This window comes from Eublepharis macularius, chromosome 5 (genome assembly GCF_028583425.1).
Source record: "Eublepharis macularius isolate TG4126 chromosome 5, MPM_Emac_v1.0, whole genome shotgun sequence".
In the NCBI taxonomy this organism is placed as follows: Eukaryota; Metazoa; Chordata; class Lepidosauria; order Squamata; family Eublepharidae; genus Eublepharis; species Eublepharis macularius.
The window spans coordinates 50927359-51065133 of NC_072794.1; the positions used below are offsets into that span (position 1 = coordinate 50927359).

Sequence of the window (137775 nt, forward strand, 5' to 3'; positions counted from 1 at the left end):
CACCCTGAAGTCTGCTGTCCCTTACTCAGGTTTCAGAGAGGGACAAACCAGAAAGTTAGAATACAGAGAGGTCAGGGATTTGTTCTCTTTACAGTCCTGAACAATCCTCTGATACATAAATTGCTAATCTCAGGACTTCCGCCTTGTGACACCTTTTTCTTCCTCTCTTTGTCTCCATTCTGAATCCTCTCTCCTCACCATCTTGCACCATGGATGCAGGACTCATCCTGACATCCAGTGCCATCCTTAGACTAGATAGATAGATAGGCATCTCTCTCTCCTCTTTCCTATCAGAGTATGGAGATCCTACAACAAAGACCTGTAATTTCTTTTCTAAACCTGAGTTAAGGCTCTGAGTGTAAGTTTGTTATTTTCTCTCTCCTGCACACTAGCCAGCAAAGCTCCTACACTCATCATATTCTTCCCTGAAAACGATGCAAAAAGTCTGCAATAAACTTGGGAGCGCTAGCCAGCAGAATCTGGCTGTACATTGAGAGGGCTAACTACCATTTCCTCCTGCTCATGGACCCTTTCTGTAAGTGTTCTACATTCCCATATTTCCCATTAGCAACCTTTAAATAAGCGAGGGATCAGAGCACTATGAATTTCTAGTAAAAAACTTTGTATGCTTCAAGGAGGTGGACAGATTTTGCAATTTTGTCTTTAAGTGCCGCACCTCTTGCAGGACTGAACGGCAACCATTCAAATTATTTATTTATTTATTTATTTATTTATTTATTTATTTATTTATTTATTTATTTATTTATTTATTTATTGGTACACTTATATTCCCTTCTCCCTGCAAGCAGGCTCAGACCAGATCACATCAGAGTATAAAAACAAGGTAGCAAAATAGATAAAAATAATTTCATCTCCTAAAACTCAGAGACATTCATACTGCACAGTCCTCAACTACCAAACCCCATGGGGCGGGTGGTGAGCGATTAGATGTTATACAGACCAGGGGGACAGTGATATGGAAGAAGGTAAAAGGGTGCATCTAGGATACCACCGAGCTGGGAGATGATAAACTGGCTGCTGCTTACCTCAATGTTTGGGTCATGGGGCTGATTTTGATACATATTCTCCACCTGAGTTTCACATTGCAGACTCTTTATTCCACAGAACATAATAGAAAACATTGAGAACTGAAACAGCTTTTATTTACATAGCCGACCTCCCCAACCCAGGACAGTTTGTGCTTTTATAGCTTGAGAACTCATTTTTGTATTAATTTCCCCACAGGTAACCATTACTAGATCTGTGTAGTGATGAAGTAATTCAGCTGCAGTGTAGAACTTCACATCTCACTACTGTCATGAACTCTGCAGGTGGCCTTGGGTAAACCTCTCCTCTCAGACCCAGCTCCCCACCTGTATTGTGAGGATAATAACACTGACTTGGTTCATCGCTTTGGGTGGGCACTGATCTGTCCAGAAGAACCATTTAAAAATGAACTTTCATTTTCTACCATTTCTACTTCCCACTTCTTAAATACATTAAACACCCCTCTCCCCAATTCAATAACAATGTTAATAAAAGCCATTGTCTGTACATTGAAAATATCAATACAATATAAACTGCACTGTAGAAAATAATTTATTGGAAATAAACAAGCAGGGATGGTGCCCTGATCTGTTTTAATTCTGAGATCTTTCCAGATTCATGTCAGAGAAAAATAACACAAATTAATTCTGGACTCTTCCAATGCCTTGTTTTATTTTATGGAAAATGAGGGCAGAACTAGATGTTATAAAGGAAACATTAATTCCCAGTCTAGTGTTTCCTTTGCAGAGGTTTGGTGAGGAGGTATTTGCACCAGAAAACTGGTGTCCCTGAAATGTAGAGGTTTAAAAAAATTTTTTAAGAGGCTCCTCATAATATGAGCCCCTAAACTGCCCTTTACTTTGGTGCATATTTAATAACAACAACAACAACATGCTTATATACTGCTCTTCTAGACAGATCAGTGTCCAACTCACTGTCACTCTACATGTTACTTCTTTTACAAGTTCTCCACAGAACCAACCCGTGCTCCTCGCAGACATACATCACCTTGGGGATCGGCTTCTATTTAAAAATAAAGAGTGTGCCAATGGGCGCAGAAAGATATCCCCAAGGAGGGAGAGCTCCTGCCTTCCTCCCAAGATTCCCCCCCCCCATGCAAAAACATTGCAGACGGGGGACATTTCCCCATTTCTGCTACTCCACATGGAGGTATTTGGTGCACGTGTGACTTCGGAAAGGGGAAAACTCTCCTTCCCTGCATTGTTTTTGAATGGGGAAAATGCTGGAGAGAAAGGCAGGAGCTCTCCTACCTCCGGTGGCAGTTTTCTGAGTCTGTGTGCACTCTCCAGAAGCAAATCCCCAAGCTGACGTGTGCCTGCACGGAACACAGGCTGGTTCCGTGGAGAACTCGTAAAAGAAGTAACATGTAGAGTGACTGTCATAGTCTCTTTACACGAGACATCTGACGCGTGAAGACCACATGACAGGAGATGCAATGGTAGCTGGGAAGGGTAGTTTAAAAAGACAGAGCCAGTGGCAGGGCAAAGGCTTTGCTATACACTGGAGCTGTGTGAAGGGGCTGTGAAATGCCGGAAGGGAAACTTCAGCCCATTCTAACCTCTCCAGGTCCAAGCCCGGCTCAGGAAAGCAGCTCCAGCCCATTTCCATCCCTCGCTTCCCTCTGGTTGCAATTCCACACAGTTTTAGACTGGAGAAGTGAAGCAATCCCACATAGTTTTAGTCTGGAGAGGTGAAATTGACAGAGCCTTCAAGGAGGTGAAGAGAAAATTAACAAACCCTCTGAGGAGCGATCTCTGCTGGCTCCGTCTTTTAAAACTACGCTTTCCTGCTAACATTGCATCTCCCTATACTTGACAAACATGCACCAAGGCAGCTCATGTAGAGAGACTTAACTCAGAGTGGTGAACAAAATTAGTGTTGTTATCATCCCTACAAAACAGCAGGGGAGCCGGGGCTGAGAAGCTGTGTGTGTGACAGGGTTAACTATAATTTTTGCTTGCTCACAGAACCTTTCTGTAAGTGCTCTCTACTCCCACATTTCACATTAACAAACATAAGGTTGGGACCCAATCTTTACTGAGCTATCATTTATGCCTTCAGAAACAGAAACATTCTTAAACAACTTCTGCTGAACTTAAGCAGCAGCAGCAGCAACAACAACAAAAATCAAAGGAACCACACTGAGATTTCATATTTTCATGCCGACAAAAGCTAGTTTTCATGCATCTTTCACAGTAACTTTACAGATAATTAGATCTGCCTTCTGCTGACATCTTCTGGGAAAACATGTAATCACAGTAGTTGTTAATTTATTTTAAGGACAATAAAGTTTGGTTGTTCAATGAATACAGATCTGCTTAGCAAAACATGATGATTTTGGATTAGATCTGAACATAGTTGCTTTTCATATATGAACACACATACTTGCCAAATCCACTTGAGGAAAAACAAATTACTTATACAAGGAGGAAAAAGTACACAGAGTCTTCTCTCTCCACTTCTTTATTATGTTAAGTTTGTTCTCTTACTTAATAAATAGCCACCCCTAGGCTTAGTTAAAGGAAGTCCAGTTCAGTTACATTCCTTTGAAATGAGCACATTATTAATACAGGTGCTGCCTGCCAGAATCTCCTCTTGTTTATCGGACTAGAATGCTTTGGCTCCCCCCCCCCCCCCGCTTTCCCTCCTAACTGGGCAAGGGTGAACATGCCCAAGTATATTGTTGCAAGGGTCAAAGAACGTGCAGACGTTTTTTGCCTTGCTAGACAACTGCCTTTTTTGGCTTCTTTCCTGGTCACTTTCCCATGTGCACCTTTGCATATTAAAGATTGTTCTCTGTCCTCCCTTCTAGGCTTATTATTCAGACAAAAGCAGCACATGGGGCTCTGCTGAGTCTCCAGCCAGTTTGTGAGCCAGTTTTCTCCAAGCTAAGAAACTTAACCCTGCTGGGGCACAGAAAGTAAGCTTGGTGGCCAGTCTCATCATTATGCATGCCAATGACTTTTGTTACTTCTTCTATTTTAAGATGGATATTAAAATCTGGAGTGTTAGAGCACTTCTAGATGTCACTCCAAACAGCCAGAGGAGTTAGCCGTGTTAGTCTGTAGTAGCAAAATCAAAAAGAGTCCAGTAGCACCTTTAAGACTAACCAATTTTATTATAGCATAAGCTTTCGAGAATCAAGTTCTCTTCATCAGATGCCTGATTTTTTTGATCTGATCTGATGAAGAGAACTTGATTCTCGAAAGCTTATGCTATAATAAAATTGGTTAGTCTTAAAAGGTGCTACTGGACTCTTTTTGATTTTACTCCAAACAGCAGAAGTCTTGAAAAGCAGCAAGTAATATGTAAAGAAGAGGCTTATTATGATAACTAACAGCTTAGCATGAGGATCAAAACTCTGAATGGTACACTGGCAACTGAGAACTGATTCTTTGCAAAGCGCTGTATTTGAAAGTGCCCTAACAGAAAGGATTAAATATCAAGTCCTGAATTCTCCATGCAATGTTTGCCGTGTCATTGTATATGTTGTTTTATCTATAGACAGGCAGATCACTTTCATCTACCCTAAGCCTTTGGAATGAGATGGGCCGAAATTTGGGGCCCTTGGGTGCCAGTGTTCTAGAAGAAAAGCAGACATAAATAAATGGAAAAAGAATTTTAAAAGAGTGGGATCCTTCTATAATGTTGCACTGACAGATTTTGCTACTCTTTACATTCTACATTGCTCTGTTTTTAAGTTTTCAACAAGAAGTGCTTACTACCCATATATAGGTGGAATTCCAAATCTATCTCTCACTCTCTTTCTTAATTTTGTCTCCTTGAGAACAGGCCTGGGGCAATATTCGTATCATGGAGTTCATTTCTCTGTCAAATACATGGATCTGATAATCCTATAAGGTGGCTACTTTCCTTAGCTCATATAACAGACTTATAATTCCATGCTGCAACTACTGGTGAAGGCACAAAAACCCGTATCTATCCGTTTCTTTTCTACATAAGTATTAAAGACACAGAAACTTCATCCTCCTCTGCATTTGTTCACTTTCTCCCGCATCACTAGTCTTCTTCTACAGCCTTCATGGACTCATCTTCCTCAAACTGTCTCTGCTTGCATGTTATCGAACCCAGATAAAATAATAGTGCAGAAATCTCTGTGACTTTTTCATCACAATTAGGTTTCTGACTTGGGAGAACTGGGTTCAAATTTTCACTTGTCCATGAAATTCACTGAGTAAACTGGAGCCAGTCATTTTTTTCCTCTGTCTCATCTACCACACGGGGTTATTATAAGGATTAAGCAAGGACAAGCCCAGTATGCTGCCAGAACTCCTTGAAGGAAGGGCAGGATCAAAATGTGACGCTAATAAAAAGTATACCACGTCTGTTTCTTTCATTTCGGTTATAGATGTGCCAAGGTTATTGATTCAGATGCTATTAACATTGGAATGACTGCCTACTGGTTGGAACAGAATTTTCCTGCATACGCTATTCCTGAGCGAGGTAATAAAGAGTCACACCCAACCTGACACAACAGATAACTCCTTCAGTGGTGGCATTCTGAGTTTTCACGGAAAGGGTCGCTTCTGACTAGGTGTTTGTTTTCTTTTAATCATAAAGACTTGTCAGTGGATACTCACTTGTCCAACCAGGATATTACCCATGCTGGGAATCCAAAGAGCTTTGTACTATTCTCTCAGTGATGTTCTCCGTATATCCACTGCTCAGACTATATCTACCTTTGTCCAACAGGGTTCATGAATAAGAGACATCATAGTCTGCTCAGGTATTTGACGTGTAGCCATGAAGCAATAAAGGAAATGGCATTTTAAATGCCTTTAGCTGAAACATCGTTCTGGAAAAATGGTATCTTGAAATGTATTGTCCTTGGCACTGATTGGATCTCACTACCATTGGCTTTAATAGAACTTATTTTAGTTAAGTATGCCTTATATTTACCTAAATATATTTACTTCAGAATAAAGTCAGCTGAAATTAATATAGTTCAAGTAATTAATGTAGTTTCAATGTATTTATTTCGTTATTAAAATACATTACCTCACCTTTCTTTGTGGTTCATCCCACATTTCTTCATGGCCCTGATTCAGCAAAAAGTGACATCAGTGCAATTAAGAGGGCAACTCATTTTTATACATTATTATCATTGTTTATCATATATTATTCAAATTTCATATCTCAATAAAAGTAGTCACATAAAAACAGATATCTGATTTACATTTCTGTAAATACACAGTAGAAGTGGAGTAAATGATTCTTAATGCTTGTCCTTCTTTTTTCAGCGAGACAAGCAGACAATAATAACAGTATGCTTACATAGTGCTCTTCAAGACAGATTACTGTCCACTCAGAGCAGTGAACAAAGTCAGTGTTATTCTTATCCCCACAATACGGCTGGGGAGCTGAGACTGAGAGGAGTGGCTTACCCAAGGCCACCTGCTGAACTCATGGCAGTAGTGGGAATCAAACCAGCAGAGTGCTGAGTCTGACTCACACAACCCAACCACTTAACCATTATGCTACAGCAATAAACAAGGATATGTTTTACCACTACTCAGTAAGACAAGCAAATTATAAATAATTGTGGTACTTACTACAACAGCTAGTACATAAACATATAATTTTAAGACTTTGTATAGAAATGTAGAAATACTTACAACTAGGAAAAACAATGATAAAATCTATGGCTGAACCAAGTGTCTATTTTCAAAAACAAAAAAAGTTGCCAACACACTTATATAAGAGTTGTTTCCGCTGTCTTCCATCTCTTAGCTGTACAAGCTCTATTAGTTTAGATAATTTAAAGCAGATACCATATTATTTGAATTCATACTCTATTTTTTGGGGTATTTCCCCAAATTCTTGGTATTAAGAGCTTAGTGGCTGTCAATAGATGCAGGACCACGTTTCTGTTGTTTTCTTGATACGTAATCAGCAGTTGTCATACCCCATTTTTGTTAATTATTTTAAGACGAAATTTCTTAACGATAGGGTGATGCCACCACATAGGCTCAGAATCTGCTAAAACATACCCACATGTGCAACATGTATAATAATCAAATCAACCAGACCTTTAGTTCAATTTGCAAGGGAGCGATCCTAAGCATGTCAACTCAGGTTCCTCCTCAAGTTTGTGCAGTGGGGCTTGCTCACAGAAAAGTGTGTTTAGGATGGCATGGTAAGTATATCCAATTCTGTGCTGCTGACCATAAGGATGAAAACTCTACCCCCTCTTCCCTCTTTCTTCCTCTGCAGATTTGATGGAAGTTTTATTGTCTGAGAGCACCACCTTGTGGACGAAAACATTATATATCTCTTACAAATCTAAGATGGTTTAAAATGTTGAACAATATTCTGCTAAAATGTGAGGAACAACTAAAATGCCTTGATCGAATAACACTACCAGGTAAAAGACTATTATGAGCAACATATTTTATTATTGTGCTTACAGAAAAGTATAGGAAAAGGAAAAGGAAATTTTCCAACTTGAATCAAAATACAAATAACTGAAAATAATTAAATTTCTAAGATGTAAGAGTCAAAGCGCCCTTCATCAGATACCATCTGATGAAGGAAGCTTTGAATCTCAAAAGCTCATACCTTAGAAATCTAGTTGGTCTTTAAGGTGTTATTGGACCCAGATATTGCTCTTTGACTGCAGACCAACATAGCTATCCACCTGAAAAACAATTTTGTCCTATCTTTTACATTCATTATTAACTACATATTTAGAGCAAAAAAAAATCTCTGAGCACAGATGAAATTAATGGGATTAAAATACTTATCTTTATGGTCAACTTATTGAGTTCAATAAGACAGACATTAAAGTAATGCAATTAGAACTGCTTCAACAAAATACTTGTTTGTAAAATATGTTAAAGACTAATTTTTAAATTTTTGTATGGATTCTGATCTTTCAATGCATCTGCTGACATGAGCTCTGACTCATGAAAGCTTATGCTGGAATAAATTTTGTTACGTCTTTTAAGGTGCCACAAGATCCCAGTTTTATTTTTCCGCTATGGACTAGCATACCTATGTGGAATTATGCTTCTACATAGGTGATTAGCACTCTGGTGTTAAAAGAAACATTAAAAGTAATGTCTGAAAGTGCAATCATAAACAGGATCACACCTTTCTAAGACTTAAATGGGTTTAGAAGTGTGTACCTGTTTAGGATTGCACTGCAAGTTAGCATGTTATTTACTAAACGAACTTGCACTAAAGTCTACTAAACCAGACGGCATCCCTGACATCTTCATCTGGCAATATATTTCCTTTCGTAGAATTGTTCCTGTGTTACCTGGGTTCCTCCACTGCTGTCCTTCCCATTCGCCTCCTTTTTTCTGTTTCTATTTCTATACTCAGCCTTTTTCATTTATCTGTTACTATAACCGGCTGCTTATTCTAGTGGCCTAATGAGCCAGATAAGGTGAAGTACAGAGACTCATGGATTATGTCTCTCTCTATTTCTAATTGACTAATAAAAGGATGATAATACTAATATTTTTAAACAAACATTACACACAAGTGATTAGCTGAGATGCTTATTTTTACAGAAACATCCTGAGTGAAACAAATATGGGAAGCTTGTGTTGCTATGGGGAGCCAGTTGGTAAAGTGCTTACAGTGTCAGACCAGGACCTGGGAGTCCCAGATCTGAATCCCCATCTGCCACTGAAAACTTGCCGGGTGACCTTGGGCCACTCACACTCTCTCAGCCTAACCCATCTCACAAGGAGGATAAAATTGGAGAAGAAGGATATAAGAATGATGGAAGCTGCTTTGGGTCCACGTTAGGGAGAAAGGCAAGGTATAAATGAAGTAAATAAATATTGCTGTTTGTGAGCCATTTGCAAAAGAGCAGCTGAGAACAAAAAGGTGACAGTGGGCAGTCTGTCCATCTGTCAATGGAGGCAGTTTGTTTAGGCAGGCCAAGCTTAAGCAGAGACTGCATACAATCCAGACAAATACTCTACTGTCTTTCTGTTACAGAAGGTACATATGTATGTAAGCTTTTGCCTATACTTCGGCCAGCAGCTTCCACAGTATCTACTTGCATCATTCACCAATTTGTCTCTTGCCTTGCTCTGCATATCCAAGAATGCAAGATTCCAGGTGCTATCTCTAAGGAGAGGCCTCTAGTATTGTCAGCCACCTTCAGTACAACACCAAAGTACCAAAGTGGCCTCTGTGCTGGCATCTGTCCTTGACTGCATTGTGATTTTTGCAACAGTACAATAGAAGATATTGCTCTGTAGCAATATCTTAATAGAATCTAACTGAATGATTGTTTGCCCTGGTGGCAATGCATAGAAAGGCAGCAAAGAATGGTCTGTTCAACACAGCGGCAACCTGGCTTTCTGCTTTGGACCTCCATGTATGCCTTGTTCCATGGCTGAATATGATTGCAGCTGCAAAATGTTTGGGGGGCTGTCTGGGGACAATAAAAGGTTTGCCTCCCAATGCCTGTGAGAGAGCAGTATCATTATCCAGCATAGGAGGCAGGTCATTCATGATGTATTCCAGGGCCAGGGCTTGCAATAAACCAAGATGCCAACTCTGTCCCCATATTCACTCCAACGACACAATCACTGGACATAACAGCACCAGCAATACCATCTCAGGGTCATTCACTTGTTCCTATTCCAACATCATATACGCTATGAAGTGTCAGCAATGCCCTTCAGCTCTCTCTATCGGACAATTTATTTATTTATTTTGTTGGATTTATATCCCGCCCTCCCTGCAAGTGGGCTCAGGGCAGACTCACAACATCATAAAAACCACAATTTAAAATACAATAAATAACAGTTAAAATCATAAAAAATAAAATCAAGAGATCTCATTAAAAAGTGGAAAGGAACAAAGCAAGCAGGTTGGTCCCTTTGCAAAAGAATAAATGGACATAAATCCGATATTTAAAAAATCACAACATTCAAAAACCAGCAGGAGAACACTTTAATCTCCAGGGACATTTCATCACTGACTTAAAAGTAACAGTTCTCAGTAATCTCAATTACAATGCGAGATTACTGAAACTGAGTTTATTTCTAAATTTGGAACAATAGATCCCGCAGGGTTGAATTGGGACATAGCATTTTTCTCACATTACAGATGCTATTTTTCTGCATTTTGCATTCCTGTTCTATCAATATAATTACAACATGTATTATAGCTAGCATCCAGAGACTCTAATTTACAATATCCTTCCCACCCTTTGCCTGGACTATAAAGACTCCTTCCTTTTCCCCCTCCTTGTATCTGACGAAGGGAGCTTTGACTTTCAAAAGCTCATACCTTGTAAGTCTAGTTGGTCTTTAAGGTGCTCTCAGATCGCGATCTTACTCTTTGACTGCAGACCAATACACCTACACATCTGAAACTATCACCAAGAACCTCAGTTTGTCTTATAGGTTCTATTATGGACATAAAGCATTAGTTAACTATATATGTAGTAACTTAATTTAAAAAGTAGTAACAGATAATCATGATTATTGTGGCCACAGCAAGCTCCATAATGTCCTACTCATTGTATCCTGCTAATATGGCAAGTTCTTTAATAGCTTCTAATTTTCCAGGTTAAAAGGCGGCAACCCTGTTAGGCATACAGTTGGCACCCAATACCAAGGAGTTGTAAAATCTGCCTGTTCAAGATCTGTTCTGTCATGCACCTGTTATGGCAACTGAGCCTTGCCAGAAAACGTTTGAACCAATTTGCTTTGAACCTATTACAATGACAGCCCTTAACTGCATCCTGGCATCTATGAAAGCCACTACGTGCACTTGATCCTTGCCCATCTTGGCTGTTAAAATCAAGTAAAGATCACATAAGTGAACCACTGAGATCTATTGCAAATCAATCACTAACTCAGGGCAACTTCCCCCGGCCTCTCAAACAGGCAGTTATTCATCTGCTAATTAAAAAACCATCCCTAGACAAAACTGATGCCCTGGATGTGCCCTGGACTGGTTTAAATAATTTCTCATGGAACAGACTCAAAGGGTTGCCGTTGGAGATCAGCTGTCTCCAGAATGGGAACTATCTTGTGGCATTCTGCAGGGCACAGTCTTATCTCCCATGTTATTCAGCCTCTATGTAAAACCTTTACAGCTGTGGTGAAATGGCTGAAAAATAACAAACTGAAATTGAACCCAGACAAGACTGAAGTGATGCTTGTTGGGAAGTCAGAGATCTTGAAGAATATCGTACTCCCCACTTTTGATGGAGTTCGTCTGACCCTTGCAGACTCGGTTAAGAGCCTAGGGGTTATACTGGATCCAGTGGTACTACTAGAAAAACAAGTTAAGGTAGCTGCAAAAAATGCTTTCTACAATCTCACTCCAGCCTGGAAGATGGCTGTTCTTATCTTGACACAGCTGACCTGGCCACCTGGATCCATGCTATGGTAACATCAAAACTTGACTATTGTTGGTCTCCCATCTAAGTTAACTAGGAGGCTCCATTTGGTGCAAAATGCTGCAACTCGACTATTAGCAGGAGCGAGCAGGAGCCTGAACATCACTCCCACCCTACAGTCACTCCATTGGCTACCTATCAGTTACCGTGCTCAATTCAAGGTATTTGTTATTACATACAAAGCTCTTCACAGCCTTGACCTGACATACCTATGGAACCGCCTCCCTCCCTATGTCCCTCCATGGCAGCTTCGCTCATCCAAACAGAGTCTCTTGCAGGTGCCAGGCTGCACATGGGTGAAATTAACAGCCGCCCGCACACAGACTTTCTCTGTGGTGGCCCCTACCCTATAGAATGGCCTGCCTGAGGTCAGGATAGCCCCCACGCTCTTTTTACTCAGATAGGAGGGTGATATTGTAGGAAGGAGGTCTCAGATGTTTCGCTAATGAGTTAGGAACTGTAGACTTCATTATGTTGCCTTACATATTATCTGTTGCTTTAAATATGTACTCCTATATACTACCTGTGCTTCATGTTGTCTAATGTCAGTCCAAGTATTGATTATGTTCTGTTTCCACCCCGTATTGGATCTCTGCTAATGCTATGTCTTTGTAAACTTGTATTCATTTACCCTATGACATTGTTTATGGAAATGTCATTGACACTGTCCTTGCTACTGATGGTACTAATCTCACACTATGTAATCCGCCTTGAGTCTCAGTGAGAAAGGCAGGCTATAAATAAATAAATAAATAAATAAATAAATAAATAAATAAATAAATAAATAAATAAATAAATAAATAAATAAATAAATAAATAAATGGGTCAGAAACCATTCCCAGAAGCTCAGAGTGATGTCTGAACTTTGGCAAATAATAGAATTCCAGGACACAAGAGAGTTCCGTAGGGGAGGACTGGGCTTATCTTTGCCTAGGGCTCTGTAGACTGAGAGAAACGTAATTGGAATGTAGAGAAAAAGGAATTTTCTTTAAAAAATTCTTAAGAAAGAAGTAATACTGTAGTTTTACCCGTTGTGAAATAGTTGCATTTCTTGTTTGTATATTTTCATGGTAGCTCCAAATGTATTCTTGTCACTCACACAAATCTCTTTAAGATATATTTATCCCATATCTCCTCCAAGGACTTCAGTGAGCATGTATCTCCTGTTTCTTCGCAGCAACCAAGTTGTGAAGACTGGCACAAGATTACCAACGTGCCTGGTCACTGAGCAGCAATTTGAATCCGTGCCTCTCTCTACTCTCTCCCAACCTCATTCCTCCTGGAATTTTACCAGTGATCTCACAATCATACAACTACACCCAGCCTACATACGGCCACCTTGTGTGACCTTTTCCTAAGCATAAACCCAATGGGATGGAAGAATGGGCCTCGCTTTCAGGTAGGGTTGCCAACCTCCATTTGGGGCCTGGAGATCTCCCAAAATTATAACTGATCTCGACCCTGGAGAAAATGACTGCTTTGGAAGGTGGCATTATTCCCCACTAAAACCCCTTTCCTGCCGAAAGCCTGCCCTTCCCATGCTCTGTCCCCCAAATCTCAGGGAATTTCTCGACCCAGAGCTGGAACTGTATTTCCAGGCAAACATGAAAAGGATGAGGCTCAAGGTGTCATTTCGCTAGAAGCTCCAGCGGGTATGATTATTCGTTGTTGAACTGGCTCCAGACATTTTGTACGCCTGCTTCTGTCGCCTTTTCTAGGACATAAAACTCGCATCGACACCCGCGAAGCAAGCCAAAAAGGGAAATCCTTGTGCGTGTGGGGATTTTTTTAAAAATTGCTCTGAAGCGAAAGGGGTGGGTGAAACAGGGCGGCGCTTCACGGCCAAACCACCGGGCTGCGGGTTGCCGAGCCAGCCGCCGGGTCGGTATGTAGGTGGCTGCCTGCTAAGTAAGCAATCCGCGCCCAACTTTAAGAGCCTCGCGTCCCCAGGCTGGCAAAGCAGGACGGAGCCGCCCAGGCTACCCCAGAGGGGAAGGCGGAGGCGGGAAAAAGCGCACCATGGCGTGCTTCAGCGGCGAGTACGTGGTAAGAGACCACACAGCGGGAGGCTGGCTCGGAGGGGGCCTGGGAGTGTGCGGAGGAGGAGGAGGCGGCAAGGAGGGGGCAGCGAGGAGGAGAAAGGCGTTTGCGGCGGCTGAGGGAAGCGCTGCACCTCCCCAGAGGGCAAGGCGTTGTTTTCTTGAGCCAGCCGCGCAGCGCCTCCTCCGCGGTCCTGAGGGCGACCCGAGGGCTGTCAGGAGGGGCTCCCTTTCAGCCCCATGCGGCGCACTTTCCTCTCTCAGCCCCTTCACCCAGTTTTGTGTGCTTACGGGCGGAGTAGCTGCTTCCGTCTAGGGCGGCAGGTGCTTTTCTTGTCGCTCCCTATGGGTAGGGCCTCCTGGCTCGGTGTCTTTTTTTCTCCTGTGGCTGTTCCACAAAGTTCACGGTTTGGGGAGGGAGCGTATGGTTGATGGGTGCGTGTGTGGAGAAAACAAGTTCTGCCCTTAAATAGCTCTCTGAGTAGATTTTGGTGATAATACGTCAGTGCAAGTTTTTCACCACAGTCGTATTGCAAAATGGTTAATATTTATGTAATTTTTAAATAAGCTGCCTTGAAAGTTTCCATTAGGACATTGGTTTGAATCAATTTCAGGTAGGTAGCCCTGTTGGTCTGTAGTAGAAGAGCAAGATTCGGGTCCAATGGCATCTTAAAGACCAACTAGATTTTCAGGTTAGGAGCTTTCAAGAGTCAAAGGTGGCGCTGGAAGCCCTAGTTGGTCTTTAAGGTGCTACTGGATCCGGGTATAAATCAGTGGTTCCTAGTAGGGCAATAAAGACGCTTGAGTGTAATTTTTCTTGCGGACATTAAGACCTTTGGGAGGAGGGCAAATGGACATTTAGGCATTTTTGGAATATATCATAAATATGTGTAGCTCATGGGGTGGAATTTGACAGAAATGTTGCATACTTGGTGGGCAGCAATGGATTAAAGGCTCAAAACTGCCATGGATTAAAGGTTCAGAACTGCTGGTATAAATAAAAATAAATGCTATCTGGCTTCTTGTTGTAAGAAAGAGCTATCTTTGGAACAATTTTGTATAGCAGATGTCCAACAAATAGACAACAAGAAAGATGCTGATGTGGTGTATTGTTAAGATGGCAAAGTTTATATGACATCGATATTTGTCATGATGTATTGCTTTGTGAACTAAGATAGCATTGTAATGAATACTGCACTCTTCTGTGCTCTAATGCAGTCACATATTTCAATACATCAAAACTAGGCCAAGAGTACAACCAGTCCATCAATTAATATTTTTATTTGACCTAGGATGGAGAAACTAACCCATTACATTGTGATAGAAATTTATAGAGAGAAATTGGCAATTGACCAGTGAGCGAGAGCTTGAAATCATCCGGTTTCCAAACTGAATGAAAGAGCAAGTCACAATTGTTGTAAAAAGGAAACCTTTGCTAATGTGAGTCCAGGAGTATATTCTTTGGCAGAGTTCAGGTTCATACCGCAAAGCTTTGATTTATTATGAAATGAACAAGCCTTGTACTCTCATGCTACCTCCTTTTCTTTCCTTCTCTTCCATTCCTGAAATTATTTCTGCTTTAGCAAAGGCCATCATTTCTACTTCCCCTCCAAACTAAGCAGGATTACGAACTATGAACAAGTATGTTTTGCAGTCATGGTGTGCAGGGCCAGCAAACTAGTTTTCACTAAAGCTAAAGGAATTATGTGGCAGGAAGGCAGCATGGTATAACCTGGTCTTGTTAGATCTCAGAAGATGAGCAGGGTTGATACTTGGATGGGAGACCACCTAGGAAGACTCTGCAAGGAAGACAATGGCTTCTCACTTACTACATTGGCTTCTCACTTGCCTTGAAAGCCCCCTTGCTGAGACCACCATGATTGTGACTTGAGGGCATTTTACGCACACACAAAGGAAGCCTGTAAACACAAAACTCTTGAATGTAGCACCAGATCAGCCTCATGGGTATGAACATGGGATAAAATAGGATCACCAAACTCTAGCCAGGGCTTTGAGTTCTCTCTGATTACAGCTGGATTACAACGGGAGGAAATGGTGGTTTCAGATGGCAGAGAAACACAAGTCCTAGAGTGATACCATAGCCATACTGAGTTCTCTTCCCTCCCCAACCTTTGCACTCCTCAGGCACCACCTCCAAATCTCCAGGAACTTCACAAATCAGAGTGGGCAATCCTAGACTGAAGACACCGGGTGAATATGGTGTATCAGCATATTAGGTGCATGCGGATATGTCTTTATTCTGCAGTTGCTGGTACTACTATTTTGTACGGGAGCTTCCAATTTTGATCAATTTGGAAAGCATCTCCATTATTTATGAACAGCATATGTTTTTAACACAGCAATGCTTGTACACTATGTGCAGTCTAAATTTATTCAAAAAATTACTAGGCAAGATGACACTATCTGGGAATCAAGCCCATAGAATAAAGTGCAAGTTTATTTCTAAGTAAAATTTGAGTCCAATAGCATTGTAAAAGACCACCAAGATTTTCCGGGGTATAAGCTTTCAAGAGTCAAGCTCCTTTCATCAGATACGAGTAGGAATGGAAATCTGCGTCTTTATATCCCAGTCTGAAGGTGAGATGTGGGTTGCAAAGAAGGAACATTAAGATGTGAAGGTACAATGTGAAATGTAGTTTGATTAGAGTAAGGGAGAAAATGCTGAAAATTGGCATTGGTAATGAGAGAAGAATCCTATGTCTCTATTCAGCCCTGGAAGGGGAATTCTATTGTTCTGAATTTGTCAAGTAAACATGCATATGATTGCACTATTTTTCAACCTAAACTTCTCCTTTAGTATAAGCAGACTTATTGTTATATTTTCTTTTAAATGTAATGTTTAAATGTTAGGTTTCTGAAGATGGGTTACCAGAATCAAGAAAATGGCGTCCACTGATGTGCAGGAAATGTACAGATCCCCTTTGGCTGATGATGTTCTTTCTTTTTTGGGCAGGTTTGGTAAGTAGTCTCCTATCGAAACAAATTTGCAGTACTGAAATTACAGTAACTAAAGGCTTGCCGTATTAATGATAATCTTGGGATAGAGTATCACAAGACCCTTTACTTTGGTGTTGTAACAATGCTGCACTGCTTTTATGAGGGTGTGTAGTAGTTCTTGAAACTTCTATTGATTTTTGTGAGAGTTCAAGATTGAAAGCCCCCTCCTTGACGTTACTACTGAGTTTGTTACCATTTGATTATTCAATTTTAACTGCTCAGAATTAAAAGAAAAACTTACAGCACATAAAACCAATTCTTAGATTGCATAGAGTATATAGACGTCTCAGGGAAAGGGGGGAATATACAACAAACAGGTTATGTGAGCAATATGAGTACAGAATGGTGTGCATGAGAGCTAATGGAATTTGAACAACGGTGTGTGGATTATTTATTTAATTATATAGTCATCATTCAGCTCAAGGAACATAATAGAAAACCTGGTGGTGGTGAAGGCATAGGTACACAGTGGAAAAAAATATGCATTCAGTTCTCTTATTATTTTTAAAACTTTTTCTTCCTTCCAGAAGCTCAGTGTTTTGTGCCTGGTCCTCCCTTTTCTATTTATGTAATGACGGTCTGGGCCAATTCACTTGTTGATAAAACCGTGCTGAGCGGAAGGTTAAAATTGCTCTTGCCTTGCATTGTGGTGCTGATTGGAATCTAGCCCACGCATACCTGGAAATTAAGTCCCAAGTTCAGATTTCCTGACCATGTTTGTTGACACATGGGGGTGGTGTTGCCAGCTCCTAGCTGGGAAATTCTTGGAGTTTTGGGGAAACAGAGCCTGAAGAAGGCGGGGCTTGGGGAGAGGAGGGACCTCGGAGGAGTATACTGCCACAGAGTTCATGCTCCAAGGCAACCATTTTCTACAGGGGAAGTGATCTTGGTATCCTGGAGATCAGCTGTAATTTTGGGAGATCTCCAGCTACCACCTGGAGGTTGGCAGTCCTACATGGGGGAACATGAGGCATTTGTAATGTGTGAATTCAGCAACGGATGAATACTGAGGCGATGTGACAATGACTTCACACATAAGGGAAATCATGAAGAAAGAGAAAAGATATTTGAGGGCGGTATGAATGAGGTGAATGTGCTTATGAGAAAGTAGTGTATGAATAGGTGTGTGCATAATGTCAATGATGTGCATGGGAATTAATTAGGAGTGATAATGTACTGCAAATAAAGAACATATCAAATTTTTCATCTTTCTACTTTTTTTATAATTCATCTTCTGAATAGGGATTTGATGTTTTAAAAATGGAAAATTGAGGGTGAGACAGTATCATGACCTGAAGTTAAATAAAGGCCTTTTTTGCATGGCTGCTTTTTGCCGCTTTTGGCCCCATAGTTTTTCAGGTTTATTTCTGAATTCCGGATACTTCACTCCCCCTTCAGATTTCAATGCGGCATTTCAAGAGCTCTTTTCCAAACTTTCTGCTTGTGCCAAAAGTGGCAAAAATTGCCCATGCAAAAAAGGCTAATCTCGTCAGCATCAAATCCAGCACAAGTTAATGGAAAGTTATCATCTGCATGGGAACAAGGTAAGGCATTCTTTACTATGGCCCTAGTTTTATGACACATTCTCTCCAGAGATAGCTAATGAGTGCCTGTTCACATTTGGAAAACATGGAAATGTTTTTCTCTATACAGTTTGGTCCTGTGCATACTTACTCAAATTTATGTGCCATTAATTTTAAAAGGGGCTACTGTGAAGTAATTACTGTGAAGTATTGCAGATTTACAGCTCATTTTTTACAAGTTTTCTAGAAGGGAATGCCCAACTTTGAACTATGTGTAAAGGCATAGTAGAAATGCTTTAATAAATGCAACAATAAAGCTTTTAGTCAACATTTTGCATTCCCAGTAAATGCATTCTAAGAGAATGTGTTTAGGATAAATGTGCCAGGCAGCTAACATTACATTATTCATTGTGAAGTAGTAAGGCTCATGGGATATGACAGTGTTGCATAAATGTTGTATATTAAGCTAACAGCTGCAGATTAATTGATGTTTCTGTTAAACTGCAAGTACATTACTAATTGCAAAGCTGATACTCTAATCCTTTAAAAAATTGCATGTGTATCTGTTGCCTTAATGCTGTTCTGGCATAGCACCATGTTTTGTGATGCTCCAGTTATTATTTACCCTAAGTGTATATTTGCAGGTTGCTGTTAAACTCTTATTCTTTGTTTTAATATTACAAACCACGGTGAAGTTGTAAATGTTGTAGGCTTAATATGCTGAACAAAGAGCTGGTGAGGTATAGAGGTTTGAGTGTTGGACTACAATCTGGGAGACATGGGTTCAGGTCCCTGCTCTGCCATGAAACCTTGCTGGGTGACCTTTGGTGAGTCGTACACTCTCTGTCTAACCTACCTCACATGGTTGTTGTGAGGAAAAAAGGAAGGGAGGAAAATGATGTAAGCTGCTTTGGGTCTCCACTGGGGAGAAAGGTTTGGGTATAAATTTAAAATTCATATACTCTAAAAATTCCCTCACAAATTTCATTGCCCTATGAGAAATTACAGGATATGTTAGAGATGATTTCAGTTTTATTTCAGTTTATGTTTACCGAAAACGAAATCCACTGCAATCAGGAATTCTTACTATCCTGATTATTACTGTAGAGACTTTTATGCACTCATTGCTTAGAGTGCACAATTTCGTAAACAAATGGTAATTTGTCTGAATACAGCTTTAGTCACTAGTACAGTGTGCTTATAAAACTTGCTTTGCTTTAAGTACATAACATTCTGCAAGAGGAGTGGTTCAGTTTTATTGATGTGCTTCAGATGTGGGTTGCTGTGGGGTTTTTTTGGGCTGTTACTCAAGTAGGGCCTAGCAACTGGCAAGTTGGCAGAGTCATCTGGCTTTCCAATGCTCTCTAGGTAGTAATCCTAAAGTCTGCCATAATAAATAGCCAGTTTGTGGCAATCTGCATTGCTTCAATGGGATTAATTAATTTATTTTGATACTGATATTCTGCTTTTTTCCGTAATGGAAGCCCAAAGCCGCTTACAACATTGTTCTCCTCTCTTCCATTTTATCTTCACAATAACAGACATGTGATAGATGAGGCTGGGAGAGAATGACCAGCCTGAGATTTGAATCTGGGTCTCCCAGATCACAGTCTGTCACTCTAACCACTACACTGGCTTCTGTGTTGATTCTATTTGTTATTGGGGTTGCCAGAGGGCTTCCTCACCAAAATCGGACAGGGGCCTCATCCAGGAGCAGGAGGAGGCTAGCCTGGCTGGGTGTTTCAGTGGCTGAGCTCTTCTCTTGTGCTCAGGAGGTGAGTGGGCCCACTGCTTCCCAGGCACGGGGGTAGGCTGGCCTGGCTGCGCCAGCTGGGTGCTTCTCCACTGCTTGAGGAGTGCGTGAGATTGCTGCTTCCTGGGCGCAGAGGAGGCTGGCCTGGCTGGGTGGAAGCAGGGGGGAGGTGGTACAGGCAGCTGAGGAGGCTGGATGGGCCCGCTGGTCACTTTCCCCAGGGAGCTCCTGCAGTCTCCATCCGCTCCTCCCTCATGGGCAAAAATACTGGATCTGGCATTTTAATTGTGTTTTCCCCAGATAGTTCAATAGAAACCGAGACTGTCTAGGGGAAACGAGACACCTGGCAACCCTATCTGTTATTTGTTTTTGATAAAGGCACATAGCTGTGCAGCAAAGCCAGTGTCTATTGTTATGTTGGTGGTACAGCTAAAGTCAGATCCCATTACTAATATGATGATATGAGTTTGTGCTCTTTGTGTAGTGATGATGATACTCCACGGGTTTATTCTATTAGCTGAGTGTTCAGTTGTTTATAGAGTTTGCCATGAGAAACACACGAAGACCCCTGAATAAGAAACACTGGGAAATATTAAAACGGAGCTCTTTTGTTGATACATACCGATATAGATTTCCCTACAGATTTGGACATTCTTGCCCAAAATAGATCCTAAATGGAATAGTGGCTGTTTTGTGGCCCTCTGGAGATGTTTTACTCTGAACTGATCAATACAGTGTTAGGGGCTTGTGTGAATTTTGCCATATTATACAGAAATTTAAAATGACAGCTGGAAGGTATGGAAAAACATATTTGACATGCATCATATGAATTCCAAGAATAAAAACTCGTATAATATGTGTTCTCATAGATGTTTATAACTGGCTATGCTATAACGGCTGGAGCTGCAGAAAGACTTGTGTTTGGGTATGACAGCTATGGAAACATATGTGGTCGGAAAAACACTCCTGTGGTAGGCGCACCTTTGTCAGGACAGGACATGACAAACAAAAAGTGAGTGTTTTAATTTTAAACAGTTCCAGCACTGTCAACAACTTTTATGGGAAATTAAATGAATATATGTCATAGAGATCAGTCTACTGAATTCTACTAAGAATCCTATTCAGGTCTGTCCAATGGGTCTGTTCATTTCCTAGGAAAAAGTTCTGAGGGTTGCACTGCAAGATAGGAGTATATAAATACCTTAAAAACTACAGTTGTGCCAAGGAGTCTTAGGCAAGGGCCAATTATCATACTGAAATGTAGGGCATACCTTGCAGAATCAGTAGCATAAACACCATCTGTCTTTTGAGTGTGATAAAACAGCATGATGAAGCAAGTAAGAAAATCACTTTAAAAAAAGATTTTAAAATTCTAATGTTTTTGTTTTGCCAGGGAAAGCAGCAAAGGAAATGTACGAATAGGTCTTCAATAGAAATTCTCTCTTTCTTTCCTAGATTTGTATTCTTTTTGAACTCCTGTGACCTGGAAATAAAAAATCTCAAAATAAACTCAGTTGCATTATGTGTATCAAGTTGTCCACAAGAGCAGCTTAATTCCTTGGAAGACATTCAGCTTTTTGCAGACAATAATGGTATGTAGTGAAGCTGGTTATCTTCTTTTTTAGACACACTCACGTGATGAACACAAGTGATGAACCTGTAAGGACTTCCAAGGACATTTCATTTCCCCCACTATTTCCTTCTTCCTTTATCTCCCCCTCACACACACAAAGGTTGGGTGTTGGATGGGAAGGAAGCAGGAGAAGGGGAGAGGCTATGGTTTTGGGTTTTTTTAACTTTTATTCCCTTAGGATCTCATTGATTCATAAATCTTGAGTAGCAGAAAATTTTTATTCCTTTTTTGGATAAGGGCTAAAAGGATTGAGACATATGGGGGCTTTTAGGGAAGGGAAAGAGGAAATAGTGGGGGGGAATTAAATGAGATGCTCTCCACAAGTCCTTCGTGTCCCCCTCGTGTTAATATTTAATACACATAAGGTTGAGATTTCTGCCTGCCACCAGAATTATTGTCAAAAAGAGTCCCGTAGCACCTTTAAGACTAACCAACTTTATTGTAGCATAAGCTTTCGAGAATCACAGTTCTCTTCGTCAGATGCATGGAAGGAAAGAAGAAACTGGTCAGATATAGAGGAGGAGAGGGGAGGGAGGAGTAGATGCAAACAGCTGCTTCTGATATGGAGATCAGTTTGCTTCTGTTAAGGAAATCAGTTACTTCTGATAATTTGGACCCATGGGAAGGAAGCCCTTGAGAGATTTCATCAGGACTTCCAACAACTTTCACCCTACTATCAACCTGAGCCTGGACCACTCTACACAACAGGTACACTTCCTGGACACCACTGTACAACTACATAATGGACAGATAAATACCACCTTATACCGGAAACCCACAGACCGATACTCATATCTACATGCCTCCAGCATGCCTCCAGCCTCCAGCACTGTGATTCTCAAAAGCTTATGCTACAATAAAGTTGGTTAGTCTTAAAGGTGCTACTGGACTCTTTTTGATTTTGCTACTACAGACTAACACGGCTAACTCCTCTGCAGAATTATTGTAGCAGAGTATTTAGAAGAGCCATATTTAGCCATGTTGTCCCTGCTTTGTGACCAGAGCAACCAATCATTATTAGGATCGCTCGAGTCACCTGTTATTTCTCCTTTGGTTTCTTCTCTGATTTCTGTCTCAGGATCACCTTAGTGATTATGCCATTTATTCCTAATTTTTCTAGTTTAGTGAAAGCCAGTGTAGTTTGGAGAGCCAAAGTGATGTAATGGCTAGAGTGGCAGACTAGGATCTGGGCAACCCAGGTTTGATTCCCAGCTCTGCCATGAAAGCTCACTGAGTGACCTTGGGTCTGTCAGATATTATTATCTTACCTCATAGGGTTGTTGTGAGAGAAAAGGGATGAAAGGAAAATGGCATAAGCCACTTTGGGTCCCCATTGGGGAAAAAAGCAGGGTATAAATTAAGTGAAATAAAAAATAAAATAAAAATAAATATTGGGCTGTACTTTGAGCAACACTGATCCACAAAGCAGTTCCTTGTCCTTTCTACAGATTTTATACTCAATTGATTCTTTCTGTTCCATCAGGCTTTTGGTATGTCCTTTATATCTATTTGATTTTTTTAGCACCAAGCTCTCCCAATTTTTCATCCTGGCTTGGAGGCTTCTAACATTATCATATAAGCACCTGAATGTTGCATCCCTATTCAAATGTACTTTTCATGTACAATTTCTTCTGTGACCTTTGGTCTCTTTTAATGGTGTCATTTTTTCTGAGTATTTCTTGCTGGATTCTATCTATGTCCCATATATATAGTCAGAATCTACTTACACTATCACATCAAGGATTAATTGTCCCAAATGAATATTTCTCTGCCTTTATTGAAATATGCTCTGAAGTATACTTTTATGCTTTTATATTATACTTTATTTTGTAAGCAGGTTTCTTGGAGAGGGCAGCATAGAAGTTTTACAATTAATTAAATAAACAGTTATTTCATGATTTTATGTACTTTAGGCGCTTGATACTGGTATCAGTATGCCTGATTAGTTCAAGTACTGGCATACTGTTTAATATAAACTATTAGCAAGTATATTAAGAAAGATTTAAAAATCCAAAACAGTACAACATTTCCCAATTCATATTGAGAAAATCAGGGAAATGACGCACAAGCTTTATTCTCTAATTATATGGATTCTGGTCAATGCAACAATAGATAATGTTTTGTGCTACTTGGAGTTTTTCCTCTTGTATTCTGCTAGTGCCACCTTCCTACTTTTAATTGTCAGGAAGCCTGCTTGGAAAGGATCTAACTGTTTTTAGTTTTGGGCAGTATGGTATTCTCACAGCAGATGGACTGAAGATACTTACCTTCATAGATCTCCATATTTATCTGGCACTGTAGATCATCTAATCTTTGGTCTGGTATGAAGGATTAGGATTTATTTTCTTCAAAGAGACCAGATGATACTAAAATGCATGTATACATATGTACTTTTTATGATGAATATGTCAGATATAAACAAATTCTGAACTGAAAAATATACCAGTTTCCCTAAGAGACACCACCTGATTCTCTGCACGTTCTCATACTATTCCTACAGGTAGTAAGGGCCAAAAAGTAAAACCAGGCTTTATTGACATATAAGATAGTTTGCATATATCTCTATGCCTTCTGGCTGTTGGCCACATTATTATTGTTATTGTTGTTGTTATATGTATTTTTGCTAGAGTTTTATATACATACCCAATGCACCATGGAGGATTGTGAAAAGCTGCTATTTCAATCAATGAATAAAATAATTTTTGATGAGTGCTTTAAGAAAAAAAGACTACTTCACTTAAAATATGATTCTTAGAGTATCACAGAACAGGTATAAATAGAAAGTGAAGAAAAATATGTATAACCCGTTGAATCTTCATGAATCTGAATACATATTCCTTGCAGAAAATAAAATTTTCGGCTACAGAATGGAGAGAGAATGTATGCAATCCACATATCCCCTGCTAACTTTTCCTACCTGGTACAGTATGAAAAATTGGCAGGGTGAAACCTATAGTATTAGCAGGATGTGTGTATTTCATAGGTTTCCTCTCCATTGTATTTTTGCAAATTTGATTTTTCTACTCATCTTTGGCTGTGGTAGTATATAGATAGAACTGGAGGAGGCCTTATGGCTGCTTAGTCTCATCCCTTGCTCAACACAGGTAATCCAGTGTTAGAGCATATCCAATAGATAGATGTCCAACCTCTGCTTGAAGACGTCCAGTGAGAGAGAGCCCCTTTCATTTAGGTAATTAGTTGAATAGCTCTTACACTTTGAACATTTCTCTTAATACTTAACTGTAAATTGTCTTCTTGTAGTTTAAGACTATTAGATTTAATTTTGCCTGCTGAGACAACAGAGAATAAGTCTTTGTTTTCTGTGTGATAGTTCTTCAGACACTTGAAGACTACTAACATGTTCCTCTTCAGTCTTCTCTTTTGTTGGCAAAACATAACTCATTTCCTTCTGCCTTTCTTCATAGGATTTGTTTTTCAGACCCCTAACCATCTTAATTGCTCTCCAGATTGATTAAATGTATGGTTGAACAATATTAAAGTGATTCTCCAACAAGAATCCTCTTTCAGATACTATTTCATGACTATATATAAACACTTTGCAAACCAAAATATCATGGGAACTTTGTAAATGTGTCAGAATGGGAGAGAGTTGTCTGTTGAGATCTATTCTTTTAAACCATATTTTCTAATATCTTCCCTGCTATTAAAGTCAGAGTGACCTATCTGTAGTTTTCTGGATTTTCCTTTTCCCTGTTTTAGAAAATCAGGACAACATTTGCCCATCTCTAAGATTGTGGCACTTCACCTATCCTCAGGATTTCTCAGATGATAACAGACAGACAGTACACCAACAAGTTCTTGTAGTACCCTTGGGTGCAAATCATCTGGTCCTGAAGATGTGAATTCATTTAGGTTAACTAGATAGTCCCTGAAGTCTTCATCAGTCTTGAGTTACAATCCTGAACCTTATGCTACATTATCAAGGGCGCACACAGCTTCTGTTCTGAGGAAAAATCGGAGTTCTGCCTTCTCTTGGTCACCTGTTAACATTTTGTCATACTCACTAGGCAGTGGAGTTACTGCTTTGTTCCTTTTTACTTAGAACTGGGACCAGCATACCTGAGGGACCACCTCTCCCCATATGTACCTCGGAGAGCTCTTAGGTCTGCAGGTAAACACCTGGTAGTCCCTGGCCCCAGGGAGGCTCAGCTGGCCTCAACTAGGGCCAGAGCGTTTTCTATCTTGGCCCCAACCTGGTGGAATTCTCTGTCAGAAGACACTTGGGCCTGTCAAGATCTTATATCTTTTCGGCGGGCCTGTAAGACAGAGATGTTCTGCCAGGCATGTGATTGAGGCCAGCATGGGATCCATATAATTAGCCTCCTTGCCGATTTCCTACCAATGAGGGGGGGGGGGTTCATCTACCCCCCATGCTATGCTTGGGGAGTTAAGAGTTTCATCAACCCACACTTCCACCCTTTTCTTCCTTGGTGTATGGTGGTCAGGAAAATGGGGAAGGGTGCCCCATGTGGAATACTGAAATTCATGAGATGTTATTTTATTGTTTTTATCCATTGTAGTCCATTGTAATTTATTTATGATAGTAACCTGCCCTGAGCCTGCTTGCGGGGAGGGCAGGCTAAAAATCTAATCAATCAATCAGTCATAGAACAAACTTGAAAAATCCATGTTTGTTGTTCCAAATATATCTTGGAGTTTTAGTCATATTTATGCATATATAAATCTGGAAAGCTGGTCTTATAAATGTGAGAACTTGAAACTGAAGATCCTGCAGTATGTGGCTATTAGCTCTGTTTTTGCTGGAAACTTGTTTTCCTTTGCCTATTTCTCCTAACTCTTTACATATATTCAAATGCCTAGATTTAGCAATGGCAGCCTGTGTGCAGAAATGGGGTACGGTATATGGCTTCTTCTTCCATATTGGGACCTTGGTACTGTTATGAAGATCTCTGGATTATGGTGGCAGTCTTTGAGATGCAAGTAAAGTAGAGTAATGTTGGAAACACACTAGAAGTAGATTTTGGTGATTGGAGCCTTAATTTTTGTATAGTAGAGATATATTTACCTCATGAGAACTTCTGTACTGAGATTTTAGTTGTTATATTAGATTACACAAAATCATTGTTGATGATTATTATCCTATAACATATGTGGTCAAGTAGTGTTCATATACCTTTATTAACGTTCATATTTATTATTGCCAGTTTACCATTTTGTGTGGATTTTGTTCTCCATAGGATCTTGCCTTTGTGTTTACAGTTTGAACACTACTGGTTGTATATATAATCGCAAAGCTGCTGAGCTTTGTCCCACCTTACCAGTCCCACCAAGGTAAGAAATATTGTTCTTTTTATTATCTAGAAGCCCTTCAACGTTTTATATTGGATTTTTTCTAAATGGTAACAGAGTCCAAAGCAATTATGTTCTTTTTTTAAAAAATTAATATTCTAGTCATGAGTTTGGAAGAAGGTAGTTACTACTGATTTGAAAGTCATTTCTGCTTGAATAAAAGAAACAATGATGGGATTTTTTTAACTGTTAATTTTTATGGGAATGTGCCAAAGAAATTGATTAATCAATCACTTCAGTCAAACTTAATTTCTTAAAATCATAACTAAACTCCCTGGTTGTGATAAGCATATATAACTTCATATAGGAAATATTCCAACTCTCTGAATAACCTAGGCAATGCAATACAAGGTTTGTGGATAGTTGGCACTATAGCTTCTGAAGTGTATATGTTTCTTCAGTCTGCATATAGCATAACATAGCCATAGTCCTGCAGTTTCTGTGTGTACAACAGCTTATTCAAGTTGCAGTCTATATATTTCTAAGAGGAGAAGTAAATTAAGCTAAGAGAAGAACAGCCCTGTGGTCTCTCTATACTAGTGGCTGCTGACTCAATGTATGGTAATGTTTTACCATAGAGTTTGAGGCAAATCCTAAAGCATCACACCAGTGCAGTAACATCACTTCTGAGTATTTGTAAGAAGTGATGTCACACCATTGATGCAACATCATTCTCCCCAGCCCCCCCAGCCCTGCTAGGGTCTCCATCTCCTAGTTGCTTCTGATGTCCGCATTTAAATTCACCGGTTGCGGTAAATAAAGTGGTCATTAAGACAAAACTTCCCCGTCCTGTGCAGGAGCTGTAGTGGAATGGTGAGTACAGATTTTTTGCTGAATGTGCTAAGACTCCGATACTGCAATAGAAAAAAGAGGCGATGAATGTTTGGCCAGAAGTGGCAGTAATTGGAATGGGTTTCCTGGTATCCACCAAGAAAGGTGGCTGTGTTTCCAGTTACATTCACTTGGTAGGTACATGGGGGTTTCATGACAAAGAGGGCACCCTTTTTTGCACAGTGTGTATTTACCATTGTCCCTTGTGTAAGATGGATTGTTTTGCTGTTAGTATGGTAGCTTTAGGGGGTGGGGTGTTATTGATACTGTTGTCCACTAGACTGAATTATGTGTTTAAAATCTTAATTTTGATGTCTTGTCTGTTTCTTTTAAACCTTCCAGTGTTACTTTCCCATTATTTAACCGATGTGTTCCACAAAATGCTGACTGCTATTCCCAGTTTGCTCCTGTATTAATAGATGTTGTTAATGAAGTGGATATTTTTCATCGTGTGTTGAGCGGGATAATGGCAGGAAGAGAAACTGTAATAGGACTGTGCGTCCTTGCACTCTGTAAGTCAGCAGCTGTATTTATTTTACATAGTATAAATGCAACCTTCCATTTAAGAACTGGACTTTGTTTTTTATTTGAAGGTGTTGATTTCACCATGTTTGATGCATCATTATTGTATGTTATTTATTTATTTATATTTCAGTTTATATACCGCCCATCCTCAGGGGCTCCGGGTGGTGAACAGTTTAAAATCAATAAAAACAAAAAACAACAATACTAAAATCAATATACAAAACAATAATGAAATAAGTTAACCAAGTGCAATGGTGAGGAGAACCCACCATCAATGTCCATCAGATGTTTGGGGTGGAATTTTTTGTTTCTTCACTGATGTGGATTTTATCCAAGAACCTAGGAGTTAGCAAGGTATTTTGCCTTAGTATGTGGCAAGTTTCAAGCAGTGCTGCTGTTTGCAACTAGCCAGTTGTTATCATGTGTATGTTGATATCACCTAGATGTTTAGTTAGTCCTTTTGGAACTGTACTTAGCACTCCTTTCACTACTGGGAATAACCATTGTATGTTTCTCCCAGAGATGCTGAACTTCAAATCTTAGGTCTTGAAATTTTGTTATCTTTTCAATCTTTTTGTTCTTCAATTTGACTGTCACTTGGGATTGAACAGCAATCAGTTTAGCTTTCTTTCATCCGCAGTAATATCTGAAGCATTATGTTCATAACTTTGAATTTTGAAATCCCACAAGATCTTAACTTTCTTATTTTCAACAACTTTCTCATGTTCCCACCAATATTTCATGGATGGTAGTTCATACTTTTTACATCAATTCCAATGCACCACTGCAGCTACTTTATTATGGCAGTTTTTATAGTCAGTTGGTGCATTCTTACTGCACCTGCTGCTGAGAGGGTCGACTGTTTCATCCGCTTCGTTACATAATCTACACTTTTTCTCATTCATGGTCTTTTCAATTTTCTCTTTCATAGGGTTTGTTCTTAATGCCTATTCTTGTGCACCTAATATAAGTCCTTCTGTCTCTTTTTCAATATCCCTCGAGTTAGCCATTTCCAGTCGTTACTCTTGTCAACTTTACACTCAGTATTCTTCGTGTATTGACCATACAGTGGGTTACTTTGCCATGTCTCCATTTGGTTTTCAGCACTTCTTTTCTGTATTTGTCTACTGTACCCTTAATGATTCTTTCTCTATAAACGTCAGCCAGCCTCTTCTTCCTTGGCTACCATTACTTTGTGGCGAATAGTTGATCTATGTAGGTTTGAGGATGTAGGGCATGACTGGCTGTCATGATTTTCTTCCTTTTGCAATCTAGTGCATCTTGTGTCCAGTCTACATTTCCAGCACAGTGTCAAATCACTGGGATGGCCCAGGTGTTTATAGCACAAATTATATTTCCACCTTTTAATTTCAACTTGAGTATTTTTGAACCTTTTTATGTATTCAGCACACATTTTCTTCCATGTAGTTTAGCACAGTGAGAAGCTTAACTGTTTAAAAAGATCTTAGTCTCCATGGAGTAACTGTACTCTTCATGTTCTGCCATTGTCAGTAAGTTTAATATAATTTGTAAGTCCTTCATATTAGCTCTCTGTCACAATTAAGAGAGATAGATTAGTATGAAAAGTGTGATTATATAAGCCAGTGTCACTCATAGTGGCAAACTTGAGGGTCACATGGAGATCAGTAGGACAGTGAAAAGGCCACACACAGACGAGGTGGCCCACATACTTGGAAAATTTCCCAGGTACACACACAAATAATAGATTGTAAACATTATAAAAGAAAGCATACAGTTCCACAGATCCAGTGAACAATGATCATCTTCATTGTCCTCCAAAAGCCAGAAACTGTTGAAGGCACCTAAGAATCAGTTCAAGAAAACAGAGGAGCTGGGGAAGGAAACCAGCCTAATCATATCTCTGACAATTTATTACAGTGAGCCTCAGCCTTTCCAGAATGGGACCCACTTTTATCTCCCAGTTGGCATGGGACTCACTGTGACAAAAAGTAACATGTGACAGGAAGTGACTTCACTGGTGTCAAGGCCAGGATTGTGGGCAGCAGACCAAGAGAGCTGGGGCACAAGCCAGCACTGTGATAAGAACAAACATAAAGGTTGTGTCAGAGCCATGGAGGAATCCTGTCCACCAAGTGATCTTACTTCACCATCCTGCTGCTGGCAAGGGAAGGTGCATGCTAACTGCAAGTTCTAGAAAGCAGCAAAAAGAATTAGCTCCATGGAACTTGTGACCTAGCAGCTGTAGCCCTATCACTCTCCTGAAGATCCCAACCCATCAGTTGAAAATCCCTGGCTTATGAACTCCAGATTCATCCTGAAGGATGAAATTTGGATTTTGAGACACTTGCTCATTCCCCAGTCTTAATTTTGCTCCCCCTTCAAAGTCTCCCATACAGCACAGAGGGAGAAAATAAAAATACCCTCCTACTGCACTGTGTCACTTGGTGTAGAAATGGATGAGCAGTTTTCTGATTCTTAGCACCAAACTGTAGCAGTCAGAGGTACTGCACTATTGTGTAAAGCTTCTGAGGTTTAGGACTTAGGTGAGTTGGGTGCTCTGTAGTTAGCGCTGTGATGCTGTTCTGCTATGGGATGGAATTGCCTGTTCCCTTCACACAGTTCCTTACACCTATCTGAGCTAACTTAATTGTGCAATTGGAAAGCATACTTAAGTTGGATATTGATATGAACAAAAAAACCCTATATGTGAAGAATGGAAGGTTGATCATACGTCTCTCACATAATCAACCAAGAAAGTGTTTGGAAATCCATGCCAGTAATATATCACTATTGGCATGGTATAGCCTGATCTCATCAGATCTTGGAAGCTAAGCAAGGTTGGTACTCAGATAGGGGGCTACTCTACAAAGGGAGAGTCGTGACTTGATGGTAGGTACATATGCAATATGTCATTGATTTAGAGGGGACAGAGAACTGCTCAGAAGACCACGTCTTTGGTATATCAATGCCAGAGTCAAAATTAGGCTGTGAAAATTGGCTAGAATTATTGAAATCAAGGGCTGCAATGCAAAATAGAACAGTATGATTTCAGTGATATTTCAGCAGATGAACTGTCAACAAGATTGCAGCAAAATGTCTAGCCAGAATTAAAATTCACACATAGACAGCTTGGTGAGTAAGGGTGTAATCCTGTGCACGCTTATCTGTGAGTAAACACCATTGAACGTAGTGAGACTTATTTCTGCATTGTCATGCGTAGGATTGTACTTCTAGTCAACTATTGCACTGATCTTTTTTTTTTTTAAACATTGCAGCCTTCTCTACAGTAATGATGTTAGTCTTCAGATTCATCAGCATACTTCTGATCCATAGTTTTCTTGCACTGCTTGTGTTTGGATTATTGTGTAAGTATTGATCCTCTTGGCGTGTATATAGAAAGGCTAGAATCCAAAGTGCCGTATGAAGAATTTGGTAGACAAAGGGATTTCTCAGTTCTTTCATACTGGTAACAGTCTCTGCAAAAAGGCCTCTGGAGTTCTCTGGAAGATTTCTCTACCTACTTACCTACCCACACATGCACACAGAGATTTTATCCCCAATGTATACATTGTCTTGCATTTCAGTAGTATAATAATAATAATAATAATAATAATAATAATAATAATAATAATAATAATAATAATAATAACAACAACAACAACATTCGATTTATATACTGCCCTTCAGGACAACTTAATGCACACTCAGAGTGGTTTACAAAGTATGTCTTTATTATCCCCACAACAAATATCACCCTGTGAGGTGGGTGGAGCTGAGAGAGCTCCGGAAGAGCTGTGACTGATCCAAGGTCACCCAGCTGGCTTCAAGTGGAGGAGTGGGGAATCAAACCCGGCTCACCAGATTAGTGTCCCGTGCTCTTAACCACTACACCAGACTGACTTTAATTAAAGTCAAGTAAGTGTCAATGATATACATTTTCCCCAGTGAATGATTAATACTTATTATTACATTTCATTCATTTTTAATTTTCAGATATTTGGAAGGTGAGGCCCTATATGCATTATTTTCTACCCAGATTGCACAATCTGGATTAAATAACAATAATGTGCATTGCTTGCCTTTCTGTATGTTCTAGTTGTTTCAGGTATTACGTGGTGGCTGTACTGCAATTACACCAATGAGCCCAGCATAGAACTAGAAACCGAAAAAGAAAATATGAAATTATTATTGGGATTTTCCATTCTGTCAACAATTGTAACGGTAAGGTGCTTCGTCAAATGTTTGCTTGCACTTTGTGAGAGTATGTTAGATGGAACGTCCTTAGAAATGTATGATAAAAGCATAAAGCTAAGCCAAATATCTGTTTCTGCTGTGGAAGCATTTCAAGTGTCAGTATAGGTTACTTACTCAAGCTACTACTGCTTCTGAGTTATCAGCAGGTGAGGATCAGCAACCTCATTAGGATGTGCAGGTGGCTAGAACCACTGTAAAGGGACAGCACCTCAGGATTTGCATCAGTGAATTTCCCCTGCTATGGTTGTTTGTTGGCGACTGGCACATATACCACTCTTCTTCTCCCAGCCAGTGTTGAGCTGTGAACAGTAGGCATGATAGTGCTGTTACCCTTTCCTTCACCCATACTCTGTTGGGGAGGTTGAGAATAGCAGTGTGCACTGCTACATAAGCTGTTACTGTGTCAAGTAATTAATGCTTCTCATTAAAATGGAGAGAGTCAAACTGTTTGGTCAAAATATTTTACATCAGAATGTTCTCAGAATGCTATAAATCAGATGTGTGACAGAGTGTGTGTCAGTGGTATTATTCCCACTATACAGCTTGGTATAAGGACATAAAAATTAGATTTGAAAAAGAATTGAGTAATAATAATTGAAGTTTCATTTAAATTCTAGCTCTAATTCTCATTATCACATTTTCAAGCATTCCTTTCAAACAATGAATGCTCCATTTTTTGGAAGATACCATTTTTAAGACTGTAACAAAATCCCGTGGAAAGATCAAAGAGGTCCTGATCCACAAATCATGTGATAGTGTGCTGCATGTTTAGAATTTCATTTGAAACATTCCAAGAAAGCTACACTTGTACCTGATGTAAAATGCATTTGTATATAAAACTGAGGGTTAAAAGTGGTCCAAAACAACTTCTTGTATACTACATGCATACAAAAAATATGTTGGATAGTTTAATGCAGTCGCACAAATTAAAAATTCTGTAAGACGTAGATGTTTCAAAACTTCACAGTAGGCAATTGAAGAGCCTTTTGCCACAGTGTATTTTGTGAAGTCAGTGTAAATGTGAGTTTCCCAGCCTGGACCTGTACAAGATTACACCCTAAAAAACTGAACTGGATTTTTTTTTGAAAAATTCAGATTAGTGTGCATATATCTTATATACTCAGAAGAGATATAATGTCATAAAATATTTACATTTTACGTTCTTCAATAAATTCATCCCATTTGAAAATTCAGGACAAAAAAATATAATGTAAGAAACTTTCTGCTTATTGGGTTCGCTATATGTTGAATAAACATATGATTAGAAGCATATAATATAGTACTTATTTTAAAAATTCCAATTATTTTTAGCAAATTATGGTGCTTGGTTTCCTGTATCACCTCTTAATCATCCAGGATTAAATTAGATATTTAAACAGTTTTTTATCCTTTTATATTTATACAATTATTGGTTTTTTTAAAATGAGGAACAGACTTTCTTCTTTATTTAAAAAAACCCTTTGCTTTAAAACATAAAGTTTTAAAGATTTTGTATATGGGGCTAATGTAATGAAGTCATTTGCAAATTGTTCCTGTTTACGGCTTCAGGTTTGCAAGAAATACATATATATTGTGAATAATAGTAAAAAGTCCAGTAGCACCTTTAAGACTAACTTTATTGAGGCATAAGCTTTCGAGAACCACAGCTCTCTTCGTCAGATGTATAGAGAGCATGAAGAAACTGGCCAGAGATATATAGGTGGTGAGGGGAGGAGGGACAGGTTAGAAGGAGTGAGGGCCATGTAGATGCAAATCAGTTGCAGAAGTCATCAAAGAGGTGCACAATCCAGGCTGTGTGTGACCCCTCCTCTCCATTGCTGCAATTGAATGGAATGCCTGAAAGGCAGTTACTTCTGATAATGAGATAACCATCCAGAGTCTCTATTCAGTCCAAGTCTGATTGAGTCTAATTTACATATGAATGCCAATTCAGCAGCTTCACCTTGGATTTTACTTTTGAAATGTTTCTGTTGAACTATGGTGACCTTTAAGTCCTTGATGGAATGTCCTGGTAGATTGAAGTGTTCCCCTACTGGTTTCTGGATATTGCCATTTTTTATGTCAGATTTGTGTCCATTTATCCTTTTGCATGGAGGTTGGCTGTTTTTGTCCAATGTACAGAGCAGAGGGGCATTGTTGGCACATGAGTGCATATGTCACATTGGAGGATGAGCATCTGTAAGAGCCAGAGATTGTGTCGTTGACTCCATTGGGTCCTGTAATCGTATTTTCTGAGCTGTGGTTCTCTAAAGCTTATGCCTCAGTAAAGTTGGTTAGTCTTAAAGGTGCTACTGTACTTTTTACTATTTTGCAACTGCAGACTAACACAGCTAACTCCTCTGGATTGTAAATAATGTTAAGGGAGAATTCACCTAGAATTATGAATGACTTTGTTGTGCTTAAATTCATATTAGAGAATAGCAAAGAGAGTGAAAGAGAGACTAGAGCTTCTCTACAAATGGATTGTTGTGCAATAAACAGCAGTGTTCAAGCCTCAGATTGAATGACTGGATTTGAGTGATTTGAGAGCTAGTGAAAAACATACAAATAGGAATCCATGGCCTGGCATTCATTATTGTCAGCACAAGGGGGCAGCAAATATGCTGGGGAAAGCTATGGTTATTACCCGCTATTTGTAGTACTGCCTTAAAAGTTGAAGCTCAGGAGACCTTTTATTGCACGAGCAAGGTGTCTGTGAACAAAGTGTGTATCCTAATATTTTTCATCTGTTCATAGTTCTGTTGGATCTCTCTTACCTGTACCTGTGCTGCTTGCTTATAATAATGTGTAGCTGTTCTTTTTAAGGCTTAAAAAGAAGCAACTCAAATAATTGAATATCTTACTGAGCTTTTGCTACCTAAAATATATGAAATAGTCAACATATAAATGTTAATAATTTTTAAGTACAGAAAAATGCTTTAAAAAGAGAAGTTGTGACCTATATGTAATGTGTATGTATTCCCTATGCCAAATTACTAATTTGGTATATAGAAACATTTTAATGATTTTTTTTCTTTCTTTTCCATAGGTTACAGTGCTAATCCTGATATTGATACTATGGAAGAGGATTCAGAGGTCTATACAACTCTTTCAAGTTGCCAGTAAAATAATCGGCAATATCCCTTCTTTGCTTTTTCAGCCTCTTTGGACTTTTATGATACTTATTTTCTTCTGGATATACTGGGTTGCTGTGTTACTTAGTTTAGGAACTGCAGGTCAGTAGTTCTTATTTTACTTTGGGTGGTAACCTATTCAGGAATTTGTTTGCTCTGTTACTAAATAAATGATTGTTATATTTCTTTGTATTCCAAAAATTAAATTATCCTGCACATTATGAAGTACCTACATTAGGGCTGCCATGTCCCCTGGTGGGGATGGGAAATCCTCTGTCCCCCACACTATCTCACCTGGCTGGCTGGGGGATAAGGTGTGTGGGGGGGAATCAGGCCACCTGGGTGTGCTCCTGGGGTGGCTTGACGATGTCACTTCTGGGAGTGATATCATAATGCAGGTCTCCCATGCTTCGCATCGGGCCAGTTTGGGAGCACAATGGAAGCACAAAGCGTGTACAAGAGGAGAAGAGAGGTGAGTGCCGTGTCTCCCCCCACCCCCTTGGTGGAGGGTAAGTTTCCTTTACTGAGTAAGTGACTGAATTGCCGAAATGTGGGAGTCAGCCAGAAGCCCTGTCTTTCTCCGCTTGCTTGCAATACTGTGCAGACTGTGATTAATTCAACTCAGAAGTTTTTCTCAGTCAACTCATAATTCTTCATTAATTATTTCTGGATACTGAATTAAAAATACTATTTTGTATAGATAAAAATAATATACTACTAATAATATTTTAAATACAATACCATTTTTATTTCATGTTTATTTGGGAAGTGTTGCATTTCACAGTGGTTCTTGTTGCTTTGTTGGTTACACTTTGATTCCTGTAGCTGAAAAAAACTTTTGGACAGAAGCTTCTTTCACCCTGGCCCATTTCCCCCATTTATCTAAAAACTGAGCCCTGAGCAGGCAGAACTGTGACAAGATGCAAAGGATCCTGTGTGTGAGCTTCTAAAAAACAACTAGATCAAGATGGGTAGCTGTGTTTGTCTGTAGCAGTAGAAAAGAGCAAGAGTACAGTTGCACCTATAAGACTAACAAAATTGCTCACAAAATGAGCTTTTGTGAGTCACAGCTGAAGAAGTATCTGAAGAAGTGAGCTGTGACTCACAAAATCTTATACTCTACCACCAATTTTGTTAGTCTTATAGTTTCCATTAGACTCTTGTTCTTCTCTAAAAAAACTAGTTAAACTTGATTTAAAATAAAATTTGAATTTTAATACATATGAATATAAAATTCTTTAGATATCTATTAAACCAATTTCATAACCCTCCATCAAACACAATTAATTAATATATCTAACTTTCAATGTGGCCAAATCTGTGGATACTTAAATATGGAGATTCAAGCCATGATCTTTCTACAAACCTGAAAAAAGCAGACAAAACCCTGAAATCTTTTTTTTAAAAAAAAACTGGGGGAAGTAAAACCTTTGAAAATGATAAAAGCAATGCCTGAAGAATCTTGAAAAAATGCCCTTACTGATTGTTGCTAGGCAACCACAACAGTATTGCCAGTTAAGGCCCTGGTTTCTGTCAGTAAAAGACAGGGGGGAGGGGTCAGTGCCCTTTCCAGGGTTCTTGTGGCCTTTGAGGAAAGACTCATTGGGGCCAGGGCCAGTAGCAACCACCAGGCGACATACTACCATGTGATTTTCATGGCTCACTCAATCTTAGTTGCTTGCTACTATTCAACAGCAGCCATCCTATGAAAGACAGTGCAGTTTATTGGTACGTGTTTTAGAGTAGGATCTGGAAGTCTCCGGTTCAAATCACAGTTCTGCTATGGAAGCTCACTAGGTGATCTTGGGCCAAATGGAGAAAGGAAAATGATGTAAGCCACTGTGGGTCCCCATTGTGGATAAAAGTAAGGTATAACTGAAGTAAATAATAAATATAGCTGTAGATGAACGGTATATAAAAGGTAGAACTGTTGGTGGGTGGGAAGGAGAGAAGGAAACAGGGAAGGGTGAAGATATGGGAGTTACCAAAAGAAATAGTGTACAAAAGTGGATACAGGGGTGTGAGGTGCCCCTCTCTGCAAGTCCTTGCAGCTTCTCCGCTGTGAAGCTGGGCCTCGCCTGGTGGCAGGCACCTTATAATTGGGTCATAGTTTTCCCAGGGAAGATTGTCTAGTGGGTGGGAAGGAGGAAAAGCAGGGAAAGGCTGTAGAGAGGCTCTAGCGCCTTTCAAGGAAGGGAAAGAAGAAATAGTAGGGGAGATGAAATGAGATGCCCCACCCCCGCAAGTCTTTGCAAGTCCATGTTTTATGCTTGTCCATTTCTTTAAAAGACAACAGCTGTAAGGAAAATTTTTGACTTCTGATATCAAGTATGATAAATAGAGAACAATAGGCCACTGTGTATTGTATTCCTTATTGTGGCAAATTATGGATATTTAGGGTTTTCAACCAACCAACTTGGACATTTGCTTTCCATTTCATGTTGCCCAGTATTTCTGCTCACTCTAATATTGAACCCTTTTGAGTATGTGTTTATTTCTCTGTGTATAGACATAGGGTTATATATGTACATTCTTCTATGGATAGTGAGAGAGGTTATTCTGTCTGTCCATCTATATTTATCTCAAAGCTGTATTTAACTAGTTTCCATACTATTTTTGCTTATTGAATCATCATATATTTTTGATGTTGCCTTAACTCTGCAGGGAATGCTCAAGTTGTTTCAAGAGGCCAAGTGGAATACAAAATCCTATTTGGCATTCGCTATATGTGGTGGTATCACTTAATTGGCCTTATATGGACAAGTGAATTCATTCTAGCTTGTCAGCAGATGACTGTTGCTGGGGCAGTGGTATCTTGCTTCTTCAATCGGTACGTGCAACATTTAACTTTTTCATAAGTTTTTATTTCTTAATATTTATATTCAGTGTATTACTGGGCTTTTCTGAATTCCTGAATAGTTGGATTTTGGGTATTAAGCTATTCTAAGAATGCGAGTGACCATCCAGACCTACAGTGGGCTTAGACTGGAGTAACTCTGCTTAGGATTTCACGCTAGTGTAGCAGAATTGCAAACAGACTGATCTGGAAACCAGTTCTCATTTCTAGTACTGCCTCCCTTTTAAATTATTCACTAGGTGGCTTTAGGCAAGTACTGTCTAAAATTCAGATAGAGGTAATGAGCGTTATACTACTACTCCAGATAATGATAATGACAACATTCAATTTATATACCGCTCTTCAGGACAACTTAACACTCACTCAGAGCAGTTTACAAAGTATGTTGTTATTATCCCCACAACAATCACCCCATGAGGTGGGTGGGACTGAGAGAGCTCCAGAGAGCTGTGACTGACCCAAGGTCACCCAACTGGCTGACCCAAGGTGTGGAAGGTGTAGTTCTCCTGTGTTCCTGTCCTGGAGGAATCAGTCATGGCATGGTGGGACTCGTGTGGAGGAACAGCTGCATTGGGTGGAGGTGGAGTAAGGAGGGACAAGGAGTTGAAACCACTTCTTCCTATTCTGCATGTGCAGCTGCTGAGGGAAGGGACAGTTTCATCCCCTTGTCCCTCCTCATTCCAGCTTGCTGGCCCTTGCAGCGGTTCCCCTGCATGGATTCCACAACACGGAGTGATCTTTCTGGAGGTCAGTGATGGAAAGGAATGTAGGAAAACTCTGTGTGCCTTCTGTACTCGGTAGGAAACTACCCAGTAAGATTGAACTACTCCACAAGGCCATTGTAAGGATTATCAAGACACTATAAGTGTAAGCTTTGAACAGCCTATAAATGTTAAGTAAGCAAACAGCCTATAATGGTTCTCATAGATATGTGTTTTTGATGGATCTTTTGCATGTGAATGTTCATTTGAATTAGTCTTTCTTGGTCCTAAATGTGCCAGCTCATCTTTAGTACAATGTCTCTGCCTCTGGCACCAGTAAAACTAATACGGGGGGCGGGGGGCGGGGAGGGAATATCATGTACTAGCAATCATAGTTAACTGATTTTCCACTTGCCCAGACTTTTCGTAAGTCAGCCTTCTATATTTTTACAGTTTGAAGTTAAGTTTGCTGTGCTGTTCATTCATGTTACTAAAACATGGTCAGTGCTCTCATATTATTTACTTAATGCTATTTACTCAGAGTGAATGGCTTGTGAAATTTGCTACCGTTGGATGTGGTGATGGTTACTAGTAGGGGTGTGCAATTCGGGTATATGATACCCGAAAGTTTCAGAAAGATTGAACTTTGGGGGGCCAAGTTATGGCCCCCCAAATCAGGTCCCCCTATCCTCGCCTAAAAGGGAAAGGTTTTTGCTTGCTGCTGGTGATCTCTTACATTTTGGATGCTGCTGCTGATCTCCATGTTTCCTATGGGGGGAAAATGAAGATGCAGGCTTGTCTTTCTAGGGGGGGCATTTTGCACGCAAAATGCCTCCAACCCTCAGGGACCCTTCTCCCACCTTTCCTCCCACCCCCCACCAAGGCTCAGCCTGCTCCCACTTGGGGGGGGGCATTTCATGGCCTCCCAAAGTAGGTGCTCTCAGCCCCCAAAGTCCACCCCCTACAGCCCCACACATACCCAATTCTCCCCCAGCTGCCACCCACAGATCCAAATCCCCACAGTAGCTCCTCACAGGCCCAAATCCAGCCCCAGCAGCCCCACACAATCCCAGGAACAAGCTGGCCAGCCTTCTCCCTTTGTTTCCTATGCTGTGAACTATAACACTCTGTTTTCCAGAGCAAATGTGCACAGCCCAGGGATGCCACAATGGTGGACACACTTCTGAGTGCCAGCTTGTCCCTGTGAAAGAGCACCTGAACCACAGACACCCTCCCTCAAATTCCCCCACCACCTACAGTGATGGCTGGCCAGCCAGCCTCATTGTTCTCTATGATGGGAACCAACTGGACAACAAAGAATAAAACATGAACAACACAAAGTTTTTAAAAAAACATTTCTCACTTTCAAAGTACAAGTAGGCAAAGCATTATGACACATTACACCAGCAGTCCCCCACACAGAAAAATAACACGACTCACTTAAGATCAGAGAATCACAAAAACACAATTCCTGTCAAAAACACTTTATTTCTTGAACAGCTTTAGGTTACACAGCAGGGGGCACACCAAAGGGCATGGCAGCAGTATCTTACACAAAAATAACACAACTCACTTCACATTAAAGAATCACCCCAAAAATTGCTGTCAAAAGCACTTTATTTCTTTAACTGCTTTAGGAAGGCACAACAGGGCATAAAAACAGTCTACTACACAAAAATAACACAACTCACTTCACATCAGAGAATCACTCAAACACAATTGCTGTCAAAAAAGGTCCTCCCTCCAGTCTAACTGTTATCTAAGTTTGGCGGGAAAGCATCTAAGCGAGGAAAACTATAGGAATGATATGTGGGGTTTCCCAAGGCCGTGTAGGTGACTCTTCCCAAGCTAAGAAGAGAGACTCCTGGTACAGTCTAGGGAGCATGTAGATAACGGCAGGAACAGCTACCTCCCTTGCATATTTTCTCAGCTGCAGTTTGATTAACCCGAGCAGTTCACGCACAGAACATCCTCAGCATTTCACAGCATATAAAGCATCGCAGGCCGACTTGCAATGGATCAGCAAACAATGGCCTGGCGTCTTAATTATTTGGTCGGAGATGCTTCAGCGCCAAGTGTGGCATGAAGCTTTGAACCCCAAAGGGATAGAAGGGGCTAGGCGCACAGCCAATAGGGCCCTTCAGGTAGCTTTGGGGAACGGGCTGGGCATTTATCTTCCCCACCCCAGGATTAAGGCCCGTATGGCTGACCTCTACAGAGGTGATGGGGCCCACCTATCAGTGGCAGGCAACAACATATTTTAGATGACCTGAGGCAAGGGCTACGACTTACAGTAAGTCACCTGTGGGGCGTGAAGGCCTGAGCAGAGGCTCGGGCTTAGCATTGGCAGGATTTAGTTGGGGGGATGTTAGCGGGATGGTGAGTACCCTTGGCACATCCCCATTGGTGGGGATATTGGGGGCCTGTCAGGATTGGCTGGCATGCTTGGCGGTGGCCAGTTGAGAGGGCAGGCCGCCTGGTGGGAGCCCCTGGAAAAGTCCTGCCCTCATGCTCTGCAGCGGGGGTGCTTGGAGCTTTAAGGGGGAAACCATCTGCCAGGCCGGCTGGATCCCAGCCATACAGTTGGATGGCTCGCATCTGGGGCAGCAGGTCTCTCCCAGACAGGTCAAGGTGGGGTTCAGGGTAGTGACCCCAGGGCTTGACCTGTACCTCTGGTTAGGCCCTTGCCAGGTTTCAGTTGTTACAGTTCATGTTGTTGCCATAAATAAAAAGTGGCCCTTTTATTACCTAAGCCTTGTGTCTGCCTCTTTATTTTGACTGGGGGGGGGGGGCAAATATTTCCAATTGTCTGGATTGATTTAAATTTTTCTGTATATTTCCCTTCCTTTAAATTGTACAAGCAGTTTTGTATACTACCAAGACTTGTCTGGCCTAAATATGCTATACTTGGAGCAGATTTGCTGGATTATATCTATTGCCAGTTTTACTTGCCACAGTGTTCTTGTGATGTTGAGTATTCCTAAACAGAGATGATTTTCTGCCCTTTAAAATCAGAGATCCCATGGGAACATGGATCAAGGAGGGGTAATATCACTGGCATATTCAATTGCGAGAAAGACTGATACTGTGAAATTTAAGAGAAAGTTTTTGAAAGAATGTTAAATGCTTTTAGGAAGTTCTTGCATATATTCCATTTGTTCCTTTAGGAAAATCACCATGCATTATCTTCTCTGTAATGGTGTAACTGTGCAATATGCCCAGTCATTGGTGTGTAACTGGACTCGCAGTTAGATGTATATTGGAGAACTCACTTGAAAAAGTGCTTATTCAGTCAACGCTCCAGGGGAGCACTGCAAGGGGGAGAGGAAGTTTCTGGTTTTCCTCCCACCCCACTTTTGCAAGAGAAAAGGGCAGTAGGCCAGAAGCATCTTTTCCTGAGCAAACCAATGCTTTTTTTCAGGTGAGCTCCCTCGATGTATGTCTGACTGTGAGTCTGGCCATGTGAGTACCCATGACCTGACATGTGTTGGGTGTATTATGTAGTCTGGTCCTAACAGTTTATTTCTGTTTCATACTTGTTGCTAATAGTGATTCTAGCTATAGCAGGAGTCCCATTTTCAACTTCCCATTTTCAACTTCCCATTGCCATCTTCCTTCTCTGCTTTCTCATTAAGCTTCCTGTTTTCTAATCCAGTTAGAATGGGTCTTATTGTCATGTAGCGTATTCAGCATGTTAGGAATATCTGTGTTAACAATGCAGATGTGTGAGATCAATCAAGTAATATGTCAGAAGGTATACACTTAAAAAGAGTCGATGACAAGATCACTAAAGTTGCATCATTGCAATATACGGTACAAGTGATTCAGAACAGAGAGGTATACATTGCATTCACTGTCTCTTTCTTACTGTTAGCACAAATAATTAGGTTTTCCATTAAGGCTTATAAAACTTTGCTTCTGAGAGAATGATACTATAAGTTGTTTTATTTCATGGAGGTTTTGCACATATCCTATCATGAATTTACTTAGTCTGGTGGTACAAGGCAGCATTAACAGACAGGAGTTCTTATCATACATTTCTGATGCTTCAGGGATCTGTCTATTCATCCATCCAGTCTGACCCTGATGGAAGTGATTTACTTCTTACCGGCAGCCTGTGACTTTAGAATTGACCTCACTGAGATTCTCCCAATCTGACAAACATGCCTTCTTTCCCCATCCCATCTCTTCCTGCTAGAGCAAGAGCTTCTGAGATTTTGCTCCTGACCCATCTCAGATCTTGCTCCTCCAGGTTACAGTTGGTGGACTACCCATTTTTTGTACTCCATATTCTATTCTGTTCAGATCACTGATGATTTTCCAGTGCTACATGATAAATGTTTGTGTTGCCAAAGGAATCATGCATCCCTGTAATGTTGATCCTAAGGTGAACAGGCCTGCTTTGAGCCTAATTTATGTTAAGAATTATGCCTACTTGACCAAAATTTGCAAATCTTGTTGGGGAAAAGCACTGGTCTGTCCCCTTGAGAAAAGGATTATTCATCCTTGGAGCCATCTTGAAGTTTGTTAGTGTTATCAGTTGCAAGTGCAGTTCGCCCTGCTAAGGAGGGAAGTCAAGGCACCCAAGGTTGTCATGGCTGTGTAACATTCCATCTTGTTAGATTATCTTAAGCCACTTTGGTTTTCTCTGGAGGAGAGATGCTGGTGAGAATGCTTGACTCAGCTGCAGGTGATCAAGCCCTTACATTACCTTTGTATTCTGATTGGTCAATTTCCGTGGCTCTGTTGCTGGGCTTTTTGGAATAAAGGTTGGTTTGGTTAGCTGTAAAACTGCTCTGGCCTTGACTTGGACATGACCATGCTTTCTGCCAGTTTTGTGTAGTGATTAAGAGCGCAGGACTCTAATCTGGAGAACTGGATTTGATTTCTCACTCCTCCACTTGAAGCCAGCTGGGTGACCTTGGGTCAGTCACCGTTTCTAGCTCTCTCAGCCCCACCCACCTCACTGGATATTTTGTTGTGGGGATAATAATAACATACTTTGTAAACTGCTCTGAGTGGGTGTTAAGTCATCCTGAAGGGCAGTATATAAATCGAATGATGTTGTTGTTGTTGTTGCTGTTACTTGATCTTGAAGGCTGTGGTCTGGACTTGACTCTTTGCTCGTGGCTGTTGGGTTTACAATAATCTTTGATGCCTGAAAACGCTGATGCTGGAGTTTGCATTGCTGATCAAACACTCTGGCAAACACTCTGTTTTAGATGTTAGGTTATTTAGCTTTCTTCTTTTATCTATCCTAAACACTTTCTAGTTTTATCTAAACACTTTCTAGTTTAATCATTTTATTCACTTATTAACAAACCAATTATAACTGTGTGGTATCTCTTTGGCTCAACAGCTTCAATCTGAATACAGTGGCTAGCCCCATGTTAAGTATAGTCCAGTTAGGCCTGAGGCTTAGTTCCCACTCCACCGCCAGTGGTGGTGACCATTTTGTTAGCCAGGTGGACCTTGGTTTACATTCCCTCTGATCTGCAAACCTGGCTTCAGTTCTCACAGATCCCTTTTCCTATCATTTGCTTCATTGGGATAGAGAAATGGTTAAACCAAAACTGTGAAGTAATATCAAGAATATGAAGAAGGCAAAGCAAGAATGTTATTCCCATGCTTTGGTGCAGTGGCATGTCATAAGAGCTTTGTTTACTCTTCTTCACAAAGAGCCTTTCCTTTCAGCAAGTAAGCAGTTACAGGAAATCGAAGAGTCTTTACCTCAGCAAACCTGCTTCCTAACTTCACAAAACAATCCATTAGGCTCTCTGAAGCCTCTCCATACACGGAATTAAAAGTGGGGAGAGCAGAAAGTTGTTTCAGCTGGAATAGCTTTGTAGGGGACATCTGTTTGACCTGAAAAAACAATACTGAAACTGTACTTTGCTTTCTTTCATTTCAGATGAAAGATGCATTCCTTAGAGGCCTTAATAATCTAATAAAAGAAACAGTGGTTAATTTAATAGTTGGTCTTTCATGACTCACGAAAATCAGGGCTCTGTATCTTGAAACCTGACTTTTTAAAAATAGTGTTCTAGTAACATTACTGTGAAAAGTTATATACCAAACTGTCAGAAGAAGCACTCATGGTGGGAGGGGGAGGGAACCTAGGACTTGCCTGTTTTGATCTCCTCTTGTGTGCACAAAGCGCAGGCACGCTTCCAAAGAGACGTGATGACCTTCTGGAAGTGATGTCATCACACCAGTCACGGGTGTGCTTCTGCACTTTGTGTGAGGCTAGTTCTGGCCTGTTTGGGAAGTGACGTCATTGTGCCCTACTGAGAGTGTGCCCAATATGCACTTTTCTGGGTTGCCTGCCAGTGGTGGGCAATCTTGGGTGGGGGGGCTTGCTACTACCCGCCTATCAACAGCAATCAGCGAGCAATAGGGCAAAACCTTGGGAGATTGACCACCATGGGCAAGCAACTGAGAAGCCTAGGAAGCATCCATTTCTTCTTTAAAATATTTGCCAACTGGCCTGGAGAAAAATATCTTTTCAATAAATGCTTAATGGGATGTTATTTACCAGGTTTATTGACTTTCATGAAAGTTTCAGCTTCTTTGTTCCACACATTAAGCCCTTGTTAAAGGGGTTCTAGACCAATAGACAACCATACACTTCAGCCATATAACTGGGTAACTTTGGGCAAGTCTCTACTTGCTGCATGCCATCAATGTGGAATAGAATTGCTGATGATATTAAACTTTTATTTTGTGCCTGAATTGTATAGAAGTAGTTACAGGAGTAAAAGCATGGTCATGTGTTTGAGGTTTTTTTTTAAAAAAAAATTATGTAAACAAATCTCCAGTAAATGTCGTGAGTACAGATCAATCAAGTTTTTATAACCACAAGACTAACAGGCCTGTACTAGATTGATGATGACATATCAGCCTGCAAGAATTCTCCTTAGAAAGCTCCTGTTGTAACTGTGTATGCAACAACAGCAGGGATACATTCTTCTTTGCTGAACTTGCTTTGGTCATCAATAGCGTGCTTCCAGCGAGCCTGCAGGAGCTGGCTAAATCTAGTCTTCATAGAGCAGCCACGTGACTTTGCGAGGAGGCTTACTTAAGAAACTTTCCAGTTCCAACTCATTATCCAAAGTTACACTAAAATTCAAATTAGGTTAAGTACTATAGGCACAATATACTATTCTCTTCCTCTGAAGCAATGTTGTGAAAATTATATGATTATGCTTTAAGTAGTTTCTAGGTTGTTCTTTTATTTCCTGAATCTTCATAGCTACCCATGTAAATGAGCCCTATCCCACTGAAAAGTTTGTTGGAGGCTTATCCAAACACACTTTAAAACTTACATTTCTTCTTTAATGAATACACATCAGTTAACCTTTTCTCGTACCATCAGTAATAATGGATGGTTAATAAATGGTATATTTTTTGCAATTACTATGTATCCTCTGCTCAGTAAAGCATTTTTATTTTTGACATTCTGCAATTATATTTTCTCCAAGTTTGACAAAAAGTTTCACACGTAAGCGTTTATGAAGAAACCTTTTGATTAACCTAAATTCAAACAGATATCAATCTATTTTTGCCCAGTAAGAATGATGTCTTTAGGAAAGTATGTCAAACTTCTAGTTTTACATAGAAATGTGGCATGTATCCCTAAACTGGTCCCCTGGCCAGAAGAACCAAAATGAATGCATACCATTTTCCTGGTATTTCCTATTGAAAATAGTGTGGTGTATGCATGTATAAATACAGCTTTATAGCTATTACTATGGAATGGCTGTAGGGATTGTATTGCTGTGATGCCCAGGCAAATACAAGTTCCCGTGTCGGTGAGGACTTAATAAAAATGTATTTGCAGGTCCTCAGTTTCTTACTCTACCTGCTGCTCTTAATCTCTTGCATAGTGGCTCCCAATTTTTTAAATAATGGACCAGAGAATACTTGGAGGTTTATTTATGAAAAGTAAACAGTTTAATGTCTCTCATTGAATTCCATATTGAAACAAGCTGTAGACTGAAACTTATGGAAACTTTAATGCAAATATTTAAATAATGCCATCAGTATCTTTATGCCAGCTGAAAGAAATCTAGTTTGGTTTTAAAATCCTTTATGGAAGAAATAGGTTCTCTTATAATACTGATACTGTTTCTGCTGTATGTTCACACTGTTCATAAACTTGGATCCCTCCTACATTTCCAGGGGTACAAGGGGTAGTAATTTTTGTCAATACCTACCCCAGTGGCAACTCCAAATACCCCCAAATGCTGCTGCTGGGAAGCTCCAGGAATAGCTTGAGGGATTGGCAAAAATCACCCCCTCCTTCTACCCATGGAAATCTAGGTGCGATCTAGGTGCTGCGCCTGTTTAAACTGTATTGAAGTAAAGCCGTATATGCCAGAGTGGTGCTTTAGGGTGCCTTGAATCTTAGACTTAGTGCCATTGGGGAGAAGTTTTTTTATCTCATGTACTTTATAGTATCTTGTTGAATACTTTATAGTAATTGCCAAGTCTGCAAGTACTTTACAGTATCTTGTTGAGCCAGTAAGCGCTACTGGAAAATGGCTCTCAAAGGGACAAAGGCAATTGCAAAATATTGGATGTTTCCACAAAATATTAGGACATACCAAGCCAAGTATCTTCCTGTGTTGGAGGCAGCTGCTTCCTAATGGGTGCTCCCTACAGACTCAAAAGTAATGAGAGCAATCTTAAGCTCAGACGTAAGTATGATTTTATTCACTGGGGCTTATTCTTAGGAAATTATTCTTAGGGTTGCACTGCAGCCAATGTTTCCTAGGCTGTTCTGAAGTACTTCCTGGACCGAGGAGGCAGAGGAAAGCCAAGGATTGGCTTTCTGCTTTAGGGAAGAGATTATGTTTGGTTTCAGTTCCCAAACAACAAAGGGAGAATTTGTTCCTTACATGACCACAGGGAAAATGTTTAAGTCCAGAAACATAAGAAGGTCTGTGTCTATAGCCGAGCCAGCAGCACATGATGACCGTGATACATCTACCTGGGATGAGCTCAGCACTTTGCTAGTGAGTCGGCTTGTGGGAGTGACCTGAAGCTCTTTGGGTTTTTTCCCTCTGTTTTATTTAAGACCCTTTGATTCCCCAGTACTCAAGAAACAAGCGGCACTAGCAAACACATTGGTGGACATCGTGGTGCCCCAGGTGCTGCAGTGGGGACCACTCTTCTATAATGTTATTTCTTCTGGATTTATTTCTTCTGTAATGTTATTTCTGCTAGAAAACTGAACAAAATTAGGGTCCAGTGTGCGACAAAGGGAGCTCTGACTTTCAAAAGCTCACACCCTAGAAAGCTAGTTGGTCTGTAAGATGTTACTGGACCCAAACCTTGCTCTTATACAGGCCAACATAGCTATCCACAAAATTAAAAAATGGACAACACATTTGTTGACTAAACATGAATCCTGATGAGTAAAAAAATTAACGAAGTGGTGCTTTAGACTATTATTTTATCAAGTACATTTCTGCCCTGCCCCCCAAAGAGGGGGAGCTGACCACAAAATGGTGGGGAGTGAGGTCATACATAACTCTAATAGTAACTCCCCCCCCTCCCCGGTCCCAACCACATTCTAAAAATGTTTGGCGGGCACCAGAAAACATGTCGGTGGGTGCCATGGTGGCCACAGGCAACATGTTGGGGACCCCTGGGCTAAGGGCAGGATTATTTTATACTCTTTTAGGAGAAAAAAATGTAACACTGTTCTTTATGCTCATATAATAGAATTAAAATTTACAAAGAAGTGGTAAGATTAATTAAATTAATATGGGATAAAGAACTTGGTATGGTGAGTTTCCAGTGTCATGACACCTTTTCCCATTGTATTTTTACATTTTTCATCCTTTTCCAGAGTCCTTCATGTTCTCTAGCATATACATGGCATTCACTGGAAAGGCAACATTTGTTTATACAAAAGTTCTCTCATACCAGTAAGAAATAGCTGGATGAGGGTGAGTTGGCAGAATCTAAATGTCTCCAGAGTGAAGCTGTTAGCAGATTGCCCATTTCTTTTCCTTTGAGGATCCCTTACACGTGTTAAAAGGAAAACATCTCTTGTATACCTCTGCACATAGATTAGCATTGAATGGTTCATTCTTTTTTAGAGTATTGTGTGATTAGCAAATGGAATTCCATGCACAATGGAATTTTTAGGTGAGTGCATGGCAATGGTGATGGAGATTTATTTATTTTTATTTATTTTATTTATTTCAAATTTTTATTCCGCCCTCCCCGCAAGCGGGGCCAGCATCCATCCAGCAATATATATAATGGGCTTTATTCAGTTTCAGTCTGAAGTCAGTAGAAGGGGAATAGTGTCAAGCCCTAGAAGGATTTCAGAAATAGTAAAGACTTGTGTTGTGCTTGTATTTTATTTCCCATGTAATTTTATGTGTTTTATTTTTCATTCTAGAAATAAGAGTAAACCACCAAGTCATCCAGTCTTATCTTCCATATCAATTCTTTTTTGTTATCATCTGGGAACAGTTGTGAAAGGTTCCTTTGTAATCACAATAGTGAGAATCCCAAGGATTATTCTATTGTCTGTTTATAACATCCTGAAAGAAAAGGTAGGCATGTTCATTTGTTTTTGTAACACCATCCTACAGCAATTAAGGAATTAAGTGCAAGAAAGTAACATCTGAGCAAGAGGTAGGAATGGATCCAGAGGAGTTAGCCGTGTTAGTCTGTAGTAGCAAAATCAAAAAGAGTCCAGTAGCACCTTTAAGACTAACCAAATTTATTGTAGCATAAGCTTTCGAGAATCACAGTTCTCTTCGTCAGATGCATGGAGGGCAAGAAGAAATTGGTCAGATATAGAGGAGGAGAGTGGAGGGAGTAGATGCAAACAGCTCCTCCTGATATGGAGTTCAGTTTGCTTCTGTAAAGGAAATCAGTTACTTTTGATAATGAGATAACCATTCATAGTCCCTATTCAGTCCCAGCTTGACAGAGTCAAATTTACATATGAATTCCAATTCAGCAGCCTCCTGTTGGATTTTGTTTTTGAAAGGTTTCTGTTGAACTACAGTGACCTTTAAGTCTTTGATGGAATGTCCTGGTAGATTGAAGTGTTCTCCCACAGGTTTCTGGATGTTGCCATTTCTAATGTCAGATTTGTGTCCATTTATTCTTTTGCGTAGAGGTTGGCTGGTTTGTCCAATGTACAGAGCAGATGGACATTGTTGGCACATGAGGGCATATATCACATTGGAGGATGAGCAGCTGTAAGACCCAGAGACAGTGTAGTTGATGCCATTGGGTCCTGTAATTGTATTCCCTGGGTAGATATAAGGGCAGAGCTGGCATCTGGGTCTGTTGCAGGGCCTGGTACCTGTGCTGGTGACTCTGCTAGCCGATTCATGATTGTAAGTGAGAAGTCGTTTAAGGTTGGGGGGCTGTCTGTAGGCAAGGAGAGGTCTTCCACCCAGGGCTTCTGAGAGAGAGGTATCATTTTCCAGGATGGGTTGTAGCTCACTGATGATACGTTGGATGGGTTTGAGCTGGGAACTATAGGTGACAACCAGTGGTGTTCTGTTGTTAGTTCCTTTAGGTTTGTCCTGGAGCAGGCTGTTTCTGGGTACTAGTCTGGCCCTGTTGATTTGTTTCCTCACTTCATTTGGTGGGTACTGTAGTCCCAAAAATGCTTGTTGTAAATCTCTTAAATGGGAGTCCCGATCAAGAGCATTAGAGCAGATACAGTTGTAACATAAAGCTTGGCTGTAGACAGTTGACCGAGTGGTATGTTTAGGGTGGTAGCTGGAGGCATGTAGATATGAATATCAGTCATCATAATCAAGGAAGCTGACAAAGGTGGAGCAGTTGTCATCATGGACAAACATAACTACCTACAAGAAGCAGAAAGAACTCTCCAACACAACATTCTATAAAATACTACCTTCAGACCCTTCAGAGCAATACAAAAGAGAACTCAACAAAATATTAAAGACTCTCCCCATGGACATACAAGAATGCATCCATACGGACACTCCCAAGGAACCACAACCAGGAAGATTCTAGCTACTACCCAAAATCCATAAACCAGGTAACCCGGGACGCCCCATTGTTTCAGTAATAGGCACTATCACAGTAGGAGTCTCAGGATACATGGACTCTATCCTCAGGCCCTATATCACCAGTACACCCAGCTATTTACGGGACACCACTGACTTCCTCAGAAAAATACAGTCCATTGACAACCTACCAGATGACGCCATCCTAGCAACCATGGATGTGGAGGCCCTGTACACCAATATCCCACATGCAGATGGACTGCAAGCCATACGGAATATTATCCCGGACAAAATCACAGCACACCTCGCCACTGAACTTTGTCACTTCGTACTCACTCACAATTACTTCAAATTTGGTGACAGCTTATATCTACAGGTTAATGGCACAGCCATGGGCACACGCATGGCACCACAATATGCTAACATATTCATGGCGGACTTGGAGCAACGCTTCCTCAGCTCCCATCCACTGAAACCACTACTATACTTAAGATTCTTGGATGACATCTTCATCATTTGGACCTATGGGAAGGAAGCCCTTGAGAGATTTCATCAGGACTTCAACAACTTTCACCCTACTATCAACCTGTGCCTGGACCACTCTACACAACAAGTACACTTCTGGACACCACTGTACAACTACATAATGGACAGATAAATACCACCTTATACCAGAAACACACAGACCGATACTCATATCTACATGCCTCCAGCTACCACCCTAAACATACCACTCGGTCAGTTGTCTACCACCAAGCTTTATGTTACAACTGTATCTGCTCTAATGCTCTTGATCGGGACTCCCATTTAAGAGATTTACAACAAGCATATTTGAGACTACAGTACCCACCAAATGAAGTGAGGAAACAAATCAACAGGGCCAGATTAGTACCCAGAAACAGCCTGCTCCAGGACAAACCTAAAGGAACTAACAACAGAACACCACTGGTTGTCACCTATAGTTCCCAGCTCAAACCCATCCAACATATCATCAGTGAGCTACAACCCATCCTGGAAAATGATACCTCTCTCTCAGAAGCCCTGGGTGGAAGACCTCTCCTTGCCTACAGACAGCCCCCCAACCTTAAACGACTTCTCACTTACAATCATGAATCGGCTAGCAGAGTCACCAGCACAGGTACCAGGCCCTGCAACAGACCCAGATGCCAGCTCTGCCCTTATATCTACCCAGGGAATACAATTACAGGACCCAATGGCATCAATTACACTGTCTCTGGCTCTTACAGCTGCTCATCATCCAAAGTGATATATACCCTCATGTGCCAACTATGTCTATCTGCTCTGTACATTGGACAAACCAGCCAACCTCTACGCAAAAGAATAAATGGACACAAATCTGACATTAGAAATGGCAACATCCAGAAACCTGTGGGAGAACACTTCAATCTACCAGGACATTCCATCAAAGACTTAAAGGTCACTGTAGTTCAACAGAAACCTTTCAAAAACAAAATCCAACAGGAAGCTGCTGAATTGGAATTCATATGTAAATTTGACTCTGTCAAGCTGGGACTGAATAGGGACTATGAATGGTTATCTCATTATCAAAAGTACCCGATTTCCTTTACAGAAGCAAACTGATCTCCATATCAGAAGGAGCTGTTTGCATCTACTCCTCCCTCCCCTCTCCTCCTCTATATCTGACCAGTTTCTTCTTGCCTTCCATGCATCTGACGAAGAGAACTGTGATTCTCGAAAGCTTATGCTACAATAAATTTGGTTAGTCTTAAAGGTGCTACTGGACTCTTTTTGATAGAGGTAGGAATGAAATCTCTAGTCTGTTCTTTCCATCTCTATTGATTCATTTATTTAGAATTTTATAGACCACCCTGTCTCAGAACTAAACTACAAGAGATGAATTAGACGAGGATACACATGAAGGGAGTCGCAATGTTAGCTGGGAAGCTGAGTTTTAAAAGACAGATTGGAAGGCTTTGTCAATTTCCCCTCTCTACAGAGCCAGCAAAGATCACTTCTCAGAGGGTTTATTTCCTCTTCACCTAGTGAAGGCTCTGTCAGTTTCACCTCTCCTTCTCCCCAGGGTCCACAGCAGGTAACAAAGACTAAAAAATTCCATCAAAATAATATAATATCCTTTATGCAATTTCATTGCCATACTTTTGATAGGACAACCATATACTTGAAAGTCAGCACAAACTTGTAAGGCAAGACTTTGCCAAATCGAAGTAAAGAGGGATTTCCATGAAGTGTGCCAGACCTTTGCTGTTTGAACCAGGAATGGCACATATATGATATCATTAAGAGGGAAACTTTAATGCATTGAGATTGCAATGGGACACATAGGAAGAAGTATTTTGGGCTTCTGATGGCCTAACTCCACATTGTTTTTCCCTCAGCCCTCTCCAGGTCTGTGTAATCAGATACATTGTGATTTCATACTGCAAACTCAATTCTCAAGCAGCTCATGCCCAATTTGGATTGGGACCATTGTATGTGAGGAGGGGTGTCAGCTTTCACCTCTCTATGTAATTTTCCTGACCTGAAAAGTCCCCAGGGGAGCACTATTTGCCCTTATTGTGGGTTCCAGATGAACGTTGATGGGGTTATTCCTAAGGCAAATAGTGGCCTCTCTGGGGCTGTTTCAGGTTAAAAAAAAAAGAGGAGGCTGAAGATCCTCTTTGCACCTGGGAATTGATTTTCCAGCACCAAATCCAGGCATATGTCTGATCATGTGGAACTGGAGAAATGGAGAACTGGAGAAATGGAGTCTCTTTGGCTTAAACACAACCAGAACCTGAGAAAAATAACATGTAGTTAGTCATTCATTCTTACAAAATCCCCACAGATGATAGTTCTAGGGGGCAGATTTGGTTTCCTTTGGATAAGACTTATGGTGGTGTTTGTATTATTGCCTTATTTACAAATATATACATAGTTCGTATTGGAGTCAAAGAGGAATTCCCGCAAGGCCTCAAGTCTTCTACTTCCACATTGGACAGCAGGAAAAGAGACCCTGAGCTCCACAATGCTTCTTTTTCAATCAACGTATAGTTTTTCTTGTCTGTTTTTCTCTCCATCTGTTTCAAACAGCCCACTGCTCTTTCTTTACACTCATCTTCTCCCTCCACTCATTGAAGGGGGATACATAATCTACAAACTCTGATGGGTTTTTCATTCAGGAATACAGAACTGCTAGGGCAGGGGTGGGCAAATTGCAGCCCGTGGGCCACATGCGGCCCGCTACAGAGTTTTTTGTGGCCCGCCAAGACAGTCAGAAAAAAAAATTGTAGAAAAGTGTGATAGGGTACATTTGTCTCATTAAACTGATTCTAAAATTAAATGTGCTTGCAGCTATAGATGATATGAAATTAGCACAATAAATAAATTGAATAAAACTACCACTATTTTAATTAATTTATATTTATTGATTTTTATGATACAATTTATACCTTTTCTGAAATGCAAAGTTAACTAATGAATGCAATCATTCTAAAAGGTGCGGCCCTCCGCTCCTACAAAGTGGCCCCCGAGCCAAAACAATTGCCCACCCCTGTGCTAGGGCATCAAACAATTTTCTCCCATTAAGGAAACATCCATAGCCATTTTAGTGTAGTGGTTAAGAGCACGGGACTCTAATCTGGAGAACTGGGTTTGTTTCCCCACTCCTCCACCTGAAGCCAGCTGGGTGACCTTGGGTCAGTCACAGCTCTCAGGAGCTCTCTCAGCCCCACCCACTTCACAGGGTGATTGTTGTGGGGATAATAATGGCATAGTTTGTAAACCGCTCTGAGTGGATGTTAAATTGCCCTGAAGGGCAGTATATAAATCTAATGTTATTATTATTAAGAAGAATATTAATGTTCTTTTGCTAAGACCCTGGCTGCATCCATGTTAAGAATCCCAGGTACTGGGGAAAACCCACATTTCAGTTTGTTCAGCTGTTCATTTTTTGATATCATGACTGTCTAGTGTTAGTGAAAGATATCCACTTCCAAGGTCAGGGAGACACAGAGATGAAGGTGAGGGGTGGGAATGGAGAGGAAGAGCATTCAAGCCCGACGATCAACTAGATCCATGCCTGTAATGAGTAACTCAGATTTCTTTGCATGGCATCTGAATGCAGCCAAAGCCAGTAAGGACCTAATGGGAGTTTTGGAGCTGCTGCACACTGCCAAAAGAATTGCCACATAGCGCAGAAGCTAAACCTGCTGAGTAGTTTACAAGGACAGCCCCGTTTAGTGCAAATAGGTTCTCAGGTCTGCTTTCAACAATTTGGTCAAGGAAAAACACGTGGCACGGTGCTTTCTTTGGGGCCTATGTTTAACTTTGGATTCCTGATTTCAAGCATGTTTATTTGTACAATGTCATCCTTAAGCTTTTGAATGTTTAGTTAAAATATTTTGTGGCCTGCTCATCTCTGGAGCATATTGTAGATATAAGAGGTTTTTTTTTTGAAAAGGTGGCTTTTCTTTTCCATTTTGGAAGGAAGCAGAATAAATGCTGTTAAAAGGCTGTGGGTTTTGTGGTCTGAACAAAATGTTATAATAATGTACATTACATTACATTGGAGATCACTGGTTAATTACAAGATTAAACTTTCCAGAAAGCATATAGTATGCATAATTTGATCAACATAGGAAGCTCACAGGATAATGCTCCAGCTTTGAGTCAAACCAGTGTTGTTTCACTAAAAATTCTGGTCGTTTTATTCTGGGGATAATATTTCCAAGGCCTCTTTTGCTTTTCTCCTCTCCATGGACCTGAATTCCAGTACAAAGCATGAGAAGAAAGTTCCTGACATAACAGGAAATCTAATCCTCCATTCATTCTCTGATGACATTTTCTAATAAAAATATTTCAGGGGTATTAAAGGTGTTTCTTTTGGTGCATGCAACTTTATGAACTGTATAATCGGCTACAAATCTGGCAGTTGTAACATCTTTCTCTTTGGGGCACCCCCCCCTTAATCCTGAAGACAGAAGAAAAAAATATAAGCCATGTTTTTTAAAAAGATAAGTTGGATGTCAAGCTCTGATGTTCGCTGAAACCTAACATTCACAGCATTACATCTTTCTTTTTCACTAAAGTATGAATAAATGACAGCATACTAGTTTAGAGTAGGGCAGAACCAAAATTAATTGCTGTGTTTGAAGAAAATTCAGCAGTGTTGAAACGTACTTCTCGCAGTTGACAGTTTTTCAGTTGTGCTTGCATAAATTTTTGCCTGTTCATGTATGTTGCCCTTGCTCGCTGTTTTTTCTCTTATTTGGCTTCATTTGACCATTTATCATGGGTGAATTTGAAGCGGGGAGAAGAACATTCCACAGACGGGGCACCCACCGCAGAAAAAGCCTTATCCCTGGTTGTCATTCTATCCACACCCCAACAGGCCTTGACAAGCATATCATTCAAGTACAATGGTTCTAGGACATTTTCAGTACATTCTAAGCAGAGTTACTCCAGTCTAAACCCATTTAAATCGATGAGCTTAGACTGGAGTAACATTAGGATTGCATTGTTTGAGTTTTAAAGAACCAGAACTTTAAATTGTGACTGAACACAAATGGCAATCAATGAAGTCATTTTGATACAAAGGTGATATGATCTGTTTAACTCACCTGATGATAATCTGGTGGCCACATTTTAATATCAGTTGATTCTTTAGAGGTAGCCTCATGTAGAGTGCATCATAGCAATGTGATCCAAGCATGGATTACTTTGTTTTCATGAAATTGCCACAATTGGTGTACCAGCTAAAGCTGCTAAAGGTACAGTATGCCGTGAAGAGAATTTGAGCTTTAAATGTAGGACTACATAAAGTACCGACCTCAAGAACCTGTTTCTTCAGGGAGACACTCCAGTTTTATCTGAGTTAAGCTTCATTTGTCACACATCAGTTTAAAACTCTTGCTTTATACATATTTTTCTGACTGTGGTAACTAATCACTGCCTCTTTTTTCAGGAAAATGCATGTGCAAAGTACATCTTCAAATGCTGTTCTTGCTGTTTCTGGTGCTTAGAAAGAGGCCTAAGAGGCTTAAATCAGGTATAGTATATCAGCGCTCTCTCTCCCCCCCCCCCCCCAAAGTTAAGCATTTGAAAATGCAAATTGATTTTCAGCTGAAAGATTTTTTTCCCAGAGACCTTTGAGCCTGTTCTGACCTGGGGATGTTATGGTTACTTACTGTAATATCAGTCCTAACCAAATATGGTTAGAAACAAGACTTCTTTCTTTCAATCGTATGTACCAGCGTAGTCTTAGAACTGTACTGAATCTTATTGCAACAGGGGGCTTAATTGTAGTAAAATTGTAGTAAAAATGGATATACTCTTAGCACAAAAGGACTGCTGGCAGACACCTTGACTATGTGATGTTAGCCTGACCTTGTGTAATGTACAGGGTGTTCTGGAAATGACAGACGTTGGAAGAGGATGCAAGGTAGAGGGAAGTATCTGCTTTTTACACTACAGATGGGAGAGCTCCACAAATGTGAATGCAACCGTTTAAGAGAAATATTGTCTAGATTTTAAGGCAAAAATGAGTGAACAAGGGGTGTCAGTATGGAAGGAACAAGCTGAAGAGGAATCAGCTATCATTTTAGCATGCATTTGGTCTAAACATGTTTTGTACTGTCTCTTCCCCTACACTTGACTCATGCTTCATCTTCCATGTTCATGGTTTATTTCCTCTTTATTGTATTTTTTTTAGAATGCTCAGTTTGTGCTCTTATGCTCAAAATATCATTATATTATCTTGCTAACTTATACTTTAATAATGTGTCCTTAGTTTAATTTTACTGTTAGTGAATAGTGATATTGGAGAACAAGGTAAAATGAAGGCCAAACTACATGTAATATGGAAACATTTGTAACTAAATTGTAGTGGCTTGCTATGGAATAGAACTTCAAGAGGCCACTTCTCTTCTTCAGAATTCATGATGCATATTCACTCTTGCAAACATACATTTCGAACTCCCGGGGGGAAGGGGGGAGTAGCCAGAGAAGCAGGGTTAAGCACACATACATCCATTGCCACTTCTTAGCTGAAAGTCGCTCCCTCCTGCAGCTTACTTTACGTAGATAAAAATAATGTTTCATTTACTGTGTAATTTTAAATAACAAACTAGTTCAAATTGTGTATTTTCTGTATGTCTGTTACTGACTTTGCTGTTGCAAAGATTAGAACAATCAGGGCTCATTTTGAGGGGGAACGCACAGGAACGCAGTTCCAGTAGTTCTCCAAAGAGATCATGTGTCAGGTGCCCCCGTCCACCTGATTTTTGGCCATTTTGGGCCTGTTTCGGCCTGGATTTGGCCCAAAATGTCTAGGATCGGGCCTAAGCCAGGATTGGTTCAAAAGGGCCAGGATCGGGCCTCTGATGGGTGGTGGATCACTCTCCTGCTCAGCAGCAGCCCAATTCTGACCATTTTGGGCCCCTTTTTGGCCATTTTCAGCCCCTTTTTGCCATTTTGGGCCCAATTTTGGCCCTGAATGGCCAGGATTGGGTCCAAAACAGCCAGGACAGGTGATGTCAGGGGGTGTGGCATATGCAAATCAGTTATGCTAATAACACACTTCCGGCGATGGCAAGAGGTGTGGCATATGCTAATGAGTTGTGCTAATGAATTATGCTAATGAGTTCCTGCAGCTCTTTTTCTATGAAATGACCCCTGATAACAATAATGTATATGAAGCACTTTTAACATATCAAAATGCTATGTAAAATGGTATTTTTTTGTTGTTGTGTATTATTTGTTATTACTCAACACAAAGTGGAGATCACCTTAGTACGAACAGCATTATCTCTGTGACTTGTACGAACAAATGTTTGTTTGCAGATCCATTAGAAGTCTTTCTTGAACAGTGGCTATTTGTTGTGAATACATTTAATTTATATCTTGAGCTCCATTTCACAACACACTATGCATTTGCACCATCCTAGTTTTCATAGTTTTAGGAAAGCTCAAAGAAATCTAAGATTGGTATTATATCTAATGAGCAGAAATGTGTTTTCTGTTACAAGAACACATTTTTATTATTATTTTATTATTATTTATTGGGCTTCTATTTTGCCCTCCATGCAAGCAGGCTCAGGATGGGTTACAGCAATAAAACATATAATTTACATTAAAATGTACAATAAAACCACACTGCCCCCAGACAGTGACTTTACAACCCATCCCTGCCAATAAATACACAGAGGGGTGGGCGAAAGGAGGCGGGAACAGGCTATTCAGTTCAAGCTGTAACTCTTTTGGGGAGGCCAGATGGTCAGATGCCCCCCCCCCCCCCAACAAGAGGCCAGTTTGGAGGCTCTTCAGATGACTGCTGGACCAGCCTCAACCCTATACCTGGTGGAACATTTCAGTCTTGTAGGCCTGCCGAAACAATAGAAGATCCTGGCTGTTTTTGCTTTCCTAAAGGCTATTGTAGCAGAGCTCTAAAGGGTCATTTGAAAGCAGTTTGTGATGCCATAGAATATTGTTAAATGGATTTCTTTTACAGTAGCAGTAAAATTCAACTTTTACATGTCTGGTTTGGGTTCATTTGCAGCCAGCTGGCAAGCACCTTTCCCACAGCACATGGATTTCTGAGGAAATCACTGTCTGTTTTTTCTATTGGGATCAGTTCAATAGTATTGAGATCTCGGAGGCAATTGGCATTCTGCTGCTTTGGCAGTTAGCTCTAACAATCAATATTCTGGTCTGTTTGAGTTCCTTGCCAGCACTAATATTCAACAAATGTAACTTAATGGCAGCTATAATAATTAACCAGTTGTATAAAAATGTGTGTGTCTGCATGGCAGTTGAGTAAAACTTTCCTGTTTTGACATTTTCTTTGTTATTATGTATTTATGTTTAGAATTAGAGAGCCAGTTTGGTGTAGTGGTTAAGAGCGGGGCTGTAATCTGGAGAGCCAGGTTTGATTCCCCACTCCTCCACTGAAGCCAGCTGGGTGACCTTGGGCTAGTCACAGTTCTCTGGAGCTCTCTCAGCCCCACCCACCTCACAAGGGTGTTTTGTTGTGGGAATAATAATGGCATACTTTGTAAACTGCTCTGAGTGGGCATTAAGTTGTCCTGAAGGGCGGTATATAAATAGGGTTGTTGTTGTTGTTGTTGTTTTTTCAATAATTCAGAATAAGAATGTGATGGATCCACCAGTCCGCTTGCACATTGCAGATCCCCTTCCCCCAGAAGCAGTTTCCAACTCCAGAAAAATTAATTCCTGGGATTGAGGGAGTAGCAATCTATTGGGTTGATGGGCTGCAATGAAGAGGGGAAAGGGGGCAAAATCATTTATTCTTCCATCAGTGAAACTCCACTAATAAAAAAGGCATGAAGGGCAGTTTCATCCTCTTCCTCATTGTAGGCCACCAACCCATGGGGCTGTTACTGCAGTTGCAGTAGGGGAGACACAGGTCTGTAACTGTCAGTGCCTTCCACTGACAGATTGCTGCAAGTAAAAAAGTGGATACAAAAACGTAGCGTGAAATAAAAAGAATGTGCCGATAGTCCAGCACACCTAAGCAGCTTTGGGTTTCTCAAATAGCAGCCTCTCATGCCTTAGAGTAAACTTTTTTTGGCAAAGGAACAGGTTTTCAAAAACCACATGAAATGGCATGAGAGAGTTTTGTTGAAAGAAAATGTAGAAAACTGCTTTAGGCAATTTTGGGTGTGCCTGTCTAGATCCTAGCCGCAGATTCCAGCCCAGTTCCAGTTGCACTTTTTGTCATATGAAACTAGGGGCCCCAGATGGAGAGACAGAACCCCAGACACATCTGTCCAGCGAAGTGAGGACCAGGTGAACATTGCAGTGTAGATCATGAGGATCTCCTTTGCTGGACTGGGGCAATTAATTCTCATGCAAGTCTAGTTTATGCTGACAAATTTATTTTAATCACTCATTTCGTTTCTTATTTTGTCAGAAAAGTAACAGAAGGCACTCTGTGCATTTATGCATGTTTATATTTATATTTTTGAGAGGTGGTACTTAGCCCACCCTGCTACAAGCAGCCTACCTGCATCTGGAGACAGTGTGTCACAGCTCCCATATGCTCCAGCTTCTGGGATCTATACAACATTGCTCTGTTGGTTGGTATAATCCTGCTACACTCGTAAGATACCTGATACAAGTCTGTATGCAACATCCATTGTGACCAAACTCAAAGTATAAGTTAAGCCAAAAAGCTAGAATACAATGACTGACCAGCTTGTTTTTGGCTTCTCATTAAAAGAAGCTTCTGTTGCTATGGCACTCCTCTTTTCACTGAACTCATTTTTAATAGTTGAGTCCTAGAAGGAAGGACTGAATTCAGCTGCTACACAAAGTAGCAATTATTCTCCCCAAGTAGGGAGCTTTAGGGCTTGGATCTGTGCCACAGGGCTTTTCTCATGAAGCGAACAGGCCAGTTTTTCCAAGACCCTTGACATTCATTCTGTGCTGTGAAGGATGTTTTTTTCTACATACTTTCCTCGCCTACTGTGCTATTTTGAAATATGTAAACAATCTCATTCTTTATTTATCTCTGAGAAATATGTCTCTGGTTCCCAGGCTTTTAATTATAAGGATCTGCATTACTAATAGAAGGGGAGATAGCACAGAAATCCCACTGCTAGAGTGATATCTAGGTGTAAATTATTGTATGAATCCCAGACTTGCTAATTTGTGCAGCAGTTGTGTTTATCTTGGTTGCCTTGTGACTGTCTGTTCCACTGAACATGTGGAAGAGGGGACAGATTTAAACGTGTAACAAACATGCTTAAAGTAGTCAGTTATCTATACAAATCAGGTTTATAATATTTTTGCTTCATTCCTCAAAAAACTTCTGCTTCAAACTACAGTAAAAGCTTTATGATCCAGCATTCATGGGGCATGGGGGTTTCTGGTTAATCAAATGTGCCAAATGCTCAAGCTTATTGACCTGCCCCATCCCCTCAAGGCAAGCTGAGGGGGAAGGAGGCACCTGAGAATGATGCTCGGTGGCAACGCCGAAAGGCAGAAGCCCAGCAAATGCCAGAGGCATCAAGGTGGGCGGCTGAAGAGGGAAGAGTGCCTTGCCCATGCACTAGAGGATGCAGGGGTGTGGTGGCTGAGGGGGAAGAGCTTGCCCTTCAGGCAGTGCTGGTTAACTGAGCATTCTGGATAATCTGGTGCCCCTTTTCAAAACTTTATAAGTTGCTTATGTGGTAATCAGTACAAAAAGTTCTTGTTCATAACTGAGTAAACTGGCTTACTAAGAAGCTGGTAATCAACACAAAAGGATTGAAGTAATTTTTCAGTAAGCGGTTTTCTTGGTCATCTGCTGTTTATGAAGTACCTGGAATTTTGTAGTTCATTGTTCACTTTAATCCTCACAGTCTATGGAGGCACTGCTTTGGGACTTCCAAGTTAATTCTCTTTTAGAAAAAGTTAACAGTTATTTACTTGATTATTATATATTAACAAAAGTTCAAATAGTCATGCAGTAACACATTGATTGTGGCATAAGATCTCATAGGCTACAGTCTGCACTGAGGTTCCTAAATTTGCTATGAAAATAAATTACGCTGATTTTCTACATTCTCTTAATTTTTTATAGATTCCCAAACCACCTTGGTTTAGGAAGAAAGTAGAAATTTGACTCATAAATCTGGGACAATCTGCATGATGCATTTCAGCAGATACTGAGAATCCTTTCAGTCACAACTCCCCCCCCCCCCCCCGCCTCCCAGTATTCGAATCCCCAAATAAATATTGTGAATCTATAGGTTCTTTTTTCAGAATAACTTTTACATATTGTTAATCCTACTAAGCTTGTCAGAATGAGGTTTTTTTAATAGTTGAACAAGGGTATTTCTTTAAGTAAGTAAAACGCAACTGTTTCCAGAATGCTGCAAGAAATAATTGTATACCATTTACATTTTCTATATCTAACTCAGTTATTTAGGAATTCAAGACATTGGTCATAAAATGGATAGGGTCCATTTTGTTTTGAGACTTTGTGGTTACAAACTACATTAAAGAAACAGCTTCCATTAAGAATGTGTACACAGGTCCCGTAATCCGCAGCATAGCCTTTTTGGGTGGTCAGAGGGGACCTCCTTCCTTGTCGCCAACAAAAAAGTTGGTTTCATCACAAAATCTACATATGTCTGAAACTAGATTTTAATACTTTTATTTTGGCCAAGTTATAATTTACATTGTTTTTATTACTACGTTTCACCCTGTTCCTGTTTTTTGTTTTTTAACCTATGTATATTCTCTTTCAGAATGCATACACAGCAACAGCCATAAATGGGACAAATTTTTGTACCTCAGCCAAAGATGCAGTCCTTATTGCAGCAAAGAGCTCAACTAATACCATGGCAATCAACTGCTTTGGTGATTTTATTATCTTTCTAGGAAAGGTAATTAAGTTTCTATCATTTACTTACTCTTACGGCATTGATTATCAACTAAAATCAATATTGTCAGTATCTGTATAACAGTGATGTCAAAGAGCCAAATTCTCCTCTCCTGAAAATTAATATTTCCCTTTACTCAGAATAACACAGGACACTAAGATATATGGAAGGAAACTGTAACATACAGAAGTGATGTTTCAAGTCATGGTAAATTGACGTTTACCTTTGAGCAGATAAGGAAGCATTAATGGAAAGTGATGATTCTTCAAACAATGCATAGCCTAAGGGCCGATCTAAGCATGATTTATTATTAGCATCTCCTGTTGTTCTTTTTAAGACAGTCCTACATGGCTACTTAGACCATTAGGAAACTGTTGGGGGGCGGAGTGTCATGCTGTTTCCTGATCTACATCCTCCTCCCTCAGGAAAGCAATTAGATCTTCAGGGAGAAGGGAGGAGATTTTTTTGATCTTTCTATGAAACTAATTGCAGCTTTGTAGAGATGCATTACACTTAAAAAGGGTACAGGAGAAATAGGTTCAAAACCCCTTCCCACAATGCTTCTTTTCCAATCTTAAAAGCAGCAATTATGGATGCTTACTAGTTAAAAAAAGTGGGGGATGACTAGCATTCTGAATAACATTTGATCCCTAATTTGGATAGATAGAAATAGCAAAAAAAGAAGAATAGTGAATAGTAATCAACTCAGACCACTGTACGTTGTGAGCAGAAGGAAGTTATTAGACAAGTGGGAGATCTGTAAGGACTTGCAGGAGAGATTGCATTTCCCTCCCCTACTATTTCCCTTCTCCCTTCCCTGAAAGTCTCCATAGTCTCTTCCCTTTCTTCCTTCCTTCTTTCTTTAACACCTACCAGCCAACCTGCCTTTATCTGCCCATATTCCCCTCATTCCTGCTCCTCTCCTTGGAAGAACTCTGGGCTGTTTCAGCTGCTGAGCAAGGCCCAGTTGCACAGTGCTGGCCATAGGGTTGGGCCCAGTTGCTCCATGGGGAACCTGCAAGTACTTGCAGGGGTACCTCACATTCTCCTGTCTTTCCCTCCTTCTGGCAACCCCCATATCTTCACCTTTCCATGCTTCCTTTTCTCTGCCTCGTGCACTCACCTTTTTTCTGCCTCCTCACTTCAGCTATATTCAGGGGTCATTTCGTAGAAAAAGAGCTGGAGGAACTCATTAGCATAACTCATTAGCATATGCCATGCCCCTTGACATAACAGGAAGTGTGTCATTAGCATAACTGATTTGCATATGCCACACCCCCTGACATCACCTATCCTGGCTGTTTTGGACCCAATCCTGGCTACTCAAGGCTGAAATTGGGCCCAAAATGGCAAAAAGGGGCTGAAAATGGCCGAAAAGGGGCCCAAAATGGTCAGGATCAGGACATTGCTGAGCGGGAGAGTGATCCACCACCTATCAGAGGCCCGATCCGGGCTGTTTCAGCCCCAATCCAGGTTGAAACGAACCCAAAATGGCTGAGAGTCAGGTGGGTGGGGCCACCTGTCATGTGACCTCTTTGGGGAACTGCCGGAACTGCGTTCCTGTGTGTTCCCCCTCAAAATGAGCCCTGGCTATATTTATCATTTTACTTCATTTATGCCCCAGCTTTCTCCATAACAGGATCTCAAAGTAGCTTACATCATTCTCCTTTCTTACATTTTATCTTCACAACAATCCTGTGAGGAAGGTGAAGGTGAGAATGTATAACTGGCCCAAGGCCCCTGAATGACCGTCCATGGCAGAATGAGGATTTGAACCTGGGTTTCCCAGACCCTAGTCTGAAACTCTAACAGCACTGGCTTTTGTGGGGTGGCTGCTATTGAACAGTAGGAAGCAGCCAGGCCTGGGTGAGTCATGCAAGTCAGTTGGTAGAAACTTGCCTGGTATTTGTTCGTGGCCCTAGACCAGATGAATCCTCCTTCAAAGGCCAAAACAGCCCTGGAAATGCTGCTACTACCTTCTGCCTTTTGCTGACAGAAACCAAGGCTTGAAGGCTGGCAATACTATTGTGGTTGCCTAGCAACTGCCATTGAGGGCATTTGTTTCTTAAAGCTACATACAGGCACTGCTTCTATTGCTGTTTCTTTAAACACCCCAATGTATTCTTTGTGATTTCAGATTATATGAGGTTTGTAGAAAGATCTGTCTTGTCATGGCTCTAGTCTCTGAACTTAAGTATCCATAGATGGGACCATGTTCATTTACTCTACTTTTTAAAAAAGCAATAGCATTTGAATTACTCGCCACAGATACTTTGTTTTGATGACAATAATTTATTCTGAAATGTAGTGTTTGCATTTATTTCTTTTTTTCATACAGATGTTTGTGGTGTGCTTCACCGTTTTTGGTGGCTTGATGGCATTTAACTACCACCGTGAACTACGTGTTTGGGTAATTCCACTGCTGCTTGTTGCACTTTTTGCTTACCTGGTCGCTCACAGTTTCTTGTCAATATTTGAAACTATAATGGATGTCCTGTTCCTTTGCTTTGCTATTGACATGGAAACCAATGATGGCTCTCAAGAGAAGCCATACTTCATGGATCATGAATTAATGGTAAGTAATCACAATGACAATGCTTTATCTGGAAGACTGAAGAGATTATTTTCTTTTTCATGGTAATTTCAGGCTAGCTTTTGGTGTTTTGGTGGGGTGGGGGAGGTTGACAACTCATCTGGCATGGTAGAATTTATTCAAGACAGGAATGTGGCAGTTAAAACCATTCATCCTATGTATGTGCAATGGATTAATTTTCTCTCTGTGCATTTGATCCTCACATAGAGAGGTGTAGCATAATTGTAGCATAAGCAGTTTTCTAAATTCCAGTTTATGAGCAGTCTCCCCTTCCCACAGCAGTTCCCCCATGACATCCATCTTCCCATTTCCCCATGACTGAATTTGCATTTATGTTTATTTGCATTAATGTGATTGAATTCATGTACATCTTTAATGCATTGCTTCCTTGTTAAACATGTAACTAATGAGTTTTTCTCAGCTTTGTCTGATATCTGGGACTTACAAACAAATGCATTGTTTGAAGAAACATTGATAACATTGTTAAATTTATGTTTCTTCAAACAATACATTTAAAATTGTATCAGTGTTTTGATGTAACATCCCAATGTTAAACTGGTTTTTTTGGACATAATTTCTACTAAGTTCAATGGAACTTGTATTCTGGTAAGCATACCTAGGATTGCAGTCTCACAGCCCTACAATTCTATATACCTGTATACAGAATTTGTCCTGCTAAATTCAGTTTCACTTCTTAATGCTTACCGTTGTAGTCTTATAGCTAGTTTTAAAGTGTATACCAGTATCTGTTGGTCTAAGAACATAAGGCTTCTGAGTGAAAAAACTTGAAATTGGCCCACTAAAATAAACTGTTTTGCCGGGATAACATCTTATACAAATCTACTTTCTGTTTAGTAATCTCCAAATAAACAAAAGCATTAGCTAAAAATCAAACCGTTAATCTAATGAAAAACTGTTAATAGTTAGAAGGTTGCGGATGACTAAAACAGTTCACTTTTGTTGAATTTAGTGATAATTTTTCCTTTTCTTTGTAGAATTTTGTCTACCAGAGCAGCAAGTTAACAAAGGAGAACAATCAGAGAAATAAAAAGACCCTTCATAGCAATGAATATGACACGGAACTCCAGCCTATGGTGAGCAACAACACTAAAGTACCATGCAGGGACACTGTGGGGTGTGATTCTCCCCCCATAGTCATTTTTTTTTCTACACTGATAAGTTCCAGAATCTTCAGCTTTTCCTTATAGGAAAGGAACTCCAACCCTTTCACTGAGCTTATCATTGAAAAGCAGGCTTTGCAGCTAAGCTTGGAACAAACATGCCATACAGTTCCTTGAAATCACAGTCTGATAGAGTGACCATATGTAAAGGAAGTACCTTTCATAGCTGTGGTAAAGAAATAATTTTGGTAGGTTTGGCTTCTCGTGCAAGGATGAGATAAACTGCAACTGCCAAAAAACGCCCCTTTTCTATTCTTTCATCCTTTGTACGCCTGCATTCTGAAAATTGTTTGTTCTTTATGCCTGTTAATATTAGCTGTCAGTGCTGACACCTGGACATCTGGACCCTGCTTTTGGAGCAAAGAAAATCCACTGGAGATACAGGGACCTTTTGCTTGTGTAAAGCAGGATATGCTCATGCTCCATCTCTCTATCTAAAAGCCAACCAAGACAAAACCTCAGAACTCCATTCTGTCATCATTCTTCCCACGTTTGCTGGGTGAAGTCAGGCCAGACAGTTACTCCAATCTAAGCACATTGATCCGGTGGAAAATTTCACAGAAACAGTTGGCAAAGCAGATTTTTGCCTACCTTCACCAAACACTGCATCATTTGTCATGGGAGTCTTGCAATCAAAATGTGCCATGAGACAGGGTGCTACAACAGTGTGTGTGTGGGGGGGGGGATATGGTAAAATTGTCTCTCTCCTCTGCTGATACAAGCTTCCAGTTTTACTCAGTTCCCGCTCCTTACTGCAGTGCCCCATCCTGTTGTGCATTTTCCTTGTCTCCTGATCCTGAACTCTTGGCTGCTCAGAGAAGGCAGGGGAAAACCACTTTGCCGAGTCCTTTTATAAACTCTTACACTGGATCCAACCCAATTATTTGCCTTAAACTGTTTTTTAAGTATTTGGGATCCAGAAGGCTGAAACTCGCCTCTGTACCTTCGTGTCATGCACCAGAGATCATGTTTGTTTGTTTTTTTTTTAAAAAGCAGCAGCCAATGTTTGCTTTACTGCACCTTCAGGTTTGCTTACCTAAGTGCCATAAAGAGAGAGCCTACATGAAACATACAGCACTGCAATATCTGAATCAAGAACATTTGGTAACATATTCTTTAAAGTAATATGTCTGTGGAATAATTGGCATTTGAGAAAATAAAAATTGAACGCTTACTAAAGCAGAGTTTTCTAAGGGAGATTTTACAGTAGCAGTTGTTATCCTTTTCCAGCCAAAATATTTCATGCCAAGAGAGGAAAATCTGCACAGAGTGGTTACATTTTGGGATTATTTTTTTTTTGTACTTTAGCAGACTCAGGCCCTTGGATATTTTTTCAGAACTTTCTGGTGTATGGAAGTAATAAGCTGGTCTGCCAGTCTGGAATGTGTGGTTTTAAGTTTATTATGTTTATGAGTGGCTGTGCTTGGTTTATTCATTATGTGGCTATCGTGCTTTTTTATTTCTCCCCTCTCTCTTTCTCTCGTGGAATGCACAGAATTGTAACCTGTGTCCCACCCTTCCTTTTTATCCTATTATTTGTTTTACATGTCATTTCTCAAAACTTACATTACTATTAAGTCAAATTTTATATATTATCTCTTATTTTTCCCAATTACAGACTAGAACCTGAAATGGCAGAATTCTGTGCAGAAAACTGAGACAGAATTACATGAAGGTTACCAGTGGCTTGAAAGAAATTATCTCCCAAATTGGTTTGCACCTTTTGCACTAGAAGAGATGATTAAAAGCAATCTCCTTTTGTAGAGACCCAGCACAGAGTTTTAATAAAATAGTATTTAATTTTTTTAATGAAATTTTGTTCACAATGAACTTTGCTGTTTAGCTCTGTGGTTTCACTTTGACATGGTAAATGTACCTTGGGAAAACAATGGAGGTGACTCAGCAACTATAATATATGCAACACAGTTTATTTAACATCCATGGTCTGGAAAATACCTAAACTATGACTAACAGAAGTTAGATTAACGAGCTGTGCTAGTTATATGTGTTCATATGACTAGGAGCATATTATGAAATCATGTAACTCGGCATTTGGGGAAGTCGCAGTTCATACAGTGACAATTGCTTCCACTATTTTTGTGGAAAGTTCAGTTCATTTACTGGGTGGAAAGTTTAGTTCATTTACTGAAGGTATCATTGAAAATGCTATCAGACTATTGCAGTCTGCCAAGGAGACCTGCTAGTCACACAAGGCAAAGCTTTAAGAATAAAAGCCCAAAGCTTGGAGAAACATACTCTATGCTTTTGTTTTTCTTTGGCAGTATTCATGGGAATAGAACCCCATTGTATTAGCTTTTTCTTTGTGGGCATTTCTTTCATGTGCAACTGCACTATATATATTTTTCATAAAAGAGAATATTACACAAGGAAAATCCTATTTCGTGATGTGATGTGAGGATATCACCAACAATGCCACTGATCTCTTTCCTAGAGTAGTAGTAGTCCATCTGTGTATAATGGATAAAGGCAGGCAGTCGTGTGAAATTTCATATTTTTATTATAATTGTACTTTAGCAATCTGAAATATTAATGTGATATACAGACCATTGACTGTAACCCAGTGACATCCTTAATAATTCCGTAACAGAAGACATGTACAACAGAGCGTTTCCCACCCCCACCACAAAATAATATCTTGGTATCATATAAATGTTTTTAAAATGGCATGTGATGCAACATCACTGGCTTCTGTGCAAAAGTGTAAGCATAAAAGTGGAAGCATAAGCCCCACTGGGCAAGTAGCGCTTCCCTTGTATTCTCTTTGACTGCTAGAAAGGTTTCATTGACAAAACATAATCAGCAAACGAAAGCCAGTTATTTGCACATAATTATTTCTCCATCTCTAGCTAACAACATGGTTGAAAGTGGATACATTTTGGACAGGAGAAACAAAAACATGGCTGTTGAGTGATTTGGTGAAACAGCAGCAGGTAACGGCCGTTAGAAAACTTAAGTGGTATAGACAGGAAACAAAGTACCTTGTGTGCAAAAAGAACAGTTTTTGTCAGAACATACTGATTTTGAGGCTATAAAAGCAAAAAGACAGATAAAGAAATATTAAATCTTGCTCAAAATACACACTGAGAGCATTTATATACAAGGGATTCTGTCAAGAAGAAATTGTAACACTGTAGTAACACTGTAGCATCTGAAAGGATTCTGGAGGCAGCAGCTTGTGTCCCTAGCTTTCTGGATCTTTGGTACTGATGGCCAGGACACAGCCAAACCCTTGCCTATGATGCTGGGCTTGGCTTGCAACTGGCCACTGGCTTCTGAACCCACACCTCTGCAGTACTGAGTGAAGGCTTTGAAAACCAGACAGCTGTCAGTTGCGGTTTGCGTGGGAGCAGCAGGGAAGGAGTGTGTGGGCATGGCAACACGTGTGACATCTGACTGCAGCATAGGAAGCATGTTCTGCTGAATTCAGTGACACTGATGAGTATATAGAATTGAGTAACAGTTACTGTCCCTAGCTTTTGACCGTATTTGGCAACCTTCAATCCCCCCCTTCCCATCAGCAAGCTTCCTGTTTAATATATTTGCTGGAATATTTATCTGTTTATTCAAATTTTATATTCTCTTCAGTTGAAGAATATTGAGATTTTTTTTTGGTTTGTATTTTCTATTTAATAACTCAAAGTTAGCACATGCCTTCAAGAAAACAACATTTATTTATAAAAAATACAACAGGATCAGTTTATGATGAGAAATGTGGCAATAAATACAATTCAAAGGAAAGGCAATTCTACATGGATACATTATGGCACAGAAAATAAAAAAATGCACCATCAAAACATGGGGGACTTCTGTGGGCTCAGAACTTTGTACAAGCTCCCTTTTAAGAAAGACAGCTCTTTCTATAAGTTTGGTCAATTTAAAGGTGGGAATGGAACACACACAATCACAAATGCACATTTATTGTATCTAACGTGACCTCAAAGATTAGCAAGCAAGCATGGACAAAATTAAAAACAAAACTTTTCAGTAATAAGCCACAACCACAGTTTTTGTGACAAAGACCACAATCAGTATTATGCATAAAAGTCTTTTACAGTCTTCCATAAAATAGAACTGTAAATAAAAACAGTTTTAAAAAATCAAGGCTTGATATGGTATGCAAAATGCCTGTTTCGGAACAAGATTGTAAAAAAATGCATAGTTTTTATTATTAAAAGACTTGGCTGTATAAGAGAACTCCCCTTTCACAGTATTCCTTTTTACTTCATATGCAGTTATTGGTTATGCTGTAGACTGCAACTGTTACAGCACTAAAGGCAACTAGAGAAAGAAAGGGCAGAGAAAGGAAAAAGGAATGTTATGTAAGGCAATATTACCTTAGGTACATGAGCATAATGTGTACAGAAGATGGGTAACAATTCCACAAGGCTAGTTTCGTTTTTACTGAATAAAATAATAAACTAATACTGAGCTTTTTTTCTTGAGGCAAATCTAATAATCAATGCCCTGGTCACTGTATTGACCGTGGTAATCTCGCTGATAGTCATCTTGGTACTCGCCGTGATATTCATCCGGATACTCGGCCTGATAATCACTATCACTGATTTCAGACCCATTAGTTCCTGTTCCTTGGCTTCCATTATGAATAACGGGCTCTGTTGGTGCAGCACAATACTTAGGGTCATACACTTGTCGTCCAAGCCCATACACACTCATCCCCTTCTGTGAAGCCACTTTATTGGTGCCCATTTGTAGTGAAATTGTAGTGTTGTCCATGGGTTGTAATGTGAGCTTCTGGTCATAAATGTCTCGCCTGGTCCCTGGTGCAAGCATCCCTGCCTAAAAAGAAATGTTTATTTCAAAACAGACAATATAATATGGATTTTCAGTAATGATGTCTGGTAATGAATGGTGGAGGGGGCACACATGTGAATTAAAATTTGCCAGATGTTGACTAAACTGCTCAGCTTGAAAATTAAGGTCTCCAAAATAATGGTCCTGGAAGTAAGGCTTTTGTTGAGTTATTCTTCTCCATATGCAGAAAACCGAACAAAGACTAATTCCAACAAGATGCCGTCATAGGCATGAAGATACTCTTAAAAGTATCTTCATTTCCTAAGCGACTAAGCAAGTGAAGAAACTTGGTAGGAGCTCTGTTGTTTCATCCCCTTCACATTCTGAGTAAAAGGACCAGCTTTTAGAAAAGAAATTATACATAGTGCTACTGATCCCCCTACCCCTTTCCCCTGAGATCTAACTGAAAAACTAAGACATTGATTCGAACTCTGAAAATTTACTTTGCTGCACTTCCCTGGTCCCATGTGAACAGTGAATTAGTTCCAATCTAACAGCATATCTTCACTTGCTGCTAGAGGAGCTTGTGCACTGTTCCTCCACCCTACCTTCAGCTACCTAATGAATGACTTCCCTTTTGTGACTAGGCATGTTTTGGCATTATACCTAAGCTGCCATTCCAAATCGCAGACATCCTGAGTTTCAGGGAAAACACAGACAAGCTACTGTTTGGCAATTCAGAGACACTGATTTGCTACATAAGTGGCAACAGAGAAAAGGGAGCGTACAGGTCCAAAAATCTCTCAGGTTCATTCATGTAGTGGCAAATCATAAGTTTGCTAATAATGACTGTAGTATGCCTGTGTCCTTACTAATGAAGCTGTAAAATACAGAGTTTAAAATACCAGAGTCTGAAATCTAGATTATACACTTTGCTTACCTGACTGGCTCCTTTGTTAGTACCCATCTGCAAGCTAATTGTTGTCTGATCAAATGGTTTATCGGTTTGCATCTTCGGATCATAGAGGTGTCTTCTAGTTCCATAGGCAGTCATACCTGCCTGGCTAGCACATTTGTTGGTTCCCATCTGCAAAGATGGAGCACGTGGAACAGTTATCTCCAGAGAAAATTATCCCCAGAATGTACCGTTCTAAACAACAAGACTTACACCAGATGAAGACCAGTTTACAAGTTACAATCATCACATGATTGAAACAACATCTGAGGAGCAGCTCACATTGCATAAACATGAAAACTTGCTATGGACTGCACCCACTAGGTTGGATCTAGTGGAAACATTCTTGCAAGCAGTTGGCAAAGTGGAACTTTCCCTGCTTTCCAAAGCAGCCTATTGTCTGCACTGAAAAGGACCTTGTAAAGAAAATGCCTAATACTATGGGGGGGCTGCAGCAAAAGAGAATCAGGTAAAATTGCTTCCTCCTCTGAGGCAAGCCACCAGCTGCTTGGGGAAGAAGAAGACGGGGAAACATCCTCTCTGCCAAATCCTTCTGTGAACTTTTATACTGGCTCCAAACCACAGTCCATAGGGAAGAGAACTCTAGAAAAAATATCTGGCAGTGGCATGGAAACCTCCACAAAATAGAAACAAGCAGCAAGGCAAGGCTGCTATACAGAAGTCACAGTTTCTACGTAGTGACTGTAATCCATAGATTAACTCTCATCAAAATAGATGAAGTTCAGCTATGTGACAAACTTTTTTAGCTATACTGATATCCCAGATAAATTGAAAACTGACCCTAGGATGCCAGGACTGCATTTACTTTATTTATGTATGTATTTAAAAACAATTAAAAGCTGGCTTTTATCCCTAATCTAGGGAAGGTGACCAGTACGGTAACCACCACTGGCATTCCAGAAAACAGGATACACAATGTATCTCACACCTTCTGTCTCTTCAAACCTACCAAAATTTACTTCCAGGCTGATTAGGGTGATAAATGTGTAGTTAAACAGCAATCTTTACAGAATATCACAGAATCGCAATTATTGCCTTTGCTGTCCTGTTTGCCTTAAGCAATTCATACCCAATCTAAACAAATGATTGCATAAAGCAAAATTTATGCTGCTAACTTTTTGCTACATTTTGTATTTATTTTTGACAGCAAAAACGTAATTTTTACAAGCATAAATACTGTACATTTTACTGGCGAAGGATACATTTTCTGATAAATGAAATTTGGGCCAACTGCAACTTCTTTGGACTTGGGGTTTGGTTTGTACCACAAAATGTACATGCTGTTTAATATTTGCACTTGTTATAAACACTACACAGTGCAATGAGTAGTATAAATGCCTTTCCAAAAGAATTTATTACAAACATGAAGAAGACTGAGAAGTTTTCTGAGAACAAAGAGTTCTTGGAACTGACACCTTAACAGTTGACACACTTTTGGTGTTAAGAGTTAACGAAGCCTACTTTTCAAGACACAGTTTTTCCAGATACAGGAGAGGGTGTAGCTTAGTGTAGAGCGCCAGTTCTGCAAACAGATGTTGGCATCTCTAGCTAAAAGATTCCTTGATGGCAGGTCTGGGAACAGTATATCTGTGGATAAGATCCTCAGGTTCAGTGCCCTTCAAAGCAGACCATCTGAATTGGTATAAGTTTCATATTGTGCTTACCTGTAAACCAATCACACTCTGCCCTGCCTTAAGTTTCCCAGCATCAAAACTCCTTGCTTGTTTTTCTGCATATTTTACTCCAATATCAATTGTAGTATGAAAGCCTTTAGTTTTTGCCTAGAGAGATCATAATAGAACAGTGTTTTTAGTATACACATTTGCTACTAGAACATTTTGACCTAAACATACTGAATAGTTCTGCCTTTGGCAGTGCTTCATTTAATGGCTCTAAACCAAGATTGTGCTTGTTTTATAAACCTATGAGGGATTCTTAATTGTGTATAGTGTTGGCAGTTAGTTATTTGGTGACAGCTGATATCTGTGCATAAACTAAGCTTGGTCTTCCGTTTTGCTCATGTCCAGTTTAAGCGAATGTTATTTGGGTGCAGATGCACTTCATGAAATTTGATACCATTGAAGGGACCATTTTGTACAATAAAAGAGGTCAATATAAAGCATTTTTCATTCCTCATTGAAATGTGCCATAACATTATTAATAATAATTGCCAGGTATGCACTTGCTCAGCTATACACTGTCTCCATGCGTCAACAAGTACTTACCAGACCTGCTAGCGCAACCAGTGATGTTTGAACCTGGGTCATATTTCCATTCTCAAAGAGATCATTTGCTTCAAAAATATCATGTGGTTTCATACCATATTGTTGTATGGCCTTGATAAAATTTCCAATGTTCTCCAGCTAAAATTAAACAAATGCAGGAAGCAATACTTTTAGGAATTGTTAGTATTTTAGCTTGGATACGCTTACTTAGACATAAGTCGATCAGGGTTCTATTAACAGTTGTGTATAATGCATACTGAAGCCTCTAGTTTGAGGCTGTTTGTTTTTGCCATGCAAGGTCAGAACTCTCTGCCTTCAAGCTTTAAATGAAGCGTACATGCAGGGCATGGCAGAATCCAAGCCGCTAATGGTCCTAACACTGTAGTTTTGTTTTACCTGTTTAAAATATTTATATCCCTCCTCATAACAAAAACTTTTTCAAGAAGGCTTAAAAGTTCTTGAAGTTTATTGGCAACATTTACCAAACTGGATATATAATACAACAATCACTCTATTCCCTAAAACTGTTTAAATCCATATCTGTTCAAAGCATAAGACAAATGTTTCTTGTGAGCATTTCCAGAGCCCCTCCCCATTGCAGGATCTATTTGGAGCTTCATTGTGTTGGCCAGCACGTGCTCCTTACTCATCTACTTCTAATGATGTCCTAGGTGCTAATTTTGTCTTGTGTGCCATCCTAAGCAGAATTACATCCCTTTTAAGTACTCTGACATCAATGGGCTTAGAAGGGTGTAGCTCTGTTTAGGACTGCATTGACATCAGACATCTCATTTGGGGAGTGATGAGTAGTTTGTTTTTGTACTTGTACTTCCATGGGAAGTACTTTCTATGGAAAATGAGTACGTGTCAGATTTCCTGGGCTATGAACAATTAAATGTGAGCATAGCTCTAACACAGGGGTGGGGAAAGTTCAGCCTGCGGGCCGTACACAGCCTGCGAAGTCATTTGGACTGGCCCGTGGAGAGAGACGAGCGGCAGAGCTGCGGGCAAATGGCGGCACTGTGGGTGAACGCAGCAGGTGGATCCCCCGATTCCACCCTTCCCCCCCGCTCCCACTTACCCACTTGGCAGGAGGCGTGCTCCCTGGGGTGCCCCCTTCCCAGGGGGCATGCTCCCACACCACAAGAGCAGGTGGTAGCGGCGAAAGCAGGCTGCTCTTGCTGCCACCACCGCCCGCTGCTGCCAGCGTTGCCCGCCACCAAGAGCAACCCACAGCGCTGGCAAAAGCGGCCTGTGCTGCAGCGGCGAGAGCAAGTGGCAGCAGCAGTGGGGGGCGCTGGTGACAGAGCTGCTGCTGCCGCTGCCGCCACAAGTGGGCAGCAGCAGTGGTGGCAGGGAGAAAGGGAACACAAGTGCCCTTTCTCCTGTGCGTGTGACATCGCTCCTGGAAGTGATGTCATCATGCACGCCGCGTGATGACATAATTTCCGGGAGTGCCACCACGCACGCGGGAGAAAGGGCACTCCCCGCACGGGACAGAAGATAAACTTGGTCCTCGGCAGAAAAAAGGTTCCCCACCCCTGTTCTAACAACAGAATGAAAAAAGGGACGTGTGCTAAGAGGCAGAGATTTCTCTAAGCCTGATAATGTCCTAAACAAAGCCACTAGTTCTCTAATTTCTACAAGCAATGCTTACCTTCTTGATTTCCTACTCCCAAACACAAACCCTCAGGTGCAGCACCTTCAATGGAACCCTATCAAAAAAAAATTTCCCACTAAACGCTACTTTACCTTAACTGAGGAACAGTTTCTGTCTGCCTAACAATAAATCTTCAAATGCTGAATTGCCAAAGGTTTTCATGAAATAATCACTGTACATTTTCATTCATACAATTTTTTTCCCTTCAAAGTAAGTTCTTTACAACTATGCAGCATAATATTTAAATGGTTGTTTTGTTGATTACCTGGTGCCAGTTTAATTTGGACTGATTAATTTTCTTTACTGATCCTGGGTGCAGTTTGTTGATAAGCCTACAAAAATAATAAAAGAAAGTGTTATTTTACACAGCTGTTTTAATCATTTTGTAGCACTTCTTGGGACCCACATTTATTTAGTTACTTGTTTCTTTGTTTATATCTTGCTTTTCTGTGCAAAAGAACAGCCTAGTTGGCCCACAAATATAAAACATCCTACTACAATACAAACATCAATTGCTTATTAATTAACAAAACAGTACCAGCTTTCAAGTTCTTTCATAGGTAGGCAGCTAACTAGATCAAAATAGCTTCTTTGTTTACCTAAACAGTTTATCTTAGGAGCAGTTTATATAATAAGGAGAATGGCAACACTCTCCCTGGGCTGTACCACTCCAGAGTGCAACTGAATGGTTGCCTCTGTGAATGCTCACTCATGGAGAGGGGAAACCCTCCCTCCATGTGGATGTGAGAGAGAAGGTCTCCACTATGCTTTTTTCTCGACATGCTATTTTTCTATGTGCATTTCATGGAGGAGAATGAAAACCTACAACCACATGTAGGTAAGCGAGATAAAAAAATTCTGTCATTTCATTATGTTGACTATCTGAATTAACTTCTAGGTGCTAGAGAATTTTACAGGGGACCTCCCTACAAACTACAAAGCTGTTTAAGCCTCCATAATTAATGAAAAAACCTAGCCTGCATGAAAGGCTCTATTCATTCCAATTGTGCTTTAACGGATAGGCTAAGACCCATAACTGGGTTGCACCAGTAGCTTTGCTACAGTGTTTGGATTTCTTTTTAAAGAGAAGTAGTAAGAGTGAAACCAGATGAAGGCTGTGTAGAAGACATTTTTGTCAATGAAGGCGTACTCAACAGGTGTTACATGTCCATGTTTCCTCTTTCTATGCTGAAGACTGATTCAACTATGGGGTTGAAAGACTGAAGACTACAAATGGTCTACAAATGGAGGAAAACAACTAACAATTAAATAAAAGGAAATTATGCTGCTTACTCGCATAGAATGATACCATCCTTTAAGCCCAGCTGGAAGTTTGCCCCAATGCTCATTCCAGTAACTTCTTCAATCCAGTTGCGAAGATCTTCTTCTATCTGTGGGTCATATTTTAGAGCAATCTGCAATACAAAATAAAATTAATTCAAAATGTTATTTATTTTATTGATTTAAGATTCATTACCCACCAAGTACAGCACATTGCAACAGTCCAATCTAGTTGTAACTAAGGCATGGATCACCATAACTAGATCTAACTGATCCAGCAATGGGCACAACTAATGCACCAACCAAAGCTGGGCAAAAGCACTCCAAACCACTGCCGCCACCTGGTTTTCTAAGGTGACTGCTTTCTTCAAACCCAGAGAACCTGTCTTGTCAGGACTCAGTTTCAGCTTGTTCATCATCATCCAGCCCATTACATCTTCCTCTTTCAGTTTTAATAAAAATAATTTGACTAGGTAAGGATAATTTATGAAAACATCTGAAAGTATTGGTCCAGTGTTATCTCAGCCATCTGTTGCACTGATTTGCAAATATTAAATAGCTAAAGCTTCAGAAGCTTTATCTAACCACATACAGTAATTTCTTAGCTGTTTAAATAAGTCAAAGAGTTTCTTTTAAAATATTCAGAACCATAACGTGTGCATGATGCTACAACAGAGTTCTACCCACAATACAGTAACATGTGGAAAAAGTATATCTTGTGTTCAGGAAAGACCCTCAAACAAAGGAAGAGAAAAAATCAAGAGTGCAATAAAAGTATTCATTTTGTAAATTCAATGCACTTTAAATCACTTACAGTGTACTCCTATGCACTCAAAAGGAAGGTCTCATTTTATTCAATTTATTTATTCACAGGAAAGTGTTCTTAGGATTTCTGTAACATTTCCCAAGCAAATCTCTGTGCCAGACATTTTTCTCTTCATTTCAGACTATGACAACTATTTCTGGGAAAAGGGATTTTGAATTTTGAACATAACCCAATTGTGAGAAAGCCATCACAGTCTTCTTATTTAACAATGCTCACACATGTAGATCACTTGTGTGTGGTAATACATGCAAAAGTTGAACTGATTCATAACATATGAATCAACATTTAGACTGCACACTCACAGCACTATAGCAATTGTAAACAATAATATATAAAAATGCAGTTCTTTGAAACACTGTAACATTTCTTCATTACATTGTTCTGTTATTGGACTGTGTTTTCAGTGTTTTAAGAAAATGTACCCTAGTTTTAAGAAGAGGCACTAAAGCAGGGCAAGAGTAAATTAGCCTAAGAATTCAGAAGACTAATCTAAAATCCAAAATGCTTGTACTCAAAACGGGAGGTAATAGTATCCACAGATCGAGAGTTCGCGTAACATAGTGACTAGAGCACCGAGGTATGAATCAGGTACTCATAATATGAATCCGATCTCTGCCATGAAGTCACTGGGAGGCTTTAGGCTAGCCAGTCTAGAATCATAATACCCTACATCTGTTGTGAAGAATATGGAAAAAACTGTAAACTTTTTAGAAAATCAAAAAATTGGCTCCCCAGATCTGTATTCACAAAAGTTGACACAGATCAAAAACTGATGAAAAAGAATTGAAAGACAATATTTTGAAAAAGAAGGGGATCTTCCTCTCTCCTACAGAATTATATATTCTGTGCTTCTAGATTTTTCCATTATCATCCGTAGAATTACAATAACGCCAAACTGAAGATGTATTGTGTAGATCTTATCTAGCACAAGCCACCACCACCCCGCCCCATAATTGTGCCAGTGGTGTAGAGGTCAGGGAACCCTGGAAACAGCATGGAGGAGAAAGAGGGAGTCTCACTCCCTTTCATGACTCAAATGCCCTCTTCAAGTGGAAAAAGAGGATTGGGAATCTACAGCCTTTTTAGGGTCACTTCATGAACATTGTTTGTTACTAACTAACCTTGTGATAACCTTCATGCAGAAAAATGCACACCATCATGCATGAATTGTGGTTTAAGAACTTATTTTTAGTACAAGGATCAAGCAGTCCATCTACACACTTCAGAGAGGGGAAATGCTAGTAAATGCCTGCTTGTTCCTTAACAGAGATTGTATCTGTTTAGGAAAATGTCACATACTTAGCAGAAGAACTACAGAAGATGCCATTTAAGACTTAGGACTAACAAGATTTTTCAGAGTGGAAGGTAATCCAATCTGGGCCATTTCCACACACGTTCAATGCACTTTAGCACTTTCAATGCACTTTAGCAATCCTTTGGAAGTGGATTTTTTGTTCCACACATGGAAAAGCAGTTCCAAATGTTCACTAAAGAGTATTGAAAGTGGATTATCCAACATGTGTGGAAGCAGCCTTTGTGTGCATGCTCTGTATTTTCTATCTCACTATAATCTCTAGGTAAACAGTATACACAGGTTTTTGTAGCACTTCAAAAACATGACAAATCTGTTTAACTAGAGATAGTTTTACAGAAGGGTGTTTATAATGGGTAACATGAAGGTCTTCACAAACAGCAGTGAGGCCTCTATCACATCACCCTCAACTCTGAGAACATAATGTTGTCAAGAACTAGCCAAAACATGTCCTTCAAATATGCTGATTTAGAAATGTGTGCAATAGCAGACTATAAAAGTTATTCTGTTTTACTTATAAGTTTAAGCTTCTGAACTTCAGCAATTATTGCAATTTACAAAAACTTACAGCACACAAGGCATACCATACCAAGTCCTCTGCTACATTTCTTTCTGGCTTATTATATTCATGACCGAAAAAGTTTCAAACACAGAAGAGTCTTTGCTTGTTCTTGTAGTTAAAGGCAAAAAGGGATTGTAAACGATTCTTCATCTCTGGAGAACTATTAACTTAAAACATCTCTGAGTTTGTAACTTCTTAAGATAACCTATAGCAAGCAAGCACAATTGCTTATCTGTGGTAGAAAGATGATCCACCCTTAATCTTTGAATTTAAGTGATTCTAATCTGCATTAGTAATTTTGACTGAGAAATGGTGTGTGTGTGGGGGGGGGGGGGGTGGATAGCTGTTCATAATTAAGAGGAACAATGCAAAAGGATAAGGTACTGAGTATTTGCCAAGTAGGCTCAGGAACTATGTTAGAGACTGAACCAATATTTTACAGTAATTTACAATGTAGTGTTTGGTTGTAGTGTTGCCATGAAACATGGCAAAGTACTTTCTCAGATACAGCATCTAACAAAAATGTGCTTTATTTTTAGCATTCAACCATGAGATGCCATTGTTAAAACAAATATGGATTTGTTTCAACACCATCTTGAAATGATGAAGATTAATAATGCAGGCTAGGTGGGCGTCCTATGCTTGATAATAAATGCCACTGATCTCAGTAAAGTGTGATTTGAAAGTAAATTGGATTGGTATATCCATGTGGTTTTTAAAATACAGCTTTTTAGTACTCCACAACAGAAGCTGCTAACAAAACAGATCAAAACCCTGCCTTTCCTAGGGCATGTGCCATGTATAGAGAGCACCACGGTTTTTCATAGCAGCCCAGCAAAACCATCCCATCTTGCTTCATCCTATTACTGTGCTAGAATGTCGTACTTCTGCCTGAGCACTCCACCACAGGAGGCTCTCTCACACAGGCGCTCTTCAGTGGAGAGCAGCCTGTGTATCCTGGGCCTGAGCTCTGCGTAACTCTCTATCAGAAGCTACTCTCCAACCTTCTCTCTATACGTGTACACATGCATGGAGATCAGGAATGTACCCATAGTCACTGCACACTGGGTCATATGCAATCCTGTCTACAACCCACCATTCAAGAACAGACTCAAGATTAGTCTTTCTTTTGTAACAGAGCATGATATGATGAATCTCTATAAAATATAAGAATCTGAGTTTTTTCTTCTTCAGTTGGGGCCCTTTTAAATAATACAGAGAAATAATTAATAGATCATGTCATCACAATTCAGACTGAGAGAGAGAAAGAATGTGGGCTGTTGAACTGGAGTGCAGAAAGGGTGACTCATGTTTGTCTTCAGACCACTGTGGCCAAAGAATGTCATCAATTTTGTCATTTCTGCAAAGTCAACTCCCCCCCCCCAATCTTCCTTTCACAGCCTTCATGCATTTTTGAAATCTGATCTTTTCATGGTGGAAAGTCATGCCTCTCTCCTCACTGTGCTCTAGTAACCAAGGATTGGCCTTATGGCACTTTACTGAGTTCCCTTACAAATATTTGCTTTGGATTAAAACATATGGATAGAGGGGCCAGGCAATGTATGATTTGTAAAGAAGCTTTAAAAATGTTCTTCACAGCAACAATGAATGAAGTATCTCAAGCAGACTTGCAGAGCTTATTTGAAAAGACTTATGCAAACATGTTACAAATAATGCGTATTGTGAGCAGCTCTACTAGTTATTTTGTTGGCTCAAAGTCAGATACTTCATCATCTGCATTGCTTACATAGAAATTGCTATGCTCTCGTTAGCTATTTTGTGACAGCCCAGAAAACAGACAGCTTTTGGAGACTACATATTCCTGAGTTTGTCTGAATAAAGAGGAATGAATGACAGCAATTCACTGAAGGGCAACAGCATGTGGTAGTACAAGACGCAGAAATATGAAGGAGATCAAGGTATGCAAACTGGAAAGCCTACTTAATACATGAACAATTTTTGAGGTACTCTGATAACAGTAATCAGTCCAATCCCAAATGACATTATGTTTGGCATGGCAGGTTGGATGGTGTATGCTCATCTGAACAGGTCCTTCTGCAGGTGCAACCCAACAAGCAAAATCAACAACTGCATGTCAACGTGCATTCTCTGCTGTGGCCCCCACCTTATGGACTGGCCTGCCTGAAGAGGTCAGGAAAGCTCCCACAATCCTGGCTTTCTGCAAACTGTGTAAAACTGTTTTATTCCGGAGGGCTTTTTAATGCAGGTTATAAGGCTATACTGTAAGAAAAGGGTTCAGAAAGATGAACTGGAAAAGGGACAGGGACAGCAGACTATACTACGGTGTCCTGTATGTTGCTTTAAGAGTGCTCCCACTGGGTAGCTTCTACATCATTTAAAATGTTGTATTTAATTGTTTATGCTTTGTTTCCACATTGTTTCAGCTCTGTATTGAATTTCTGCTTATTTTCAAGTTTATGCAATCTATACCCAATTGTATTGTTTATGGTATGTCTTGGCCATCGATCACATTGACTGAGACTGTGTAATTAGTCTTGAATCTCAACGAAAAAGGCAGACTACAAGCAATGTAAATAAAAATTCTGTGAGCACAGAAAAAGGAAAGAATCTGGCAGAGCGTGCAAAATTCAGCTTCCAGAGAAGCCAGCTTTATACAAACTTTTTTGGCCTGCAAAAAGATACAATTGAAAGAGAATGGGCAATGCTGAAAAACAAGTGGAGGGCTGAATAATGTGGCTCTGCTGCAATGTCAGAAACTACTGTTTGTACCACTGCAGTTAAAACAGTTTTACAACAACAAGCTGTATTATCTAGCATTTCTCTGGCCCTTTCCCCAAGTCAAAAAATCCTAACATGTTGTAAGACGACCTTTCTTTACAGTTAAGCTTATTCTTCCTCAGCAAGGCTCGTTCTTTTATGTTTAACAAGTCTAGCCTCAAAACTGCTTTTCACCAGTTTACCTGGCAGAAATGTTAAGATTTAGAAACCTTAGACTTTTTGGATTCTTATTCCAAAGTGGGATTACTTTGCTGTCTCCTTTGGTGACTGCCAGCAATTTTCAGTTTCAGGTGGGGGAAAATTTCCCTTGCCACTGTAGAGCCAATACACCAAGGACCGACTGCTTGCAAGCATGTGTTATGTAAGCATATATCTGACCTGAAGATACAAGCTTATTAGTTGAAAGACCAGAACAGAAGCAAGTATACAACTTGCAAGACTGGAACTAGTAGGTAGTCATATTTGGAAAAACAAGACTTACTGTGCAATCCCAAACAGTTACACCTTTTTAAGCCCACTGACTTCAATGGAATTGAAAGGGTGTAACTGCTTAGGATGGCACTGCTAAAAAATAAGGAAGTAAAATTAAAGATTCTAAACGCCAAAGTAAAGTGTTCGCCCATTAATTTTATACATATGTAGACAAGTCATAATAAAGAATTCTCACCAGCTTTTAATTAACTGACTGAACAGGAAGAAAAGGAGGAGGAAATACTGGCACATGGTTTCACCAAAGAGCTGTGGAAGCAGTCATAAACTCTGCCTGGGGAGGAGGGGACTTAGTGGAGTTTTATTGTATTATGTATGCTTTTAATCCTGGAAATGTAAGCTGCCCTGAGCCACATGAGAAACATGCAGTATGAATATTTTAATAAATACAATAAATAAAAGAAATAACTCACTAGAGAGCAAAATAATAAAATACACAAAAATTTATTTTAAAAACACAGTATTACAGCATAATAACTGTATATTTGAATACATTAATAAATGGCACATGATGTAATCTCTGACATTCATTTTATTTATTTTTAATGAGTTCTTTTGAAAAAAGGGAAGATGAGGACTTTGAATTTCAGAGCACAGTTGTGATGTTCAAAGATAGAAATGCAGGCATTTCATGAGCCAAGAAGTCACCTCCAAACACATGGACATTTCCCTGGAAATAAAATTGAGCTTTATATACAGCAAATATCACTTCTAGTGTAACTACTGTTAAAGGTGACTCAAAGAATCAGAATGCCAGTTGTAATCAATGAGCTAAACTGTTTTCTCAATTTCCAGTATATTATACCCCAAAAAGAACATCACCATTTTATATTCTGAATAGCTGCAATCAACAATTAAACAAAACTATAGCCACATGGCTTATAACCTGGCCAAAACAGTCCATAAGCATGCAAGCAGTTTCACCTGGTGTTGCTCACACTGCTGAGCAGGCAAGCAGTAAAAGTTGAATGTTTTATGTGACATGAGAAATCCGAGGTGCAATGCTGTATCTCTCCAGTATAAAATGTGCAGCAGAATGTCATATTGTGGGACCATACTATATCTATTTGACCATGCGTCTGTAATATTAGACAAATAAGTACAGTATGTGCTCATGACACGGCTGCACAGTATACACATTCTGCTTTACATTTAATACTGGAAAGATACGGCATTGCACTTCAAATTTTTCATTAAAGGTAATCAGAGTGCGGTTGCCATGACTTTTATCCTAGCAAAAGATAACACTTGAATAGCTTATCATAAATAGAAAGGCAGTCCTAGCACTGGATGAAGATGACCTTAGAGCACCTGATGAGGGAAGCAAACCATGACTACCACTCACTAGGTAACACAACCTAATTTGGTTTCTATTAATCCTATACTTAAGTGTATTCTAACATTAACATTTTTGCTCCCATAATGTCGCTCATTTTATTTGCTTTTGTTGTTGTTTTGTTTAATATTAGGCTTCAGGAAGAGTTCTGTAAAACTCAAAAGACAGTTCAGTGTTTCATAATTTAAACTTGTTTAAATGGTTGAAATGGCTCACTTCATTATTTCAATAATTATAGAATCATAGAGTTGGAAGGGGTCATAAATACCATCTAGTCCAACCACCTACCCATTGCAGGAACACCCTAAAGCATCCCCAACATCCTCATTTTGAAATGAGGCCTCTAGAACTGTACACAATACTCCAAGTGGAGCCTGACCAGTGTAGTATATAGTGGGACAATGACATCCTGTGATTTGGATGTTATGCCTTTGTTAACACATCTCAAAACTGCATTCACCTTTTTTGCTGCTGCACCACACTGACTGCTCACATTTAGCTTCCTATTCGCCCATATCCCAAGATCTTGTTTACAAACACTGCTGCCCAGAAGTGTATTCCTCATTCAGTATGCATGCTTTGCATTTCTGTTACCCAGGTGGAGAACCCAACGCTTATACATGTTAAATCACATTTTATTCCAATGTCCAGATCTCGTTGAATTCTATCCCTATCTTCAAGGGTGTTTGCTACTCCTCCAGTTTGGTGTCATCCGCAAATTTAATGAGTAATCCTTTCACACCCTCATTCAGATCATTTAAAAAAATACTGGAAAGCACTGTGCTCAGAACCGAGCCCCGTGGCACTCCACTGGACACCTCCCTCCAATCAGACAACTACTCTTTGGGTGCAGTTATCCAGCCAGTTCCCTATCCATCTAAAGGTAGGTAAAGGTAGTCCCCTGTGCAAGCACCGAGTCATTACTGACCCAAGGGGGACATTGCATCATGACATTGTCTTGGCAGACTTTTTGTTATGGGGTGATTTGCCATTGCCTTCCCCAGTCAACTACACTTTACCCCCAGGAAACTGGGTACTCATTTAACCGACCTTGGAAGGATGGAAGGCTGAGTCAACCTTGAGCCGGTTACCTAAACCCAGCTTCCGCCAAGATCGAACTCAGGTTGTGAGCAGAGCTTGGGCTGCAGTACTGCAGCTTATCACTCTGCGCCACGGGGCTCTTAACCTATCCATCGAACCATCCTAAAGTTCAGTCCACAGTCCTCCAGTTTATTCTTCAGAACAGCACAAGGAACCTGAAACAGCCTTGGGAGGTAGGCTGTATCACCACAAAGAGGATTGTAAGAACGCAAGATGAGCCTTGCTGGATCAGAACAGTGGTTCATCTAGTCCAGCATTCTTTTTCACTCAGTGGCTGACCAGTTGCCCTGATGATTCATAGGTCAGTGGAAGAACTGTGTATAAGATGCCACGTTCAATCCTTGATATCTCCAATTAGGGGGCAGCAGGACATGAAAAACTTCAGATTAAGACTTTGGAAAGCAGCTGTCAGATTGCCAGTCATCAGAGACTATAACGTAGCATCCAGTGTACAGATTGCTATGTCTGAAGAAAGATGTTTGTGTCTAGGCAACTTAGTTGACAATTCCATGTCATAACCATCTCTCTACACACTACTTCATTAACATAAATAAATTTAAAGCTGTCTCTCAAGGAGCTACACAAAGAACTTATCAGAGATCTGTGGGAACTTACGCACTGTGAGAAACCTGGACTTGTTCACACTGACCTCCGAAAAGGATTGGTTGGATTAATAATTGTGTAATAAACGTATACAGCTGCAATTAGTGTACGATAGTAAGTAATTCGGGGCTGCAGATAGAGAAGCAAGTATTTTATGCCACATGGGTTTGTTCGTTACCTAGCCACTCAAGTTAACAGTTGCCCTTCATTCTGGCTGTTCATTCTTAAGAGACAAGGTTTGCCTTTATGTCTTAAAATATGGAAAAGAGTATTTTCTTTTATAAACTTTAAGATCACAGATCCTTGTATACCACAACAGAACACTCAATCCAAGTGAATTCAGTCTGTACCATGAATGGGAAGTAAGGTCTGCACTGTATCCTGGTTGAAGTCCCTGTCTAGGGCTCCATGCCCAGTTATGTCCCAAGGTAAGTTCCTATCTTGATACGAAGACACTAACTGTCCTAAAGACATCAAAAGCAACCGTCCCCCCACACTTCAAGCTGCAGAATGAATAAACTATAAAACAACTGTTATGCTACTGTGTTGCCTGAGAGGAATAAAAACAGGGCAACTGTGTTTTGCCACTATTTTCCTTCAGTAAAATGTTCTCTTAAACAGGTACAGTATGCTCTTGGTTTCCATCTCATTTCTCTTCTGCTTTCTTGACATACATGTAATGCGTACATTACATAATAGCAGCATAGGCATAATATGGACAAACCAAAACACAATGAATAATTACAGTGGACTGCAGTCATGCAACCACACATTTCCATTGTGAGCGAGCGCTGGGATTATCTTTAATAATAATACACATTTCAGAAACATTCTGGTGGGTAGCAAAATAAACAAAATAATTGTAGAAAACTTCAAGATTCCCAGTAGATTAGAAATTCTTACTTGTTTCTTGTTAAAAATTTCTTTGAATATACAACTAAACTTAAGCTACATTCCTAAAATACCCACCCAAGAGAAAGTGATTTTGATAGAGCTCTTCTAGATTTTCAATTACTCAGGGGTTTTTTTGTCTGAAAACAACTTACAGTATGCAGGAAGAGAGACAAAAGTAAATATACTACAGGACCCCTAGCTATTTTGGTAGCGTTGTTGTTGTTGTTGTTGTTGTTGTTATGCATTCAAGTCACAACCAACCTATGGTAACTCTACAGGGTTTTCAAGGCAAGAGATGTTTAGAGCTGATTTGCCACTGTCTGCCTCTGAATTGCAACCCTAGATTCCTGATTATATATTAGGTTAAATTAAACCTGATACACCACATAACAAAATGAATCTTAGAAATTTTAAATGACATAGTTTGTTGGTGGCATTTGCCTGATCCAAAAGACAATGGGATATCGTAAGACAAGGAGAGCAAAGAGCAAAACAGGTTGAAGAGGGAAAAAATATGCAAACAAGGAACATGGGAACACTTTGAACAAAAAATTCTAAGCGGGTTGTCATGTTAATCTCTATCTCAAAATATATCTCAGAAATTTAAAGTGACAAGGTTCTGACCCAAAAGAACATGGGACAACATAACATGGAGACAATAGGGCAAAAGAGGTTAAGGAGGGGGGGGGGAAGCAAATAGGGAACATGAGAAAACTTTGGACAAACATTTTCAAGAGAGCAGCCATGTTAGTCTGTTTGGCTTGACCACATTATTCCTGTGCTGCTATTGACTTGTGTGGTGTTATATGCTTTGCCAAGATGCTGGAATTAAGCTGTCAGTGAAATGGCACTACTCTGCACATTCTCTTCATTGCCAGGTCCCACTCTCAAACACATTCTTAAGATACCAAAGAAAAAACACTTGTTTACTGGTGGCTGTACAGAAAGCATGCAGATGGCAAAACAACAGTCTCCCCGAACAGTCCACAGTAAATGCATACATAGTTTCAGGACTTCTCTTTACAGAAAATCAAGTCAAAGTGGAATCTATCTCACTTCACAAGTAAATGCAACAATAATGTCCTGCAGCCCTGTCAACAATTCACAACAAGCTGCTATCATGGTCTGTGGAGTTTTGCGACCTTTATGAGACCTGTATATTGAAGCCTCACTGCCTTCCTTAGTGTTCCCAAAAGGTTTTTGCTGCCACCAAAGGCTCTCAGCTTAGTTTTCTCAGTTTGACTTGCAGTACAGAAAGGCTTTGTTATATTTGGTAGAAAGACAGGTCAGCACAGTAGCAGTCAGGGGTGGCTGTGAGGTAAAAGGAGATCCTTTATTTTACTTAAACAGAAATAGAGTTTATTTAGAAGTACAAATGCATAATAGTTTCAGAGTAATACATAAATGTATTGGTTTCAGGATAGTTTATAAATGTAATGAGATTTCCAAACATTTCTAAACCAACTCAAGTCACAAAAACTTATTTTTTCCTAGCTGCCACTTAGGTTAATAATATTCACAAAGAAAAGGACATGCAGGCTTACCTCAGATTACAGCACTTCACTGCTTCTCCCTCTTTCCCCAGAACAAGTCGCCACAACACTTAAACAACACACTGAACTCTTTTCCTCTGATCCACTCTAACTTAACTGTAGTTCATAACACATTTCATTCACCCATCCAGCCCCCTTCTTACTTTAGAGGCCTGCATTTTAAACTACAGTAATACATTCATAATCATATATTCAAAGCCCCATATTAATATACACACACACATATATGTAGCGCAAAACATGTGTGTGTGAATGTGCGTGTACAAAACATTACAGGGTCTATTTCTGATATCATATATAATTATGCAATCATATCTGTGTATCAATAAATGCCCCAAGAATGACATTAGTCACTTTTGGGCACGTATGGATTCCAGATCCTATATTTACACCAATCCTTAAAAAGTCTGCCCTGCTTGCCTGTGCACTCTTTCAAGCTCAAAATGACCTGCAACCTAGGTATTTAAGGAACCATCTACTCCCCTATGAGCCTGCCCAAGTATCATAGCCTTCTTCAGAAGCCCTGCTTTGTGAACTCATTGCTTTTGGAAGTGAGGCAAGTGGTCCCAAAGGGACACAGCATTTCAGCTGTGGTGCCTCAACCTATAGAACACCCTATCCCAAAAGTTCATCTGGCACCTATTAGTTTTCTGGTGCCAGGTCAAAACCAGGCATTTGATGTTGGTTTGCTTTCTTTTCTGGTTGGTTTTAAGATTTTACACACTGCTATTTTATGATTGGATCGTTTTAATACTTTCATAATCAGAGGGCTTTACTTTTATGACTTTTATATTATGAATTTTGAATTTGTTTATTTAATTTTAGTAGTTTTAAAAATTATGGTATCTTAAATGACTTGCATTACTTTTTTGGATAGAATGTCTTTTTAGAGAAGTGATATAAAATGCATTAAATAAAAATTTAAAAACTAGGTATACAAGTGCTAACACATCTATCTTGACTGCAGCTGCATGATAAATTATTGTCTCCTACACCACTTGCTGTTGTACTACATCTATATCCAGACGAGTTAGCCATGTTAGTCTGTGGTTGGAAAATAGTAAAGAGTTTATTAGCACCTTTAAGACTAACCAACTTTAAAATCTTTCGATAACCACAGCTCTCTTCGTCAGATGCATCTGATGAACACATCTGTGGTTCTTGAAAGCTTATAAAGTTGGTTAGCCTTAAAGGTGCTACTGGCCTCTATACTACATCTATATGTTATGTTATTACTGATTGAGCCAAACATAGCCCATTAACTATCTACTGTGACCTGTCAATGATTTAAAACAGTAATATTTTTTTGTAATCCTAGTTGGGCAACAAACCAGGAGGCGCATTTATCTATTTAAAAAATGTCTACGCCACTTACCCAGGGCACAAGTGGCTATTGGGATGCATTCCTCTTAACTGTACAAATCTATTAGTTGAGCTTCCTCTATATAAGAATTTTTACACTGACACACACACACTTTCACTATATATTGATATAGCAGCTGCATTGATTCTTCCTTCTCTCTACTGCTGCACACTGCAATATGGATCAACTTTAAATCCTTTCCAAACCTACAGTTTCATATGGGACAGCTGGGTCTATGCTTTATAACCAGTCAAGCAGAAAACTTCCACTGCAATACGTAAGTACTGCATTTAATGAAGGCACCTAAAACCTTAAGAAACAAAGCACACAGTAATCTGAGCAGCTATCCTATTACTAAAATCCAGAGAACTTAAATTCCTTCTACATATGGGTCCTGCTGGAGTTTCACACCATCTCGGGATAGAAAGTAATTGAAGAAAATAGATGACGTAGGAACTTCCATATGCAGTTAACAAATGCTTAACCACATTTGCCTGCCGTCCTTATGATACAGTACATTAAAAGAGAGAAGAGACAGTTATTTGAAAAACTCTGCTACTTGATCACACAACATTACCTCACCACTTCCTCTGAAAAACATTTGGGATTTATAAGGAAATACCAGCTAATTTGCAATATAAGAGAACTATAAAGCTATCTACTGTGATGTCAGATTAATCTGTTTGCCACAAGGAGATTTTTAATTTATAAAAACAAATAAAGGCTGGAGTTCTGTTTAAAACTAAGAAGATTTGAAACTCTGTAAAGTGTCTATTTTTAAAAAGCTATCAATCTTTCACCATTCTCTCGCCCAATTTCCTGTTTCTATCTTTATTTTCACTGATATTCTTATTATAATTTATGTACTTATATAATTTATACTATACTTTACAATGTATATACTTTAAGTGTAAACACTGGCCTGAATCCAACCATGTAGTTAAGTTTTGTTAAGAGGCGATAGCAAATTTTGCTGATCTCTTCCACTGCAATCTACTCAGTCCACTGAAATTTTGTTGTGCATGGGTCAATGGATCTTCAAAAACATAGCAGCGGTCTGCAATGAAAGAGTGAAAGCAGCGAAAATTTCCACTCCTTTGTAAGAAAAATTAAGGGCATTAGGTTTTCTTAATGTTGTTGGATCAATGCTCTGTGTAATGTTTAATAAATTATTTATTCTAAAATAATGAAAATATAATGAATCTGGGTGTTGCAAGAGGGAACATCTGTTTGAACCACCGTAGTTTCAACTTGTTTATCCTTTCATTATCACCCAGTTCTATGACCCCAACCATAATACACCTAACTCCTATCTTTTCCATTTGGTTGACGTTATAAACCATTGGGAAGGGACCATCATACTTCCATACTAGCATAATATAACCCATCAGAGTTTAGGAGAAAAGGCAGAGTGGAAAGGGTAGGGACAACTGAAAAAAAATCTCTTCTCTCCTCTCATCCCAATAGACTAATAACAGCATCACCTAAAAGAAATACTTTAAGAAGCGGATTTTAAGTCCTGGTGTTTATTGTCCAGATAGATCCTGAATGTTCACAGGACACAGAAAATACTCTTCACTGGACTGTGGCACTAGCAACAAGGAATAATTAATCTGGAACTTTGGGTTAGCACAGTAAATTAGGTCTCCCACATTCCAATTCTATGCAGATTTGGGTCTAATGTATGCTGAGTTTGGCTTCTGACCTGTCTTGGTTTTACTATTATTTCATCATGTAAAGTGGTGTGTGAGTGTGTGTGCGCGAGCACATGCATGTCTTTGTGTGTGCATCAACTGCCATAAAGTTGCAGCCAATTTATGGTGACCCCAGAGAGCTTTCAAGGCAAGAGACAAAGAAGTGGTTTGCTATTGCCTGCCTCTGCATAGCAATCCTGGACTTCCTTGTAGGCCCTCTCAGCCCTCTCAAGTACTAAACTGTGACAACGCTGCTTAACTTCTGAGATCTGGCCACATCGGGCAAGCCTGGCTCATCCAGGTCAAGGCACAGATAGTTTAGTATGGCCTACGTTGATCCAGTGCCATAAATTCTAAATGCTATCTATTCCTTGAGCTTTTCTCTTCAATGTAGCTAGCTCAGAATAAATTCTGTATAAACTGTGTGTGAATATGCTATCTTCAAGCCTGTGCATGCACCAGAGCATGGCAAATTATTATTCAAAGGCAGGTCACCTTATTCAACAAAACTTCAGTTATGCATTAAAAAGGGACAGGATTATTTATAGATAGGTTTCATTTTCTGCTAATAATAACCTTGTTCTTATATACTGCTCTTTAGGAAAGTTTAGTGCCATACTCAGGGTGGTTTAAAAGTCAGTGTCAACATCATCATCACCACCACCACCATCATCAAAGAAGAAGCTGAGAGTTCACCCTGTTCCCCATATATCTTCATGATCCCTTCCTGTTTTCCTGTATATTCAAACCCTAATGAGTAGGAAATCCTTTTGTCTATTTTTAAATAGCACGTGTCTATATTATTAATTCAGACACAAAGCAACAAGCCATATTCTTGTCCTGTATTGTTTCAAAGAGATAGGAATTGAATCCTTGTCACTTCCTAGTCTTTCTCTGGAATTATAAACTCTTATTGCTTTCATTGCTCTGGAATAGGAATATCAGAGGATTTAGGCCAAGTCATAATGTTAGGAAGCATTTACTCATTAAAAAACCTCCTGGCAACCACCATATCCTCACCTTTTCCTGCTTCTTTCACTCTTTCCCATCCACCAAACAAACTTCTATCTGCCCTCCATCTTCAGCTATATTTATTAGCTATTTACTTTAGTTACACCCTACCTTTCTCCTCAATGGGAACCCAAAAAACTGACCTCTTTCTCCTGTTCCTCCACATTATTCTCGCAACTTAGGGGTGTGCAACCCAAAAAGATTCAGGTTTCCTGCTTCGGGTTTCAGGAAAAAAAATTCGGGAAAACCCGAATCCTAAAGTGGCAATATTCAGCCATTGTTCCCAATGGGAAATGCTGCTCCTGGCTATACGGGGGCCTGTGAGGGCCATTTTCTTCCCTAATAATCACAAATTTGCAGGGGACCTTCTCCTAACCCTCCTCTCATGACCACCCAAGTTTCAGGGAGATTGGACTTTGGGGGGTATGTTATGGTCCCCCCAAAGAAGGTGCCCCTATCCACCGCCAATCTTCATTGTTCCCTATAAGGACCAACCTTGATATCAGAGAATCAAACTAATGAAAATTTAATTTAAAATGCACAAAACCATATGATGCAGGGACACTCTTGCAACTAGAAGTAAACTGAAGGCCTCCCCTCCCCCAATATAACCAAACTGATGCAAGGGGAACAACTTCACACCAGAGAATCACACTAGGAAAAATTCCTCCTTGCACTTAAAGAGAAAAAAAATCATTCTCAAACTAGTGTCCTCCAGGTGCACTCATCAGGTCCAGTCAAGTCCAGGTCCATTCTGCTTGCAAAATACCACCCCAGCCACCTAGAAAGTTTTCCCCAGGGAACAGGAGAAGCATTGTTTCCTCTGGGCATTCTTTAGGAACGGCAAGGGAAAAACTGCTTCCGCGCTACCCAAAGAGTTCCAAAATGCTTCAGTAAGCTTTGCTTTGGCATTCCCAAATTGCTTCAGCAATGCTGATGCTGATCTGAAAATGTCAAAACATCTTGAATCGGGCCCAATCAGGGTTAAAAACCTGGATCTGTAACCCAAAGCGCACATCCCTACTCACAACCCAGAGAAGCAGGTTAGACTGAGACTGAACTACCTGATACCACATCTGATACCTGACTTGCATGATTCACTGAGACTGTATGACTGGCCCAAAGTCACCTAGTGAGTTTTCGGGGTAGAATGGGGACTTGAACCTGGGTTTCTCAAATCCTAATCCAACATTCTAACCACTACACAACACTGGTTTTCATTAGGTGGCTGCTGTTGAACAGCAGCAAGCCGCCAGTCCTGGGTGAATCATGCAAGTCAGGTATCAGATGTGGTATCAGGTAGTTCAGTGGTTGGTGCCAGGCTTAGCCCTAATGAGTCCTCCCTCAAAGGACAGCCCAGGAAAAGGCCCTGCCTCTCCCTCTACCTATTACTGACACACACTAAAGCTTGACGGTTGGCAATACTGCTGTGGTTGCCTAGCCAGAGCTACAACAGCTTTACAGGCACTGCTTCTATTATTTTGGGTTTTTCTAAGGCCCTACATGTGGGAGGGAAGGCAGCATGGTATAGCCCAATCTCATCAGACCTCAGAAGCTAAGCAGGGTCAGTACTTCGATGGGAGAACACCAAGGAAGACTCTGCAGAGGAAGGCAATGGCAAATCACTTCTGCTTCTCACTTGCCTTGAAAGCCCCTTGTTGGGGTCGCTACAAGTCAGTTGTGACTTGACGACACTTTATATACACACACACAACCCCTTGCATGTATTATTTCCCCCCAGATTTCAGATTTTTCTGCAAACTTAGCACTTTTTTCCAGGTTTGTAGAAAGTTCAGTCCTGTTTGTACATGGCTCCAGTCTCTGAATTTAAGTATCCACAGATTTGGCCATGTTGAGAATTCAATATATTGATAACTTGCCTTCTCCTTGTAGCTCGAGACCGCTTACAATTCCAAATTAAAACCATACACAATACAATAAAACCCAGTAACCCCTCCCTCCATGACTGTAGCTTAGACCCCATTAAAAGCCCTAGCACATAAAATAGCCTTACAGCACCTTCTGAAGTCTTCTAAAGATGGTAACCCCCTCTCATCAGGTAGCCTGTTGTGCAAGGTGGGAGCCAGGCTCTAGCAGAAGCCAACCTTAAGTGAGGAAAAGCCAGCCAATATAATGAAATGAGAAAGTAACAGCCTTGCTCAGGAGTGAAAAATGAAACATATATTGTTGTTTTGGAAAGGTATGAAGAGTAGGATGGAAAAAAAGGAAATGGGTTCTCATTCTGAGAACAGGAAAGAATAATTGCTTAGTAGAAAAGAACAAGAAATAGGGTACCTTTCAATGTACTCAAATAACCTGAAGCAGAAGCAAGCAAGAAAATATCTCATTACCTTTTCTTCTGCTAATCTTTCTCACCATTTTGCCTCTTCCTTGTCCCTCTTTCATTGAAGCAGGAAATTATGCTAATTTACTTTGAGATAGACTCTTAATTAGACATATAGACTTGGATCCACCAATATGCAAATAGAAACCTAACTGGATTTAGAGCAGTTCCACTTGCACAAGATCTTGTGCAACACCTAGCTTTTTCCTCCTCCCTATCTATTAACATGCCCAGAAATTGATTGCACAACATCTTATGCAACCAGATACACATGTAGGGATACAATAAGTTTGATTTAATGCAAGAGGTTACTGCAGCACAAGTGGACATTTTGCGTTAGATCCAACCTACAATATCTTGGCAAACATTGTGAGGCAACATTATAATCAAGAATTATTAGTTGAAATACTCAAAGAAAAGTAGAGATGAAAAATAAGGAATAAGTTGCAGAATTATTTCAATTTCAGTTACCCAACAGCAAAATGAGAATTATGAATTTGAGAAGATTAACAAGATCAAGAGTAAAAGCACATTAAAATGATATAATTACAGGCAGCGATTTGAGGAACAGATTTTGTTAGTCATGTATATTTTCAAATGATATGCTTGTTGAAGGATAACACTTAAATAAGAGCCACGTGAATGAACATTAGAAAATACGACAGTTTAAAAGAAACACAAGATGTTATGGAGAGTGTGATCCTAAATCTCCTTACCAAGAAATAAGTCTCATTAACAGCACTCAGCTCACTTTGGAATAAGCATGCTTCAGATTGGGAAAGCACAGTGCACCTGAAAGCATGTTCCACTGAAACCAATGGGCCAACCGAGCAGGAATGGACTGAACAGAAGTATGAACCAAACAGCAAAAAGCAGCATGTTATTTTTCAGTCAAACTAATACTGGAATGTTATTCTCCTGTCAATATATAGCAGTCTCTTTATCTATTAAGATCTCTACAATAAATCACCTGAGAAAAAACCAATTATAAAGCATCTCATAAGCAACCAGAAGATACGCAAATGCTAGATATAGCTGTGTTGTCCACAGAATGTTGTGAGTACTGATACTCTAAAATGGACACATTTTTCTATTGCATCAGCATTATGCTTAAAAGTTGAATTGAACTGTTAAGCCATGTTCACAAATCTAAATTAAAAAATGCTGGATATAAATCATTAATTTCATCTTATTCTACCATAAAAATAGGTCACTCATTGGGCAGCAAAGAAACTTTCTGTGTGTGTTTACTTTTCATAGGCTAATACTTGCCACATTTGTTAGGGTTCAATGCCTTAATGTTCTGTGTCCCTGACAGGTCAATAATGTGAATTTTCAGATACAAAATAGTTAATAATTTGGTGATGGAAGTCCTAAAACATTTGTTATTCAATTATATGTAAATGAATATACAGACAGATTATTTCACTAGGAGTACAAAACAGTGAATTATGATATAGTTAGACTATAATACAATCTGAAAAGGATATTCTGGTTACTTAATTAGACACTTTGTACATCTTAAGCATATGAGTGAGTATTTAAAACAAGCTATTGTATCTAGTCATACTTTCAGAGTGTCCTGTGATCTTTTGCATTAGATTTTAGGTAGAAATTACTGCTCAAATCCATGGGGTGGATCAAAAATTCATCTTCTGATAGTGGCAGGGATCATTCACCTGCAGAGGGGAGGGGTATTTTTAGAGGACTTCCCCCTGCAGCAGGATTTTGGGGGTGCAGGGAGGCTACAATGGGAGAGAGAAAGAATATTCATTTCTATGAGTGAAGTTCTGCTCGCAGTTCTTTGGCTCTAACTCAGTGAATAGTACAGAACAGATGTTCATGCCAATAAAAGCAGGTGGAAAAGCAAGAATAATCAAAGTAAATATAATAGAAAATTTAACGAGAACCTGTGGCACCACAGTTAGGCTGAAATCCTATGCTCACTTACTAAAATCACTGGGACTTACTTGAAAATGTGCATGTATGCAAATGAGGTTCTAAAACAGTCTAAGGCCCACCTAAAAATACCCCTAAAAATACCCCCCTAAAAGTGACACTGACTTGGAGAACAAGATATAAATACTTGGAGGAGTTTGTTTTATCCCCCAAAGGGCCCAACTTCCTTTTTTGGATTGAAAAACCTTGCTTTTGCTTAATTCTCATTTTGATATGTACTACATGTCATCTTGCTATTATATTATTACTGTGTTTTATCATGGGGATTCAGTGCCACTAGAACATACTCTCTAGATGAAGCGTGAGGACAATCTTGGAATACTTTATTTCCCGGAGGAGTTAATAGAAACTAAAACCCAACCAGAAGCAGCTTCCTTTGTGTGTATCTATCTTCCCCCACTCCTCCCCACCACTTTGGACTTGAGAGCAGCAGTGTGGAGACAATGAGCATTCTGTGCACAACGCCCACACGGATTGGCTGGTCTCTCCCCAGTACCCCATGATGTAATGTGGTAGGAATGTGCAGGGGCTTTGAGCTGGAAGTGCGTGGGGGGGGGGGGGAGGTGGCATTTCTCATCTGTTTCCCAGACCAAAAGGGGTCAGAAAATTAACAACATGATGCTGGTATATTTGCTAAGCTTTGCTGCGGCATTTTTTACACTTCTGTCCAGAATGGAAGGAATTGAATACAAGCAACACACACACACAATCTGGCATGATTCCCATATTGGTACATCATTACGCTTGGGAAAATATGATTGCATCCAAGAGAGGACAGGAAATGTGCAAGTGAGGAGATAGGATCAAATGAAGATGCAGGGGATGCTAATGACAAGACTGACAGAGGCGCAGATGGGACGGCTACACGAGTCATAGTACCAGGATACCCAGAATAAAAGAAAAGAGAGACTAGGAAAACTGCAGGCAGCAGCACTGCATCCCAATCTCCTTTTCTAAAATAATCATTCCTTGCTCATTCACAACTTCCACAATATGCATGGTACTTCCCTCATCATGGTTCTAACAACGAGCCTGGCTTCAGCAACTAGACTTTCTCCTCTATAATGTATGTACTCTAGTTGTGTTAGGTGTATTTTACTTTTCCCCGCATAGCCATCAAGCAACCTCTCAGGAACACTTCAAGAAATCAGAACGGGAGAAGAGAGCCAGAGGGTGTGCGCCAGTCAGTTCCCCAGCCCACCCTCCTGCCTGGCGCTAGCTAGCGCTAGACTGGAGCCACGTAGGCTGGAAGCACCTCGCGCTCCCCCTGCTGCCGCCATCTCCCGAGCTTGGGTGGATCCCACAGGCAGAAACAGGAGTGCGGGTCCTAAGCAGGGAAGGGAGGGGACACGCTATTCGCCTCAGCAGCTCTTTCACTGCCTCTCGAGGAACCACAATCCCCAATATAAAAGTGCTCAGGCCAGCTTTCCTTCTCCCTGTCGCTTTGTTTATTCGTTCCTGCAACTTCGATACAGAGGCAGGCTGATGTTTGCCTCTGGGAAGGAGAGAGATGAGGCAAGAGGAAAGTGTCCCCTGCTAGTCCTGTATTTGGGAAATACTCTCCCGCCCAAAGAGAGGAAATGCAAACACGCTTCCCCCCCCCTCCCCCCGCACGACAATCGTGTTTCAGTACTTCCAAACGGGACGGCCGGTCGAGGAACTACTTCTCACAAGCAGAGAGAGCTGGCTTGGGAAACGGGAGTGCAACAGAAGACGGTTTCTTAAGCCAGCGGCGAAAAGAAGAGGCGAGCAATCCCTCCCTCTCCGTCCCTCCAGAACAAGGGGGTGGGAAAGGCGGGGGTTCTCAGAAGCTTTCATCGTCATCAAGAATAAAAAGAGGGGGGGGGGCGCAGGCAAGACAGTATGAGGCGCTCTGCGTAATCCAATCTACCTTTGTTTCCCCCCTTGTTTTAATCTTCTGTCACCTGCCCTACGACCTGTGTGTTGCCGTTGATGTTTAATGAAAAAGCCACAAGAATGCTTTCAAAACAAAAGGAGAGGTGGAGAGCGTCTGGGTGTGGGACCTGCCTCGCGTCCATCAAGGAAAGGAGGTCACGGGTTCGCGTTCGGAACTGTGAGGAAAGAATGGGGTCTCTTCCCTAAGCAAACAAGAAACGGACTTTGAACAGGAGGAATCGCTCCTTCGTGTCCCATAAACAAGCAAGCCAAGCAGTTCAATCCCGTTCAGTCCCTTCCATCTAAACCCGTTGATTTCAATGGGATGAGGCAGGAGTAATTCTGCAGAGGACTGCGCTGCAAATCACGTACTCTTGAAGCAAGAGTGGATGGGGGTATATAGCTCATTTCCTTCAAGTTCTACAGGAAGCCCCCCCCCCAATCCTTTAATAAAATCCATAGCACTGGGCTAGTAAAGACTTTTCTCGCCTTTATTTTTTAAATACAGAAAAACTTCCTATATACCTTGCGTTGTTTTTCACTGAAACCTGGCAGTGGAAGGGAAGGCGCTGGAAAGGAATAGGCTTGTTTCCTTCTGCCTCATAAGAGGGGGATAGGGAGTTTCTAGAATTAGAAAATGTGTGCGTGCTTGCTTGTAGTAAGGGGGGAGGGGGCTGCTGGGATGAAAGTCTCCCAACCTGAGGAATGGAGCAAAAGGAAGAGGCAATTCCTAATCCCCCTCTCCCCGCCATCTCCTATCCAAAGAAAGGAGCAACTGCCCTTGTGCCGTCCTATCCTATAGCACAAACAAAGCCCGGGCGGGGGGCAGGCAGGAAAGCGGGCGGGCGGGCTCCCAAACCACACTGCTTCCCAGGCTGAGCCCTACCTTGTTCTTGACCTCGGCGGAGAGCCCATAAGAGGGCCCCTTGTTGAAGTGGGTCATGGCGGCGGCGCCGGGTCGGTATCCGTACCCGCTGTGTGCAAGTCAGTCTCCGTGCCAGAGGGGGGAAGGCTGGCTGGCTGGTGCTCCCTGCCTGCGCTCGACTGCCTGCTCCGTCCTGCCAGTGGGGAGTGAGCGAGGGCGGGTCGTACTCGAAGCGAGGGAGAGACGGAGGGAGGGAGGAACATGGACCGGGCTGCCTGCTTGAGAGAGAAGCCGCGGTCCACGCCTTGCTACCGGCTGCAGAAAGTTCTAGTCCCTCCCCTGGCCTAAGGCGGCCTTGTCGCTTCCCGCCTCAGGCGGCAATTCCCTCCTGGCCGTTAGATGAGATTTCTGAGGAGTCCAGCAGTCCGAGGTGATCGTACTGTATTTTTGCTCTCTGAATGTCATAGCTATTGCTTATATTATATTCACTAGGGGTGTGTAATCCGCCTTGGATCTCAGTGAGAAAGGGGGACTGTAACTATATTATCATCATCATCATCATCATTATTATTAATTGCCTGATCCGGACAACCAAACTACCATTTCTCTGGAGAAAATGGCTGTTTTGGAGGGGGGGGGGCTCTATGACATTATACCCTGCTGAGATCCCTCCCCTCTCCACACCATACCATCTCCAAACTCCACCCCCAAATCTCCTGGAATTTCTCAACCAGAGTTGTCAACCCTAACAGTTCTCCTATGGTGAGCCCTCCATTGCCCTGTTTACTTGAAGCGCCTGAGCCCAGACAGCCATGTTATCTCAGGAATGCACTCTCTCTTCCCTGTGTGGTTTAATTATCTAGGTCAATACAGTTGACGAAACAACTATAAGGTAAACTATCCTCCCATAGAATCTAAATAATCTAAACATAGAAGAACAAATCACCTTGGGGCAAACCAGGATTATTTTAGTATGCCCCTACATGCTAAAGTAGGCATAAACTGACTATTACTGTACCCTAGCATAATGATCTGAATCCTCAACCAAATTATGTTGAAATGAGCTTTCTGGGGAGACTTGCTCTCACATTTCCACATAGTACAGAGGGTTTTACATTTGAACTAGACAAGTGTATGAAGCTACTTTATACTGAATCAGACCCTTGGTCTATCAAGGTCGGTATTGTCCATTCAGACTGGCAGTGGTTCTCCAGAGTCTCAGGTAGTGGTCTTTCACACGACCTGCTACCTGATATCCTTTCAGCTGGAGATGCCGGGGATTGAGCCTTGGAACTGTATGCCAAGCATACGCTCTACCACTAAGCTGCAGCCCTTTCTTTGTGATAAAACGTAGAGTAGATAGTTGTCCATTTGAAATTGTAAATTATGACAAGAATTCCATTGCACTTTAATTGACCATAGGTGTTAGAATGAGCCGTCTGAATAGATGTATCACAAAATGCTCATCACATCTAGAGTCTCTTGTCTGTAAGGTGGCTTCCACATTGGAATGGGACGTTGGGGTTTCCACATTGCTGGTGTGGCTGCTGATAAAGCACAGCAGCAATGTGGCTTCCACATGGCAGATTTTCCTGCAGTTTCTCTGCCCCAGTCCCCCAGAAATGGCCAGTTCCACCAGGGCTTTTGCATTTTTATTACCGAGTTTCACTTTTTAAAACTGCTTTTTGCTTATCTCTCTGCAAGTGAAAGTGTTAGACTTGCTGCTTTTTTAAAATGAAAGCTGAAAACCTGTTACACTTACTGTTAACAATCTTGATATGACAATATTCTAGTGCCATTTTTTAAAAAAAAGTCACCTGGGGTCAGGGGCAGGGAGAATGGCTACCATGTAGGCTGGAAAATTGAAATTTGTCCACCCATGCAGCAGCCATCCAGGCTTTACTGCAAACTTTCTCAGAATGTTTGAGCAAAGCAGGTTTCAGAAATACCAGATAAAAGCTGGGGGGGGGGGGGACACCCCTGAAGGGGCATGAATGCACCATGATGCTGCAGGGAAGCAGGAAAAAAAAACCACTTCCCAAAAGCACTGACCATGGCGTAGATAACTATGTGGAAATGGCCTAAGTGAATCAGTCTTGGAATGGATGGAGTGTGAACTGAATGAGGATCTGCACATGAGTACATGCTTTTCCTTACTAAAGAATAATAGCAGTATGCCTACTGACCCCCCTCCCCACCTCCATCCCAAACGCAATTAATGTCTTTATTCCTGTAGCCATTTAGCAGAAAGCATATTGTGGTTCAAAAGACTGGAGGAGGTTCTGGGTTCTCTGGGAAACTCTCCTAATCATGAGTATGACATTGTGCTGAGCATGTCTTTTGCAAGTGTTTGAGCATCTGCATTTCCAAGGTTAGGAATAATAGTTTCCAGTTCAGGTCTCTATGGCTAAGCACCTTTCATTTTTGAAGTTGGGCTCAAGGGTGCTCATAATAGGGGATAGATGTGTGTGTAGAAATAGGTAGAAAGGGTAAATGAGATGGCTGTTGAGGAGGTTTTATCGAGTTATGGCAGTGTGGAGGGAGAAGGGGTAGACTAGCCATTTAATTTACAGGGAAAATTTCCAGTGGCGGGCCACTGGCAGCCAGAAACAAGCAAATCCAACAAGTGAGTTGACACCCTTCTCTGGTTAGGTTTGAGCTGAATGGCTGTTGTAGTGCTGGTTTGTAGCATTGCTGAGGCCACTGTCTGGCTTTCTCTTGGGCCATTTTAACTTCCTACTGCTCCCTGGGAGGAAGAGAATTGTGGACTGGGCTGTTACTGAGAACAGACTAAATAGATTTTGAGCTAAACAAGCAATTCAGACAACATACTTTTAAGAGAAAGAGGGTTCATGTGAAAGAAAAGTTATGGAAAAATAATTATGGAAACATATTGAGAACTATATGTGAGGATCCTGGTGTCATGGGATAGCCAGAGGTAGAATTGGCAGTTATTGTTTACTGCAGAACCGTCTGCTCATCATTTCTGCCAAAAAGGGGAGAAACATCAAGAGCAGCTAAGAATCCTTGGCTATTAAGATTTTTTTTAAAGCAATGTTATGGAAAAATAACGTGCAAGAAACTTTCCTTTTGGAATATGAAATGGCCACTAATTTTTAACACATGGTGCAGAGAGATACAAATGCTTGTTAAATAAAAAAAAATGTCATTGCTTATGGATCTGTGGGTCTGCTGATTTCCTTCCTGCCTTTTCAGTGGCTAAGTCCAAACTAGACATACTCTCTTAGTAGTTTTATCTTCAGATGAATTATCCACTTGTTTGTTACTCACAGGAAAATGTGAATATGTGGAGTGATTTTATAAGCAAGGATGCCACATTTTTTTTCTTCCAGGGCATCAGTGTGACTTCATGTCAGGCATTAATTATGTAAAACTCCCACCACTCTATCTTTTGGTATAGAAGAAGAACCACTGATTGATTTTTTGGCACTATTGTCTTGGCACCCCTGCTCTCTTTATCATGTTTCTCACTTGAATGGAATTTAGTAGTATCAAAATATAACACTGGATAAAACTCCCCACCCCAGCACTAATACAATAATATAAAACACTCAAGGTACCATTAGCACTGGGAAAGAACATCTACAAAGCACATCAATGTGCAAAAAAAGCTTTCAGAGGCATAGGAAGGTGGGGCAGGCGCAGGTCCTGATAGGATTTCACTGCAGAGGTTAGAACAGGTCTGACTACTTAAGTTACTTTTAGGTTTCAGTTGTGTTCTGTGAAGAAGAAATAATGGAGAAGGTTGTTTTTAAAAAGTGAATTCTTTTATTGTGATTAAAACATTGGGGATAAAATGTAAATTTATGGTGGGAAAGTAGACATCAAAAATGAACATTAATTAAGCAAATGAGTTACGTGTTATTGTAATTGTAGATTTTATTGTAGTTTTTTTGATGCTTTAGATATTGGAATTTAGGTTTTAAAAAGTTAGCATAGAATTCTTACACCTTGGTCCTAATCTGATGATGCTTCTACAGGGGGAAAAAAACTTGCTGTTTATATAGTTAATCCTGATGTCTGGATGGGATGTTTAGCAGATAGCAGGTCAGGATGTGTGTGAATAGCATTTTGGCCATCAGATGAGAATTTTAGTTTGGAAGGAGAGGCTGGCTAGTAGCATCACATTGCCATTGTAGCTTCCTTTTTAAATATATAAATCCTTGGCAGGTAAGAGAAGATCTGCAGATCAACTCTTCCAGTCTGCACTGGATTTTTTTCAGTTGCCATGCATGGATTCTGTTCAGATTTCTGCATGCAGAAATAAGAGCAGGGGATCTCTTTTTCTGCACAGTGGGAAAGATCCAGTGCAGTGTAGTGGCTAGTGTGATGGACTAGGATCTGTGCAACTTGGGTTTAATTCCCATAGAAGTGTGCTTGGTGACCTTGGATCAGTCACATACTCTTGCCCTAATCTACCTCACAGGGTTATTGTGTAGAAAAAATGGAGGAGAAAATTATGTAAGCTGCTTTGGGTCCCCATTGGGGAAAAAGGCAGGGTATAAATGAAGTAAAATAAAATTTAAAAATAAATTAGATCTGATAGGGAGTTGTGCCCTTATCACAAACAGAGGTCGATTACTAGACTGTGGGATCAGTGATGTTAAATCTCCATGGAAATGCTGACATTGAGAAGGTTGAACCTCCTTATAATGTACTTGGTTCTGCTCTGTGTTTGATGGTTACATGTTTGTGTCCTGACTAACTCATCAACGCCCAGCCCAAACCCCTGGACCTAGAAAAGTGAAATTTGGGCAGGATGTTCCTTTTGTGATGTAGAGGCTCACTAAGAAGGGATTTTAAGAAATTCACCCCCTAAGGGGGTAAAAAGGGATAAAATGTGTTTTTCCATAGGGATACAGCTTCCCTGTGTGGCTGGCAGGCTGCAGCCTGCTTCCCCCCCACTCCCAACTGCCAGCTTGGCCACTCTTCCCTGATTCGGCCGGCTTTTCAAAGTCATTTGCATATGCGGCCTGATTGGGGTTCAGCCCAACATTCTAAACAGTTGCTAAGGGAGTCATTGAATGTGTTCTGAGGTAAAATGCACCTCCCAGTCTTCCCCTAAAAGTTCACTAGGGTTGCCAATCTCCCTGTGGTGTAGGGTTGCCAGCCTCCAGGGGGTGGCTGGAGGGGTCCCAGATTTACAACTGATCTCCAGGTGACAGAGATCAGTTCCCCTGGAGAAACTGGCTGCTTTGGAGAGTGGACTCTATGATATTATACCATTCTGAGGTCCCTCCCCTCCCCAAACCCCACTCTATCCAGGCTCCAACTCCAAAATCTCCAGGAATTTCCCAACCTGGACCTGGCAACCCGACTTTGGGGCCTGCCTTCTTGTACCCCCTTCTCTCTGACTGGTCAGCTGTGGAACTCTGTGTTCTGAGGTAAAAATAAGGTCAAGGAAACTGCAGACAGTTGAAGAAAGACGGTACAAGACTCCTGAATAGGGACTTTATATAAAAATCAGTATGGCAACTGAGTTTTTAAATGTTCATGGGGAAATGGTGCACAACCTTTCTAGAGGCCATTTCAATGTGAGTCTCTCACATGAACCTGTCCAAGTGCCCACCACATAGGGTTGCCAGCCTCCAGGTGGTAGCTTGAAATCTCCCAGAATTACAACTGATCTCTGGGCAACCAAGACCAGTTCCTCTGGAGAAAATAGCTGCTCTGAAATGTGAACTCTATGGCATCATGCCCCACTGAGGCCCCTCCGCTTCCTCAAACCACACCCTCTCCAGGCTCCATCCCCCAAATCTTCAGAAATTTGCCCATCTTGGACCTGACAATGCTACTACCACACCACCGCTCCCTCAGTCCAACTCCACATCATGCCTCTTGCAGCCACCATCTCTTACCGCCCCCAAGAAGCCTCCTGGCAGATGTTGTGCAAGATATACCAATGCTAAAAAGAGGAAGCAACTTAGAGATGTGGCAAAGAAATATGCACATCGTACTCCTGCGGTACACTGAGCAGCAGTGGCCAAGTACCAGCAAGTCCCGAGTCCAAGGGAAAGGTGAACATCCCTGCAGGCCTGGGCACGGTACTGACGACCCTAGCAGACCTAAGAGCCAAGCTATACCCTGATATTGCCCCAAGAACAACAAGGTTGCCATCATTAATGAACATAACTCCCTCTAACGGGCAGAAATGGAGTACAGATCTGTGGACTCAGTGGTGCAAATGGATGATGTGGTCTGCTATCCCATGAAGTTCCTCAACACGCTCAACCCTCCTGGCTTCCCAGCCCACAAGCTTCTCCTCAACATGGGGGCTCCATGGGGGCTCCAGTGATGCTGCTCCGGAACCTCAACCCACCCAAACTCTGCAATGGCACCTGACTGCGAGTGAAAGCCCTCCACAGGACCGTCGAAGCCACGTTGTTCACTGGCAGTGCTTGGGGGGGGGGTCAGTATTCATACCATGCATACCACTCATACCATCAGAGAACCCCTTCAAATTCAAGAGACTGCAGTTCTCCCTCAAGACTTGCATTGCTATGACAGTCAACAAGTCCCAGGGGCAGACACTGAAGGTGGCAGGAATTGACTTGAGGGAGGATTGATTCTCACATGGGCAGTTTTATGTGGCCTGCTCCAGAGTGAGCTCATCCAGCAACCTGGTGATCCTAGCACCTGAGGGGAAAACCACCAATGTGGTCTACAAAGAGGTCCTTCAGTAGAAAAAAAACAGTTGTACATATTTTTCACTTTATTCCTTGCACTACGATCTTTTCCTTTTAAAAATCTCTTCAAAAAATGTTACATTTCGAAATTCACTTCATCAGTTTTAGGCATCAACATGCTTCGCTTTATTCAAACACTTCAGTGAAGCTCGGGTACTATGCTATTGTACTACAAAACCAACTCAAACCCCAAACCAAAAAATGTTACATACACTTAAATATTATAACTGGATTTAAAGTAGTTAAACACCATAGCGAAGCACGGGCATCAAGCTAGTATGAGAATAAAATAGTATTCTCATGTCATTTCACTTTATACTTTGGTGGACGCAGGGGCCGGACTAATAGTAGCTGCCTTTTTTTGTTATTATACTTTCATGTATTCTAGGTGCAAAGTTTCCCAGCTTTCCTTCTGTGAAGTAGGTTGACAAATGTACCTTTTCATCATTTTATTCCTTAAGGATTTCATCTGCTTTTTTGAATGATTGCTTATACAGTACTACAAGGCACCTGTATTTCTCATGTATGTAACTTTGTAATAGATAATAGATGATGACGCATTTTCTTGGCAGTCATTGTTTCCATTGCTTATGGATATTTCACAATCCACACCTGAACAGACTGCATTTTTAAGGATCATCACAAAACCCACAATGAAAACATAAAGTTTAAATGAAACAAACCAAAAAGCATAAACATACAAGTTTAAATATAAGAAGAACTATAGTGACTGACTCTTTAATAGTCCTGTAAGTGAATTTACATGTTAAGGTATTTTACTACACTCTCCCATGGTTGTGTTGAGCAGTGAACTAGATGGAAGTGTGCTGGAAATGACAAAAATCTGATTTTCTAGAGCAGAATGTAGTGGTTCACTAGTCTGGATATTCATTAAAATAAAAGTTTCTAGCTTTTAGCAATCTGCAAAACAGCAACAAAGGGAGATTTTTCTTTCCTACAAGGTTGCTGCTATTTCATTGGCCTTGTCTTAAACAATTGTGGCCTGAAATACAAATTGGATTCATCTTATTGAAATTAATTATATATAATTTTTCACATTTCTGTATTCCTTATAGTAGTTAGGCAGGTATTAATTTTGTAGAAGTCTCAGTTCATTTTACATGATATAATGAAGATTACTATGCAAAGAGTACAAATTGTATCCGTTTTACATTACTCTCTTTTTTCAGAGGAAGGGCAGTTTCTTAGTTTCTTAGAATATCAGCTTTGCATGCAGAAGGTCCCACGTTCAATCCTTAACGTCTTGAAGTGCTTCTGCTATTCAGAGTAGACCATACTGATCCTGACTAATGGTCTGATTCACTATATGGCAGCTTCTTTAAATATTTTACCATTGTATGTCTCTACATGAAGTTTTATATACTAATGACACAAGTGCATGCTATAGCCAAGTAAATTTTGGTGATGAGTTGTACTAAGTTAGAAGTATTGTCTTCTACACTGAAGCCTTTTCCCTTTACTTTCTCCTACCAGTTCCATAACGTCTCCTGCTCTTTTCTCTCTTTTTCTTCCTTGCTAATTCTCTTCTCACTGTGTTCTAGGAAACTTATAGTTACACTATAGGAATCACCATTTATAGGAATCTCTCATTCCCGCATATCTATTTACAAAAAGCCAGTGCTCCTTCCCTATTTGAATTGAATGTTTTTTGTGCTCCTAGCTCCTTTTCCATTAAAAAATAATGGTCACTTTCACTGCCACTTCCTCAATATCAAAATGGAATTTAGATTCAGTTTTTGGAAAAAAAGGAAAAGGCATATGCTTCAGATGTTTTTCTAATGAAAAATAAGAATTTCAACTTAAAATGAAATTGCACGTCACGGGAAACACAAACACTATAATAAAATCTAGTTCAATTGGCCTTTAAAAATCTACCTCTCTGCCTTATCAAGGTTGGACTGAGATTGGTTCTGAGCATCAGAAACACAGAACAATGAAATTAGCACAACACACACCCTTCGGGTTATCTGCACAGTTATTTTCGGTTGGTTCTGGCCCCATACTATCTCCTGATTTCTGTTCACATTTTCTTGCCTTCAGTTTTTGTTTTGGGCTTTTTGTTTTTTCCCTGGTTTTTTCAGGTTCTTTTAAGACCACTTTTACCCTGATCTTTTTCTGGAAGCCGGTTTTGAGTTAAATTTTTTTCTTGAGTGTAATATTTCTTTCAAATTTGTTTGCCTGGACCACTCACCTCCAAACCACTTTTCAATTACTAGACATTTATCATTTTCAAACCATTCCCCCACCTTCCTTTCCCCCCTCTTGGTTTTGTTTTCTATCTTTTTTTAACTATCATTTTCATATTGTTATACCAACCAGCCGTTGTAACAATATATACAGCAGATTCTTTGAATTCCTAACATTCCATTGCAGAGATATGCTTTTTCCTTATATCTCCATAAGGGAAGGAGCTAGAATGTTTTTAAAGTGAAAGCTGGGAATTCAGAAAATCTGTTGCATGTATTGTTACAATCAGGGCTTTTTTTCTGGGAAAAGAGGTGGTGGAACTCAGTGGTGGAACTCAGGACCGCACAATGATGTCACTTGGGTCAGCTGGAACAAGTGGGGAGTTTTTTAAAGTTTAAATCACCCTCTGCGAAAATGGTCACATGGCCAGTGGCCCCACCCCCTGATCTCCAGACAGAGGGGAGTTTAGATTGCCCTCCGTGCCACTCCAGCGGTGCAGAGGGCAATCTAAACTCCCCTCTGTCTGGAGATCAGAGGGCGGGGCCATTGGCCATGTGACCATTTTCAAGAGGTGCTGGAACTCTGTTCCAGTGTGTTCCCGCTGAAAAAAAGCCCTGGTTACAATGGTCGGTCAATATAACACTATACAAATGATGATTTTTTAAAAAATTACAAAAGCTCTGGGGGCCCACTTCTGGCACCAGAAAAAGCAGCATGGTTTGAAAAGCACATAGCCACTGCTGTTCTAGGCTCTGTCCCAACAGAGTTCAGTTTGTCCCACCAGTGCTGGCCTCTTCCTTCTAGCTCTGGATCAGCCCAGGCAGGGCTCTCTGGTTTGGACCGGGGAGGGGTTAGGTGTGGGTGGCAAAGCTGCTTCCCTTTTAGCCTTCCCATGCAGAGAGTTCCCCATCTGTTCATTTCTGATTTTTAAAAAAATCAGGCCTTATATTAATATAATGTTACAAGCATCATGCGCAAAAGGGGTGTGCTGTGACATCACTAATGATGCCACTGATGATGACAGCATGCTCACTTGAAAATCCTGATTATTTAAGGCATGTGCAGAACAAAATAAATAGACTCCACAACTGTAAAAATTTATTTTTATTTTTATTTACTGGATTTATTATCCACTCTTGCAGCAAATGGGCTCAGAGCAGATTGCGACACAGATAAATAAGTTTAAATAAAATCAACATTAAAAGCATAAAAACAGTTTACACAATAAAATTTGGCAGCAATCCATATTGCTCAACCCTGCAAAGAGAGGGCAAATGTGCGGAAGAACCATACCCAAACCAATTCCAATGCTTGTGGATCAACTGCTAAGAAAATCAGGAATAAGTCAAGCATACGGAAAAGCCCTTAATCTAGTGTTAATTATGCCATGACATTAAAAAGGCAGGATATATGTTCAATAAATAGATAAAATATTCAGCAGCTGTCACTACTCTGTTTTAGAAGCACATGTAACATCACATATTCTATTTATTTAAATATTTATACCCTTCTTTTCATGTTCAGTCCAGTATAGCTTACAAACAGGTCCACAAGGCCACGTAAACACAATTAAAAACATCATGCAAAATTACAGTATAAAACCATAGCTTCCAAAAAACAACAGCTAAAACATGAACTGCTGATTGGGGGGGGGGGGAGTATGTGTTTAAATTAAGACATAAGCTCTTAAGAAAAAGGCCAGAAGCCCATCAATCTTGGTGTCTTCTTGATCTTCTTGGGGAGACTGTTCCTCAGTACAGAGGCATCAGCTGAAAAAGAACAGCCACCCAGGGCATGGGGGAACTCACAATAGGAACTGCTGTGTGGTTCATAAGAATTGGTATAGGGGAAGGTGGTCCTACACATGTTTTTTTTTTCAAACCTTTTCCTTGTTATACACTATATAAATGTAATACTTTAAAAATAGGTTTGTGTCTGTAGAGTACAATACAATCATGTGTTCAAGCTTTCTTCACCAACTGAAACGAAGACATTTCCTTTTTTAGGCAATGAAATCTGAGATTAGCATTCTTTCTGTACAGAGGCCTTAGAAAAAAAGTACCAGATATTAAAGGCAGGTGATAATAAGATTTGGCAGTACTAAGAAAACCATGTAATCCACTGGTGATGTTTTGTCATTGATAATGAATGCTAACAGAACACATTTTCTGCATTAGATCTAATCTACTCCTACTTGTCTTGCTAATCAATGAAACAATACATTAAGAGAATGAGAATAAGGTCAAATGTGAATTTCTTTCTATCTGCCAGATTTAATTTATTTGTAAAATGTAAGAAATAGGAAAAATTTCATGTCTAAAAGGTACATGGTAGAAGAACAGTTTGAACTTTTTAGAAAAACAAAATGTATCAAGGTCAGTAACCAAACAAACTATCTAAAATAGAAGAGAATCACGTAATAGCAGGATGTAGAACAAAATAGGTAGGAAAAATCAAAACAGTGTCTTGCTGGTGACTCGATTGCAGAGAGTTCAGGGCAAGGAAATAGTTCGAGCAGAATGGTAGGACGCAGTAGACCTTCCAACCAGTGTATGATTTCCTGATGGTTATTTCTGGTTTATGATCTAGCCAGGCTGCAAGCCAGTCATGGATTTTAGTACAGCAACACCTATACAGTTGTTTGAAGCCTAGTCATCCGATTATGATCAGTTGCTTGAAAGGCAAGTTGATGTCTTAACTACTAACACTTTTGGAGAAAGTAGTGACCAACCGGAGAGTGAATTATACCTGTTGATTGAGAATGGTTCACAGGGGTAAATATGTAGCTGGAAGGGCCTTTCATAAACCATCTGATCCCCAGGAAATACAAAGCCAGAGTGTTCCCAACATGTCACAATCCAGCCTTTATCTGAAAACTTCCAGTGAATCAGTCCCCCCCCCCCCCCGCCAAGCTAATTGGTTGCATTGTTGCGCTGCTCTTACCACTGGGATGTTTTCCCTAATTTCTTAACCAAAATGTACCTTCCTTTAACTTAGGCATATTAGATCTAGTCTTGCCTCCTAGAACAGGAGGGAACAAGTATTTCTGCTTTACCACATGCTGCTAACTGAAATCACAGCAAAACCACAGTATTTTATGTTACTTCCTAATTTCTTTCCCTCCCTTGTATTCTAAACTGTAAATAACTTCCATTCAGTTCATTTCAGTGAACAGCTTAGAGTCCTATGTAATTAAATGCTCACGTAAAATGTTTAATGGCAAATTGATTTACTTTTGCCAAATTAGGGCAGAGAACATTGATATATAGTCACAGAATATCCCATTCCTTCCTCCCCACCTTTTCCCAGAACCTTTCAACCATGTAGACTATAAAAGAATCAGTTAAGACTTAAACCCAGAGGAATTACATTGCAGTAGAAAATTAGTTAACACTTGATATCAAATTCTACAAAGACTCGAGAAAACCGAACCTCGTAACACAGTGTTGATACCAGATTAATTTATTTACTTTGATTGGGAAAACATCTATTGTTAAATGTTATGCCTAATATTAAATTACCTGATAATGGAAGGGGTTGAGGAATTTCATTTTAGAGAGGATTTGTAATAAAATATGTCACCACTAGAGTGTCCATTCAAATTTAGCTCAGACTGCTAGTAAGCAGAAAGTGTTATTGTAATTTTCAAACTGGATTCCAAGGAAATCTGAAGCTCCACAAGAAGATTATTAAGTGTTCCATGACGAGAAGATCAATAATAGGGGAGACACTCCCTTAAAAGATAGTTATTATCAACTTGCTGTTGCAGTCTGTGCTGTGGCCAAAAGGAATAATAGTTTGTGCAAAAAACTGTTGCAACAAAATCATAAATGCTGAGGCCCTGTTATGCCCTAGTGTGGGCCCCAGAATTCTGTGGTTTCATGATAGTCACGGAGGAGTTCCTCAGTTGAGAAAAGGTTCCCTGAGGATAAGAAACCTCTGCACTAGACCATCATGAGGCTGCTCCTTATCAACTATTCAGTACAAAACAAGTCATGATGAAATTCTTTTGAACTCAGGAAAAGAAATGAAATAAATAGGTTGTAGACTAAACCCATCTCAAGCAGAAATATTTAGAGTGAGGAAGACTTTCCCATGTTCTACTTATTTTCTTCTTCTTTCCTAGTGCAGCCATAACACTGATTTCTTAACTGTTGATGAATAGATTGGCAGTGCAGTCCTAAGTAGAGTGGCGCCCTGCCAAATCCATTACAGTCAAAGAGTTTAGAATGGTGTACATCAGTTGTACTGCAAGAGTACTCTATGCATTATCATCCCCCCCCCCAAATTTCCTTTTCGTTCTAACATGGGTTCTTGAAAATGATGGTATAGACATAATGCTGAGGATGGATTTAGGTGAAAGCCTGGAGTGCCAGGCTTCAAAGGCATCGAGCTTGACGTATGCCTTTAATAGACTGTCTGCTCACTATAACTTGGCAGCTAAAACAAATAGCATGTTATTTTCACTTGTAAAGCTGGTGCCATTGATCTGCATGATCAGTCCTGTGTTAAGCATGGCATGATGATAGAACTCCTGAGAGTGATGTTGTTGCATCACCCTGGGAATGCACCCTGGGGACCTTTACCCCCACTGGCCAGGTGAATGGTGGGGGGGCAGGGATGGGAGCAGGGGATTCCCTCGCCCCCATAAGGGGCAACCCTATGTGTAGGCCTAGATGGCAGTGTAGGAGAAGCACTAATGGAGTATTTCCAGTCAGTAAGGTTAATGCCATCTACAGGTACAAACTGTGTGATGGAAGGGAGTGGATACTACTATTGCTCTAACTTACAGAGTTGTTTTAATGCAATAATGTTTGTGGAGTGTTTAGAAAATTCTAAAAACTGCTATATAAATTCTAATGTTAAATGTGGCAATAGTAATTTTATCACATGGCTTATTCCACTAGGAACTTCTGTGCCCGTCTCTCCCTGTGCTAAATAGGATCACATCTATTATTACTAATACATTCCAAAAGAAAAGGCTAATTTTTTTCTAATGAAATTATTTAGTTGTTCAGGAAGTGATTAACTTGTTCCAAAATATCTGAATTATCGTTGTATTCCTCTTTTTATCAAATTAATGCAATGAATCACTTCCTCTTTCTGTATGCTTATGGGTAATTTAATTTTGCAGCTCAGAATATAATCAAAATTAGGATATTCACCTAGTTTAATTGGCAGTTACATTTGCAAGCAAGGTCACAATTCACAGCACAAACTTTAGTTGGAGTGTTATGATAGAGCAGGAATCATTAATCATTGAAACAGTGTCAGGAGAAAATTACAGTTTAAAATAATACTCATTAATCCTGTTTGCAAGACTTGCCCCCTTTTTTGCAAAGGGTACATACAGCTGTAATACTAGCACAATTTGCCAGTATTCTAGAGTTTTAACACTACAGTCAGTGGCTCCAAAAGCTCTTATTATGGCCTGTAGAGTATCCACAGAAAAACTGGAGATGACAGTATTATATCCTTTATGAATTTATTTTGTTTCCCTTCAAAACTGAAGAAATTTTAGCTGGATGGTGAGTAAGAACTGAAACGCAATGAGATGTGTGATGGTTGTCCAAATCAGTTAACTCACCTTTCCTTCAGAGAAAAAGGAAACCCAGAGTGACGTTTCCTACATTCGAATAGATCTGGAGATGTCTGAAGATGAACATCATGCTGTTCTGAAGCACAGTTTCAGGACTTGAACTCACAGTGGATCGTGTGAAGGCACGGGGATGGCAGGCACAGCTTGTGTGCTACCACCAACTTCTGATAAAATAAGAGAGTTACCAAGGTACATCTTTTACTGGCTACAGGTGATCTTAGCCTTCTGTTGCCTCAGCTTCAAAGTAGGAATACCAGGAGGCAGCGTGGATACATACAGTCCCTTAGCCCAAGCTGATGTTTTCGTGGGTTAATTGGTGCTAAGCCTCAACTATGAAACCCAACTTGCTATGTTAGAACCAAGCCTTAAATAAATCAAATGAAGTCTTGCTTTATTCTACTTTAGTAAATATGGCTGTCAGGCAGACATACTTGAACCCCCACATTTCTCTTTAGCAAACCAAGCAAGGCTTTGCTTTAATCCTTACTAACATGACAGCTGTAGTGTGGAATGCTACGCTAGTATGCTTTTAGTTTAAAATAATTTAAAGAGAAGTTGATAGTTTTGAGACAACTTTTCTGAAGCTTATACTAAGGCTTATATCTCATCCTGAAACATTTGCCTCACACTGATTGCCCTTGGTTTCAGAGTCTTGACAGCTGGAATAAAGTCCTTTGTACAATGCTTAGGCTACTCTTAATGATTATTGAAAATTCTGCTTCAGTTAATCATACTGTTTTTTTCCCTCTTTGAGCTTCAGTTTCAAATGCAAGTGCCAAGTTTCAGTTCTGAATCCTTATTCTGTTTTTTTTCTTTTAGTCTATATAATTTTAATTTAAACATATAGTTGATGAAAAATATATATACACCACCAAAATAAAGCATTCTTGCCATTTCTGCCCTTCAGTTTACTTGAAGGTATCATTAAGGTCTGATAGTATTTCACAGTTTGGTAGAATGGATATTGCTATAGCTTACCATCCATGTTTGTTTCTGTATATTTTTAAAGAAGTTGGGTCTTGCCAGAACCAGATCATCCAGTGATTAAGTTTGATTTATCTTACATACCAACGTCAGCCACTAAGTATATATCAGTAGGACCCTGCTTAATTTATAGCAGCATGCAAATTGTGCTGTGTCGGCCTCTCTAAAAACCCATTAGCTAAAATAGAATCCAGTAATTTACTGTTGCTAATTCTCCAGGATGATGAAGAAGAGAGTTGATAGAAATGACTATGAAACAGCTAGTTTAGAGGCAGGCAGTAAAAGGGAGAAGTTAGGAACAGTACAGAAAGTAACTTTTTTTTCTGTAAAAGCTTAAAATAACACACTCCCTTCTCCAACTTGTCATACCTGTTTATGATGAACACCTGCTTTGTACTAGACAAAATATGCCCTAAATGACAACAGGAAAAGTTATTGTTTATTACCTTCACCTCTTACATGTAACAAAATTGGTTTTGAAACTGAGAAATTTACTGTCCAATGAGTTTTTGCCACATAACTTTTTATCTTAACCTTTATCTAATGCTTACGAGAACAGTTAGGTAATAATATTCAATAGAATTTGAAAACTACTCCAGTGAAGGAACTGTTAGGTTTTTATGTTCTTTTTAGTGGATAAATTCAATTAGGCTTCAGTTTATGGATATGTAGCAGTGACTCTGTTGGAGATATTATAGGGAATAAGCCCCCTGCAATTTATTAAATGGATTGAACTAAATCAGGTTGCTCCGATATTTTGTTAAAATACTCCAACCAACTTGTCATTTAATCAATTGATTCCCTAAGAGCAAAGAGCACAGAGCTACAGTGGATATATAAAATACCACCATAGGGACACATCTATCACCTAAAGACAGGCATTCTTATTATGTTTTTATTAGTGAAGAGAGTAGAGCTGGGATGGGTCATTCATCCAGAATGTGACAAAAATAGAAGGAGAGCACCGGGGAGAATTCCGTAGTTCAAACTAGAGATTGAATCCAGGCAAAATGATGTAATGTTACTGTTGTGTGCTCAGGCTTACTTCCATCAGTCCAATGCCATGTCCTGTAGGCCGTTCGCAAGCTGCTTTTAAGGCCTCAGCTCTGGTAAGGAAAGGTTCAATTTCTCCCCTCCCCCCACTTGTTCCTCCATTATCTGGAGCTAGACTGGTCTGTCATCATTGACTCCTCTCCAACTTTTAAAGGCTATCTTAAAGAGAAGATGGGTCCATCCACAGCCTCCTGGTTCTAATAGGAGGGCAGGTCTTCCCCTGAGAGTTGGAGCTGATTGGTTGGTAGGTCCAGCATCATGGTTTCCTATTTTACCTCCTTCCTTCCCTGTTTTAACTGCATAATTACCCTCCTGATCCCTGTCTCTGCTGGGCAATATCTGTTATTGACACTTGGCTGAATGGCCATCAGGGTTCCTGCCATGTCCAGAATCAACACTGCCAGTGAACAATACAACCACCACCTGATCTCCCCTGCTGCTCAGCTTCACCATTAGTGGGAGCAGAAGGTACCTCCAACTGGTAACATTTTTCAAGCCTTTACCTAACGCCTCTTACCTCATTTGCTTTGTGTGGGCTTCCCCCATTTCTTTATGCTTTTTGCATGGCGTTACAGGCTTGCTGCAGAGAAGATTGGAATCTTGTAGTCACACAAGTCTAACATTCAATTTTATACCAGCATGTTCTACATTACAAGTTGTTGTGTAGATAAAACGTGATTAAAGCTGGCAAGTCCTGAGTGTGTCAGACTCAGACAAATGGAGTAGGACCTTCTGATGTCACCAGTGAAGAAGAGTATGCCACTAAGAAATATATCACATAATATTTGTGAGTGTATTTAGTCACAATCATGTGGCTTTAAAGTATTTGCTGCACTAAATATTTCAATTGGAAATCATATTGTACAATGGGGATAATATTGTATAAAGGTAAAATTAAAACAAAGTCTTGACTGAAGGCTCGTCAGCATGTTAAAATTGTGGATGGCTGTGGCTCAGAAGATGCATTAAATGTCCAAATTCTGATATTGGTTACATTAAAACGGTCCCTCCAAAACATCTTTTTAAAATCCTTTTTGCAATAAATACGATGTGGCATTGAAAGCCTGGTTTTGTTGGCACACTTTCCTGGAAGCTGTACTATTACTTAGCTACTAACACAGCAGGAATATCCTGAAGACAGAATCGTTAGTTTGAGATGACTTCTCATGATCAATTACTTCGAAGAATCTTTTCACTGTGGGATTCTGAAACAGCTATGTAAGCTGATCTATCTCAGCACATGTGAAGTTTCCATTAAAGAAAGGAAGAAGTGGCACACACAAAGCGACCCGTGTCTGCTGCATTATCATAACTTTACAGTGGCTACAGTGCTGTATCCTGGTGGTGTCACTTCCTGACAATACATCAGAGTGTGCTGCAAACAAGAAGAAGTGCAGCCAGTTCACTTGAGTGAACTTCCTGCTGTGGACACCCTTTGCAAGTTGTTGCTGACACTGTTCATCCTCTTAATGAGTAAGGCAGAAAGGCAAATGCCGAAGGGAAGGATAAAAAATATTCAGACCAGGCTGCATTTCCTGAGTTAGTTTGTACTCTTTAAGTTGTCCCTGCAGTGGTCCAATGGGAATGAACTCAGAGAAACACAGAGAATGAGGTGTGAACTTAACAGTGTCCAAAGGCTTTCACCCAAGGAAGTCAGGAAGCATTCTAAAACCCAGTCTGTTTGCTGGATATAATCAACAAGGAAGGATACTGTATGGCAGAGGATGAAAAAGATTTATAAGTTACTGCTTTTAGCTACCACTCTGGTGAAGTGTGTGTTACGCTGTTTAGCTTCTGAATTCATTTGAATGCCTAAAAACCTTCATAACTCTTCAGGAGCCCTCCCAGGAGGGCTATAGGATACCCTTCTATGCAGGATACTCCTACTTGATGTCTCATCATCGGCTATTGAGACAGATAATGAAAGTGGATTAATAGAAAACTCAGTATCATTGTAAGGAAAGTTAAAAAAAACCAGAGGCAAAAAACAAGTTTTACTTACATAGTGTAAGTGCTAGCCAGATCCAGTTTTAATTGCACAATATGTTGTTCTCCTGAAATGGAACACCTACTTCTGTGGGAAGAGGAAAACTTTACCTCCCTCCTTGTTTAACTAGAACACCCACTGCTGCTGCTCCTGGAGGAATTTGAACCAGCCTCTCTGTTACTGTGTGTGGTCTAAAGATACGAGACACACGTCAGTGTGAAAACGTCCATTTTCCAATGAGAGCTCAAATCCACACTAAAACAGCCTGAGTATGAGGAAGAAAATCTTCCGCTACTTTGCACTCCTAGGAGCGGGTGGTTTATGTTCCTCACCTGGTTTAAAGAAGCCTTCTAGACAATAACCCACACAACAGTAGTAAGGGATGTGTGAAAAGTGAGACAAATCTGTTAGGCAAGTTTGAAAGGAACACAGAAATCTGAATAGAGTGGGGAGAAAAAACCCAGAGGAATAATACAAATGTCTGGACTGTGGATTTTTTTCAATATGTGAAGATAGCACTGAGCATTCACTGTTATCATCCAATAGTAGAATACTGTGATAGTCACTCCTGTCATTCAAACAATATGCAAGTTACTGCATTCAAGAGGGAATACAAGAGGCCAAAAAAGTAGAGTACAAGATAAAGCAGATATGGCTATAGCTACTGATCCACAAAGGTCCAGGTGGGCTTTAGGGTCCCCTGGCAGGGATCCAAGTGTCCAGGCAGCAAATAATCCAAAAGGGGAAGTGAAACAGGGACATGTTTCATGAGTCTTTGGGTAACTGTGCAGCTACTCAAATGTAAGAGGTTTGGAGTCAATTAAAAGCACAAAAAGACAGGGCACTCTGTGGCCAAGCACAGCAGAACTGAGTACATGTTGGGAACATATTCTGGTCCTAGTTATAGGACAAACAGCCGAGTTTGAAACCAAAAGCTTTCTTTCCAAGCCTGGAAAGAGGGGATGCAAGATATGTAATCTGACTGGACGAGGAGTAGTCCAGTGGTCCTTGGAAAAAGTAACAAATACGATTAAAGAGGGGAGGTTTCCAAGTGGAGAGAGGCAATCTTGGCCTGTCTTGGCAGTGCTGGAGGCAGCCTTGGCCTCTTCAGAGAAATTGCTTCTGGGCCCTGTCAAGCAGTAGATAACCAGTGCCTGTAGAAAGGCTATAGACAGTGAAATTAGTCCTTAGCACGAGATGGTTGCATAGTAAAGCACTCTAGGAACTGAAGCTTCTTTCTGTATTGGCCAAAAATGGAGAAGAGAGGAGCAGGCTCCCTCTCACCCCATGTTCACTTTTGTTCCATCGAACGTACTGCTTATGGCCAAGAGGGTGGGAAGTCCTGAGAAGGCGATCTGGCTGTTTCTTCTCTGCTTCTTTCTTTCTCCAGAAAAGGCAAAATGAGTTTTCCAAAATTGGTTTGCTTTTCAGTTTTCCTCTACTTTTTCATTCTTTTAATGTTGTTGTTGCCAAAAAGTGAACCTTAATGTCAGCTTAGTTTACAGAGGAAGCATCCTCCAGTACAAATCATATGCTTTTAGCCCCATCACATCCACTTTGTTCTATCACTCAGTCTGTCAAGGAGTTTTTGTTATAATGTTGGGGGGGGGGGAGAATAATTTATGTTGATTCTGTGTCATTGAGATACGTTTTTCTAAAAGTACTGTTTGATCGTCTTCGTCCTTCTGTGCAGCCCCACATTGGGACTGCGCAGGCGCAGGCCAGCCGCGGAAAAGATTTTTCTAGCTTTTAGAGATGTGAAGGGGACGTTCGGATCCACCGCGCATGCGCGTCGGTGTTCCCGCCAATTTTGAATGCATATATATCCGAACGTCCCCGGCATTCCCTCAGTTCCTTTTTCGCCGCCGTACGAAAAGGTTCTATTGTCTAGCGTTTATTCTCTCAGCGTCTCTTCGGAGTTTTTGGATCGTGATCTTCTAGTCGGTATTTTTTCCCCTTGTCGGTGGGAGATACCGTTCGTTATGTCCCAAACTTCTTTGTTTAAGAAGTGTCTTAAGTGCGGCACTAAAATGACGCACTCGGACGGCCATGAGCTCTGCCTCATCTGCCTGGGCGAGGGGCATGTTGTCGAGCGCTGCTCCATCTGTATGTCCTTCACCCCGAAGGCAAGGAGTGATCGGAAGGCCAGGCTCCGTGCCTTCTTGTGGGATGCTAACCTTCTCCCCCCCAAGCCATCGGGCTCTTCGGGAGATAGACCCCGCTCCGCCGCTCCGTCGCCGGCGCCGTCTCGTAAGTCGCCAGAGCAGCTCCCCACGGAACCGACAGGGCAACCCGTTCCGGAGGCCCGACCTGACTCCGGTTCTGGGGATCGTCCTTCTGACCGGAAGGCCAAGAAGCGTTCCGCATCCAAGCCGAAGTCCTCCTCCAAGCCTTCGGCTGCAGAGGCTGCTTCGGAACCCCAGCCCAAGAAGGCCAAGACGAAATCGAGGACCAAGGGCCGTACTTTATCCCCGGCTCCGACTGTGCAACCTGGTACTCCATCTGGACCGGTCCTGATCCCTGACGATGTGGTGAGTCTCCACACCCCGTCTCCTCCTTGCACGCCTCCTCCGTCGGTTCCCGAGGAATTCGTGCCGTTCCCGTCTTTCACGGAACCGTTCCAGTCATTCGAACGTTCCCTGCCTTCCGCCCCGGCGCCTTCGGAGGCCTCCGTTCCATTGCCGTCTACCTCGTCGGTTCCGATGCCTCTTCGCTGGCCTGCCCCGGTGCCTGCTCCTCTGCCCCCTTGTCAGCCTGTCGCAGGGATTGGGAACATGACCTCCTGGCAGGATTTTGTGGCGTGGTTCCAACAGTCGCTGCCCTTCCTGCAGCATCCTTCGGTTCCGATGGTTTCCGTTCCGGCTCAGCCAGTCGGGCTCCCGGCATCCGCTCCTCCACCTCCTGGCTTGCCTCTGCGACCGTCGGTTCCTGCGGCTTGTCCGTCGGTCCCGACCGCTCACCGGTCTTCGGTTCCAACGCAAACCTCGCCGGAGTTTTCAGATTCCGAGGATGAGGAAGGTCTGGCGTCTCCGTCAGAGTGCTCTTCGGACGCGGCCTCTGATCCTTCCCCGGATGACACCGTGGGTGGGCCCCGTTCGTCGTCCCCGAATGACGACTACAGGCTGTTCTCCGAGCAAATGATGCGGATGGCCGCCGCGCTGGAGATAGACGTCTCCTCCACGACCTCCAAGCCCAAGAGTAAGCTGCTGGAGGCGCTGTATTCCGGGTCCCCCGCGTCGGTGGCGTTTCCCCCTGTGGAGGATTTTGTTGACAGCGCTCTCGCGCTCTGGCAGACACCGGCGTCCGTGTCCGCGACGGCAAAGAAGGTAGAGAGGTACTACCGTTTAAAACAGGATGATTGCCCGTACCTCTTCAGTCATCCGAAACCCTCGTCCATCGTGGCTGAGGAGGGTCAGGCTCGGTTCCGTTCCGGTTCCTCGTCGGCCCCGGCGGACCGAGAAGGCAGAAAGCTGGATGGCATGGGCAGGAAACTCTACTCGTCCGCGTCTTTGGGATTCCGTATTGCCAACTTCCAGGCCATAATGGGGTCCTACAATCTGTTCCTCTGGAAACGGCTGTCCTCTTACCTTTCCGATCTCCCCGAGGATCGCCGCCACTTGGTGAAGGCCCTTCAGGCGGAGGCCATACGGCTGTCAAAACAGCAGATGACAGCGGGCAAGGATGCTGCCGATTCCGCGGCGCGCTCGATGGCGACTTCGGTGGTCCTGCGTCGACACGCCTGGCTCCGGTCCACTGCCCTGCCGCCAGAGAAGAAGGCGAAAGTGGAGGATTTCCCATTCGAGGGGCCCCAGCTCTTCTCGGAGAAGACGGATGAGTCCCTCTCCCTGATGAAAAAGAATCAGCAGACGGCCAAGTCCCTCAGAGTCGCCCCCTCAGCTCAGTCGTCGGGTCCGAGGTATCGCTATGGTCGGTTCCGATCCTACCAGACCCCTTACCAGCCTTACCAGCAGCGTCAAGGGCGCTTCTTCTCGGGCCAGTCCTACGGTCACCGATCCTATTCAGCCCAGCAGCGTCACTCTTCCAGGCGCTGCGGCCGGTCCAAGGGCAGGCAACAGCCCTCTTCGCCCAAGCCTTCGACCTCAGTGCAGAAGCCCTCGGTCTTCTGACTAAGCCTGAACGCTCCCCTGTTGGCCTCCGAGGACACTTCCTCTGCTGCCCAGTTTCTGGACAGGCTTCGGCCTTTTTTGCCCTGTTGGCAACGTGTTACTTCTGACACTTGGGTCCTGTCCATTGTGGCCCATGGTTACAAGTTAATGTTTACAGATGCACCTCCTCTCTCTCTCCCTCCCCGTTGTTCTACATGTTGTGATGTTGTGTTACACAATAATGTTATGGAGTTGGTTAACAAAGGTGCTGTCCGGGTGGTCAATGTCTCTACTTCCCCATGGGGATTTTACTCCAGATACTTCCTTGTGGATAAAAAGGGTGGAGGTTCCCGGCCCATCTTAGACCTTAGAGGCCTCAACGGTTATTTGAAGGTTGAAAAGTTTCGGATGCTAACCCTGGCACGGGTCATTGAGCTCCTGGAGGTGGGCGTCTGGTTAGCCATTCTAGACTTGAAGGATGCCTACTTCCACATTTCTATCTTTGAGGGCCACAGGAAATACCTGCGGTTTGTGTATGGGGATTCTGTGTATGAATATACCGTATTGCCCTTTGGGCTGGCCTCTGCACCCAGGGTATTCACGAAGTGCATGGCCACCGTAGTGGCATACCTGCGGTCCCAGGGTTGCTTTATCTACCCGTACTTGGATGACTGGCTCCTGGTGGGACCCTCGCCTGACTCTCTCCAGGCCCATATTGCCCTCACCTTGTCCGTGCTGGCTAGGTTGGGCTTGGTGGTTAATGGGGATAAGTCTATCCTGGCCCCGGGCATGGCCATTAGGTTTATTGGGGTCCATTTCGATTCCCTGCGGGGCAGAGCCTACCTGCCCCCGGACCGGTTGGCCAGGCTTTCCGCTTTAGCCCGGTATTTTATGCATTGTCGGTACCAGACGGCCCTTTTGATTCAGACTCTGTTGGGCCTTATGGCCTCCTCCACAGGGGTGGTTTTCTTTGCGCGCCTGCGTATGAGGCCTCTGCAAAACTGGTTTGTCCGGAGGTACAACCCCCTCACCATGGGTCAGCATCAGAGGTTTTCCATCCCCAGGGTAGTGCTGCGCTCTCTGGCCTGGTGGACTGTCCCTGAAAACCTGTCTGAAGGTTGTCCTTTCGGCCCCTTCCTAGCTGAGGTCACAGTTTATACCGATGCCTCCAACTTGGGATGGGGAGGGCGCTGTGGACAGCTTTCGGCTCAGGGCATCTGGTCCCCATCTGAGGCATCCATGCATATCAACCTTCTTGAGCTTAGGGCGATCCGTTACTCCCTCGCTTCTTTTGCAGATGCCATTCGGAACAGGAGGGTTCAGGTCCTGTCGGACAATACCACGGCCTGCTACTACCTCAACAAGCAGGGGGGAACGGTCTCGCTCAAGCTCTGCAAGGAGGCAACGACTCTATGGAATTGGGCCATGGTCAACAACGTCCTTCCCAGAGCCGTGCACATTGCCGGAGATCTCAACACCTCGGCGGATGCACTGAGCAGGGTGTTTCTGCCTCAGCACGAGTGGTCCCTAAACAGGGTTTACCTCGACCAGGTTTTCCGCACATGGGGCACGCCTTTGGTCGACCTCTTCGCCACTGCCCGCAACAAACAGGCCCCGCTGTTCTGCTCCCGGGCCAGCATTGGCCGCCACTCCCTAGGGGATGCCTTCCAAATACCTTGGTCCCCAGGGCTCTTTTATGCCTTCCCGCCCTTCCCGCTCCTGTACAAGGTTCTTTCCAGGATCAGGGCCTTCCGAACCCACTGTATCCTCGTTGCCCCTCGGTGGCCTCGCCAGGATTGGTTCCCCCTTTTACTTTCCCTGTCCCAGGGGCGATGCCTCCCCCTGCCTCACGCCCCGGACCTCTTAACCAGGGACGGGGTGTGGCATCACGATGTGGCTGTACTGAATCTGACTGCCTGGCTTCTGGGCAACCGGGAGTGAGCCTCTCCTCTGGAGTGCTTGGGGTGATCTTGAATGCCCGGAAACCGTCCACCAGGTTGTCCTACCAGAGGAAGTGGTTACGTTTCTCCAAGTGGTTGGCCCCGAAGGGGGTTTCTCCCTTTAATTGCCCGCTTCCTGTCATCCTGGACTACCTCCTGGAACTCTGCTCCCAGGGCCTTGCGTTTTCCAGTGTTAAGGTCCACATGGCTGCAATCTCTGCCTTCCATGAGCAGATTGATGGGAAGACAGTTTTTACTCACTGGCTTTCCAAGCAGTTCCTGAAGGGCCTGTTCAAGACCTTCCCTCCTAGGGCCCATCCCATTCCACAATGGAGTCTCTCCCTGGTTCTCTCCCAGCTGATGCTCCAGCCCTTTGAGCCTCTATCTTCTTGTCCCCTGCCTTTGCTCACTCAGAAGGTGGCTTTCCTGGTGGCAATCACGTCCTCTAGGCGTGTTGGGGAGCTGTCTGCCCTGCAGTGTGACCCTCCCTTCCTGCAGTTTTTCCCTGGTACTGTCATGCTGCACACTAGCGTGGAGTTTCTGCCCAAGGTAGTCTCCAGATTTCACCTACAGCAAAAGGTGTTCCTCCCTTCCTTTTTTCCAACACCCTCATCCCCAGGGGAACGAGCTCTACACACATTGGATGTAAAGCGTGCTTTATTGTTTTATTTGCACCGCACCAAATGTTTCAGGAAATCTCCTGCCCTGTTTGTGTGTTACTCTGGCCCTCGCAAGGGCTCACCTGCTTCTGCCCAGTCCATCTCTCACTGGATTGTGTCTACGATTAAACTTTGCTATCAGCATGCTGGAGTCCAGTGTCCCTTGTTGGTTACCGCTCATTCCACTCGAGCGCAAGCTGCTTCTGCTGCCTTCCTGCGAGGGGTGCCGCTCCAGGACGTCTGCCAAGCTGCGACATGGTCCTCTGCAGACACTTTCATCCGGCATTACTCTGTGGACGTGCATGCACGACGTGACTCGGCTGTTGGCACAGCTGTCCTGCAGTCCTTGTTCAAGTAGACACTCACACCCGCCCCCATTGGTGAGATGCTAGTTACTCTCCCAATGTGGGGCTGCACAGAAGGACGAAGACGATAAACAGGGTTTCTCACCTGTAACTGTTGATCGTCGAGTCTCTTCTGTGCAGACACACATTCCCTCCCGCCTGCCCCGCTGTGAGTGTTTGGTTAACTTAGTTCCTCCGGCGGCTCAGGTGAACTGAGGGAATGCCGGGGACGTTCGGATATATATGCATTCAAAATTGGCGGGAACACCGACGCGCATGCGCGGTGGATCCGAACGTCCCCTTCACATCTCTAAAAGCTAGAAAAATCTTTTCCGCGGCTGGCCTGCGCCTGCGCAGTCCCAATGTGTGTCTGCACAGAAGAGACTCGACGATCAACAGTTACAGGTGAGAAACCCTGTTTTTTTTATAGATAATTCCACAGTTGCCATTTCCATCTTTCGTTATTCGCAACTGTATATATTGTACTATGATCAGACAGGTATGTAAAAGACAGTGGTTTTCGTGGAACCGGTTGACTTTTGTGGAAAGAGAAAAAATGCAAAAGATTCAAACTGAAGACTAAACAATATTATAATTCGATATTATGATTTACATCTCTGAGTTGCCATCTTTTCTTCCACGGAACTCAAAGGTCTGTCTTGTTCAAGTCCAGCACACCAATACCCGTACTGCAGTGGCTCTTCTGAGTTACAGTGATTTTATTGTTTTACTGACAACAGCAACAAATAAGTGCATTTTAATTTTAAATGCTCCCTATATGAACCTATATACTTGGTCACCTTCATTCTGGGAATGTCTTCACTGAAAGCAGCACACACTGCCGTTGCTTATTCAGGCAGCATTCTCTGTTGCTGCTCCTATCCCTTGGCAGCTCGTCAAGGTTTTCTCTTTCAAAGGGTCTTCTGCTGAGGGCTTTGTGTTTCTGGTAAAGGTGGTCTATGTGTCCATATTCTGAAAAGTTGATTGTTTGCTATTCAAATTGTTATCTTGTTCCTTTGTAAACTGCCATGAATTTTATGTAAGGGCAGGATAGAAATGTTTTAAATTAAACAAATAAACAAAGCAGCTATGGGGTCTGAACTTGCTGAGAATGACAGGGAAAGAGGCCTTGAGGTCATAGAGGACAGCGCAATGAAAATGTCAATGGAAGTGTCAACCAACTCTATGATGGAGATTATTATGAAGTGGATTAAAAATAAGTGGCCAATATTATAATATCCATAAATAATAATAACAACAACAACAACATTCGATTTATATACCGCCCTTCAGGACAACTTAACACCCACTCAGAGCGGTTTACAAACTATGCCATTATTATCCATTATTATTCTATTAAAGAGATAGGGCATTTTTCTCTAGGCTAGCTGGCAACTCAAGACTGCAGTGTTAGTGTCTCTATTAACACATTGTTCCCTAATAACAGAATTGGGTTTCATTCATTTATGTGAGGCATGAAAATTCTAATTAATGATAATAATAACATTCAGTTTATATACTGTCCTTCAGGGCAATTTAACACCCACTCAGAGCGGTTTACAAACTATGCCATTATTATCCCCACAACAATCACCCTGTGAGGTGGGTGGGGCTGAGAGAGCTCCAGAGAGCTGTGACTGACCCAAGGTCACCCAGCTGGCTTCAGGTGGAGGAGCAGGGAATCAAACCCGGCTCTCCAGATTAGAGACCCGCGTACACCAAAATAGATCTCTGATGCAGACTCATTTGGAATACTGTGCAGTTCTGGATCACTATATCTCAAAAAGGACATTGCAGAGCTGCAAAAAGTACAGAAGAGGCAACCAAGATGAATTGAGGGATTACAGGTTTGATTATTAGAGGAAAGGCTGAAGCGTCTTGGAGTTTTCAGTTTAGAAAAGAGACAACTAAAGGAGGGGGGGGTCATGATAGAGTTTTATAAAATTAAGCATGGGATGGAGGGGGTGCATGTAATACTAGAATTCAAGGGTGTCCAATCAAGCTGATGGGCAGTAGATTCAGGACAGACAAAAGGAAATACTTCTTTACACAACAATTAAGATGTGTAATTCACTGCCAGAGGATGTGATGGCCACAGGTACAGACAGCTTTAAAAGTGGATTAGGCAGAGTCATGGAGGAGAGGTCTATCAGTGACTACTAGCCATGGTGACTAGAGGCAGTGCCTCATGTTTAGAGGCAGTATATCACTGAATACCAGTGCAAGGGGGCAGTTTAATGGGGGGCCTCAGCTCTATGCCATGTTGTTGAACTTCCATAACAACTGGTTGGCTACTGTGTGAGGCAGGACTCAGGACTAGATCAACCACTGGTCTGATCCAGCAGGGCTCTTCATATGTTCTTATGGCTTATACTTGTAACCTTTGGCCACAACTGAATGAGGGATATTAACATAATGGAATACTAATTTTACTATTGCTGTGCCAATTTTTTTTTTAAAAAAACAGCCATTTGACATCTTTGGAAGGAAAAGCTGGTTTTAGTTGATAACATCACTTCCTGGGGTTGGGCTGGGGCCAGGAGCTCCCTTGTACCTTGTAGCTAGGACAGTAACTTGGCAGTTTTACCTGTTGGAACAATTTAGTCAAGAATAGGGTAATATCTTGTGATTTGCTGATGCATTTGCACCAGATTTGACCTTGCAACGTGCTTGGCCTTTGCAATTTTTTGATGTTAAACAGCCCCAGTTCCTCTAATGGATCCTGGTTGTCCCTTTGGCAAGGAGACATTTTCCTTTCCTTTGGAAAGATCCATCTGTTCTGTTAACATGCTGAAATCAGAGGACTTTAAGAACAGATGTTAAACAAGTCTAAACAGGCCAGCGTAATTTCATATTAATTCCAAAAATCCTGTGAAAAGGTTTGGTGTAACACACCTGTCTTTGAAATTGCAGCACTCGTCACATTTTGCCTATGCAAATGCAAAACTTGACAATAACATGCAGCTTGCCCTGGGCAGACTTGCAAGGAACATTAGGGTTACTTGCAATACACCTACTGATAGCACATGATTGTGCAAACTGAATTTGCAAAACGTATGCTACTGTATCATTTATTGCTGTCTTGTCCTAAGTGAATCATCTAACACTTGCTCTAAATACATATATTTATCTCTACCACACCCTTCCTCAGTTGCTCTGCATGATGCACATGGGTTTAAGCCAACCCCCCCCCCCGGACTGGTCCAGGTTTTGGGGGGCCCTGGTCAGAGAGTGCTTATGGGCCCCCTTTGCCCACTAATAATCTCGTCTTGCTGTCCCAACCATGTACCCCTACCTGCCTATGTGTTCTTCCTTTCCCCCCTTGCAAGCTCTCCCACCACCTGCAGTCACAGCTGCCCACACCACTTGCACACCCTTTCCCCAATGGTGCTGGGTGGTGGGTGCATCACTGCCGTGGCCTCTCAGGAATGCTGATGCTTTGTGCACCACCCACATGTCCTTCTCCAACAGTGCTGGGTAGCAGTTGCAGAGGTGAGAAAATACTCACAAGCAGGGAGTGGAAGGATTTAGTGCAGGCATCAGAGGCGGTATGTGAGTAGGAAGTCAACAGCAATGGGCACCACAAGCCCTACCAACTGCTCCACCTCACCACGTGTTCTTGCCAGCCCTACCCTCCCCCCAAATAACCAGAGTGGATGAATTTAGGTAGGGGGTGAGGCAGAACTATGTACTTGGCAGCAAACATGAGATTCCCATCCATGTGCTGCTGACCTCCAAAGCAGGGGGACTGTTTTGCTGGGAGGAAGCAGTGGGCAGAAGAGGGTCATTTTACCCTCCCTGTTTACCACTTTTCTTCTGCAGCCCTTCCCAGTGGAGCCCCATCTGTGCTCAGTCTGGGGGGTTTGTTTGCTGGTTATGTGGGAAAAAAAGAACTGGGAAGAGGGGATGCTGAGAAAAGCAACAGTAGGGGAAAAGTTAAGAATCCCACTGTCACTTTCTTCAGATCCCCCCCCCCCAAGCTGCCATCATGGTATGTCAGTCTAGGACAGAGGACAAATCTAGGACAAAGAATCCTGCATTTGCCACTGAACACATAGCTTTGGCCCTTGTGATTACAAGACTCATGACTACCCAGGATCTGAATCAGGGTTTTCTCTTACTTTTCAGGTCCAAGTCCTGCATTTCAGCAAATCACACTGTACTTGAGCAGCTGAGAATCACAAAAGATGACTGATACGGATTCAAACCATGGGCTCTGTATTGTGCTCTGACTGGCAGAGGCTCTTCCTGGCCCTGTTACCTGAGGTGCTTTCATGGCAGATCTAGGAACTTGACCCTGGGAGCTTCCAACTATGTATATGCCCAGTTCAAAAGAACCTCTTGTTCATGCACTCCTTTTTTTGTATAAACAAATATGGCGGTAGCAAAAATTCCAGAAAAAAGAGGGTAAGGAATTTGCTTTACATGATAAACACATGCATACTTGGCAGAGGGGAGAAGGAAGATCCTGCTGGCATGCTTACAGCAAACTAGCAAAAACTAAGGTCCATCTAGTCTGACTTTCTTCTTTTCCTGTAGATATTTAGTTGGGAGGCATGCACTTTTAGCCTGGGACCTATGATACTCACCATTGCACACCCATACCATCGTAGTCTTGGTTTTTTTTTGTTTCTTTGTTTTTGTAATTTGGACCAACCAACCCCCTCCCCCACCTTTTGTAAACCACTCTGGGAAGAAAAGGAGCCTAAAATGCACTCCTCTTATGCATCACTGTATTCTTGGGTTGGACCTAATCTTCCAAGTCTGCTACCTGAAACTAGTTTCCTCTTACTATCCAACATAATATGTAAAGGAAGGTCAGTGTAAATTCTTTCAGGGGGCGGGGCTTAAAACCTCCTCTGCATTGTACCACACTTCATGGGAGGACTCTTGGCCAGATAAAAAATATATATATATTTATATTCTGCTTTTTGACCATGACATCCTCAAATAAGTCTACAACATTTTAAAAGCACCATCTTACCTAGTCCCTCCTCACCAGTATAGTAGCTGAGTAAATGCTTCTTTCCTCCTAGAATGAAAGGTCTTTAATACCCTCAGAGCCAAACAAAGAGGAGAAAGGAAAGCAGCAAGACTGATCTTGCCTTGCCTGGGTGGTAGCATTGAGCAAATGGTTCTTTTCTGCTCAGCTGCAGGCTTTCTAAAATTTTAATCCATGCTGTAGGACTTTAATATGCTATGTCTGAAAATGGGGTGGGGGTGGGGGGAGGTCAAAAGAGGTAATGAGAAATATGATGGGGAAGCACCCACCACCCTATGCAGTAATCTCTGAATGCTGGAATGGCTGTAGAACATATTAGGAGGCATAAAATCTAAGCAGCATATATATGCATTCCCAAGGAATTTACTGAGATTTAGCCATAACAGACAATGCATGATCTTTATTTACCAAAACAATATGCAACTCTGCAGAAAGTCCTGATAACATGACCCCTAGTTGAATTACGAGGACAAAAGTTAATACTCATCAGTAGAAGCCAGGGTCAAGTCATTCCCAAGGATGTTAAGTGCTGACCCACACATACAGCACAGAATTCTTCCCAAGAAAGCACTTTATCAGCTTCCATTCAGCACAAAGTTTGTAACATTTATCATGGAGATATATTGGGTAAATTATTCTTTTATAATTGAACCAAACCACAAGAGTCTTGGACACTTACTCAGAACTTTGGATTCTTATTTGCACATGTGTTAATTGGGATGAAGATTTAATGGAAACGATTAAAAAGTGATGAACATGGAGGTTTGCAAATTCACTCTTGAGTGTTAATAATTATGCGTGAGACAAAAAAAAAAATTGTAAATTTGCACAGCATTCTTCCCAGCATGCAGTTACGGTTGTTGATTTTTAAACCCAGAAAGAATATTGAGAGTCAGTAATGTTAGGTTACAGTATCAGACTTAGAATGGGTGAACTCTGAGATCAAATCCTTCCTCTGTCATCATGATCAATAGGTGACTTTGAATGATCGCCTCTCAACCCACCTCCCAGGATTACCGTGAGGATAAGATATGGAGAGAGGGGATCATGTGACAGGGTGAACCCTTTGGAAGAACTATGGGATCAACATGTTGTAATAAATATTTAGAACTGTCAGTAGATAATAGGATGATTGTAATGCTGTACTAAATCCAGAAAGCTATAACCAGTTAATAGGCACACTTACATGAAAGTAAGTCTCAATGAGTAAGAAATAAGAAGGGCTTACTTCCGAGTAACTATCTATAGGATCTGTTTGCATGTTATGCAGATTAAATTGCAAATAAACATGTTAAACCCTGCTTTAAATTGTCGCATTCACCAACCTGGCTCGTCATAGAATGTGCTTAGACTAAGGGAATTATCAAGTAATAAGAGGGGGTAAGGGTTGGAAAGCTGTTGGAAGTCGATAGAGAGGGGGGAGGAAAAGGGTGGGGGATAGGGTTAATTAGATATTGAGGGAATGTATGTATTGAATTTGAAAAGTATACTCACCAATAAAATTTTCTAAAAAAAACAAACCTGGCTCGTCACCAGGTTCATAGGTATCTCAGTCCTCCCCTCTGCCCTCATGCATGGAACAGCTTGGCTAAAAATTAACAGCAACTACTTCTGATAACAGGCATGTGGCTCAACTGGAGCTAATTTTCCCCTCACATGTGATTTGTAAATCGCATGCAGCTGGAGCTAATTTTTAACTGGGATTCTTCATACTGGAAGGGTAGGGAGCAAGCTGGATTCACATCACATGTCAGTTTAATGTAGAGTTTAATGTGATGTTTGAATACAGCAAAATATGTGCACTTCAGTTTTGGTTACTGCTACCTCACCAGAACAGGAACTCACACCCCCAATCTGTCTTTATTTGGAAGCCTTTGAGCTTCAATGGAATTTGCTTTCTTCCAAGTGTGTTTAGGATTATAGCCTCATTTTTTTGTGGCCTGGGCTGCTTGTGTCACTTGGGGATTCACAGAGCATTGATGAATAATAAATATTTAGTATTTATGTTCCATTTTTCCGATGTGTCAAAACATTAGTAGCCCTGTGGGCAGAAAGGCAGGGTAAAAATAGTGATAATAAAATAAGTAATCTTTACAATGTAAATAAATAAAATTCCAGTGTAAGATGGATCAGTTTATTGCATTACAGTTGAGATATTGTCTAAGGGCACGGTATTAGTGCATAGGTGAGAAAGATTTGAATAATTGACTTCCTGGCTCATAGCTCATTGTACTGTCCTCCTAGTCATTGTGGCTGCTTCTACACAGGGATGATTCTTCAGTAGACAGGGAAGTGGGGGGCAGTCACAACCAATGGGAACGAGCTCCTTCCTGGAGGCAGGCAGGGTTGTTAATCTTTGTCAACTCCTTCTGAGAAGGGTTTCTTGGCAGGCTGGCTTGCAGGTGACTGTTCATTACACTCATTAAAAACATTGCAATTTCTTTCTTCAGAGTCTTATGCTTTCCTTTCTACCACCTCTCTGCTTTCCTTGGAGGGCTTTATCTTCTGTCACTGAGGGATTAGGGATTGGGTTATCCTTTAGACATACCCTTCCTTCATGCCAAGGTTCTCTCCCAGGGAGAGGAGGAACACTATAGGAACTCAGTGCTTCAGCCAGGAGCCTCCTGTCGCTTCCTCTGAGGCAGCAGAGGAGTGTTGACAACCAAAGCAGACACCAATCCCTCCAGACCGGATGCCACCCAGATTAGGGTTGATTGAACAAGGTTTTGTTGCCTCACAATGCTCTCTGCATCACCCTATGCTCCCAGAGGCCTCAAGCGGTACATCTTTCTCACCATAGTTATCCGAATTGGTAAGATGGGAGTAGCTTAATCAGACAGCAAGTGAAGACCCATCCCCTTTCCTTTCCTTAGGGCCAAGGTGGGAAAAGAGTGGCAAAAGGACAGCTTTTTGCTGGTCTGGCTTATTTTAAAATGTTAGCAGCAAAGGAGAGTAACACAATGGTAATAAAATCTGTATAACAACAACAATCACGTATATGCCTAACAACTTCAGTAATTCATTTATTTACACATTCATTCATGCACAATACACATAGTAAAAGCTATTTATACAAATATTCACTTCCCGCATGGAAAATCCTTTACACAATTGCTAAAAACAGGTTACCTAAAGATAAAGTGCTGGTGCTACCAAATGCTATACAATTTTATTGCACATATAGCCCATAAAGTGCAAATGCATAGTAACAACCCAGCATAATCCCTAATTACAGGTCCCAATTAGCAAAAGTTCAGCTGGTATGTGAAGACTACAATCAAAGTAGGGAACAATCCTTGTATGTCAATTCCAAATGGCTGTGTAGAGTCCAATAAAATTGGTATGGTCCTCCGACGGGTTATCTAGATCCTTATGTGGCCCGTTTCATATAATCTTTATTAAAGAGTGCACAGTCAATGAATTACTCATAAATCCTTTTCATACGTTCTCATTCCTGAATCCATTCAATAATCACCATTATTCCAGGGAACAGGACCACCAGTCCTCTAGCCGGGAAAAGCAAGAAGACTTTTCAGGCAGGACTGAGCACAGTAACCTTGTCTGCATTCAGGGAGAGATGCAAAAGGAGATTAGCTCCTACATTAGTGCTGTTCTAGTGGGTATTCAGCATTGCAGGACCAAACACTAATCCAGAAGCAGAAACTGGTCCTGTTCCGTTTCCTGGCCTGTCAGCGGAGACAGAGGGGGGAGGGATGCCTCCAGATGTGCCAGGCTCCCGCTTTGGTTAAGAGCTCCAACTCCTGTTGCCAGAGGTCCCTCTCCATGGTTTGTTGTAGAGAGCACAGCTCACTGCTGGACCCAGACTCAGAAAAGTCAGACACCTCCTTGTCCAAGAAAAAGGGAGAACTCTCTGAGGAAGAGGATCCAGTCATTACAACCATGGAAACTTGTCTCTTTCTTCAGGAAGTCATTCCAAAATTGCTTCCCAAGGTTTTCAAGATCCTGGAGATCTGGCATAGCAAAAAAGAACCAGAGGAGCCAGACTAGAGCATTCCCACATGTGGAGACTCCTTCCTGAGGCCTTCCCTTCCCATCAGTCTTTGACAAGATTGTCAAGACAAAATGGGAATCCCATGCGAGACCTAATACCAACCAAGTCATCTCCTGTTTATATTCATTGGTGGCCATTTCAGCTATAGTAGATGCTAAGAAGGGGTAAGATTTCTCCTCCCATCCCCATGTCAGGAGATTCCTAAGGGGGGTGGGGGTGGAGGTGCTGAATCCACCAGTCACTTACAGGGTCCGATGTAAAAATTGAGTATCGTTCTCCAGGCACTTACCAAGGCACCCTTTGAGTTTATGGTATCATGCCCATGTAAGGAATTTTCTTTCAAACTGTATTTTTAGAAGGCATCACCACCGCCCATAAGGTCTCTGTTTATATATTTTCTGTGGATCTTTGTGCATTCAAGAGTGTTAAGGCGGTATAGAGAATGGACACAACCTTTATTCCCCAAATCAATTCTTCTTTCCACAAATAGGAGGAATTGTTTTGCTTTCCTTTTGCCCTCATCCCAGGTGTCTGCAGGAACAGTATTGGCATTGTCTGGATGTCACGAGGGCCTTGAGTTGATAGAAGTAGGACCGTAAGAAAATCTGGCTGTTTCTTTTAGAAAAACCAGAGTTTTGGTGTCCACCTTGGGAAAGATGGATCTTGTGCTGTATAAGTCTGGCATACAAAGCCAGGAGTTGGAAATCCTGGCAGGGGTCATGGCTCATTTACTTAGGGGGTCAGCTACCTCCATAGCCTGTATGGCTTTCCTATCCTTAGAAGCAGTATGCTAGGCAGTTCACACTTTCACCAGGCATTACTATGCTGACAGGAAGGCCTCAACAGATTCCTCCTTTGGGAGGAGAGTCCTAGTGGTGTGCAATTCGGGATTCCCATTTGTAACCCCCCCCCCAAATGGGCCCGATTAGGAAAGACTCGGGATTCCTGAACTGGGCCCTGCATTGCTGGCCTGATTCAGAAATACCAAGTCAGAGCTTTCCAAAGTGATTCAGATTGCTTCATAAAGCTTCGGGTCAAGCAGGAGCAGCCTGCAGCACTTTTCTGGCTGTTTGCATTTGCAAAGAGCCAGAAAAGTGCTGTTTCCTTTCATACTTCCTGCCCCGCCACTATTTTCCCACGAAGGGAGGGGGAGGAGTTCCCCCGATGGGAGGAAAAGGCGGCAGGGGCGGGAAGTTTGAAAGCCCCCCTTTTCATGCCACTTGCAAGCAGCAGGAAAAAGGGCACTTTCAAACCCTGATGGGTGGGGCTGCCCATCAGCTGAAGCAAGTGGCGCGGGTTTCTTAAAGCACCCCTTTCCATGCCACTTGCAAGCAGCAGGGAACAGGGCTGTGTCAAACTCCAGGACTCTTGCTTCAGCTGATGGGCGGGACTGCCTGTCAGCTGAAGGAAGCAGTGCGAGGTTTCTTAAATTCCCCATTTCTGTACCGCTTTCAAACCCCAGGCCACTTGCTTCAGCTGATTGGCAGGGCCGCCTGTCAACTGAAGCAAGCAGCGCAGGGTTTCTTAAAGCGTCCTGTTCTGTGTTGCTTGCAAGTGGCATGGAAAGGGGTGCTTTAAGAAACCCGCAGGCGCTTTCACACTTCAGGCTGCTTGCTTCAGCTGACTGGTGGGGCTGCTTGCAAGCCCCGAGCTGTTTGCAAGTGGCAAGAAAAGTGTTGCTTTCCAGTGTGCTCTGAATCTTTACGGAACATACCGAAGCAGGTCAATAAGCGATTTCCGACTCTTTTTCCTGCTTCAGAAATTCTGAAGCAGGAAACCCGATTTTTTTTTGTTGCACACCCCTAGAGTGTCCTCCAGCAGACTCTTGACAGGATAGATTTCAACTGGTCTGCCTAGGTGTACATTGCTTTTGTACATCCCTTTGATTATGACTGCCCCATCCTGGACCAGTGGAGAATGGGAAGGTTGCTCCATAGTCCAAGGTAGTCAGTCCCTCTCTACTGTCAGAGTTCCAGAGGAAGAATCCTGGTGTATGGCCTTTTGTGTCCTTCCTGATCTCTTACTGTTTTCTTCTTAAACTTTGGCTGTTGGGGTATGTTTTTCATTGTTATGGAGTGGCATGACTTCTGGACCAGCCTGGGAAACTGAGGGAGAAGCCCTTCCCGGTAGGAGTCAACAACAATTACTGACCCTGTCTGCCTCCAGGGAAGAGCTTCTTCCACAGTAAATGAGCAAACTTTCCCTTCTCCTTGTAGCCCTCATGGCTTCTGCAGATACAAAGACATTCACAGCGGCAACAGAGCAATTTCCCCTGCACTTTCCTTGTTTCAGCCTCCCATGTCCACCATTCCTCTCAACCTCCACTAGAGGACTAGTTTTAAAAATCAATAATTGCTAAATCATTATAAAGTTATAACCATCTGTTCCTCTTAATCCCTAGTTTACATTTAAAAAAAAAAAAACCTATCTAGCTCTTTTTGTTGCAGATGGAAGTGGAAATATGGATTTCTGCAATGAAAACAGGCTTCAAAAAATGAAAGCTGG

At 41.3% G+C, this 137775-nt stretch overlaps 2 protein-coding genes across 2 annotated transcripts; one reads left to right on the forward strand and one right to left on the reverse strand.

Annotated features, from left to right (window-relative positions):
* The first annotated feature begins 13334 nt into the window (after positions 1–13334).
* SLC44A3 (solute carrier family 44 member 3) lies at positions 13335–69441 on the forward strand. Its single transcript, XM_054981931.1, has 16 exons — positions 13335–13513; positions 16378–16485; positions 20670–20812; positions 21256–21392; positions 26653–26746; positions 27938–28107; positions 31378–31467; positions 32199–32323; positions 35385–35571; positions 38134–38299; positions 49445–49601; positions 56989–57072; positions 63278–63415; positions 65751–65987; positions 67001–67099; positions 68805–69441. The coding sequence occupies exons 1-16, from the start codon at positions 13487–13489 to the stop codon at positions 68814–68816; spliced, it is 1974 nt and encodes a 657-aa protein (XP_054837906.1). The 5' UTR covers positions 13335–13486; the 3' UTR covers positions 68817–69441.
* A 1418-nt stretch (positions 69442–70859) lies between these two features.
* On the reverse strand, positions 70860–100886 carry CNN3 (calponin 3). Its single transcript, XM_054980144.1, has 7 exons — positions 100691–100886; positions 78114–78235; positions 77086–77152; positions 75161–75298; positions 74600–74716; positions 72900–73046; positions 70860–72004 (listed from the first exon to the last, which is right to left on the reverse strand). Exons 1-7 carry the CDS (start codon positions 100745–100747, stop codon positions 71657–71659), a joined length of 996 nt encoding a protein of 331 aa, XP_054836119.1. The 5' UTR covers positions 100748–100886; the 3' UTR covers positions 70860–71656.
* Positions 100887–137775: the final 36889 nt, after the last annotated feature.

Coding starts and splice junctions, on each gene's coding strand:
- SLC44A3 (XM_054981931.1), top strand. CDS start 13,487: ATGGCGTGCTTCAGCGGCGAGTACGTG. Junction 16,486..20,669: donor TTCTTTTTTGGGCAGGTTTG/GTAAGTAGTCTC, acceptor GTGTTCTCATAG/ATGTTTATAACTGGCTATGC. Junction 20,813..21,255: donor CAGGACATGACAAACAAAAA/GTGAGTGTTTTA, acceptor TTTCTTTCCTAG/ATTTGTATTCTTTTTGAACT.
- CNN3 (XM_054980144.1), bottom strand. CDS start 100,747: ATGACCCACTTCAACAAGGGGCCCTCTTATGGGCTCTCCGCCGAGGTC. Junction 75,299..77,085: donor CCAAATTAAACTGGCACCAG/GTAATCAACAAA, acceptor GTTTAATTTTAG/CTGGAGAACATTGGAAATTT. Junction 74,717..75,160: donor TGGTTGCGCTAGCAGGTCTG/GTAAGTACTTGT, acceptor TGATCTCTCTAG/GCAAAAACTAAAGGCTTTCA.